At 40.4% G+C, this 144,179-nt stretch overlaps 1 protein-coding gene across 1 annotated transcript; it reads right to left on the reverse strand.

Moving 5' to 3' along the window:
* Window positions 1–8,722: 8,722 nt before the first annotated feature.
* Window positions 8,723–76,570, reverse strand: LOC126334973 (uncharacterized). Its single transcript, XM_049997762.1, has 3 exons — window positions 75,295–76,570; window positions 17,495–17,724; window positions 8,723–15,995 (listed from the first exon to the last, which is right to left on the reverse strand). Exons 1-3 carry the CDS (start codon window positions 75,619–75,621, stop codon window positions 15,917–15,919), a joined length of 636 nt encoding a protein of 211 aa, XP_049853719.1. The 5' UTR covers window positions 75,622–76,570; the 3' UTR covers window positions 8,723–15,916.
* Between the last annotated feature and the right edge of the window lie 67,609 nt (window positions 76,571–144,179).

Consider the following 144,179-nt stretch of genomic DNA (forward strand, 5'->3'; position numbering starts at 1 on the left):
CATGACCTGTCGACACATGGTCAGGTGCCTGTTGCATTTCTTCATTGCTCAGCAAAAACGGAACCATTAGGTGCAGTCTACATTTTGCTGACTAGCATAATGAGGCCTTGTGCATTATGAACTGTACATGCAACCTGAATTCCTTACAGTCTGAGTCACTTATCCGCACTCTCTGCCACTCACTCATGCGTTTCACAAACGCCTATAGCACTATGACCCTGGGGCTAAAAAAAAGTGTCCATGTTTGTATGTTTTTCCCAGTGTTATGAATGACTTCATAGACGAACTCACTCAACTTATGAGCACATCTTGTCAACCTGCTAGAGAGATCCTTCAAGCCCAGTAACCATTTCAGTGAAGCTGGTCTGTTACAACTTTGAATTTCTGCCTGTATATATAACATCGAAAGTAAGTGATCCCATAGATCACTGCCACCATTTCCTTCTCAATGGTAGATAAACTGTGTTCCACTCTGTTTAGATAATGAGATGTGTATGCTTATAACCTCCCTCTTTCTAATCAGCATACTGGATTGCATTATAAATGACCCTGATCGCATTTGCCTAATGAAATTTTGCAGTATGTGAGGTTATTGTTACTGAAGGAAAGTGTTGTACAAAAGAAAACACAGATTATCTAAAAGGGGATAATTGGATTGTCACCAGCACTCTAGGGCAATGAATCTACAGAATCTTAAGAAAGGTATTGGCAAAGAAATTTATGCAAATGACCACTAGTGTTGCAACAGAAGGTTGTCAGGCTTCTCCACAGCACAACAGTTCATGATAAAATAAATGAATCTGAAAGCACTAAGTTTGCAGTTACTTATTCTGAAATACTAAATTTTGAAAGTAAAGTTAAATTGAGTTACTGGTTAAATAAATGCAACTAAAGCTTAGCTATGGAAAAAATTACTTTCAGTAATCTCAGTGTAACATAATGCAAAATTTAGAGAAGAGCAAACAATTTACTTTTGATTACTGAAATACTGAATTCCCTTTAAGCAAATGAGCAGCTAATTTTACTTGTAATATAAGAATAACTGAAATTGTGTACTCTTAATTAGTGCTGTATCTTTAGTTATTAGTTTTGCCAGTGAAATTTTAGGTTACTTTAAGTAAATGAAGTTAATACTCAAAATTGCAAATTAGTTAAGCCTCTGTTATGCAATAAAAGAATGAACAGTTACTGAGGCAAAAACTTTAGACTGAAACTGGTCATTAGCAAACACACAGAATTGTCAATAAATAGTTGATCAATTTTCATAATTTTATGACACTTGGTGATTGCCTGGGAAGGAAAGGGACTCCGCTTGGCAATAATGTCAGGACAATGATAACACAGGTGCCCAACAAGTTTAAACTATTGAGGTTATTATTCAAGTAAATGATACTTTGTGAAAGAAATGCCTCTGGGTAATGCCTACATAAATTTATAATTTTCCACTTGACAGTCTTACAATGTTGTAGCTGTGTGGATGATGAAGAATGTAGCTGACAACAATGCTGAGCTGTCGCTGTTGCTGCTCGTTGAGAACCTCGATCCGTCTCCAGAGCCCCAGGTAATTATTGGACAGGCACCAGTCAGAACTGCAGCTTCTCCACCTGTCTGCTCCTCCTGTGCACTCAATATTTGCATGTTAACAACTTTGGTAAGCACACATTGGCACGGTCATAGCCGCAAACTGCCTCAGTGAGAGTGCCCAACAAACATTTCTGCACTTTCTCATGACGCAAGCTGTTCTGCTTCCTCTCTGCTTGCAACACACAGAGACTCTCCAGACCAAAAGATAAACAACGGCAAAGCTACAGCCATTTTGTCATTGCTATTGATAGGTTTAAATAAAGTTCCCTTGGCTATTGTCCAGCAATTCACAATATTTTCATTATAATTACAATAGATTATATACAGTCGGAAATAAATATACTATTACATCAGTTATGTATTAAATGTAGTTTCTGTAACAAAGCTTACAGATTCAGAATCAGAAGTACAGTACAAGTTATCAATGGATATTAAACAGAGAAAAGTTTTGGATGGTGCAGAAGATATTTTATCTACATTTTCAGTGTTACATGCTACAGGACACTCTTTACCATCTGTTTTCTGACTGAGACTGCAATCAAAACCACTATTGCTAGCATTACAGGAAAGGGCGAATTGTTTGTCAAAATTAGAAAACACCAGTACTGGGTCTTTGTTTCATGCTTTTTTCAAAGCCTGAAAGGCACACCCATGTTCCAGTGGCCTCTCAGAAATAGCAACTCTTTTCAGGAAATGATTTAATGGTTGAGCAATTTACATAAAGTTTTTGACAATTTTTCGACAATAGTTACAGAGCCACAGAAAAGACTACCTGTTTCGTTGTTTGAGTGGTTGGAAATTCATACTACTGACACTAAATGGGGATCAGTCCATATACCCTCTTCCATAGTAACATGGCCTCTCATTGAAATTTACCATGCATTTTCTAGATTTTAGACCACACAAAACCGCATCTATCAATCTCCGAATGTGGTTGGTGCATTGGCACTACCTCCATCAGGTGGTAATTACTCTGCATGCTTATTGTGGAGTAGTATTTGCATCTGTCTATGTCATTGAGCATTTCCTTGATATTTGGTATTGGATAGACGTCAGTGGTGGTTCGAATGTTCAAGTACATAAAACTAAACTCTGCTTGAACAGGTCATGAAGGCCCAATGGTGCTGGCCGGCTACTGTGTCGCCCTCAGCCCACAGACATCACTGGATGCGGATATGGAGGGGCATATGGTCAGTATTCAAGTATCTATAGTTGCAACAAAAACAATATTTCAGGACCAGGACCATGAGTGACTATCATTGTGTTCTACCAGCTGCCAGTCGATGAATTCTTCCATGAGTTGTTGCAGTTGCATAGGAATACACAATAAGGCTTCCTATAAACCACAGCACTATTTCATGTCAGTAAGCGATGTTGGGTAACCAGTGTCATGGCTAATAGGTACTGTAACAATAGTGGTTCCACAGCTCTCAGATCACTGCCCTCCAGATGACCCATTGTCACATAACGCAGAATCATTGACAGTTTGCTTGTTGGTGTGGTCAGTACATGACATATCTCAATCTTCTTCATGCAAAGTATCAAATGTGGTGAGCTTTAAGCCCTGTTGTAGAGTCGCATCATCCACACCAAAATGATCTACGTTAACCAGAACCATACATTCACCATTCATGTTACTTATTTGTGCTATGCTTCTGCATACAAAACAGTGTGTTGTATTCAAACTCTCATTATTTTCAAGTGACTCAAACACACATAACTCTCCCACAGTAAGCGTGTACTCACTGAGACCCAAACTACATTCCCTGTATCTGATGGTACATTAGCAAGGAAACCCACCTATAGCGCAAGTGTACGCAGTGCAGATGGCAACACTGCCTTCATTGCAATGATATCATCCAGCAGAAACAAAGTCCTTCCAAGCTCAACTGTATGCTGTGAAATAAGAATTTTAGCCTCCTGTCTAATAATGAAATCAAGCCCAGAATTGCAGAATACCCTTCACCAGCCAGTGGCAACACCACCATGTGCTCAAAAAAGTCTTAACGCCTATGCTAAACTTGAACAGTGTTGTTCCAAGTAACTGTAAAGCAGAGACTGTCATGTGTTTCTACCCAAGAGATCTAGTGCAACAACTGATACACACATCCTTGTATCTACTAGAAACCTATATTACTTGGCACCAAGTGCAGTACTACATTTTATTGGGAATGGTTTCTGATGGCTGATACATTCTCGTTTGTGTTTAATTAATGATTTTGCTAATAGCAATTCTCCTGTTTCTTAGGTACTCCTGTGCTCCAATGCTTTATGACCCATTCATTCGCCCTTGTAGTATTCCAACTGATGACAGTGTTGTTAGATGTGGTACTCATGACCACACCTATGTTATTTTATTACTCAGGCACACCCATGGAGGTCACCATGCCCCCTAACTGCTATATCTATCTCTTCCAGCTGTGTGGAAATTCTTATAGCTGGGACGAAATTAGATGAATGCTCTCTCTTAACCCCACATGACTTTTCAGTGGAAATATCAAGTACAAATACATCAAGAGCCTGGTTCTTGGCTTCTTAGTGTAGCACTGTATTGATTTCCTTGTCCACCATTAGCTCTTATGTCTGGATGTTGATCTTGTGGATCCTATCCAAAAATGATTCAACATACTTGTTATGCTTCTGCGTCAATATATTTAATTTCCCTCTGAAGAAGCAACTGCAGTTTTACTTATGATACCACTGTTGTAACCCTCAGCTAGCTGTTGAATGTCTGCGCATCCTGCAAGGTCTCATGGTAAGTAACATATGCCTTAGCTTCTCCAGTCACCCACAGTTTGGTCGTAAGAAGGCAAATTTCATCAGACCAACAGCTCAACTCAGCTGCAGCTCAGACATCATTGAGAAACATGGTTATGTCCTCTGTTGCCTTGCCAGAAAAAGGTTATCTCACGTCCTCAAGTTTTCCTAGTACTTTTTGCTTCTCAGCACGCATTACCTCTGCCTGTTCCTTGTAATATTCTAATTCCCCAGCGCTTCCTATTTAAGGACTGCTTGTAACCTAATGATCCTCTCCATCATGGCACCAACAGAGTCACCCAACTTAGCAGTGCACATGTTCAAAAGGAACTTCAGAAAGCAAGAAGTGCTTGGGAACAACTGGCAGAGGCACAAAAATTGGTTGCTAAAGAGTCTTGACGTGTGACTGTATGTTTTGACTTACAGAAAATGCTCTTAACATCAGTTCTGACATGTTCATGAGCTTATTACTCTCAACAACTGTGAACTTACAATTTGTGTGTACATGATTTGGGCATGGGAAAAGCCATCATGTTTGTGTGGCATTTGAATTGGAGGAATATGCAACCATGTATATACATTATTTTGTCTTCAATGAGTTTTCTAGATGATATTACTCTATTCCACAAATGGTTTCTTCATGTTTTTATTCTTCCCAAATGTTTTACTCTCTCAGAAACTTTGTGCTCTCCATTGCTTCACTCACTTTCATCCAACCCCTCATTTTTGCCTGAAAAGGAGAAGCACGGAGCAATACATTAGTCTGGCTAGTTTTAGTTTCTGAAGTAATTAAAGTTGTTTTGATGTTTCACTCTTTGTTAATTGTTGGTAAACGTAAAGCATGTAAAAATTTTCTGGGCAGTTTCATCAAAAGGAGTGCGTGAATAGAAGGAAAATGCACTACAATGCCTGCAGGGAAGGGAAGGTGAGGGGAGATATTTCTGTGCAGTGCTGCCAACTTCAGACATCATACTGATAATTCGTTATGGTAGAAATAATGCACAAAAGTAATGCGCAGCATGAAAGCATGTTATAGAGATGTTCACATTTAAAATAATGTACTTCTTAGTCGTAGCAATGAATTTGTAATTAATGATTAAGGCTTTTGTAGCACTTACGACTATTCAGTTCCTTACTATGGTTGGCAGTGGCTGCAAGCAGAACAGAAATGGCACAACGTCTTCTAACTTCTACCGACAAGTGTCGGTCGGAAGTAGGGAGCAACTCTGCCTTGAAAATTTTTACAAATTATAGCTTTGTTTATTTCCTATTTTGCATCAATTACTTAAAAACACCTTCATCGCTAGAGTTTCCCCTGGAGTTAGTGTTTACACTATCTATCTCCGATTCATATGAAGTATCATCATCTGTCTGGTCTGTAGCAAAAAACAATCGAAAACCATATCATTCTAGAAAATAATATCAACAGCCTTTAACTTAAAATGTATATGTATATGTATTTTTAAAGTGTATTAAAAACAAAGATTCCAAGACTTACCAAGCGGGAAAGTGCCAGTAGATAGGCACAATGAATAAAACACACAAACGCACACACAGAATTTCGAGCTTTCGCAACCGGCGGCTGCTTCGTCAGGAAAGAGGGAAGGAAAAGGAAAGATGAAAGGATGTGGGTTTTAAGGGAGAGGGTAAGGAGTCATTCCAATCCCGGGAGCGGAAAGACTTACCTTAGGGGGGAAAAAAGGATAGGTATATACTCGCGCGCACACACACACACACACACACACACACACACACACACACACACACACACACACACACACATCCATCCATACATCGTGTGTGTGTGTGTGTGTGTGTGTGTGTGTGTGTGTGTGTGTGTGTGTGTTTTCCGCCTAAGGTAAGTCTTTCCGCTCCCGGGATTGGAATGACTCCTTACCCTCTCCCTTAAAACCCACATCCTTTCATCTTTCCTTTCCCTTCCCTCTGTCCCGACGAAGCAGCCGCTGGTTGTGAAAGCTCGAAATTCTGTGTGTGTGTTTTATTCATTGTGCCTATCTACCGGAGCTTTCCCGCTTGGTAAGTCTTGGAATCTTTGGTTTTAATATATTTTTCCCATGTGGAAGTTTCTTTCTATTTAATTTTTAAAGTGTATAATTTAAACACAAGACAATAATATTAATGGAATACTTAATTACTCACCTTCGGATATGTGTTGCCAAAAACGTCCTCTTCTGGAGATATCATAGTTATTGTTCACTCACATATTTTATGAGCAATTTGGAATAAAAATAATATTAATATTTATTGAACAAAGTAAATTAAGTTGGTTTTATCATTATAAGCACTGAATGAGCGAACTTCACTTCACAACTCAGTAGCACTGCATTTATACTCTGCCGTCGTTGCCATTTCACATTTACCTCTTGGCCTTCAAACAATAAGGATACTTCTGTAAGCAAGATACACTTCTCTCTCTTGGCCATCATAATTTTACATATATTAGGTTGGTTGGTTGGTTGTTTGGGGAAGGAGACCAGACAGCGTGGTCATCGGTGTACGGAAGGAAGTCGGCCGTGCACTTTCAGAGGAACCATCCCGGCATTTGCCTGCAGTGATTTAGGGAAATCACGGAAAACCTAAATCAGGATGGTCGGCGTGAGATTGAACCGTCCTCCTCCTGAATGCGAGTCCAGTGCCTTACCACTGCGTCACCTCGCTCAGTCATATATTAGGTACCCATTTCTGCACTTACCTCTTTTTTTCCAAAAATGTCAATTGTACCCCTTTGCTTCCCACCTCGTCATCTGACACTATACATTTGACTACACATTGTGGTACAGACACAACGGTAACTAGCAATTTCGAAATATTTTTACCTCATAAGAGCCATAATGTCATTAAGTTAGAAGAAACTTTATGAATCTTGAGAGAAACAAATATTTTATTTTGATACTAGCAACCCACCTAAGCTTTGCACATATATCAATAAATGTCTGCTTGTAAATTATATACGCAAACCTTCCTCTTGAATCATTCTGCCTATTAATGAAATACATACCAAAATCCCTTCTGTAGTTCCTGACATCAGCTTTCACATACAGATAGAAAACCTTGGGGAGAAACTTGTTTCATCAGAGTTCAGCCAATTTGCGCAAAATATTTGTAAATTATGTACAAAACCTCCATTGTGAATCAGTCTACCTATAAGCGAAAACTGTATCAAAATCCAATAATTAGTCTTCATATAGACAGATAAATGCAGCAGGTGAGTTTATAGTATATAGTGAACCACTCTCATATACAATATTTCTTGCATTTCAGGGTCTATGAAGAGTAATTTCCCTATATTAGAAATTGCCTGGCCTTGCTCAAGGTTAAGGGGGCACAACCCAGGCAACGAAAAGGGTAATGAAATTCTCTATGACTTACCCACAGTGCTTTGTGGAAGTCACAAATGCTCCAATGCTATTCATTTCTCACATCATTCCTTATTTTGTTCTTGTATTACTGAAAGCACACTTTAAACAAATCACCATGCCTTTGATTTCTTTCTACCTTGCAGTCTTATTGCCAGAAGGAATTTACTTTGAAACTACAACAAACACATTTGTTGGTCCTGATATTCTTACATCTGAAAATAATGACTTTTACATACTTTCTGTTATATGTGTGGATTTGAACCATAATGGCTTATCACAATCATCAGAATTACAAGAAGGGTACTGTTCTATTGATACACACAAACCTTTCTCAGCATTATTTATTTATTTGTAGAACTTAACACGTTGTCAATTGTCTACCAATAAACTGTAATTTCTGTTGTCCAACCAACATATAATGCCACTAAGGAAACTACAGATAAGAATTTTTGCTAGGTGTGAAGTGGACAGAGAACAGTAATAAACTGAAACTTCAGCTACTATGCAGTGTATCATATAAAATGTCTGCCACAGTATTGTTCATATGTGTTTCTAATATGGCAATGGGAAATCCTAGGATACAAGTAATGAGAAGAATAAAGGCAACATAACACTTATTTTCTGTTTACACAACGGGAAGTCAAAGTTGGAATATCAACAACATTATGAAAAGGCCACAGTGGCCAGAGACAGCAATCTTGCCTGCTTATGTTAAATTGTGTGTGTGTGTGTTCTTTAGTGAAGAATGCTTTGACTGAAAGTTCAATGTGTAACAGTTGCTTCTCTGCAACTCTATATGTCATCTTTACAATGAGTAGCAGTCTGTCCTTTTCATAATAGTTTTGTTAGTTTCTCTTTAATTATTTTCAATTCTAAAACAGCTACACACTGTAGAGAGGTTGTGGTGATTAGACTGGGTAGACACAAAAACAAGAAGATGAAAATTGTAGCACATCCCTAATAAATAGTCTTCTTTCATCCACTAATGACACAGAAACAGCAACTTTAAGAACATTATTTATTATGAAAGATACAACACTTTCGAATGTTTTAGTAGTATTCAGTGACATTTATTTCCTTGAGCATTTTATCCCATAACATTCTCATGTTTCAGATCATCCTCCTTCACTGTTCATTCCAATAACATTTTATATCATGATAACATGTATGATAAAAAAGAAATCAATAGCAATTTTTACACTGCCTAATAGGCTTTGTATTTAATCAAAATACCACACGTTCAAACAGTCTAAGCCTTTAATATGCAATTAAATCTTACAAGAATGGTTTCCAGAAATATAAAGTACAATATTTCACCTAGGAATGCTGATAAATTTATATACATGAACATAATAATCAAAGCTATAAACCATGTACACAAAATGTAGCACATTTTTCAAAATATTTTTGGCAAATGATGGCTTCATAACAAACATACTAAATATTCTTAATTCCAAGATGTCATTAACACACAAGAGGGTACGTAAAGACTGCTACAATAGGAACAACAACATTGTAGAGAATAGTTTTAATGTCAAACAAATATTGCTCCACTTTTTTCCAAGTTTTACTGTGAGAAACAAGTTAGCATGACAATTACAATTGTTCATTCCTTTTCCTCCCCATGCTCTTAAATGAAGTAAGTTAAACTGCCTTCAGAGCAAGTCAGCAATGTTAACTCTTTCTTTGGCACATTGACTAGAAGTGTTTAGTAACAGTTCTATAGAAATGTGTGAAAATAAACAACTATAACAAAAAATAATGTACATACAAGGATGGTTTTTCAAACGATGAGTATCACTGTAAAATTATTTCTTTCTTGGATAATTAACATACAACATGTCATGAACTAGTATTGGACATTACACAACATATAATCTGCAAATGATACGTTTCTGAATACCCAACCTAGCTGTAAATTCCTTAAAAACAGAATTACCAGCACAGCTATGTACCAAACAACATATTTTTCATCAAATACAACAGAAAAATTTCATAAATTGTTCATTATTCCTCTTTGTAAATTAGTAAAGGAAGGGAAATCTTAATACGCATGGAACAAGATGAAGACTGTCTATGTTTATTTTAAAATTGTTTTTCAGATCATAAGTTAAAAGCAGATGTTAGCTGTATATGATGGAAAATATTACCTTAAAATTTACCTTCAGGAGGCAGATGGGCACATGTACAAATACATGGCACAACCCTAGCTTTTGGAATTAATGGTTATTTCCTTGGGCAGGAGAGAGGGATAAGTTGGGTAACATAACAAAGGGAGGGCAAATCACAGACCCCAAGATGAGACCTGACTGTTTTGAGGATGAGGGGAGACTCCTGACAGTAAGTAACTGGCCTTTAATCCTGTCTCATAATTTTATGGTTTCCTTGTACGAATGTTCCTTTTGATACCAAATATTATCTCACACAGTTCAAAACAAATAGAAGAACGGCCAAAACACAAAGGGCAAAAGCTTTACATCACCTGCCAGTACCAGTGAAATAGTAGTTGTAACAGAAACATTACTACCTGACACTCCTGAGTCAGGAGTGCAACATTTTATGCCAAATAGTTAACAGTCGATAACAATAACGATCACAATTTTTTAAAAGTTTTTACCAATGTCAAACTGAAACAGAGATATCAAATTCTGGAGTTGTTGCAGCAAAATGTTAAGAGCTTCTGTATTGACAATAATAAATATATTCATTGACTCTTGGAACAGTATATAAACCTGTAAGCATGGTTTTGAGAAATAAGTTGATGCAAACAACTGGCACCCAGACTTATCCTTGAAACCCTAGAAATTCAAACGCAAAAGTTTTGTCCCATCAAATGTTCCAAATAAGAGCACAAACAGAACTGTAACCCAAGCACTATCAGAACACTGCAATGCCTAACTGTACAGAGAAAACATAAAATTTTGAGAAAACTTCTTTTTTTTTTTTAAAAAAAAAAAAAGATTCTATACACAATTACCTTTTGGCTCTGAATGTTTGAAACAATGTGTTTCACTGGTCAACTACTCTGTCACATTTCACTATGTCAGACTTCCATCTCTGCTCCCACATCAATAATATCTTTGTGGAACCTTTTTTTCCAACAAACAATTATTTTGAAAAACCCTGCTGCAGGCATTCCTGAAGAGCAGTACAGAGTACAAATACTCTGCAACATGAAGTTATTACAAACTACATAAAAAGTAGAACAGCTGTGTAATTTAGTTTGAAATCTTACTAAAAAAAAGTGTTCTCAAAGGAACATTTACTACTGTCAAATATCCATTGCACACATTCACTTAAAAAGTATAAGTATTTGAAAGTCATCACAGAGAAATGGATAATATTCCTAGTAACTGAAATAGATGCACACGAATTGTAGAATTCTTATTTGATGACAGATGAATGCAAAACATAGAAACTAGTTACTTATTTCATAATATCACTGAATTCACATGAACCTAGTGGGTTCACCTCAGTAATACTTTTGAACCACCGGTTTTGAAACATCTGTGATACACCAAAGCAAGTTTGAAACACATAGATAAAAGCTGTGTGCCGACAGGAACTTCAATCCGAACCTTTGCCTTTCATAACCAATGACCTTTCTAGCAGAGCTTTCTGATAACTTGTGACCCACCTTACAACTTGAGTTGTCGTGGTACCTCCTTCCATGTTTTCCAAACATGACAGCAGTTCACCAGCATATCTGCTCTGGCTGTTCCAGCCCTGTGCATGGGTGTAATACAGAAGCAAGTTTAACAACATAGTACACTCTGCTACAGAGTGAAAAATTCATTTTGGAAAAGAAGTATTTTCCAGAATCAATGTCCTGTCTCTAAATAAATTTATATTGTGATCCACAGGTGGAAAAAAAAGGAGTACCACAATGCCGACCAGTGAAAAAGTATAAGTTTGTTATTTATTTACTTTTGCATGTAACATCCACTTCAGAGTATTTTTAATAAAACTATTTTAATCAGGAACTGATTTGAATTGGAGGAATATGCCACCATGTATATACATTATTTTGTTTCCAAGAAACTGATTTAATAAGACAGGAATCGAATAAGAAAGTGACAATTTACTTCAATGAGATCTTGGAATTTTCAGCACCAGAATATTAATCCTCCATCTATTCAGTCTTAAAGTGTTCACGAATTATGCAATACTGTGTTAAAATTCCAGTTGTTAAGTGCAAAGTATGCAGTTTGCTAATTGCAATTACTCTCACTCTATATAAAATTGCAATTACTCTCACTCTATATAAAACTGGGCATTACACATGATTATTTAATTATGAGGGTATTTTCCTTCTTCACAGTAATAATACTTTATTGAAACATAATCTTATTTTCAAATGAGGGATAGCAAACACATCGTGCTATGATGCTGGAATATTCCAAACATATATCATCTACTGTTCAATTCAATAGTATACTCCAAAATACATGATAAATAATGATTTATATTTATTTACTTATCATTTAAATCTTTATCTTTTCTCATTTAGCTACTGACTTTTTTTTATAGGTAAGCACTATGCTCTTCATACTGAGTAAAGGTGGTGATAATCCAAAGAAAGGCACTGAATCAGGCCTTTTGTACACTTAATAAACTATAATGTTGCATCTACATGTTTTAGTTAGCTTCCAACATCATAAATTAAATAAGTACTCCCCCTTTTATATCTGGGTCTAATAAGCAACAAAATTAAACAGGCATTATATGAGGTCATAAGAATGTAATAGCAATAATTCACTTATAAATATATAAAATATTCTACTAGTAGAATTATAAAATCGTAAAGATACCAAGCTACATCACACAAAGCAAATTTTTTACATGCAACAATTCCTTGCCTTCTTACATTCTTGTTTCAGAGACTTCTCTTTGGTAATTTCACTTAATTTCACATAACTTTTAATTAAAATTATTCTTTTCAGCTCCCACAATATGCCTTAACATCCATTGCAACAACAGGCCCCAGTTGCTTTGGCACAGAAATACTGTGTTGCCAAGAATGCATTTGATCAACAGATAACAATAAGGTAACAGTCATAATTGTAAATGACACTGTTTTAATGTAATATGACACAGCCAATTCTGTTATCAAAATAACTCCAAGGAATTTTAAAATAAACCACATTTCATGTTTTTAAAATTTCCAAATTAATGTTTCTAACTTTAAATAAAAAATTTAACAATTACAAAAACATTTTTGATTTCATGGAAAAGATCATGCAAAACAAAAGCCCAAAATAATATCATTAAGAAATCTTACCATTTTACTATGTAGAAAAAAAAATCTAGAAACTAAGAAAACATGGGTTGTGAAATGATTCCTCTCGTGAAGGTACACAGTTCATTTTTTAACAAAAACAAACACCAATACAAACATTACACCCTGTATCCATTATAGATACAACTGGGAATGGTGTAAGGAAACAGCTAAATTAAATTAAATTTAGCAGCATAACGGGCAATCAAATCAGTATTTACGTGAACTTCATCTAGTAAATGAAAATATAAAAATTAAGTGGAAATAGCTGTCACACTGAATGTTCAAATTATGACACAATCGATTATTGCCACATTAGCCAAAATTACAGGTCACATACAGGCTGATGCTGGAAAAAACTTTATTTTTACACTGAAAGAAATAATCTCAGAATTTGAGTGGGAGAACAATGACAAAACACAAGCCAGTGAAGTGTAAATCACTCCAAGCTCAAGATACAAACACAGAAGGTAACCAAAATACACTACACATATTTACTGCATTATCACTTATCTTACTTCAACCTTTAGTTTCAGGAAGTTGGTTCATGCCAACCATCCCAATGTATGTAAATAGGAAAAGAAACACAACATATCACTGTATGACACGTTAGACAGCATAATTAACAGCTCATAGCCAATACAAATGTGTTCAAAGACTGCACAAGATATTTTGAGTGGTATAATTGAGAACAAAATATACTGAAAAGTCATTATGCTACCACAAGACTTTTTTTGGAAAAAAAATCTCACAACAACAAAATAGGTATACCATCTGAACCAGCAAGATTATCATTACGTACCTCAAAATTCAAAAGTGTTACCCACCAATTCAAGTTGCTGCTGTTTTTAGAATCTTACTGATACTTACAGCCTATCAATTTTTCAGACACAGCACATGCCTGTCCATCACTTCAGTCCAAATAGCATTTTAAAGTTCCCTAATTTTTTGTAAATTTACCTTTACCTTTCTATAGTCACTTTGTTTGTAGCAAAATGAGGTCAGTAGAATTTTGACTATTAAGTTTTGTGCATATCTTGTCCAAGATTAGACAGCCAAGCATGAATCAAATTATATAGGCTGTATAGAATGACTTAAGTTACACAGTAATTCTCTTGTTAGGTGCACCAAACTATTGTCTATAAAACTGTCATAAATATATTGCCAATATATATAAAACCAGAATGGATAGCCCCAATACAACTGAATTTTCAAATAACCTTCACTGTACTTTATTTCATGTGCCCATTTCTAGGCACTTCATAGCTAAACTTTTGAATAACAATGGACACAGCTGTATAATAAGTGTACTATACCCATATAAGTCTGTTTTTATTTAAAGCAGACGAAATGACACTCAGATTAAATTTCAAGAAATTAGTGCAACGAGAATGTATTGCATCAATAGATCAGTCAAAAATAAAGAGAAGCTTCTCATGCCTGAAGTGAAGTATGTTGACTTTTCTCTGAGATAGTTGAGAGATAACACTAGGAAAAAGAGCACAAAATTGGCCACAAAATTTCTAGAGAAACAATGTACAATATAAGAGACTGATTCCTGACACTACCACCAAAATCATAACAACAATTTTCCAACACTATTATCTCCCATGTTATATATTTTAGAGAGGTGAAAAGAAAGGAAAACTGTGTTTGCCTGATGTTATTTTCAAGAAATATATTATTATTTAGAATTTAAGAAATTTACTTGCCATTTAATTTACAAAGAAAATATTGTTTAATTTGAATACACACAAAACAAAATCATGGATATTTGCAGCTGACTTTCGTAGTGCATCACAGACCTTAGTTTTCAAAGTGTATGTGAGAGAGGGAGAGAACAGTTTCCACAGACATAAAGAAATTAATATTTAACACGTCTGTCTATCAGCTAGTGAAGTTTAAAGTAACAAAAGGACACGCATCAAATTTTAGAACAGAGAACTATTTCAAAATATCTCTTGTTATGTACCTCTCCTGATTTAATGATTAACAGCACACCTGTAACATCTATCAAAAATAAGACATTATACACTAAATAACTAAATCTATTAACATTGATACCAAAGAAATATTCCAGAATTTAGATATATACATTCAAATGTAATGACATCTGAATCCATTTTCAACTCTGATCATTCTGAATTGCTGAAAATAAGAATACAAATGTTTACCATAAATTGCCCCAAAACTACTAATTTTAATAGGTTTGGCACCTCAAGTAAGAGAATCACTGTTTAAATTTTTATTATTTTTACTTACTCACTACAAAGCCTGCTCTTATTCTGATTAGCTCAGAAGCTTGTAGTCTCTGAACACAATTTGAACAGGGATATCATTTTCCTCTCACAGGTTACAGGTACTGCACTGTACCTAAATTCTCCCTCACTTCATTTTCAATATCTGAAATGCAATAGTAACTGCTATTACAGAAATAATGACACTATTTTTTTTTCAATCCCACTATAAAGGCATTCTCATAGATACCTACGTTATTTTACATTAGTGAAGACAACAGTATTAAGCACTCTAATGAAGAAAATGCGTCCCTCATAAAGGTTGTAGATATTTTAAAAACTAATTAACTGTAATACCACCTTCACAGTGTTATGGAAATGACTACTCCAATAGAGAGCTACAGATTTCCAGTTGCCAAATTTTGTGCAGTAAATAAATATTACCATTACTATTACTTCAAAATACTGTAGAAAAAATGTATTCCATCACAGGATATGTTTCCATTGCGTTTAAACACTTGTGGTGCAAAAATACTAGCAAAAATGTCATAAAATGTTTCCAAGTTGAACAGTCGTCTCATTCTTGACACCACCTACCCTTGTCTTAAAATCTTTTAAGACACTACAGCACTGATAACCACAACGGCTAACATGGTATGAATAAAAATCTATTCACAATCTTAGTCTGCACCTGCTGCATCACCAGGTTTTTGACTCCTTGAGGTAGACTGAGAGCCTTTCCTCTGGTGTGAGCTGGAACTGTAAGAGAAAAATTTCTTATTACATCACAGGAAGTGATCTCAAAACAAAAGACTGCAAGCAACTGTTTTTAAATGAAAAGCTCACAAAATATCCACATAACAGTTAGAAGTATCCCTCACTGGCCAACATAACTTCCATCTAGCCTGACACAATTTATTTTGACAAAGTCTCCTGGCTCTTTTTTATTTCAGTTCAAGTACTGAACCAATGACAGCTAAATATTTGAAAGCTCTGTGGAATTCATGGGTTGTGCAGTAATCACACCTCCCACTAAATTCTAGAAGTCTATGTCAGGACCAGCAGCAGTCATGGCTGTATTTCTTCACTGGTCACAGATTGGCAACATATCAGTTTTGGTAGCCGATTTTTTGTTTTTGTTTTTAAGTGAGTATGTCACAAACTATGAGGTTGCGGTTAGGTTGGGGCGTAACAGCATAGCTTGCATTTAATTTTATTAATTCAATTTATGATCTTCATTGTCATAAATATTTGACATTTTTTCCATGTACATCATGAATCATGACATGGTTAGGTTGGAATGTGACAGTTTGGTTATGAGTTGGCAAAGCCAAATAATGTGAAAGCTAAAATACCTGGTTGTGGTGACAGACCAACCTCCTGCTTACTCCATGGCCTAGTTTTGTTTCTAATATAACAGTTTTACTCACAAAGATTAAATTAATAATCTCCATTGTCAAACATTTTTCACATTAAATTAAATTAATAACCCCGACTGTCAAAATTTGTGATCATTTCATTAGAAGGTTTAAAGATTTCAGAGGTTGTGATGTACTGATGTGAGAATGTGACAACGTTCCTTCAAAACATGTCGACTGTCTGTTGCTCCCTCATTGATTGCATTAGAACCAGCAAATGATACACCTTCCCATCATATCTCACATTGAGTGCTGATGACACTGCACCATGAAACATGTTAGTGGGCCACTGGCTCTGATCTAGACTTTTACTCACAACTCGTCCTAATAGGGAAAATCTTTCAATAAGACGAAGCAGCCGCCGGTTGCGAAAGCTCGAAATTCTGTGTATGTGTTTGTGTGTTTTATTTATTGTGCCTATCTACCGGCGCTTTCCCGCTTGGTAAGTCTTGGAATCTTTGTTTTTAATATATTTTTCCCATGTGGAAGTTTCTTTCTATCCTGTCTCTCCTTTGCAAATGTCTTTTATAACACCTTTTTCTGCCATGCAAAATGAACATTATTAATAATCTCAATATAAGACATTTATCTCAATACGAAAAATAGACTACACACAATAAAACACATTTTCATCCTCATTGGTAGAAGTTATAAAGTAAATGATTACTTACACTAAATTACTGTTCTCGTAAAAAGTATTGTTGTTCCTTTCTGGCAACTATGTACCTTAACAATAATAACGTTTCCCACACCCTAAAGATTGCTGTGAATGTAGTCTAAAAACTAAAGACATAAAAATATTTCTTACTGGTACTGTTAAAAAATATAATCGGTACTTACGTAGTAGGATATTTGGGATCATCAAGCACAACACACAGCTTTTCATCACCCATGAGGAACATTGCTTCCTCATATGTAGGTGGAGGTGCTTCTGTTGAGGTGCTACCACCATGTGATTCAGTAGTACCCATGAGGGCTTCATATGTTGGTGGCAATGTGACAGTGCTTGGGTTGCGTATTACACAGCCTGATTGTTGACTTCTTGACTGCTGGGCTAACTCCTGTAGTCCCTAGACAGTTCAGTAGAGTTGAAACATCTTAAAATAGCACTATGAGTCAGTAACAACAATATTTTCCACACACCTTTTTTTTTTTAAAAAAAAAAAAGCATTTTGGTTGTACATTAAATGTCAAAATTGTTTAAAACTTTATCATATACTCACCTATAAACTCAAAATACCCAAGTAACAATGAAGAATAATATTTGGACAATACTGAAACTCCTTGTATTATATATAAAGTTTTGTGATAATCCAACAACTGTTCATTAAATTTTTCGTCACTAAGACAAGCATTTGGTCCTAACATATCTGCAATTACCTGTTAAGCATGGTTGTTAAGGAAACACAAATTAACTGTCAGTAAAATGAAAAAAAAAAAAAAAAAAAAAAAAAAAATCACCATAAACTCATTTTGAAAGTTGTGAAAGACCAAGGAATTTTGGTTAGCAGAAATGATATGACTGACATCTTGAGCTTCTCAGCCTAGCACAATAGCAGTGTCTTTAGTGATCAGCCTGGGAAGCCAAGCAACCGGCCACTGAAGAAATAGCATGTCTATGGAGTAATTTCTCTGCCTGCTGAAGCAGCTGTCTATTAAAAAAAGACATTAAAAACAAAGATTCCAAGACTTACCAAGCGGGAAAGCGCCGGCAGACAGGCACATGAACGAAACACACACACACACACACACACACACACACACACACACAGAATTACTAGCTTTCGCAACCGATGGTTGCTTCTTCAGGAATGAGAGGGAAAGACGAAAGGATGTGGGTTTTAAGGGAGAGGGTAAGGAGTCATTCCAATCCCGGGAGCGGAAAGACTTCCCTTAGGGGAAAAAAAGGACAGGTGGACACTCGCGCACGCACGCACGCACACACACACACACACACACACACACACACACACACACACACACACACATATCCATCCACACATACACAGACACAAAAGGCATTATATTTATGTAAGTTATATTATTGCACAAAGGGAAGTGACTTTGAATTTTTAATTGATATTGCTAGAGTTGGCTTTGTCTGATGTGCACACATTCTGGGTAACGTGATAACCGATTGGTAATGTATGAACACACAGAACTCCCTTCCTTTCAAAGAATATAGTGGGGAACTAGTGAGTTTATTTTATTCTGCTGATGTGTAAACTTTTAGATAGTGGAAGGGAAAAAGACATAATAGGTATTGGCCAAAGAGAAAGGAAAAATTTTTGCGTGTGTGATGGTACGAAATTGGGAATATTGTTGTTTTATTCTTCTGTTGATTTGAGTTAAGATTGTTAAAGTAAGGTTAGACAAAAGTATATGAAAACTGAGTGACTCACTGCACTTTTTCTTGCAACTTTTCAAAGAATTAATGGCATTCCCTAACCAGATTTTTTTTTTTAAATTGTGTGTTCCTTAGCAGAATGGAATTCACCTAAAAGGTCCCTCTCAGTATTCCTCTAGCAAGTTTAATCAAATTTTGAAAGAGTTCATCAGACATAGCAAGTGGGAAGTGGGAGTGTTCCAGTCACATGAGAACCAATGACCAGATGTTTTCAATGAGAGATCTGCAGAATGTGTCGGCCTAGACAGTAGTCCAACACCTTCTGTACTGAGATATCAGGATAGCAAAGACATGTGGTCTACGGTTACACTACATATACATCTACACTTTGCAAACCACTGTGAAGTGCATGGCAGAGGGTACTTCCCGCTGCACCTGTCCGAGTTTCTTCCCATTCCATTCACATGTGGAGTAGGGGAAGGACGATTGCTTGAATGCCTTTGTGCATGCTGTAATTTATCTAACCTTTTTCTCATGATCCTCATGCAAGCAATACACAGGGGGTTCTAGTATTTTCCTAGAGTCATTTAAAGCCGGTTCTTGAAACTTCATTAGTAGACTTTCTCAGGACAGTTTACATCTATTTTTAAGAGTCTTCCAGTGCAGTTTCTTCAGCATATCTGTGACACACTCCCAAGGGTTAAACAAACCTGTGACCATTTGTGCTGCTCTTCTGTGTACACTTTCAATACGCCCTGCTAGTCCTATTTGGTATGGGTCCCACACACTTGAGCGATATTCTGCAATGGGTCACACTACTGCTTTGTATGGCATCTACTTTGTAGACTGATTGCATTTCCCTAGTATTCTAGCAATAAACTGAACTCTGCCACCTGCTTTACCCATGACTGAGCCTATGTGATCATTCCATTTCATATTCTTACAGAGCATTACATCACAGTATTTTTAAGAGTTGGCTAAATCCAACTGTGACTCACTGACATAGCCATAAGATACCGCTATTTTTTTATTATTGTAAAGTGCACAATTTTACATTCCTGAACATTTAAAGCAAGATGCTAACCTCTGCACCACTTTGAAATCTTACAAAGATGTGACTGAATATTTATGCAGCTTCTTTCAGACTGTATTTCACTACAGATAACTGCATCATCTGAAAAAAGTCTGAGGTTACTATTAATATTGTCCGCAAGGACATTAATATGTAACAAACAGGGAGGGTCCGAACCCATTTTCCTAGGGACACCCTAAGTTGCTTCTACATCTGATGATGACTCTACCAGGAAAACTCAAGCCTATCACAAATTTGCTTGATTCCCAATATTATCACACTTTTGATAATTAGCATAGATGTGATACTAAGCCAAATGCTTTCTGGAAATCAAGAATTACTGCAGCTAGCTGACTGTCTTTATCCACAGCTTTCAGTACAGCATGCAAGAAAAGTGATAGTTGGATTTCACATGATCAATGTTTTCCGAATCCAAACTGGTTGGCATGGAGAAGGTCATTCTGTCTGAGATACCTCATTATTTTTAAGCTCAGAATATGTTCTAAAATTCTACAACAAATCAACGTCAAGTATACTGAACAGCAGCTTTATGTTTCACTTATACTACCCTTAATGTAAACTGGTGTGTCCTGTGCTTTCTTCCAACTAATGTTGTTGTTGTTGTTGTTGTTGTTGGTGGTGGTGGTTGTTCAAAGGAGGGGGCAAGGGACCAAACTGCAAGATCATTGGTCCCTTGTTCCCAGTAAAATAATTGCACAAGGGAAAGAAGAAAAGAAAGGAGATGTACAGCACAATAACAGGAGAATGGAAGAATCAGAAGAACGACAGAAGGACAAGCAATGCTACTATTCAGAAAAACAGGAAAAGAAAACCACAGAAAGTAGCAAGAAACAGGTAGAAGGAGTAAAAACAAGAGAGCAGATGACTGTGACTGGCCGACCACGAGAACAAAAAGGAAAGGCCAGCCACTCTGCAACACATTAAAACATCCAGCGTAAAGTATTAGAGTGGAGAACACAAGGGGACACAGGACAAGTGTGAAAACTTATATAGAATGATAAAACCCACCATCATGTATAAAGCATAAAACTAAATTAGCCGATGGGGCGTTGTCAGCTAAAATTAATGACAACGAGTCCGGTGACTGAAGACTCCTTCACAGGGCAGTCAAAGGAGGACAGCTCACCAAGATACGGGCCACCGTTGGCCGGGTGCTGCACCGACACTGATGTGGGTCATCACAGCGCAGGAGGTAGCCACATGTCATCCAAGCGCATCCAATGCAGAGCCGACAGAGAACCACAGAGTCCCTCCGAGAAGCCCTCATGGAGGTATTCCACACAGCCAATCTCCATAAGTTGTTTCTGTGTAGCCTGTTTGGACAGCCAAATGGTAATTTTGTTGTCTGAAATTCCAATGTGACCTGGGATCCAGACAAACACTACTGAACGACTGGGCCATTCCAGGGCATAGATGGACTCCTGGATGGTCACTACCAACGGTTGACGAGGGTAGCACTGGTTGATAGCTTGTAGGCTGTTCAAGGAGTCAGTATACAGAAGAAACGACTCCCCAGGGCACGCGAATGGCCATGCTCAAGAGCACAAGATATAGCAACCAGCAGGGCAGAGAAAACACTGCAGCCATTGGGCAAGGAATGCTAAACAATATGTTCTCCATGCACATACGCGAAGCCAACGTGATCATCAGCCATAGAGCCCTCGGTGTAAACCACTTCATGACCTAGATACATGTCAAGAATCAAGAAGAAATTGTAGCAGAGAGCTGCGGGGTTTACTGAGTCCTTAGGGCCATGTGAGAGGTCCAGGCAGAGCAACGGGCTAGGTGTACACCATGGAGGTGTACATGAATGGACCTCAAGTATAGGTGGTAAAGTCAAGGACTCCAGTTCAGAAATAAGGGACCAGACAAACTGCAATTGGAAGCCATGATCTGGGCCGCCGATGCGGGAGATGAACCGCTGTGGGTGGGAAAAGGAGACGGTAATTCGGATGCACAGGTGAACTGCAAACATGTGCAATTTAACTGGCCAGCAGTTGTGCATGCCTAACCTGCAACGGAGGGACTCAGGTCTCAACCAGGACACTCGTCACCAGACTCATCCTAAAAGCTACTGTTGCTAGACGAATGCCACAGAGCTGCCCTGGGTTGAGTAAACGCAATGCTGAGGGTGCCGCCGAACCATAAACCAAACTCTCACAGTCAAGGCAGGATTGAACAAGGGCTCTGTAGAGCTGCAGCAGCGTAGAGCGATCTGCACCTCATTTGGTGTTGCTCAGGCAGCAGAGGGCATTGAGATGCTGCCAGCACTTCTGCTTAAGCTGATGAAGGTGAGGAAGCCAAGTCAATCGGGTGTCGTAAACCAGTCCTAAGAATTGATATGTCTCCATTACAGTTAGTGGATCATCATTAAGGTAAAGTTTTGGTTCCGGATGAACAGTACAACACTGACAGAAGTGCATAGCACACGACTTTGCAGCTTAAAACTGGAAACCATGGGCTAGAGCCCATGACTGTGCCTTGTGTATGGCTGCCTGTAGGTGCTACTCAGCAACACCAGTACTGAGCCTTGAGGGACCACATTCTTCTGAATATGGGGAGAACTAGGGGAAGCACCAACTTGGACACGGGAAGTATGAAGCGACAGGAAATTTTGGATAAAAATGGGGAGCGGGACTCAGAGACCCAACTCATATAATGTGGCAAGGATATGATGTTGCCAGGTGGTGTCATATGCTTTTTGTAAATCAAAAAAGACAGCACACAGGTGTATGCATCTGGAAAAGGTTGTTCGGACAGCAGATTTGAGGAACACAAGATTATCAGTGGTAGAGAGACCCTGGTGGAAGCTGCCCTGACATCGATCCAGTATGGCCTGTGACTCCAGGACCCGACCCAACCCAACTGCCGACACCATACCTTCCAACAGCTTACACACAATGTTGGTGAGGCTAATGGGCCAACAGCTATCCACATCAAGCAGGTTTTTACTGGGTTTGAGCACCAGAATGATGGTGCTCTCCAGCCATTACACCAGATCTGGTTGAAGATGACGAGGAGATGTCGCTTGTGTCAGATGAGAGATGTTTAATCATCTGACTCATTTGATCTTTGCCCAGACTTGGGAAGGTGACGTATGGCACCCAATGGTCAAGACTTATCTCTCCCAACACTCCTGCTTCCATCATTTTATAAGTTGGCGAACACGGGCACAGAGCCGTTTAAAGGCTATGAGGTGCTCCAGGGAAGGGTGCCACTTATGCCACTTAGAGCTCACTGATGTTCCTTAACTGCCTCAGCGACTTCCAGCGACCACCAAGGGACTGCCTTTAACCGGGGCACTCTAAAAGAGAGAGGGATCGTGTTTTCTGCCAAAGAAAGGATTGTTGTAGTCACATGCTCAACCATCACATCGATGTTCCCGTGTGGGGGAGATTCAATGGTGACAGCAGAGGTGAAAGTTTCCCAGTCCGCCTTGTTTAAAGCCCATTTGGGCAGACATCCATGTGCCTGATGCTGGGGCAGTGACAATAAGATGGGGAAGTGATCACTACCACACAAGTCGTCATGTACTTTCCAGTGGATGAATGGGAGAAGTCCTGGGATGTAAATTGATAAATCAATGGCCAAATAACTACCATGAGCCACACTGAAATGTGTAGTGATCCCAGTATTTAATAGGCAGAGGTCAAACTGAGACAGGAAAGTTTCAACATCTCGGCCAGTAAGCATACTGCCTACCCACACGGGGTAACTGGCATTAAAATCTCCCAAAACTAGTAAAGGTTTAGGGAGTTGGTCAATCAGTGCAGCTAATACATTCAGGGGTACTGCACCATCTGGAAGAAGATATAAATTGCAGATAGCTATTTTCTGTGTCGCCCTTATTCTGAAAGCCACGGCTTCAAGAGGAGTTTGAAGGGGCACAGTTTCACTAAAGACTGAGTTTAGGACATAAACGCAGACTCCACCTGACATTCGATTATAGTCACTACAGTTCCTGTAATATGCCTTATAGCCACAGAGGACAGGGGTCCGCATTGCCGGGAACCAGGTTTCCTGGAGGGCAACGCAGGAAGCAGGTGTAAAGCTTAACTGTTGCCTTAGCTCAGCCAGGCGGTGGAAAGAATCGCCGCAATTACACTAGAGGATGATGTCATCGTGAGACTGGGAACGCATGGAGACTACAATGAGGCAGTTTACACCTCAGGGTCACCTGCTGCCACCGACTTATTGCCTGAGCAGTCTATATCCATTGTGTCTGATGGTCCGGTGAGCTCTAGGTCCTCAGTGGATGCCAGAATCTCCACCTCGTCTGCAGATGCAGAGCTTGTAGGAAGTGGTGGTATGGGGGCCAATGCAATTCCCTTGGTCTTGGGGATCTTCTTTTTGGATTTCTCTCGCTGCTCCTTAGGTTCCTCTGGCTGGGAGGACTTCACTGATTCAGTCTCTGGGACTGGGGACGAGTGTGAAGCCCTATGACCAGCTGCTTTTGGGCTCTTCAGCCACTGGTGGGTGTAATCTTTTCCACTAGCAGAAACCTGGGAATGGAATTACCCAAGGGACCCCTTTTTAGCGAGAGTACCTGAAGGAGACTTTTGCTTCTCCAGCACACAAGTGGGGACTGATATCCCTGATGGTTTGGGGGAGGGGGGTGTTGCTCCTGAAGTAGGTGGTGCAGGAACAACAGGGAGGGAAGTGCCTCCACCATCAAAAGGGGAGGTGTAGTCTTCGGGCTCTGAGAGGTGACGGGGGTTGGCAGAGCTGATGGGGTTAGAACTGTTGTAGTGGGCACATAACACAATGTCATATGCACAGGATGTAGGCAGTCAGATTTCCTATTAGCCTCAGTGTAGGTCAGTCGGTCCAGGGTCTTGTACTCCATGATTTTCCTTTCTTTCTGGAGAATCCTGCAGTCACGCAAACAAGGGGAATGATGCTCTCCGCAGCTGACACAGATGGGAGGCGAGGCACATAGAGTATTGAGATGTGATGGGTGTCTGCAATCTCGACATGTGACATTGGAAGTACAGTGGGAAGACATATGGCCGATCATCCAACATTTAAAGCACTGCATTTGGGGAGGGATATAGGGCTTTACATCACAGCGGTAGACCATCACCCTCGAAGGCCAAGATGAAGGCACTGGTAGCAACCTGATTATCCCTAGGACCCTGGTGGACACGCCAAATGAAACATACACCTCGCCGCTCTAAATTGGTGTGCAGATCATCATCAGACTGCAAAAGGAGGTCCCTGTGAAATATGATACCCTGGACCATATTCAACCTCTTATGGGCCGTGATGGTTATCGAAACATACCCCAGCTAGTCACAAGCCAGTAACGTCCATGACTGAGCAGAAGATGCTGTTTTGATCAAGACTGACCCAGATCTCATTTTGGACAAGCCCTCCACCTTCCCAAACCCGTCCTCTAAATGCTCAAAAAACTGAGGCTTCATTGTCATAAAAGATTCCCCATCAGTTCTTGAACATACAAGGTACCAGGGCAAATAAGAGCCGCTGCCATCCTTAGCCTGAAGTTCCTCCCATCGTGTGGCCAGGGAGGGGAACAATTTGGGGCTGTACTTCTGTGCATTGAATTTAGCCCATGACTGCTTAGGGACTGCTGGTGTTTGACCACCAGTAAGAGATGATGTGCTATGCTTCATAGTGTGTCACCCGCCCTGATGCCACCCACTCCGACCAGGGGTCCCTCCCATGGGCGCCACCCAGCCGCAGGTTGGCCATTGCCAGGAGTCCTGATGCCCCCAGGTGACGGGCATCTACTCCTCAGCATACGTGGGAAGTTAACGGCACAGGCATCAGCAGAGCGATCCCTGTGTGGTCAGGGGGCTACAGCCAACAGGGTACATGGCGGTCCCACCACAATGGACAGGCTACCGTGCTGGATATCAGGTGCACCCAGGAGGGTGACATTGCCCAACAGTTGGAGAATGAGCCGAGGTGCAGATCCACATTGATGAAGGATGCGATAGGTCTCAGCACATGATGGACACAATGCACCACGTAAGGCGCCCTTCCCCAATTAGCTTGCTCTTCGGAAAAATTTGGATGAACGGAAGTCAAACTCTACAGGGGACCATGACATAAAGGCCGAAACGTGTGAGACTCCTTTTAGTTACCTCTTACGACAGGCAGGAATGCCTCGGGCCTATTCTAACCCCCAGACCCAAAGGAGGATCCAACTAGTGGACATGATTTCTTGTTCCAGGAATATACATTAGATTATAGTGAAAAGAGGGGCTAACTCAGCTGTATTTCAGTATAGAATCTGATAGGGATTCACTGGAGCCTGGAGGTTCGTCTAATGTTAACAATTTCAGCTGTTTCTCAACACCAATGACACTAACACTTATTTCACTCTTCTTTTCAGCGGTACAAGGATTAAATTGGGGCAATTCTCCTGGGTTTTCTTCTGTAAAGGAACACTTGAAAACGTAGTTAAGCATTTCAGCTTTTGCTTTGCTACCCTCAATTTCAGTTCCTGTCTCATTCATAAGTGGCTAGGAACTAGCTTTGATGCCACTAACAGCCTTTACACACAGCCAGAATTTCTTTGGGATTCATGAAAGATCAATTGACATTATTCTGTTATGGTAATCATTGAAGGCTTCGTATATTGCCCTCTGCACAGCCAAAATATGTTTCATTCAGTATCTGTCTATAGCTCTATGCTTTAATTTACACTTATTACACTGTAGTCTCTGTTTCTTAAGTTTCAAGCAGCACAGAGGGTATCTCCAATTATGAACTGTTCAGCTGGGCACATATCTATCCAGTGCATGGCCAACTATTCTTTCAAACTTGTGCCATTGTTCCTCTACATGCCCCTCTCCTGTGCTGAAAGTTTCGTGTTCCTCATTTAGATGTGACTATTGCTTATTTTATCTAGTCTGTTTTAGTTGTCCTATGCATTTTGGTAATGAGTGTTGCCACAGCTGCATCATGATCACTGATATGATGTTCTATGTGCATATCCTAAAAGATGTCACATCTATTTCTTACCAGTAGATCTAATATATTTCCATCAGGAGTGGGGTTACAAAATACCTGTTCTAGGTAGTTTTCAGATAAGACATTTAGTAATGTTTCACAGTATATCTTCTCATGTCCACCACCAACAAAACTGTAATTTTGCCACTTGACTGTTAGATGATTAAAGTCTCCATTGATGATTACAGCATGACTGGGAAACTTACCTACAAGCAAACTGATGTTGTCTCTTAAGTTTTTTGTTACATCAGGAGGTAAGTCTTCTGGTGACATAAGAATCCAGTTACCATTATATGCCCACCCTTGATACTGAGTCTTGACCACACAATCTCCCATGCAGCTTCAGTTTTTATCTTGGTGGGTTTAAGTTTGTCTACTGCAAAAAATACACCACCTCCATTCCCTATTAGCCTTTTCTTTTGCTATACACTTAAATTTTCCTCAAAATTCTCACTGCTATAAATTTCAGGTTTCAACCAGTTTTCTGTACATAGTACTAAGTAAGCTTCACTGCTTTTCAGGAGCACCTCAAACTCTAGCAGTTTGTTGTGGATGCTTTGGTAGTTAACTAGTGCGATATTAATACTCTCGCCTGTTGGCACACAGGATGCTTGGGTCCATGTGACAATGATGAATGCAACCTGGCAACATTCATTTTCCGTGTTGTCCCCATGTACGGGTATGTCAGCTGTGTTGTTTATGCAAATCGGGACTTGTGTGAAAAAGTGAACATTATGACAATCCTGCATCAAGTTTCAATGGGCCCACAACTGCCAGCAGGCCTCTCTCTGCTGATGCACCATGGAAAGTTGCCACCATCTGTGGTGCTTGAGGTGCCATCACAGTGTTTGCGTGGATAGGCTTATTTCTACAAACGAGCCCATTTACTGACTCACAGTATGGAACAAAGCTGTACAACCTGCACACCTGAGTGAGCAATACATATGTCCCCTCAGGAATTACTCACACAGGGCCACTGAGGTCCTGCACAAGATTTAGTATGGGTCTCCTGAACTCATCAATTCTGTATTAACAAGACAGTCGTCAGAGTGCGACTGATGAGCTGCAATATTATGCACCCTAAAAACTGTAGTCTCAATGGTTCACAACCCTGCCACTGTCAAATTCCAATATGTGATGGTAGATATTTCTCCTTCTTACATAAGATATAAAATGATGGTCTCACAACCAACCAAAATTTAAATGCAATTTTTGATTGAGAAACCAACTGTACAATCCTTCCTTATTCACACAATACAGATGGAACTGCTCATACCTACTTTCTGCATATGAAATGAAATGCTAATTATTTGCATAACCAAGCATGTAGACACTTCATGCCAGTTTGACATTTGTTTCATGCTGTCTTCATGGTGGTGTAACTTTAATGGCTAACAACGTAATTTAACATTAAAAAATAAGTCTTGTGACATTCCAAACAAAAACTAACAGAGAAATAGTCTCACAGCATGCATTACTCAATAAATATTTTTAATTCAGTCGCTGAGAGAAGAACCCAGTTGACAACACACACAGATAGCTTTTATTGCGGTCTATAGTACGTTGCACTTTGTGTTTCTGATCATAAAAAATGATAATGCCATAGTAAAAGAAAATAAGGCTTTTAGGATGTGATTTCTATCACAAGTCGCTAAAAGCTTATCATCTTATAAAACTGAGCAGTGAAGAGATGATAATAAATAATGCTTGGGATAACCAATTAAGAATAAAGAGATATTAGCAAGTCCTCTCATTTTGGCACCCTCTTTTACCTCATTTATTTGGTGCCTCATATCTTTAAAACAGCAATATTTCTGTAACCAGCTACATAAAGTGCTCTTTGCCTTTTCTGGTGGTCATGATGTGATTCAGATTTAATGAAATTTATATAATAGCAATATGTAATACATCCGAAGTAATGCAATTGGTTGTGAGCGTAACAATGAACTGTGTACGTTTCTATCTACATCTAAGTACTATACAATGTGCTGCAGAGGGTACTTTTCAAACCATTACCTTTTTCCCCTTTGTCCGCTCCATGTGAGAAAGTCGTACGGTGAGAATGGTTGTGGGTTAAACCTCCACATGAGCTCTAGTTTCTGATTTTTTTTCACTGTGCTTATTTCATGAAAAGTGTTTAGGAATACAAAATGTAATAGTTAAATACCTTGTGCTGTTCAGCACCTCCCTTTAAGCATATGTCACTGGAATTTGTTGAGCAGCCCCGTAACATTCTCACTTACTAAATAAATCCTTGATGAAACTCACCACTCTTTGTTGGATATTTTGTATCTCTTCTATTAATCTAATCTCATAAAGGTACCAGACTGATAAGCCATATGGAAGCATTGTTTAAATGTATATTTTGGAAATCATTTCTTTAGTAGACGAGTCCATAGCCTTAAAAATTTTCTAGTGAATATTATCCAGGCAACTTTTTCCACAATTATTTTTCATGTGGTCGTTACATTTTAAGTTGCTCCACATAGTTACTCTTACCTATTTTATTGTTGGGACTGTTTGCAGTGATTAATCAGCAATATGAACTGCACAGCAAAATTATGCAAGTTTCTGTGGCATGTTGTTATCACTCACTATAACAATCACTCCACTGATGGAACATTGATATACAGAGGTCCAGAAAAAATGTAGACACTCTGACAGTCAATATCTTTGGAACAAAATGACATTGTTGCAATTTTGTGTGGTAGCGTATTCCATTAGTTTCTCAGCAGATCTTGGTGTGCATTTTCCAGAGGAGGACAGTTAAGCAATGAAAGAAGTGAGTGTGTTGTTTGAGCAACATAAGGCCATACTGACGTAGTACTGGAATTACGAAAACATGCTGGAGGTACAACGGCAATAGCTTAATGTGTTCAGAACTTTGCCACCAACATTTATAATAATTTATCATCGTTGTTGTCGTCGATGTTGTTGTTGTCTTCAGTCGGGAGACTGGTTTGATGCAGCTCTCCATGCTACTCTATCCTATGCAGACTTCTACCTCTCCAAGTAACTACTACAACCTACATCCTTCTGAATCTGCTTAGTGTATTAATCTCTTGGTCTTCCTCTACGATTTTTAACGTTGCCCTCCAATACTAAACTCACAATCCCTTGATGCCTCAGAGCATGTCCTACAACCTGATCTCTTCTTCTAGCCAAGTTGTGCAACAAAATTCCTCCTCTCCCCAATTCTATTCAGTACCTCCGCATTAGTTACGCGGTCTATCCATAGAATCTTCAGCATTCTTCTGAAGCATCATATTTCGAAAGCTTTTACTCTCTTCTCGTATAAATTATTTACCGTCCATGTTTCACTTCCACACACGGCTATACTCTATACAAATACTTTCAGAAAAGACTTCCTGACACGTAAATCTATTCAATGTTAACAAATTTCTCTTCTTCAGAAACATTTTCCTTGCCACTGCTAGTCTACATTTTATATCCTCCCTACTTCGACCATCATTAGTTATTTTGTTCACCAAATCGCAAAACTCATCTACTAGTTTAAAGTGTCTCATTTCCTAATCTATTTCCCTCAGCATCACCTGATTTAATTTGGCTACATTGTATTATCCTCATTTTGCTTTTGCTGATGTTCATCATATATCCTCCTTTCAAGACACTGTCCATTCCGTTCGACTGCTCTTCCAGGTCCTTCGCTGTCTCAGATAGAATTACAATGTCGTTGGCAAACGTCAAAGTTCTTATTTCTTCTCCATGGATTTCTCTTTTGTTTCCTTAACTGCTTGCTCAATATACAGATTGAATAACATCGGGGATAGGCTACAACCCTGTCTCACTCCCTTCCCAACCACTGCTTCCCTTTCATGTCCCTCGACTCTTATAACTGCCATCTGGTTTCTCTACAAATTTTAAATAGCCTTTTCCTTCCTGTATTTGACCCCTGCCATCTTCAGAATTTGAAAGAGAGCATTCCAGTCAACATTGTCAAAAGCTTTCTCTAAGTCTACAATTGCTAGAAATGTAGGTTTGCCTTTCCTTAATATATCCTCTAAGATAAGTCGTACAGTCAGTATTGCCTCACTGGTTCCAACATTTCTACGGAATCCAAATTGATCTTCCTCGAGGTCGGCTTCTACCAGTTTTTCCATTTGTCTGTAAAGAATTCGTGTAAGTATTTTGCCTCTGTGACTTATTAAACTGATAGTTCAGTGATTTTCACATCCGCCAACACCCACTTTCTTTGGGATTCGAATTATTATATTCTTCTTTAAGTCTGAGGGTATTTTGCCTGTGTCATACACCTCACTCACCAGATGGTAGGGTTTTGCCAGGGCTCGCTCTCCCAAGGCTATCAGTAGTTCTAATGGAATATTGTCTACTCCCGGGGCCTTGTTTCGACTTAGATTTTTCAGTGCTCTGTCAAATTCTTCATGCAGTATCATATCTCCCATTCCATCTTCATCTACATCCTCTTCCATTTCCATAATATTGTCCTCAAGAACATCGCCCCTGTATAGACTCTTTCCCTCCTTTGCTTAGAACTGGTTTTCCGTCAGCTCTTGATATTCATCCAAGTAGATCTCTTTTCTCCAAAGGCCTCTTTAATTTTCCTGTAGGCAGTATCTATCTTACCCCTAGTGAGATAAGCCTCTACATCCTTACATTTGTCCTCTAGCCATGCCTGCTTAGCCATTTTGCACTTCCTGCCAATCTCATTTTTAAGACTTTTGTATTCCTTTTTGCCTGCTTCATTTAATGCATATTTATAGTTTCTCCTTTCATCAATTACATTCAATAGCTCTTCTGTTACCCAAGGATTTCTAATAGCCCTTGTCTTTATTCCTACTCGATCCTCTACTGTCTTCACTATTTCATCTCTCAAAGCTACCCAATCTTCTTCTACTATATTTCTTTCCTCCATTCTTGTTAATCGTTCCCTAAAGCTCTCTCTGAAACTCTGTACAACCTCTGGTTCTTTCAGTTTATCCAGGTCCCATCCCTTTAAATTCCTAACTTTTTGCAGTTTCTCCAGTTTCAATCTGTAGTTCATAACCAATAGATTGTGGTCAGAGTCCACATCTCCCCCTGGAAATGTCTTACAATTTAAAACCTGGTTCCTAAATCTCTATCTTACCATTATATAATCTATCTGAAACCTTCCCGTGTCTGCAGGCCTCTTCCATGTATACAGCCTGCTTTTATTATTCTTGAACCAAGTGTTACCTATGATTATGCTATGCTCCATGTAAAATACTACCAGGCAGCTTCCTCTTTCATTCCTTAATCCCATTCCATATTCATCTACTGCTTTTCCTTCTCTTCCTTTTCTTACTATCGAATTTCAGTCCCCCATGACTATTAAATTTTCATCTCCCTTCACTATCTGAATAATTTCTCTTATCTCAACATACATTTCTTCAACCTCTTTGTCATCTGCAGAGCTAGTTGGCATATAAACTTGTACTACTGTGGTAGTATTTGGGATAAATTTGAAGCCGACATTACTATTCAGGAAGTGCATAGGGAAATGCCTGCCCATCCAAAAACATCAACAGGTCCAGCCAGCTTAGAGTGCTACTGTGTTGCAACATTTTAATAGGCCATCTCAAATATCTGTGAAGCAGGGTGCACATGAAAGCAGGGTAAACTGATCAAGTGTACGACAAATTTTACGTGGTTTGAAGCCATGCTTCACAAGGATGAATGGTTTGCAAGGATGGTTATCCGATATGACAAGGTGCAATTCAAATTGAATGGTACTGTAAACCACTACAACTGCATTATACTGGGCTACAGAAAATCCTCATGTTCCCGTGCACAAACATGTTGATCTACTGGGTGTTAATGCATGGTGTGGACATTATTCATGTGGTTTGATTGCTTCATTCTTCTCTGAAGGTACCGTAACTGTTGAAGTGTATCTTCATATGCTGCTAACATCGATTTTACCTGTCATCCGAGAGCAGTTTTGAAATGAAAGATTTTACCTACAACAAGATGGTGCTCTCCTCACTACCACAGAGATGTCAGAGCGTACTTGGATGAAAATCTACCTGGAAAATGGGTAGGCAAAGAGAAGCTGTCGAGTACCCACCAGTCTCCAGACCTAACACCTCTTGACTTCTACCTATGGGGGACCTTGAAAAAATGAAGTTTATCCACAGAAGCCAGCTACACTGAATGAGCTACAAGCAACCACTGAGGTGTCCTATGGGGCTATCACATCGTAGTTCAGTCAACAGTTCAGCGGCACTGACAATGTTTGGCTGCTAATGGGGGTCACTTTGAACACACAAAATAACCGCATCCCCCCCCCCCCCCCCCCCAAGAATTATAACAGTATGTCATTTTGTTTGATTAATACTGACTATCAAAGAGTGTCTACATTCTTATGGATGCCTCTGTACTGATAAACATTATGGTATGGCCATTTACAGAAAAACTACCACAATTTTGGTGTGGTAATACAATGATAGGGTTTGCTTAATTGGAATGCCAGTTTATTTTGGTACACATCAGTGCCAACAAGACCAAATATGGTTACAAGGCAAAAGCTGTCAACAACATAATGGCAGTATAAGTACAGGTTATAAAAAGCTATGTGCTTAGAGAAACTACAGTGTATTGAGGAACATGGTGACAGTACATCCAGCTAAAACGTATGACGACACTTCCTGGCAACGAAAATGAATTATAATACCATGGAAAACATCTAGATAGCAAGCCTGCCAGTGGAAACATATTCTCCAAAAATGGAGTATCCTCAGAAGCACTCAAGGCACCAGTTACTGAACGATCTAACCAAATGACAGACCCCCAATAATGTGCCCAAGGACAATGTTAACAAAGTACAAACCAGCTGTGGACAGTGGGAGCTATTTTTGTTCCTAGTGTTATATTTTTCAGTGCAACTATTATTTTCAAATTGTGCCTGAATCTTCACAACAAACTTGATAAGAGAATAATTTTACTGTGAGGCAGTTACAAGCACACCCAATTTTGAAAAGTCTGCCAACATGAAGGTCAAGGGTGGATATCAGATTTTTCCTTACAGCAAATTTCTGTGCAATGAATACTGCACATGTAATTCACAGAAAATTGTTCCATATGATATCAATGAATCTAAGTGCACAGAGAAAGCTAATTTTCTAATGCTTTCATCATCAAAATCAGCAATTACGCAATGAGGAAATGTTGCTGAACTCAAGTATTTTGGAAGATCTATAACACTTAACTTCGAATTCAAGTTCTGGTCAATGTGCACAAGGATATCTGAAAAAAAAGTTTTACATATTTTCTTTTACCAGTTCTGTACTGTTCAGGAGTAGCTAATGATATAAATAATTCAATGAACTGTATTTTTTCTTAAGTTAAGTGGTAGATCATTTACCAAGAGTAAAACAATAATACTTTTGAATATTCATTTATTGCTCCTGTTGCTGCAGCTCTATTGGGTTTCATTATGGTGTTCGCATCATCAGCAATAACACTATTTCCATCTTATAAGCGTAAGATGGGAGGTCATTTTATCTATAGCAAGGACAGTAGTGATCCCAGAACTGAACAATTAAATGCATACCAGTAGTAATTTGTCGCCACTCAAAGAGAGCTGCATGATCAATCTAACATGACCTTCCACTTTCTATCAGAAAAATATGAGTGAACCACTTACTCATTGTACCGCAAAATCAATTAACTTTAGATTTCTCCATAAGAATGATGGCATCTTCTAGTGCTTCGAAAATTTCCGGGTAAATTCTAGAATCATTCGGCCTTTCACCATCTCGAACACATGATATTTTAAATACAAGTGTGAGAGAGGCTATCTACTGCGAGTCGCCTGTCTGTGTATGCAGGTCTGAAGTGTGTAATAAGAAGATCGTAGGCATGGCGGTCAAACGGCACCGACAAGTGTTTGTCGGTCGCACCATGGAAGCCTTAGTGAAAGGACAAGGAGAGTGTGTGTATTCTGTGCTGTTTTATGACTTTGACTATTGTAGTGGGAAAAAACAGTTGAAATCTTGTTAATTATTGTTCATTTTGGACATGGAGAGGACAAGACGTGTGTTCAGATACACAATGAGAATGGACTTGGATTTTAAGCCAACCTTTTCTTACGTGTAAATAAACTCTGTTTTTAACCTTTGGACACATGAAGAGACTTGCTTGATAGTGTTTGTTTATGTGGCGAATGAGTCTTGTAAAAGTTTGATGTTCAAATATGTGTCGTGAAGTTAAGCAAAAGAAACTGTGTATGTCTGCTTGTTTTTATATGTAGAAAGAGTCTTGAGAAATTTCTGTTCCTAGAAGATATAATTCGGAGGAGGAGGATGCAGCAGCAAGCTAACCAGGAAGGAAAGTCAGCTCACCATCTCAAATCAGTCTGTCATTACAGAAGTGGGATTTTGCACACATACTACGCCACTTTAAGTCATCCAAAGCATTAGAATCTGTGTAGTGAAATGCCTTAGACTGCTCACAAAGAAACACTGGCTCGCAAAGAAGCACTAGTGAGTGTATCTTGTCACCATGTACATTCAGATATTTTAATATGAGGTTAGCAAAAACTCAAGATGGCATGTTCAGTGGAAAAGCTTTTTTGTGATTCAAATTCTGACTGACTCAGAATTTGCAGAGAGGTCCAACCATACCTCAATACTCTAGTCTTTTCAAAACATTTCAGAAGTTAAGACAGGTCCCAGGCCTCTGTGTGTAGTACAGTTTTGTATTTTTTATTGGAGATTTTTAAAACTGGACTTAATGAAAGGATAACCTTGAGTGTCTCAAACACTCATCTCTACTCTTCTTCAAAATGGTATTCCTGATTATTCCCCAGTAAATCACTTGGGGTTTTAGCAATCATACAGTAATTCAGCTGCAACAGATATATATGAAAGCAATATACAAGGCATCACAAGGGTGATGGTCATTATTCAGGGATACGACAGGCACGATAGTTTGAGCCAAAAAAGCCTAGTAAACATAGGATCTAAAATGCATCTTTTATAAGCTATGAGCACTTCATCTTGGACACTGTGAAACAAATCTCTTCTACTGCATCCTCTTTGCTTTCCATATTTTGGAAGAAGGTAGTATGGGCCAAAATAAGAAAAAATTGTCTCATAAATATTGCCTCTAAAATGCATATCTTAAGAGACATGAATATTTGTTCAATAGAAGAGACCTGTCTTGCATTAGCAAAGACAAATAAGTGCTTATAGCTCTTAAGTTATCCATTTTAGAACCCATTTTACTGGACCGTTTTTTTATATTGCTTTGATCCATACTACCAAAAATAGCTCCTCAAACTGGCAGCACTAACATGCACTTAGTGCAATCGTTTTAGCATCATGATCAGCCTCATCTTAATGTTGCTATTAGATGTGTTAACATGGAACAGGAGAAGGCACACACAGCGCAGGGTATGGTATGGCTCACACTGGTGTCAGTTGAGTCTATCAATAGATCAGGTTTCACTAGGCATAGTCTGCACCTCAATAGGTGTGGGAAGGGGAGGCTGGTAAAGATTACAGGTGACAGTGTAGTGGGTGGTGGTGGGATCACACATTGAAAAATTCCTGTAGTAATTGGTGTTAGCGCTGCATCTTTTTTAGACTGAAGTCAGCTGATAGGTACTCCTGCTTAAAGGAAGTCCCTCTAACAATGGAATATCACCTTCAGAGGAGGTCAGGTATCTAAGTAGTGGAGGGATTAGCATATTTCATCAAAATACAAGAGTTATTAGATGTTGACTCTGACATTATTGGTATATGGGTGCACCATTTCAATAATTTGACAATTTGGAGAGTTCTTTTACCAGGATGCAGATTAGCTGGTTGTTTTTCAAGTTCTTTGTGGAGTGGGGGGAGTGGCTATGTACATAAAAACAGTATTCCATTCGAGTCCATAGATGTATCACAGCATTGCACTGAACATATTTGAACATTGTACAGGGGGAGTCGAATTTAGTGAAACTAAACTTCTAATTGTTTTTGTTTATAGGTCCCCTAACCCTGACTTCCGAGCATTTCTGCTCAAGCTAGAGAGGGTTCTCGGTTCACTTTATAGGAAGTGCAAAAAATTAGTTATATGTGGTGACTTCAATATTAATTTTGTATGTAACTGTGCACAAAAAAGCATGTTGGAAGATCTAAATTCATACGATCTGACGCAGACTGTGTGTTTTACAACCAGGGTGCAGAGGAACAGTAGCACAGCCATAGACAATATTTTTACTCATTCTTCATTACTAGATAGGCATTCTGTTAGTAAAAGGGTGAATGGCCTTTCAGACCATGATGCACAAATTTTAACTCTAGAAGGTTTTTATACTCGAACAAATGTTTTACATAATTACAAACTATGTAGAAAAGCTAATACAATGGCAATGGCAGTAGAGAGCTTTTTAAACCTCATTAAGTGACAAAAGTGGCAGGATGTTTATAGTGCCGATAACGTACATGATAAATATAATGCTTTTAATTATCACATTCCTCATGCTCTTTAAATGTTGATTCCATAAGAATGTTCTAAATAGGTACTAGCAGTAAAATGTGCATATATGGCTGACTAGAGGGATAAATAAATCCTGTAGAACAAAGCAGGAATTATAACAAAATGTTAGAAGTAGTCACAATCAAGCTGCTATAGTCCACAACAAACAGTATTGTAAGGTGGTTGGTTGGTTAGTTGGTTTAAAGAGACCAAACTCCTAGGTCATAGGTCCACTGTTACGAATAAAATAATGCCACAAGGGTAAGAATAAAACAAGTGAGACTGACAACACAAAACGGAGAGAAAGGGAAAACAACAAGAACGATGGTAGGGCAACAAGCACTTAAATGGACAAAAGAGGAGAAGAAAACCACAGAAATGCAAGAAGCAGATAGAAGAGATTAAAATGACAAAACAGATTACCATGGCTGGCTGACTGTGAGAATAACAAGGAGAAGCCAGCCACTCTGCAACAGATTAAAACCTCCACCCTAAAAGTACTAGAGTGGAGGACACAGAGGGACAAAGGACATGCACTAAACTGTAGATCAAATGATAGAATCCATCTTCACGAATAAAATGTAAAACTAAATCAGCCAATGAGGGGCTGTCAGATAAAATTAGCAGCAACGAGTCTGGTAAGCGAAGATTTTGTTAAAGAACAGTCAAAGTGGGACAGTACTCCAGAATATGAGCCACTGTCAACCAGGTGCCACACCGACACTGAATCGGGTCTTCACGGCACAGGAGGTAGCCATGAGTCGCTCAAGCATGGGCATTGCAGAGCCAGCCGAGAACCACATAGTCCCTACGAGAGGCCTGCATGGAGTACTGTCATACGTGTAGTCTCCTTAATGGCATGCAGTTGTGCATACTGAGACTACACCATTCCGTCTCCCAGAGCCAAAAAACCTAAAGGCATGAAAACAAATGCAGGTCAGTTATTGGAAAGCCGATCTCCATTAGCAGTTTCCGTGTAGCCTGTTTGGCCAGCACGTCAGCAAGTTCGTTGCCTGGGTTTCTGACATGTCCTGCGGTCCACATAAACACCACTGAATGACTGGACCGTTCCAGAGCACAGATGGACTCCAGGCGCAACACTGACGGGGCCGTGAACCATAAACCAAACTCCCATAGTCAAGGCGGGATTCAACAAGGGCTCTGTAGAGCTGCAGCAGCGTAGAGCTGCAACAGCATAGTTCGATCTGCACCTCAGTTGGTGTTGCTCAGGCAGCAGAGGCCATTGTGGTGGTGCCAGCACTTCTGCTTAAGTTGACGAATGTCAGGAAGCCAAGTCAATCGGGCATTGAAAACCAGTCCTAAAAATCGATAGGTCTCCACTACAGTGAGGGGATCATCAGAAAGATAAAGTTCTGGTTCCGGATGAACGGTACAACACCGAAAGAAGTGCATAACACACGACTTTTCGGCCGAAAACTGGAAGCCGTGGGCTAGAGCCCATGACTGCACCTTGTGGATGGCTGCCTGTAGGTGCTACTCAACAACACCAGTACTGGTGGAGCAGCACGAAATGCAGAAGCTGTCTGCATAAAGAGACGGTGAGACAGACAGACCTACAGCTGCTGCTAGACCTTTAATGGCCACTAAAAATAGAGATACACTCAATACAGAGCCTTGCAGGGCATCACTCTCCTGGATATGGGGGGAACTATAGGAGACACCAACTTGGACATGGAAAGTACGAAGCGACAGGAAATCCTATAAAAAATCGGGAGCGGACCTCGGAGATCCCACTCGCATAATGTGGCAAGGATATGATGTCGCCAGGTGGTGTCATATGCTTTTCGTAATTAAACAAAGAGGGCAACAGGGTGTTGGCGTCTGGAAAAGGCTGTTCAGATGGCAGACTTGAGGGACACAAGATTATCTGTGGTAGAGCGACCCAGGTGGAAACCGCCCTGGCACAGAGCCAGTATGTCACGTGACTCCAGGAGCCAATGGCTATCCACATTAAGCAGGTTTTTGCTGGGTTTGAGCATTTGTATGATGGTGCTCTCCCACCAGTACGATGGAAAGATGCCATTGCACCAGATCCGATTGAAGATCACAAAGAGATGTCACTTTTAGTCAGACGTCAGACGAGAGATGTTTAATCATCAGACTGTGGATCTGATCTGGCCCAGGAGAGTGAACGAGAGGACTTTCCCTTCCAGCCACTGTTTGAGAGTGCGTAAGGCTGGGAGTAATTCACTGCTGCAGAGGCCCGAGCATAGTGCTCAGCAAAGCGCTCTCTAATCGTGTTTGCGTCGGTAGATAACACGCCATTTATGTTAACACCAGGAACATCTGTTGGGGTCTGGTACCCAAAAGCTCATTTGATCTTTGCCCAGACTTGGGAAGGTGACATATGGCGCCCAATGGTCGAGACTTATCTCTCCCAACACTCCTGTTTCTGTCTTTTAATAATCTGGCGAACACGGGCGAGGTGTTCCAGGGAAGGGTGCCACTTGTGCCACTGTAGAGCTCCCCGACACTCCTTAATTGCCTCAGTGACTTCCACTGAGGGCACCCTGAAACAATGAGGGACCGCACTTTCTACCACAGAAACGACCGTTATAGTTACCTGCTCAACCACCACATCAAGATGTTACCATGTGAGGGAGATTCCGGTGACAGCAGAGGTGAAAGTGTTCCAGTCTGCCTGGTTTAAAGCCCATCTGGGCAGGCATCCGTGAGCCTAATGCCGGAACAGTGACAGGAAGATGGGGAAGTGGTCACTCCCAAACAGGTCATCACGTGTTCATCAGTGGATAGATGGGAGAAGGCCAGGACTGCAAACGGAGAGATCAATGGCCGAATATGTGCCATGGTCCACATTGAAATGTGTGGAGGCACCTGTATTTAAGAGGCAGAGGTCGAGTTGTGACAGTAAATTTTCGACATCTCTGCCTCAGCAAGTTAGCACGGTGCTACTCGTCAAGGTGTTATGAGCGTTAAAATCTCCCAAAAGTGGGAAAGGTTTAGGGAGTTGATCAATCAGTGCAGCCAATGCATTCAGGGGTACTGCACCATCTGAAGGAAGATATACATTGCAGACAAGTATTTCCTGTGTCATCCTTATCCTGACAGCCACAGCTTGAAGAGGGGTTTGATGGGGCACAGGTTAACTGCATACTGAGTTCAGGACATAGACACAAACTCCACCTGACACACTATTGTAGTCACTACAGTTCTTGCAATATCTCCTATAGCCACAGAGGGAAGGGGTCCACATTGCCGGGAACCAGGTTTCCTGGAGAGCAATGCAGAAAGCAAGTGCAAAGCTTGAGTTGCTGTAGCTCTGCCAGGTGGTGGAAAAAACTGCTGCAATTCCACTGGAGGATGATGTTATCGTCAGGCTGGGAATGCATGAAACATGCAAGGAGGCAGATTATGCCTCAGGGTTACCTGATGCCACAGATTGAGTATTTGTAGCCATTTCCATGGTGGATGAGGCATCGGTGAGATCCAGGTCTGCAGAAGGCGCTAAGATCTCCACTGCATCTTCAGATGCAGAATTGATAGGGAGTGGGTGTGTTGGGGCCACCAGAGTGTCCTCTTACTTAGCAGACTACCTCTTAGTTTGCTTGCTGTCTTGCTTCTCTTTAGGTGCTTTTTTTTTTTTTTTTGGCGCACAACTACAATGGTCATTAGTGCCCTGACTAAGTTAGGAATGCACCGTGAGGCACAAGGTTAAAACAGCAACTAAAAGGGACAACACTATAAAAGACGTATTAACAGGCATAGGATTAAAAAACTACAGCATAATCAAACGTCCTTAGACAGGTGTGTCAAGTTGATAAAATGAAGAACGCGAGCAGCAGCTCCTGGGTCATCCGCTAAAATGGCTTCCAGAGTACATGGCAGGCCAAGATCAAGACGCAGCGTAGTAAAATCCGGACAGGACGTTAAAATGTGGCGGACCGTCAGCAATTGCCCACATGGACAGAAAGGCGCCGGCGCTGCCGTCAGCAGATGGCGATGGCTGAACTGGCAGTGTCCAATTCGTAGCCGGGCCAAAACGACCTCCTCCCGCCGAGAAGGACGTCCAAGCTGCGGGAAGAGGTTTCACGGCCCGAAGCTTGTTGTCCGTAAGTGCACCCCAATCAGCATGCCACAGCAATAAAATGCGCCAACAAATGACCGTGCTACAATCTGATGAAGGGACACAACAAGAAGCCGTCCGAGGCTGGAGGACTGTAGCCTTGGCCGCGGCATCTGCAGCTTCGTTCCCAGGGATACCGACATGGCCAGGAACCCACATAAAGCTAACTGGAGACCCGTCGTCCACCAGCTGCTGAAGAGAGCGTTGGATCTGGTGCACGAAAGGGTGAACCGGATACGGATCACTGAGGCTCTGGATGGCGCTCAGAGAATCGGAGCAGATGACATAAGCAGAATGTCGGTGGTGGCAGACGTAAAGAACAGCCTGGTAGAGGGCTAAGAGCTCAGCTGTGAAGACCGAACAATGGCCATGTAGCTGGTATTTGAAACTTTGTGCCCCGACAATAAAAGAACACCCGACCCCGTCATTGGTCTTAGAGCCATCTGTATAAATGAAGGTCATATTAATGAACTTCGAACGAAGTTCGACAAAACGGGAGTGGTATACCGAACCGGGGGTAACCTCCGTTGGGAGCGAGCTGAGGTCAAGGTGAACGCAAACCTGAGCCTGGAGCCAAGGTGGCGTGTGGCTCTCGCCCACTCTAAAGGTTGCAGGGAGTGAAAAATCAAGGTGTTGAAGGAGGCGACAAAAGCGAACTCCAGGGGGTAGCAGGGAAGACATATACAACCCGTATTGACGGTCGAGAGAGTCGTCAAAAAAGGAACGATACGATGGGTGGTCGGGCATTGACAGTAGCCGACAGGCATAACGACAAAGCAGTATATCGCGCCAGTAGGTGAGTGGCAATTCACCGGCTTCATCATGAAGACTCTCAACGGGACTAGTATAAAAGGCTCCGATCGCAAGCCGTAAACCCCGATGTTGTATGGAGTTGAGGCAGCGTAAGATGGACGACCGTGCAGAGGAGTATACAAAGCACCCATAATCCAGCTTGGAGCAGACGATCGACCGATATAGGCGAAGTACGACGATTCGATCCGCTCCCCACGACGTGCCACTGAGAACACGGAGGACATTTAGAGAACAGGTACAACGGGCAGCGAAATATGACACATGTGGAGACCAACTAAGTTTCCTGTCAAATGTAAGACCTAAAAATTTTGTTGTCTCCATGAATGGGAGAGCAATGGGACCGAGTCGTAAGGACAGTTGGAGAAACTCTTTGTAGCGCCATAAGTTAATACAGACCATTTTCTCGGCAGAAAAACGGAAGAAATTGGCGACACTCCAGGAGTAAAGACAGTCAAGAGAGTGCTGAATACCGCGCTCCAGGAAACGTACGCTGCGCGCTGCAATAGATGGTAAAATCGTCCACGAAAAGGGAGCCTGATACATCATCTGGGAGGCAATCCATTATTGGATTGATCGCTATGGCGAAGAGAGCGACACTCAAAACGGAGCCCTGTGGCACCCCATTCTCCTGGCGAAAGGTGTCTGATAGGACAGAACCCACACTTACCCTGAACTGTCGATCCATTAAAAAGGAACGAATAAAAAGAGGGAGGCGACCGCGAAAGCCCCATGTATGCATGGTGCGGAGAATGCCCGCCCTCCAACAGGTGTCGTAAGCCTTCTCCAAATGAAAGAACACAGCCGCGGTCGGGCACTTCCGCAAGAAGTTATTCATAATGAAGGTCGTCAAGGTAACCAGATGGTCAACAGCAGAGCGTAGTGTGAGGGATGGAATATTCAGCAGCAGTGAGAATGACTTCCGTGAGGTGTGCGGCCTGACTATCGCAGCTTGTGAAGGTTTGATCCTGAAAGGTTGCCCTGGAAGAGAAGAGCCCCCAGTCTGCTTTGGAGATGTTCCAACTAGTTGAGCACGGAGAGGGGGTATAATGCAGGAGATGGATAACACACGGGAAGTGGTCGCTCGAATATGTATCAGAAAGCGCATACCTCTCAAACCGGCATGCAAGTTGGGTAGTACATACAGAGAGGTCTAAATGGGAATAGGTGTGAGAGGTGTCTGAAAGGAAAGTAGGGGCGCCAGTATTGAGGCAGACAAGATTGAGCTGGTTGAAAATGTCTGCTAACAGGGAGCCCCTCGGACAGGATGCTGGAGAGCCCCAAAGAGGATGGTGAGCATTGAAGTCTCCAGTTAACAAAAATGGTGCAGGTAGCTGAGAAATAATTTGCAGCATGTCTGCCCTGGTAACGGCAGACGACGGAGTGTAAACGGTACAAATGGAAAATGTAAAAGTGGGGAGAGTAATGCGGACGCCAACTGCCTGCAGGCCGGTGTGCAATGTGATGGGATCATAGTAGATATCATCCCGGACCAGCGACATAACCCCTCCATGAGCCGGAATACCTGACACAGGAGGTAGATCAAAGAGGTATAGTGTGCCCAGGCAATTTGATCGCATGGGCATAGCTTCGTTTCCTGGAGGGCTACGACGAGCGGACGGTGCAAGCGGAGCAGCAATTTCAAGTGCTCTCAGTTGGAACGAATGCTGCGAATATTCCAGTGAATAAGTGCCATCGTGAGAAGAAGAAGATGCAAGAAGGGGTCATCTCGAAGGCGTCTGAGTGCCCGGCTTCAAGCGAGCACTGCTGCCGCTAGCAGGAGGCGGACAGTCATCGTCCATTTGTTCTATAGGTTCATTGGCCATCTTGTGAAGATAGCTGGGAGGGGGAGCTTCCTCCACTGGTGAACGGCCAGATGTTCGGCTACCAGCGGTACCGCCAGGCGAAACAGATGACGGCCTGGAGCGGCAACCGCTGGGTGGCGCAGGAGAAGAAATGCACCGTGGCGGGGAAGGAGAACTGTGCTTCCTATGAGCCTTCATGGAAGGTCGTTTTGTGGAAGGATTGGTCGATGGCTGAGAGTTCGAGGTACGTAGAAGGTCTGCACGAGACGGTTCCTTCTTGAAGGCTCGTGCATCTGACTTCTGGGTCTTCGTCCTGGCAGAAGCTGATAAAGGTGCTTGTGTCGGAGGGGTGACGGGAGGAAGAGGAGACGTCGACCGGGCGATCTTAGCACTGGCCGAATGGACGACCGTAGTGCTGAAGGTCAGATCGCATGTCTGCATCGCCACCTCCCTGGTAGTCTGAGGAGAGGCGAGGACAGTACTGTATTTCCCCGATCCCTGCTGGGAGCAACGTGGGCTTCCTACTAGCAAATAGCTTGCGAGCAGCTGAGCTGGACACTTTCTCTTTGACCCGAATTTCTTGGATACAGCGTTCTTCCTTGTAGATGGGGCAGTCGCAGGAGGACGCTGCATGGTCACCGTGACAGTTCACACAACGAGGAGACGAAGGTGGACAGTCACCCTCATGGACATCCCTGCCACAAGTCACACATGTAGCCGCATTGGAACAAGACTGGCGAGTGTGATTAAAATGCTGACACTGGTAGCAGCGCGTAGGTGTCGGGACATAGGGGTGAACAGAAATAACCTCGTAGCCCGCTTTGATGCGCGACGGCAGCTGAACACTATCAAAGGTCAAGAAAAGTGTCCGGGTCGGTACAAGGTCATTGTTGACCTTTTTCATGACCCTATGGACAGCCGTCACGCCCTGCTCAGCGAGGAAAGACTGAATCTCCTTGTCAGTCAGTCCGTCGAGTGATCTAGTATATACCACACCACGAGACGAATTCAAAGTGCGGTGAGCCTCCACCCGAACAGGGAATGTGTACAGGAGTGTGGCCCGAAGCAGTTTTTGTGCCTGAAAAGCGCTCTCAGTTTCTAGTAACAAGGTACCATTACGCAACCTGGTACAATACTTGACCGATCCGGCTATGGCATCTACGCCCTTCTGGATAACGAAAGGGTTAACAGAGGAAAAATCCTTTCTGTCCTCAGATCGAGAAACTACGAGGAACTGCGGGGCAGGCGGTAGTACTTTTGTCACTGGTGGGTGGTCAAGTTTCCGTTTGTGGGCAGAAGTCAAGAGAGAAGAAGAAGAAGAAGAAGAAGAAGAGAAATTCATTGCGGAGAAATCCCCCATGATTGCCAGCGCCTCCGATGGCGCGCTACTTCCTTGTGGGGACCCTCTCAGAGGGCACTCCTGCCTTAGGTGATTGTTCACACCTCAGGTCACACCCGAGAAACGGACGGAGGGACCAATCGGCTCAGGCAATCACCCCTCCCTGGACCTGGCCTTTACCAGAGGGTACGTGCGTGCCTTACTTGTCTACCCAGGGCGGGGAATTACGCGTTACCCCGTCACCGGCTACGCGTGCGAACACGTGGGTCGGCCTTCAGCCACGCACAGGGAGGAAGGAAGAAGAGGAAAGAGAAAGGAGAGAGGGAAAGAAAGGACAGACTGTCCCAAACGCCGAGGCGGAGACCAGAGAAGGCAAGGAGAAGAAGGCAAAGAGAAGACGGCAAGGAGAAGAAGGCAAGAAGAAGAAGGCAAGGGAAAGAGTAAGACAGTGAGATGGAGAAGAACAAAGAAAGGAATCAACCAAAGGAAGGAAGAAACCAGAAGAAGTGAAAAACCAAAATGAACGCAAATATAGGTCATGAAACCGTCCGTCTCCAGACGCAGGCGCTAACTACCCCCTTGAGGAGGGAGGGACTCCTTTTAGTCGCCTCTTACGACAGGCAGGAATACCTCGGGCCTATTCTAACCCCCGAACCCGCAGGGGGACTTTAGGGGCTTGCTGGGAAGAGTTCTCCAAAGCAGCTTCAGGCACAGAGGAAGATTGTGAAGCTCTTCGTCCAGCAGTTTTTGGCTCCTTGAGCCACTGGCAAGTGTCTGCCGTGGCATTAGTGAAAAACTTGGGAGAGAGGGCTGCAAGGGACCTCTTCCATACAAGAGGAGCCGAAGGAGGCTGTTGCTCCCCCCGCAGGGGGGGAAGGGACTGATGTCCACTGCATTTGGGGGGGGGGGGTGGCCTTGCTCATGACGTAGGTGCTTTGGGTGCAACGGAGGAAGATTTTACCCCTACCACCAAGGGGGCAGATGTATTCTGGTGGTCCCGGATGGTCCACTGTTCATGGCACAGAGTGAGGAACCACTGGCACTCGGGACATCAGTGGTGACCTAGCAGTAGTATATGTCGACGTTAACCAAGTGGGGTATAATCTTTCAAATGTATGTTTAGCCTCTCTGTATGTCAACTGGTCCAGCATCTTTTACTCCATGATTTTCCGCTCCTTTTGGAGTACTGAGCAGTCTGGCGAGCAGGGGTAGTGGTGTTCTCCACAGCTGATGCAAGTGCGAGGAGGCGCACGTGGAGTATCTGGGTGCAGTGGATGTCTGCAGTCCTGGCATGTAGCACTGGAAGTGCAGCGGGAAGACCTGTGCCAGAACTTCCAGCACCGCATAGGGAGAGGGACGTATGGTTTAACATCACAGCGGTAAATCATCACCTTCACCTTTTCAGGCAGTGAATCACTCTCAAGGGCTAAGATGAAGGCACCGGTAGCAACCCTGTTGTCTCTGAGTCACCTGTAAATGGGCCAGGTGAAATGAACACCCCGCCGTTCTAAATTTGTGCGGAGCTCGTCGTCAGACTGCAAGAGGAGATTTTGATGGAAAATTACCCCCTGGACCATGTTGAAGCTTTAATGGGGAGTGAGGGAAACAGGAATATCACCCTTCTTGTCACAGGCGAGTAAGCTCGGGATTGGGCCGTGGATGCTGTCTGAATCAAGACTGCGCCATTTCGCATCCTGGACAGCGCTGTCACTTCTCCAAATTTATCCTCAAGGTGCTCAATGAGGCTTCGTAGGTAGAAAGGGGTCCCCATTAATTCTGCTACAGACTAAAAACTGAGGTGAATATGGCTCTCTCCATACTAAAGCCCTACATTCCTCCCATGGTATAACAAGGAGGATCATAACTGTCGGCACTGTATTCGATCTCGCCCTACTTAGAGGCTGCTGGTACCGTATGGTCACCAGCAAGAGATGACTTAGTCCGCTTCATTGTGGGTCATCCTTCCTGATGGTACCCACTCCGATCAGGGGCTCTCCCCACAGGTGCCACCCAGCCACACCAATGGCCAACAGGCATGATGGCCATTGCTGGGAGTCCTAATGCCCCAGGAAGACAGGGCATACATGGGGAGTTTACAGCGTAGGCATCAGCAGTGCAATCCCTGTGTTGTCAGGGGGCTACCACCAAATGGGTAAATGACGGCCCCACCACAACAGACTGGCTGCTGTGCTGGATATTGGGCGCAGAGACATCCAATATTGTCATGGGGGCGAAAGACGACAGGAGACAACAGAAGAAGATGACATACCCCAGAAAGTGTCCTCGCTAAAATAGTTGAATTGCAGGTGGAGATGCAAAGCCACGACAAGAGATTCAGGAGATCAAATTTAAGGGCACTATGGATAACTCGTGCACCACGTAAGGCATCCTTCCCCATATGGCCCGCACTTCTGTAGAATTTTGAAAATGGCAGGTCAAACCATAGACTGGGATTTACTCATAGGACCGAAAAGTGTAAGGCTCCTTTTAGTCGCCTCTTACGACAGGCGGGAATACCTCAGATCTATACTAACCCGCAGGGGGGTATTGTAACGTGCTTAAAATGTTATCAGGAAGGCAAAGACTATGCGGTACACAGATAGGATAGCTAATTCACAGGCCAATATTAAAACCAATGATCAGTCGTGAAGGAAGTGTCTGGTCAGCAGCACGAGGTAGATGTCATAAAGTCAGTTCATAGTCAAAATATTTCTGTTACTGATAAGTCAAATATATGTACAGTATTTAAGAATCACTTCCTGAGCATTGCTTTGAATTAAATAAAAACTTTGTTTCTACAGGGAATCATATAACTCTATTGGAAAAATGCCTTTCCAAGATTGATATCTGAAATATTCCTCTGTGATACTGACACAGGGGAGATTGAGTCAATAATTAAATCAAAGAAAACTAAGGACTCTCGTGGATATAAAGGAGTGCCTAGCAGACTATTACAGTACAGCGCTGCACATGTTAGCCCTGTTCTTAGCCATATTTGTAATTTTTCCTTTAAGTGTGATTAGTTTACCAAACGATTGACGTACTCAGTAGTAAAGCCACTTTATAAAAATGGAGAAAGGGTTAATGTAGACAATTTTAGACCCATTTCTGTGCCATCAGTGTTTGCTAAAGTTATTGAAAAGGCTGTGTATGAAAGGATAATTTATCATTTTACTTCACATAATTTACTGTCAAATGTACAGTTCGGATGTAGAAGTGGTTTGACAACTGAAAATGCTATACTTGCTATACTCTCGTTTCTCTGAGAGGTATTGGAAGGTTTCGAACCCTAGGCATCTTTTTTGATTAAATTAAAGTGTTTGATTGTGTTGATCACAAAATATTGCTCCAGAACTTGGACCATTATGGAATGCAGGGAATAGCTCACAACTGGTTCAACCATTACTTTAACAACAGACAGCAACAGGTCATATCCAGTGTTGAGAATGGCTATGATGTGGGGCCTGAGTGGGGTACGATCAAATGGGGGATGCCACTCTTATTCCTTATTTATATAAATAATATACCCTCTAACATTACAGGTGATTCTAAAATATTTCTGTTTGCTGATGACACTAGCTTGGTAGTAAAGGCTGTGTGCAACATTGACACTGTTTCAAATAGTGCAGTTCATGGTTTGCAGAAAATAAACTAACACTAAATCTCAGTAAGATTCAGTTTTTACAGTTTCTAACACAATTCAACAAACCTGGATTTTTTAGTTTCACAGAATGGGCATGTGATTAGTGGAACTGAACAGTTACAATTTTTAGGTTTTCAGATAGGTAGTAAACTGTTGTGGAAAACACACGTTCAGGATCTTGTTCTAAGATTTAATGTGAGATTTAACAGTCCACTGAATCCCATTTAAAACACATATTTTTCGGTCCAATTTGAAATAAACAGGAATCAATTATGTAAAAAAAAAAAAAAAAAAAAAAAAAAAAGAGTAGTGGTATAAGAAAACCTATACTTATAAAATTGTTACAATGAAACTGGTTACTAAATTATAATTGTATTGAAGCATATAGGTACTGTAATCGGTAGGAATATTTAGGATTAATGTAATTAGGTGAAATCTGGAACAAATGATCGAGAACAATGGTCAAAGTCATTTCTTTGAAACTGAGATGGATGTGTGTTAAAACAGTACTTAAATTAAAATCTGTGGTATTTAAAGGAAAAACCAACTGAGAGAATCAAAACTGATTAGAAAATTAAAATTTAATTAGCAAAAATGTTATAAGTGACATGTAAACATAGGCAGTTCTTTAGAGGTTTTGTCAATAATAAATAAAAGACCTATTTTGCCACATTCAATGGGAGACTTGGAAACATACACAATGGTAGGAATATCCACACTCAATGGGAGACTTGGAAACATATACAATGGTAGGAACATTTTCCGAACCATATATCTTTTGTATTTAATAAAAATAGCAAAAATATTGTTAATACTTCATATTTTGAGCATTTGTACACTCTTAAAATGTTATATGCTTGAAAATTCATCTATGTATTTGCTCTATAAGAGCTAGTGCAACTGTTGAAATGAGACATTAATTTTGAGGTAATGCCGAGGATTGTTCGGAATTGTATATAAAAGGGGCAGCCATGTAGGCACAAGAAGGTCAGTACTTCATGATCATTCGATGAAGTAAGGTGTACGTCAGTGTCTTATGAGATTTTGTACATGAAGCATGTAATTGCTTACTGAGTACTTTATGTAAATTCATGCAGTAAGCATGTCAGACTTGGCAAATTGTATGGAATATGTAAGAAGACTGACCTATTATTACACTAGTGTATATAAAATGGTTAAAAACTAGGTGATATAATAAAAAGAAGTTCTGAAACATAATGTTCAATTTAGTCATTCTTGGCATAAAACACCAAGTTACAGTGGACATACAGTAACTCAGTGACTGTTGCAGCAGCGGATCTACAAAAAGGAATGGATGAGTACACCCCACAATATTATATGAATTTTAATATTTAATTTTGCAGTATTTGGTTTACAATTCTTTTTTAGATGTACTGAAGTTGCATTATTAGCAAATAGTAGTCTACTTCACTTATTTGCATTTGTTTATGACATACGGGATTATATTTTGGAGAAAATCTTCCCATTCTCAAAGGATATTTTTGACTCAGAAATGGGCGGTTCGGGCAATAAATGGTGTAAAGTTGCGAACCTCTTGTCGACCCCTGTTCACTAGTCTGCGTATTCTGACATTAGCCTCTCAATATCTGTCGTTTCTTGTTAACAATATCATTGTATTACCAAGAATTAGGCTTTCATTCAGTTAATACTGAGCAGAAATCCTTTGTGCATTTGGATTGCACTTCGTTGACTCTTGTGCAGAAAGGTGTGCAGTATACTGTTGCATCCATTTTGAAGAAGCTACCTCAAGAATTAAAAAAAAAACTTAGCAGTAATCCACATGCTTTTCAAATCAAGAGTTTCCTCATAAGTCGCTCCTACTATTCTGTCAAGGAGTTCCTTGAAAAATAAGAGTCCATTACCGCAGCAACGTATTTTTGGCATCTGTCCCTGTCTTGGGCTATTTCCTTCCATTCACCTTCAATACCTAGGCTCCTCAAATCAGCCTTCACATTGTCCTCCCATCTACACCTCGGTCTCCCCACAGGATGTTTTCCTTCTAGGTGCCCTACCAGTACTCTGCGCACTGCCCTGCCCTCATCCATTCAAGCTATGTGACCCGCCCATCGCAGCCTACGTGATTTAATAATACTGATTATGTCACGGCTTGAATAGAGTTAGTGAACCTCTTCGTTATGTAGTTTTCACCACTCTCCGCTAATGTCATCCGTTTTTGCTCCGAAAATTTTCCTCAAAATTTTGTTTTCAAATACTCGAAACGGCTTTTCATTTTGCACAGCGAGAGAACAAGTCTCACACCCATACAGCATAACTGGTAGAATAACAGTTCTGTATATTCTAATCTTTAAATTCCTAGACAATATCAGTGATGAAGGCAATCTATTCAGTGAGAAGTAGCACGCATTTCCCACCCGTAATCTCTTCTTCAGTTCGGATTCGATCTCATTTCTCAAAGTGATGTCCATGCCTAGATACTTAAATGTCTTCACTTTTTCAAACTGCATGTCTCCAACTCTTAACATTTCCTGATCTACTGCTGTTCGCATTCCAGTAGTAATCAGGTATTTAATTTTGTCTTCACTTATCCTTAGACCTACATCTTCACTAGCCTTGATTAACGCATTCGCATTTGCTGTTACAGATTCTTTCCTATCGCTAATGACGTTTGGATCATCTGCATACCCTAATATCTTAATATTTCCATTTAACTCTACACCCTCTGAATTATCTGTTGCCATCCGTACAATATATTCAAGGACTAAATTAAAAAGTAGTGGAGAAAGGGCATCTCCCTGCTTAAGTCCGTTCTTTATTACAAATTCTTCTGAGTCCAATTTCCCCATGCGTACTCTACTTTTTGTGTTTTTCAAACTCGCTTTTAAAAGTCTAACATACTCCTTTATTAAAAACAAAGATTCCAAGACTTACCAAGCGGGAAAGCGCCGGCAGACAGGCACATGAACAAAACACACAAACACACACACAGAATTACGAGCATTCGCAACTGGCAGTTGCTTCGTCAGGAAAGAGGGAAGGAGAGGGAAAAATTAAAGGATGTGGGGTTTTAAGGGAGAGGGTAAGGAGTCATTCCAATCCCGGGAGCGGAAAGACTTCCCTTAGGGGAAAAAAAGGACAGGTGTACGCATGCGCACACACACACACACACACACACACACACACACACACACACACACACACACACACACACACACAGACACAAGCAGACATATTTAAAGGCAAAGAGTAAGGGCAGAGATGTCAGTCGAGGCGGAAGTACAGAGGCAAAGAAGTTGTTGAAAGACAGGTGAGGTATGAGCGGCGGCAACTTGAAATTAGCGGAGGTTGAGGCCTGGCGGATATCGAGAAGAGAGGATATACTGAAGGGTGAGTTCCCATCTCCGGAGTTCGGATAGGTTGGTGTTGGTGGGAAGTATCCAGATAACTCTGACGGTGTAACACTGTGCCAAGATGTGCTGGCCGTGCGTCAAGGCATGTTTAGCCACAGGGTGATCCTCATTACCAACAAACACTGTCTGCCTGTGTCCATTCATGCGAATGGACAGTTTGTTGCTGGTCATTCCCACATAGAAAGCGTCACAGTGCAGGCAGGTCAGTTGGTAAATCACGTGGGTGCTTTCACATGTGGCTCTCCCTTTGATCGTGTACACCTTCCGGGTTACAGGACTGGAGTAGGTGGTGGTGGGAGGGTGCATAGGACAGGTTTTACACCGGGGGCGGTTGCAAGGGTAGGAGCCAGAGGGTAGGGAAGGTGGTTTGGGGATTTCATAGGGATGAACCAAGAGGTTACGAAGGTTAGGTGGACGGCGGAAAGACACTCTTGGTGGAGTGGGGAGGATTTCATGAAGGATGGATCTCATTTCGGGGCAGGATTTTAGGAAGTCGTATCCCTGCTGGAGAGCCACATTCAAGGTCTGATCCAGTCCCGGGAAGTATTCTGTCACAAGTGGGGCACTTTTGGGGTTCTTCTGTGAGAGGTTCTGGGTTTGAGGGGATGAGGAAGTGGCTCTGGTTATCTGCTTCTGTACCAGGTTGGGAGGGTAGTTGCGGGATGCGAAAGCTGTTTTCAGGTTGTTGGTGTAATGGTCGAGGGATTCAGGACTGGAGCAGATTCGTTTGCCACGAAGGCCTAGGCTGTAGGGAAGGGACCGTTTGATATGGAATGGGTGGCAGCTGTCATAATGGAGGTACTGTTGCTTGTTGGTGGGTTTGATGTGGACGGATGTGTGCAGCTGGCCATTGGACAGATGGAGGTCAACGTCTAGGAAAGTGGCATGGGATTTGGAGTGGGACCAGGTGAATCTGATGGAACCAAAGGAGTTGAGGTTGGAGAGGAAATTCTGGAGTTGTTCTTCACTGTGAGTCCAGATCATGAAGATGTCATCAGTAAATCTGTACCAAACTTTGGGTTGGCGGGCTTGGGTAACCAAGAAGGCTTCCTCTAAGCGATCCATAAATAGGTTGGCATACGAGGGGGCCATCCTGGTACCCATGGCTGTTCCCTTTAATTGTTGGTATGTCTGGCCCAAATCAAAGTCCTCAATCTTTCCTCTTCCACATCCACACCGGCTGTACATAGCATCCTCCTACAGGCCAACCGCAAATTAGAACAACATGCCACCCTCCACCTCAAAAAACTATCCAATCTCCTGGTTTCCCACCTCCGGAAAGGCAACTCACTCACCCTCCACAACCTTTCCAACAAACCTCAACCTCCTCTCATTGCACACAGACCCAGTCTCTCCCATCTACTCAATCTCCCACTTCCAGCTCCACTCCCCCCAACACCTCAAAATTCTAGTCAACACAATCTGGAACCACAACACCCCAATTCAGTAGTTAATCTTTCCTCCAAACCCCTCTCCCAATCCGAAACCTCTGTCCTATCCAAAGGCCTCACCTTCAGCCCCACTCCCAGGTTCAACCAAACTGCCCTTGTCAAGGATTTACTGTCCTACACTCGTAGTCTCTGCTGGAAATATCACTTTGCCACGAAGAAAAACAATCCTGATCCCACTCCTAATGATCCAACTCCCCAAGACACTATCTAAATTGAACCCTGCCTGCAACAGTTCCGTCCTCCATCACAGCGGGACCCACCTCCTCTTCCTCAAAATCACCCTCTCCAAACCTTCCAGGAATTTCTCACTTCCAGCCTTGCCTCTCAATCTTTCTTGAAAAACCTTAATCCTACTCCCAACATCACCACAGCCGAATCCCAGGCTATCCGTGATCTGAAAGCTGACCGATCCATCATCATTCTTCCGGCTGACAAGGGTTCCACGACCGTGATACTTGATCGTCGGGAGTATGTGGCTGAGGGACTGCGTCAGCTTTCAGACAACTCTACATACAAAGTTTGCCGAGGTAATCCCATTCCTGATGTCCAGGCGGAGCTTCAAGGAAACCTCAGAACCTTAGGCCCCCTACAAAACCTTTCACCTGACTCCATCAAACTCCTCACCCCACCGACACCTCGCACTCCTACCTTCTACCCACTTCCTAAAATTCACAAACCCAAACATCCTGGCCGCCCCATTGTAGCTGGTTACCAAGCCCCCACAGAACGTATCTCTGCCTACGTAGATCAACACCTTCAACCCATTACATGCAGTCTCCCATCCTTCATCAAAGACACCAACCACTTTCTCTAACGCCTGGAATCCGTACCCAGTCTGTTACCCCCGGAAACCATCCTTGTAACCATTGATGCCACTTCCCTATACACGAATATCCCGCACGTCCAGGGCCTCGCTGCAATGGAGCACTTCCTTTCATGCCGATCACCTGCCACCCTACCTAAAACCTCTTTCCTCGTCACCTTAGCCAGCTTCATCCTGACCCACAACTTCTTCACTTTTGAAGGCCAGACATACCAACAATTAAAGGGAACAGCCATGGGTACCAGGATGGCCCCCTCGTATGCCAACCTATTTATGGATCGCTTAGAGGAAGCCTTCTTGGTTACCCAAGCCCGCCAACCCAAAGTTTGGTACAGATTTATTGATGACATCTTCATGATCTGGACTCACAGTGAAGAACAACTCCAGAATTTCCTCTCCAACCTCAACTCCTTTGGTTCCATCAGATTCACCTGGTCCCACTCCAAATCCCAAGCCACTTTCCTACACGTTGACCTCCATCTGTCCAATGGCCAGCTGCACACATCCGTCCACATCAAACCCACCAACAAGCAACAGTACCTCCATTATGACAGCTGCCACCCATTCCATATCAAACGGTCCCTTCCCTACAGCCTAGGCCTTCGTGGCAAACGAATCTGCTCCAGTCCTGAATCCCTCGACCATTACACCAACAACCTGAAAACAGCTTTCGCATCCCGCAACTACCCTCCCAACCTGGTACAGAAGCAGATAACCAGAGCCACTTCCTCATCCCCTCAAACCCAGAACCTCTCACAGAAGAACCCCAAAAGTGCCCCACTTGTGACAGAATACTTCCCGGGACTGGATCAGACCTTGAATGTGGCTCTCCAGCAGGGATACGACTTCCTAAAATCCTGCCCCGAAATGAGATCCATCCTTCATGAAATCCTCCCCACTCCACCAAGAGTGTCTTTCCGCCGTCCACCTAACCTTCGTAACCTCTTGGTTCATCCCTATGAAATCCCCAAACCACCTTCCCTACCCTCTGGCTCCTACCCTTGCAACCGCCCCCGGTGTAAAACCTGTCCTATGCACCCTCCCACCACCACCTACTCCAGTCCTGTAACCCGGAAGGTGTACACGATCAAAGGGAGAGCCACATGTGAAAGCACCCACGTGATTTACCAACTGACCTGCCTGCACTGTGACGCTTTCTATGTGGGAATGACCAGCAACAAACTGTCCATTCGCATGAATGGACACAGGCAGACAGTGTTTGTTGGTAATGAGGATCACCCTGTGGCTAAACATGCCTTGATGCACGGCCAGCACATCTTGGCACAGTGTTACACCGTCAGAGTTATCTGGATACTTTCCACCAACACCAACCTATCCGAACTCCGGAGATGGGAACTCACCCTTCAGTATATCCTCTCTTCTCGATATCCGCCAGGCCTCAACCTCCGCTAATTTCAAGTTGCCGCCGCTCATACCTCACCTGTCTTTCAACAACTTCTTTGCCTCTGTACTTCCGCCTCGACTGACATCTCTGCCCTTACTCTTTGCCTTTAAATATGTCTGCTTGTGTCTGTGTATGTGCGGATGGATATGTGTGTGTGTGTGTGTGTGTGTGTGTGTGTGTGTGTGTGTGTGCGAGTGTACACGTGTCCTTTTTTTCCCCTAAGGGAAGTCTTTCCGCTCCCGGGATTGGAATGACTCCTTACCCTCTCCCTTAAAACCCACATCCTTTCATTTTTCCCTCTCCTTCCCTCTTTCCTGACGAAGCAACTGCCAGTTGCGAAAGCTCGTAATTCTGTGTGTGTGTTTGTGTGTTTTGTTCATGTGCCTGTCTGCCGGCGCTTTCCCGCTTGGTAAGTCTTGGAATCTTTGTTTTTAATATATTTTTCCCATGTGGAAGTTTCTTTCTATTTTATTAACATACTCCTTTGGTATTCCAAGTTCCAAAAGAATTATGTGCAATTTTGATTGCAATACTGAATCATATGCTTTTGTAAAATCTATGAAAAGATTATGAACTGGTTTATTATATTCCCATTTCTTTTCCAAAATTTGACGCGGGGTGAATATTTGGTGTATAGTTGATCTGTTCCTTCGAAAGCCGGCTTGGTAATTCCCCACAATTTCATCTGCGTATGGTGCAAGCCTGTTTAGCAGAATATTGGAGAAAATTTTGGAACATACTGGTAATAGCAATATCCCTCTATAATTACTACAATCCATTTTGTCATCTTTCTTAAAAATTGGGATCAGAATCGACTCCTGCCACTCTTCAGGTATCATCTCTGAGTTCCATACTTTAGTTATCACTTTGTGAACTACTTCCATCAATTTCTGCCCCCCATTTTTAACTAATTCTGCAATTATGCAATCCGATCCTGGTGCTCTATGGTTCTTCAATTTGTTGATTGCATCTCTTACATCCTTTAATGTTGGCTCAGGTATCGGGGGTTCTGCTGTATGTATTTCACACACCTGCCCATTTACTGCTTCCTGGTGTACATTTAATAGATGCTCAAAATACGCCCTCAATTTATTTAATACAGCACTGGGGTCTGTCAGTATTCCCCCAGTATCCCCTCGAAGTGCATTTGTCCTAGCCTTGAAGTCCTTCCTATACCCGTTTATGTCTAGGTAAAGTTCCTTAATGTTTTTTGTTTTACTGTTTGTTTCCATTTTTGTAATTTTATTGTTCAAATAATCCCTCTTCTTTGCCCGTAGCCTACGACCAACTTCCCTTCTCAAGTTCAAGAATGTCTCTCGTTTTCTGTCTCCCATTCTATCCCAATCTAATCGCACTTTTCTCCTTTCCTCTACCAATTTCTTGCATTCCTCATCAAACCATGGTTTCCTCCTGTTCTTCTTAATTGTACCTATTGTGACCTTCGCTGCCTCTTTGATATTATTCCTTACAGTGATCCACTGTTTATTTACATCTTTGTCTTGATCTTCATGTGTCCTGAGAGTATCAAACCTATTTGAAATTTCTATCATGTACCTTCATCTAAAGTTTTCATCATTTATCTTGTAAGTGTCGAACCTAAGAAGTTCTGCATTGTGGCACCTTGATGTTGCTGTAGATAGCCGTTGGTGAACTTTAGCAACTACAAGAAAATGATCAGAATCGCAGTCTGCTCCCCTGAAAGTCCCAACATTTTCTATACTAGTGTGCCATCTCCGATCTACAAGAACATGATCAATTTGGTTTCGGGTGTGTCCATCAGGAGAGACCCAAGTTGCTTTATAAATGTCCTTCCTTTTGAAATATGTGCTCTCAACAATCATGTCTTTTGAAACAGCAAAATTAACCACCCTTGTGCCATTATCATTCGAAATGTTATGCAAACTTTCTTTCCCAATTGTAGGCCGGAATGCTTCCTCCTTCCCTATCTTCGCATTAAAATCTCCTATGATTAATTTTGTATCATACTAGGAGAACTCATCTCATAGTTGATATAGTTCTTCATAAAAGCTGTCTTTAACAACCTCTTCAGTGTCCTCAGTTGGTATTCCACCTGCCGGACAACACTATAACTGATAGTCAGTCACTAATGAACCTTATATCTCTGGTTGCGTGAAGCACTTTTCTTTGTACTGCGAAACCTGTTCCGAAATTGTGAGCTTCCGCACCTCCTTAGAAAAATGTATAGTTACCCCTCTTTATGCTACCCTCCCCCTGCCACCGAGTTTCTTGAATAGCTATAATGTCTACATTGTATCTGTCTAATCCATCTAATAACGTCTGAAACTTTCCTGGCCTGTTCAAACTTTCAACATTCTATGTTCCCAACCTGAAAGTTCCTTTCGGCCTGAATCTCTTCAAAGTAGGTTCCGCCCGGAGATCCAAATGAGAACCTAATTTACCTTCGGAATATTTTACTTCAAAGGGACCCATGCCCATTAATGTTGTTGATTCTTGATGAATAGATTTGATAGCAAGAGAAGAAGCAACAGGGATGGTTGAAGCAACAGGGATGATTCATCACGCCATCGCCTGCTCCCCACCGGCTGTCCGCGACTGCTTATTTTTTGTATTCGCAGCTACCCTTCATATCTGAAGGCCGTATCCCCTACCCGCAACCTGGGGATGCGCTGTGCCGTGGTGGTAGGGGCCAGCGAGGCAGACAATCTTATGGCTAGTATTTTTTTGGTTTCATAAACATTTTATTTTATCCATTATTACTTTTATGTTGTAATTTCATGTAATGACGTGTTCCATGACCTTGGAGATTTGCTCATCAAATTGGCCCTACAGAACTAGACATGTGCAATAAAAAATGAATAAAAAACAAAGAGCTTGCAGAAGAACATACTTTTTTTCACAGTATCAAAGATGAAGACGTCCTCAAAGCTCTATAAGTGTGCAGTTTAAGGCTCCTGTTTACTACACTTTATTGCACCAAATGATCATTCCTCTCATGTCCCTGAATACTGACTATTCCTCCTAGGAAATTCTATATATACAAGCAAAGAATTAGTATGAGGCACTTCAACAACAATGAAAACCGCAGCACAGCACAGATTACGAATTAATTTTGCAAAGTGCCAGTTCTTGGTGAAAACCGTTGATTTTCTTGGACATGTTACACAGTGTGGACAAATGTGATCTTATTCTGAGAAGATAAAAATAAGTTCTAAACTCTTCTGAATCAAAAACTATTGCAGAAATATGGAGTTTCCTTGGACTCCTGGGATACTTTAGGATGTTTACCTCATACTGTTTTACATCTGACAAAGCTGGCTGTAGAAATTTAAAAACTGTTGAAGTTTAAAAATTTTCAACCAAAAGTACATAACTGCACTACACAGAGATGAAAGGAAAGAAGGCCTGGGAGCTGCGTTATTGCAAAAATCTCCTGATGATGACAAATTCCACCTAGTTCCTTACATAAGAAAAACACTGCATGTTCTTCGTGTCAGACAATATACAGGGTGTTACAAAATGGTATGGCCAAATTTTCAGGAAACATTCCTCACACACAAAGAAAGAAAATATGTTATGTGGACATGTGTCCGGAAATGCTTACTTTCCATGTTAGAGCTCATTTTATTACTTCTCTTCAAATCACTTTAATCATAGAATGGAAACACACAGCAACAGAACGTACCAGCGTGACTTCAAACACTTCGTTACAGGAAATGTTCAAAACGTCCTTCGTTAGCGAGGATACATGCATCCACCCTCCATTACATGGAATCCCTGATGCGCTGATGCAGCCCTGGTGCTGTCCACAATACGAGCACGAAGAGTCTCTACATTTGGTACCGGGGTTGCGTAGACCAGAGCTTTCAAATGCCCCCATAAATGAAAGTCAAGAGGGTTGAGGTCAGGAGAGCGTGGGGGCCATGGAATTGGTCCACCTCTACCAATCCATCGGTCACCGAATCTGTCGTTGAGAAGCGTACGAACACTTCGACTGAAATGTGCAGGAGCTCTATCCTGCATGAACCACATGTTGTGTCTTACTTGTAAAGGCACATTTTCTAGCAGCACAGGTAGAGTATCCCGTATGAAATCATGATAACGTGCTCCACTGAGCGTAGGTGGAAGAACATGGGGCCCAATCAAGACATCACCAACAATGCCTGCCCAAACATTCACAGAAAATTTGTGTTGATGATGTGATTGCACAATTGCGTGCGGATTCTCGTCAGCCCACACATGTTGATTGTGAAAATTTACAATTTGATCACATCGGAATGAAGCCTCATCCGTAAAGAGAACATTTGCACTGAAATGAGGATTGACACATTGTTGGATGAACCATTCGCAGAAGTGTACCCATGGAGGCCAATCAGCTGCTGATAGTGCCTGCACACGCTGTGCATGGTACAGAAACAACTGGTTCTCCCGTAGCACTCTCCATACAGTGACGTGGTCAACATTACCTTGTACAGCAGCAACTTCTCTGACTCTGACATTAGGGTCATCGTCAATTGCACAAAGAATTGCCTCATCCATTGCAGGTGTCCTCGTCGTTCTAGGTCTTCCCCAGTCGATAAGACGCCAATCAATTGCTTCGAATGTCTTCCTGTCGGGACACCTTCGTTCTGTAAATCTGTCTCGATACTGTGGGGGCGATATTGCCCCGTGCTAATCCATACATCAAATGGGCATCTGCCAACTCTGCATTTGCAAACATTGCACTGACTGCAAAACCACGTTCGTGATGAACACTAACCTGTTGATGCTACGTACTGATGTGCTTGATGCTAGTACTGTAGAGCAATGAGTCAACACAAGCACTGAAGTCAACATTACCTTCCTTCAATTGGGCCAACTGGCAGTGAATCGAGGCAGTACAGCACATACTGACGAAACTAAAATGAGCTCTAACATGGAAATTAAGCTTTTCCGGACACAAGTCCACAGAACATCTTTTCTTTATTTGTGTGTGAGGAATGTTTCCTGAAAGTTTGGCCGTACCTTCTTGTAACACCCTGTATGTCCATCTTGCTATACTTTCAGCAGACTAAGTGAAGTAGTGTAAGAGTGTCTGTTGACTTTAAGTGCAATACTGTAGAGCTCAGTGGGGTTTCATTCTTCATGGAGCTTACAATTACAGTCACAACCACCACTGATGATGTGAAATTAACACGAGATGATGAAAAAGCCCATAATGGAACTGATAAGACGTGATAATACTCCCTTAAGCTCAACTTCCGTGATAGATTTCCAAAATGAACAAAAAAGAAAATATCACTAGATGTCTGGGCCATGTTGACAATGGATGTATTGTCGACTAAGAACCGACTGGCAGATAGTGATGAAGTGAACATGGTGTACCTCTTGGTATGCAGTAGTCCATCGTATGTTCACAGGCATGATGGGCATTGCATAATTCTGTCAGGCTGGATAATCTCAGAAGTTGAGGCAAAATTAACTTGGAGAACACTGACTGCAATCTTGAAGAATTAGCTGAAGACGACTTGGAAAATGACAAAAGTTGACAAAATTGCACTATGAGGAAAAGTGGCATTTTGCCAAAAGATAGATGGAAAAAAATGGCTGTGCTCCTTGAAGCAGATGCCAAATTATTCAGTCCTGATGTAACATTTCCAGCAACATTTGTTACCCACCATTGGGTTCCCACCAGGAACTTGCAACTGATGTATAGAAAACCTTATCACATTCCATATTTCTTTAAACCCATAGTGAAGGTACTGGTAAACCAGTAGTTCTAAGACAGAATTATAGAGGAACGAGTGAGTCTGAGGGCGGCACCAACAGTGCTCGTACTTAAGAAATGAGTATATGGGGACAAGTGCATCATTTCTGGTTTGACTATGGGTAGCTGAATTAATGTATAGTATTTGATGTATCTCCCTTACCAAATATTACAGACAGCCTGAACAACATTGGATGATGCAAGTATTTTACTACCACGGATCGATGTTGCAACAAGGCCTTTGGATTAAAAAATTCCCCAGAGTGATTCCATTGTCTGCTAGATAGTGAGTCACGAGGACTCAAAGTTATTCAACATAGAATGGGTGATACAGATTAATTTCAAGTACAGGAAGATAGTATGAAGATTGGTCACATGTTGGTCATCCACTAGTCTTCACATTTTTGTAAGATACGGCGTCTGAGAAGCATCCACTCTTAAGCTTCCAAAAATAGTGGTGGTAGCAGGTCCCTGTTGAGGCTTCCTTATTTTCCATAACGCTTATGAAGCTCAATGTCCAGACAAAAACCATGGTGGCATGTCTATTGTGGAGGTCATATAAAAGTTCATGAATGGATAAGACTAATTGGATGAATTGGAGAGTCATTATCAATCATCTTACAACTACTGAGGGAATAATTACACAACAGCATATTGTTGGTCGGTTGAGGTTTTAAATGTGTGAGGGTTATCCATATTGCTACTAAATCTACAATGTAGATACTGCACATAAAGGGTTGCAAGAGATTAGATTAGATTAGTACTTGTTCCATAGATCATAAATACGAAACTTCATAATGATGTGGAACGTGTCAGGTTACTAAAAGGTGTCTATACAAGATATTACATTACACAAAATATTACATGACACTCAAATTTGTGAGGGTTGGGAAATTACCCACTTACTATATCCAAAAATTCATCTAATGAGTAGAATTAGTTGCCATTAAGAAATTCTTTTAATTTCCTTTTAAATGCTATATGGCTATCTGTCAGATTTTTGATGCTATTAGGTAAGTGACCAAAGACTTTTGTGGCAGCATAATTTACCCCCTTCTGAGCCAAAGTTAGATTTAACCTTGAGCACTGTTCATACAAATTTCATTCAATAAAAGGTACAGCCAATTGCTCATTGTACTTGTAGTCATCAGTATGCATTGGACTCAACACTGTATGTCCACAGAGCAGGGGGGGGGGGGGGGGGGGGGGCGTGCTTATGGGCACTCAACATCGAGCTCATCAGCGATGTCCACAGAGGAGCAAATATAAACTACAGTGAATAATAGCGTCTGTGTGATCCTTGGCGACATTTCTGAGGCACAATAGTACAGTGGGCTGGAGAACACAGAAAAGGAGTTGTGACTGTGAGGTAGGCAGGCGTGTAGTCATGCAGAAATAGAACTATTAATGCATTTTTTTATAGTCCAATCAGAACTGTTCTCAGTGTTTTCAAGTGATTCATAAGCTGGCAGATGCCAGGATTCTGGAAAAGTCTGTAAGATAACTAGTCTACAACCAGACTCAAGCACATATGGGGTGATCCCAAAAATAAGGTCTCTATTTTTTTTAAAAATATAGTGAAATGTTTATTTACAATAAACTGCATATAGTTTTGAAGATTGAACATTTTTCTATTTTTTCCATATAATCACCATTTCGATTGATGCACTTTTGTAAATGCTATAACAGTTTTTGTATGCCCTTATCATAGCAACCCGACACCATGCTATTGAAGAAGCACTGGACCTCATTTTTCAATTGTCGTCATCACTGAAGTGCCTTCCAGCCAAGAGTTCTTTCAACTTGGGAAACAAGGAAACAAGTGGTAGTCACTGAGTGCTAAGTCCAGACTATAATGTGGATCGTTGATGGTGCCCCATCCAAATTGTTGCAGAAGGTTCACAGTTTGATTGGTGATGTGGAGGCGAGCATTGTTGAAGAAAAGGCTTACGCCCTTGGTCAGTATTCCTCTTCTTCGGTTCTCAATTGTCCATATGACTTTTCTTTCTTAACACCTGACGATACCTGTTGGCATTTATTGTTGCCCCAGGAAACAAAGTCAACCAACAATATAACCTTTCGATCCATAAGTTCAGCTGCCATTACTTTACTGGCAGACTGTGTTCTTTTGGATTTTTGCGGCACGAATGAATCAGAATGGCACCACTCACATGACTGTTGTTTGGTCCCAAGTGCGAAGTGGAAATCTCAGGTTTCATCAACTGTGACTACTGGATCCAAAAGGTTATCTTTTCATCTGCTTAGTATTGAAGAAATTGGTGGAAGTTTCAAGGTGTTGCCATTTGTAATCTACTGTCAGTTTTCTTCGGACCCGTCTGAAATTTTGACACTTCAGTTAAAAGTCCAGTGAATGGTACTTTGAGAAACCTCAGGAACAATATTGCAGAGATTTCAGAGCTCATCAGGACTGATCCGCTTGATCTCAAAGCACAAGTAACAAGAGTTCCATTACATTTGGCTGCCAAGCCAAGACTGAAAGCTCCAGTGAATGTGCAGTGGTTTCTACAGAGAGTGGAGGAACAAGAAAAAAACAGTGTGGCCAACCGCCACACAAATAGTTTTCCTGTGGCCCCAGTGCTTTGCACACCTTACTTTTGAGATTAATCTCATAATTAGTCCAGTGTTCTTGATGGCATACCTTCATTGGTGAAATACCTGCTTCTGAAAGAAGACTATCAACATGGCTTGTGCAGAAAGCTCCAGTTGCAAGGTGGACTCCATTGTGCTGCATGGAGCCCAGCAGGCCTAAAATGGAAGCTGCTACTGATCCATATGGGACACATCCATTGGCTGATTGAGTTAAAATAAGCGACTTGTAAACTTTTACTTGAAACTGTTGATCTGCTCTCCAAGATATCTTTCCAAGAAAGCTCATGGAATCTGATATTTATATACAAGTTGTCTTGAGCTGCTTTATGTGTAGTATCCATGTCAGTCTGTTTTCAAACTACAGTCTTACAAAGCAAAAGTTGTACAGCATTTCCAGCAGTAGGTTATCCAGATATAATTCTGGATGTGTGCGGGTGGGACACATTCTGCAGGACATAACATAGGATTTTGTAGGGCAAAAACAGTAACCATGATTTTACACACATACCATGTCTTACACATGGGCAGTTGCAGATGACAATCTGCTGATTGTTGTGTCATAGAACTACAGAATAAACAGAAGTTATGAACGTACAAGGCCATTGATACATTTGGTCCCACAATAATGGTAATTGGCAGCTTTTGACTCTAAGAGGTGATCTTCCAATAACCATGATTGTTGTAGTACAACACACAAGGTGAAGAAGAGGAACATCAGTGAGTTCAGCTATATAGCAGGAATATTTATTACAATTACATTGTATTAGTGCTAAAAGAGGGGAGGGCAGTTGGGGCAATAAAAGTGAGAGCCGGTTCGGTTGGATCACTGTTTCTTCCGTAGTTTCCCCACAGGACTGGTGTGATATCCACACTATTCTAATATAGGGAACAAGGTCAAATGACACTACAAAATAGGTCTTTCATTTATATAATTTCTTTTCTTTCTCTCTGATGGATTTTAATTTTTGTTACAATTTGATGGGCCACATAGATGGGTATCAGAATGCCTCGATCTTTCTATGCTGCAGTGCTTCTACCCCTTTCCCCCATTAACTGTTATTTGTGTGAGAGTCACTTAAAATACAGGAGGAAGATGTCCCCGGAGGGGGGGATTCTCATCTTCAGCTAGACCAGTGATGGATGGGGGCGGTTCTCCAGTTGCATCAGCAGGCTGGTATGGGTGGTGTTCATACGAGGACATAATTTCTGGCTACAATGGTTTCTAAAACAGTATTGGCTAATATACCAAGTATAACTTTTGGGTCATTCCATATCAATTCAACCAATTTGAGAAAATGTTCCAGCTGATAGTCTCAGATTTGGCTGAAATTTAGCACACCAATGCTACCAAGTGTGGAACACTCATGTACAAAATTTTAAGTTCTCCTGCCAATTAGTTCCAGAATTATGACTTGTGAAAGAATGTGGCATCTGGCAATCTATCTTCAGACCCAACTTCAGGTCTTAATAACTTTGGAACTATACATCACAGTCCAGTGAAATTTTTATAACCCAGTAACATCCACTTAGAGAAGACACTATGAATCCAAACACCAACAACATACTTCTGAGGGAAAATAAAAAATTCCAAAATATGATTAAGAAAATGTAATACGTTAAAAGGTACATACTGTAGGTGCCCTCTATGCCAAATATAATCCACTCAAAAAGGGTATAAAGATTGTTGTGGTAAGCTTAATGTGGCCTAAACACACACAGAACTCATCTTGCCCATATCAGTCACACAAACAGTTACATACACACGAGAATACAAAAATTTGAAAAATTACCTGAAAAACATGGGTTTTCTAAGTGTGGTAGCACAAAAGTGACAATATCCAAGCCAAATTTCAAACACCGCATAAGCAGACCATAATATAATATGTGGCAAAATTTCAACTTGTTATTGCAAAGGCATTTGTGTACAATAAAAGTTGACACAGATGTATTTGGTCACGTTTCTTTTAACACGATTTAGCAAGTAATAGTGATGATGCAGAGAGCTTGTTTCAGATAAAGCTGCAGCAATTGTTGGGAACCATTAGGCAACAGAAAGTTAAACAATGGTAGTTTTCAGGGACAGAATAAGTCATTGTTAGGCAGGAACAATAAAGGAAACAAGCAACAATTACAGGTTACTCATGTTTTAAGATTCTAGTTCAGACTGGTCAGTACTGTTGTGGAAGGTCAGTAGGGCAGCAGAAGAGTGTACTAGTGGTGCTTTTGTTCAAACAAGTTGCAGTATTGGTAGAGCACAAGAATCTGAATGTCATAAAACAACATATGGAACAAAATGTGGCATTCGCTTTGCACTCTATGATCTGGATGAATCAGACCACGATTTGTTGCTATGGAGATCCTGGATACACCCTGTGGGCACAAGAAGTACAGTTCAAGGAAACTTTAGATTTGTTATCATCATATGAAAGTGTTTCTGGATAATTATTCTTTCCTACAAAGAACTTGTTTCGCATTCATAAGAAGACAGTGAAGTGTAGTCTCAGAGAAATTGATATAAAATCAGTATTGGAAGTGAATCAGTGCATGGGACTTAATATGAAACCAGGACAAAAGTTACGTTCCAGGTGTGTTGCACTGCTAAAAAATGAAGAATATTTTGATAATTTAGATGATATTGATGAAGAGTATCAGCCACCTACCACCACAGCAGATGAGCAATTAAATACTTCAGTGACTGCTCTTGGTTTGTCTCCCATGAAGAGACACAAAGTTGGGAAAAAGAGATAGGCCCAGCTATGGTAGAAGAAAACTACAAGAAGCTCAAATGGAATTAAAACACAAAATAGCTGACACACTAATGGTGGCAGAGGAAGAACTATCTGCTCCAAAGGAACTGAAATAATGCCAGAAATGCTCTGATTTGGACAAAATTGTGCATGATTTGAAAGAAAAATGTGCCATATCCACACAGCAGAAAAAAGTAGCTATTCTTACCCTTGCACCTTCCAGCTGCTCTATTGACTACACTGCAAAGGAATTCAATGTTTCTACATATATGGTAAAGCAAGCTCGGAAAATAAAAGCAACCCAAGGAGTGCTTCCGCAACTGGCTCAGGGTAAGCAATTGAGTTCAGAAATAAAGGTGCTGGTCTCAGAGTGTTATGAAAATAATGACTACAGCCGAATAATGCCTGGAAAAAAAGACTATGTAACGATGAAAATGGGCAATGTACGTGTACAGATGCAAAAAAAGACTGTTGCTATCCAACATATCAGAAGTATATGTAGAATTCAAGGAAAAGTATCCCAATACCAAAGTATGTTTATCATCTTTTTTCAGTCTTCGGCCAAAATGGGTTGTGCCTGTAAATGCAAGGGGCACACCCAATGTTTTTGTATGTGAGACCCATCAAAATGCTAAGCTGATGTTTGCTGCTATAAAGGATTCTGGTCTGGATTACAAAGCTGCTAGCGTGTGACATCAGTTCCTACCAGTGCACGATACACAGCTGTGAAAAGTGTCCTGGTAAGGCAAATCTTGCAGAACACATGAATAACAAACTGTATGGTGAACTCCTTATGGATGACGATGAACTTGTTTCTTATAAACAATGGACACACATGGATCACCCAAGTCTTGAAACAAAGCAAAGTACAGTGGAAGATTTTGTTGAAATGTGTTGTCAAAAAACGGACAAACTGACCACACACAGCTTCACAGCAACAGCACAATCAGCTTATCTCCAGTTTTGTAAGGATAATTTGAAACAAGATGAATAGTAATACTAGACTTTTCTGAAAATTATGCATTTATAGTTCAAGATGCCATCCAAGGATATCATTGGGACAACAGTCAAGCAAATCTCCAGCCATTTGCGATTTACTGTAGAGGTGAATCAGGTGACGTGTCTGTGATGAACCTGTGCATTTTGACTGTTTAATTCATGATGCCATTGCAGTTCATGCCCACATTTGCACTGTCATGGCATATGTGAAAAACAAGCTGCCTCACATACATTTTGCGAAATACTTCAGTGATGGGATAGCTAGTCAGTACAAAAACTAAAAATCTCAAAAATGTATGCATGCATTACCATGATTTTCAGATTCACGCAGAATGGAATTTTTTCGCAACAAGTCATGGTAAAAATGTATGTGCTACAATTAAGCGCATGGCATCATGAGCTAGTCTGCAGCACCCTACAGAAGGTCACATTCTAACGCATCTTCAATTATTTACCTGGGTACAGAAAAATATCTCTGGCATTCAATCATTCTATGTTTCGAAATGTTTAAATCAGTCGAAGAGTTGCTAAAAAGCAGACTACAACACGTTAAAATTGTTGCACGCACAAGGAGCCATCATCAGTTCTCTCCAGCGCACTCTGACAATGTGCAGATGAGCAGACTGTCCAATTATAACTATAGGTTCACGCACAACGTGTGTCTTCACAGTGTGTGTGACTCAGGATTCAGAAGTAAAAGCAGCAACATACAACCAGGTTGCTATGTTATTGCTGTTTATGGATGACAAATGGTACTTAGGATGTGTTGCAGGGTGCTGTGAAGCAGAAGGTGATGTATTTGTGAACTTCATGGCACCAACAGGACCAGTGAGATCATTTCATTGGCCACATTTGGCAGACAGGTGTTGGATTCCTTTTGAACATATTCTTATGACAGTTCCTGTTCCTACCACTGCGTCAGGAAGACAGTATAATTTGCCACTGAATGTACAGAGTACAGTAGCTAAAGTGTGGGAGAACTTCTGCTCGAAGCACAATCGACTGGTTTTCAGCAGTTAAGGTGCAGTAAACATTAATGACAGGTTGTGTTAATCTGCCTATATGTTGTTGCTTAGTGATTAAACAGTTTTGGGAAAGGATAAGAAGAGCCAGAACAGTTTGCAATATTTTTTTTACAAAATTGTGTTGTGGAACAATGGCCACATCACCAAATATATCTATCAACTTTCATTGTACACAAATGTCTTGCAATAACATGCTGAAATTTTGAGATACATATCATTATGATCTACTTATGCAGTGTGTGAAATTTGGCTTGGATACCACTTGTCCCTTTTGTGCTACCACACTTTGAAAGTCCATGTTTTCCAGGTAATTTTTCAAATTTTTGTATTTTCGTGTGCATGTAACTCAGTTTTTGTGACTGATATGGACAAGATGTATGTTTGGGCCACATTGAGCTTACCTAAAAAAAATTTATACCCTTTTTGAGTGAATTATATTTGGCATAGAGGGTACCTACAATATGTACCTTTTAACGTATTACATTTTTTTCAACACATTTTGGAATTTTTTTATTTTCCCCCAGAAATACGTTGTTGGTGTTTTGATTCATGGAGGGTGTTCTATAAATCGATGTTACTGGGTTGTAAAAAATTCACTCGACTGTGTGGAATAGTTCCAAAGTTATTAAGACCTGAAGTTGGATCTGAAGATAGATTGCCAGATGCAGGTTGTAATTTCCGGGTCACACCACCTTCTTTCACAAGTCATAATTCTGGGACTAACTGGCAGGGGAAACTAATACTTTGTACATGAGTGTTCCACACATGGTAGAATTAGTGTACTGAATTTCAGTCAAATCTGAGACTACGAGCTGGAGCCCCTGGTTGAACTGACATGGAATGACCCTTTTTACACTCTTCTGGCTGAGTATGACATTATCCACTGGCTAGCTATAACATCAATGCCATACAACGTCAGTTTATCTACGAGCATATTGTGAATCATGCAGTCCAATACCTTAGATAGGTAGAACAAAATACCAACTGGAACTATTTTGTTACTTAATGCTCGTAAATTTGGTGAGTGAACATGCAAATGGCATCCTCAATAGAGCAACTCTTCTGAAAGCCAAACTGTGAGTTGCTGAGGATATTACTGTTGCTCTGGTGGGATACTGTTCCACAAGACATTACCTTCTCAGAAATTTTGGAAAATGTCACCGTTCTTAAAGAGTGGTTTGATAATGGCATATTTCAGTCTCTCTGGAAGAATGCCTTCAGTTAGTGATGCATTACATATTTTAGATAAGACAGCAGTTCTTACAGTGAACAAGTCTTTAGTAGTCTATTGGAAAAATAACCAAAATCAGATGAGCTTTTATTTTTGAGAAAATACATAATTTTCTTAATTTTGGAAGGATAAGTAGGTGATACATTTATATGACTGTATTTTAGTGATTTTTCTCTGTAACTGTTTGTCCTTAAACTTTCTACTATGTTTAAGAAATGATTTTCAATATATTTGCTACCTGTGACTCATTTACAGCCCTTCCATTTAGTTCAATAATGATGTTATCCTGTTCTGTAGTTACTGATTTCTGACATTACGTGATTACGTGTACATATTCCCTGGTTTTTCCCATCACCCCCCCCCCCCCCCCCCCCCCCGGTTTAGATAGTCCATCAAAAACTGAACACAGATCAAGTGTGAACAGAGGACGAAGGTGTACTGAACTGCAGAAAAAAAAAAAACAGATAGAAACAGTGAATGATGCAAGAAGAAGCAGAGGAATAAACGGCAGCGTAGCACAGCAATGGCTTTGTGGTTAAGTGGTCCTGGTGTTGGACTGCTGAGCAGGTGAGCCGAATTCAAAACTCACTCGTGCCATTTACTTCTTTTTCTTTCCCAACATTATGAACTCTCTGATCGATCATTGAAATGTTTGTTCTCTTTCTGTAGTCTTGGCAGTTGTCATGCTATACATTGGTTATTGAATACGAGTCATGTGGTAGGAAGTAAATGTAATGAATAGTGAGAGCAGGCGAAATATCACACAGACATCTCACAGAAATGAAACAACAAATAAACAGGTGTAAACTATGTTACAACAAAGGAATTCATGAGTCAAAACTTCCAAAATGGAACAAAACTTCAAAAACTTAAGAAACGTTTGTTTTGACAGAGTACACAGTAACTGTGCGATTGTGAAACCGTCACATTCATTTGTCGCAGCTTATGTGACAAACTATTATGTTTTCTCCATTTCCTTGGGAGTGATCACTTTCACATTCATGCAAACACCTATATTGGATAAAAATCTCTCGGTGTACATGCCACGTCAATTCAGGATAAAACTCCAGTGCACTCTACCAGGTGTTGCTAAGTGCACAGACGTTGTCCCTGTTAAAGTTATTATCGCTAAGTCTAATTTTGACAGCTTCCCGGATCCGACAAGGACCACCTCGGTCCCGAGATTAACCATTTGACGACTGTTTTCAAGAGGAATGGTTACTCTGCCAGTGAAATTAAATTTGTATTGTCCAAGAAAGTGAGACACGATGCCGTCCATAAACAAGAAGAGGACTGACACATAGCGCGGCTTCCATTTTGCAGTGCTACAATGAGCAAGATAGGCAGAGTCCTAAAGAGGCAAGGAATTAAACCAGTTTTCCGACCACCTAGGAAAATTAAGGAAATGTTGAGACCAGTGAAAGATAGTCCTGGCTTAAGGGTGCTGCGAATTTATAGTATTCCTTGCGAATGCGGCAAGAATATCATGGGCTAGTCGGTAAGAACTGTGGTCGACCGTTGCACCGAGCACCAGTGCCACCTGAAATACAGGTATTTGGTAAAATCAGCGGTGGCTGAGCATAGCCTGCTTAACAAGCATAAGATTTTATTTGAAGAAACCACAGTAATAGCCCACACATCGAATTACTGGGAGTTGTGTGATCCGGGAAGTTGTTGAAATTAGACTTAGTGATAATAACTTTAACAGAGACAACGTCTATGCACTTAGCAACACCTGGAAGAGTGCACTGGATAAAGAAAAATTGCAGAGGATAACTTCTCACACTTTACCTCCTGATTCAAGGGATGGCACTGCAAGCAATGCTGGATAGAAATTACATCTATGGAAGCAGAGGGCACCACTTCACTACGTGCCATATCGCCGTTGCTATGGCGAACTCCAACCAATCAGAAGCTGTCCTTTGCATATAAAAAGTGGGAGCCTCGCTAGTTTACGACAGTCAGTTTTAGCCCTGACGACGACCCTGGAGATAGTGGTCAAAAGCTTGGAGTTTTATCCTGAATTGACGTGGCATGTACACTGAGAGATTTTTATTCAAGAAATATGTCACGAAAGACTCCATAGCCACCTACATTGGGCAAGGAGGCATATCTCACTCGCTTATGAGTCATACAAATAAGTTCCATCAATAAGAGATTCCTATCATATGAGACACTGTCGCTAATGTCATATGAAACATCAAATGCGTTTACCTATGGAAGATTTGTTGCCTTGTCATCAAATGCTTGTGGTTCCTATTCAAAAGTCACTTTCTTTTGGCTGCTAATAGAGTAGTCATGCAGAATCAACTGTCGTCGTAGGTCCCTCCAATATACCTCACTGTTGCAAGCACATGTTACACCACAACACAGAGACAAATTGAATAATGAGCATAGCTTTGAACACAGTTCACTCGCTTGACTGTCCAACACTAACTATTTCACCATGGCCACATTTCTCTTCCTGGTTTCTCTATATTGCACTTCTTGTTTCTGGACCATTCATCTTGACCTGAACCATTTTGTTTGTATTTTGCTTTTTTCCCCACAGTTCAGTACACCTTCTTACTGTTTTCATGTTTGTTCCCTCTACTTGTTCTTGCCAACAAATACATTTCTCTTTACCTTTCACAAGATACTTCAATCCCCCTAGTGATCCATGGTTGTTTACATAGTTGTACAATTCCTTTTCTGATTAGCTTATGCAGACAGTTGTTCAAATCATAATATGAATTTATCGTGGAACAGATGAAAGTTTATGTTAGCATTTGGTTCATTATAAATTTCATCACAGGTCATCCTTGTGAAGTGTGCTCAGACACATTTATCCTGGAGTCTTTAATTATTCCAATTGATTTTCACTGAGGAGTACCCATAGTGTAAGGCCCTATCTTAATTTATGCTAACTAACTGTGCATCACGATCAGCGAAAACATTTGTTACTGTGTAAACAGCTATTTTCTTACCCTGAGTTTCAACAATGAAAACACTGTCAATTAGGGTTCTATTACCTTTAACCACCAATGTTGGGAAGTTAATTTCAGAGATGAAATTTTAGGGTGAAAATAAGGTTGCTAGGTCATTTTTCTGGTCAGAATACTTTAGAAAATCTATACTGAAGTCCTCAAAGATTATTAACTGTTTGCTGCTGTTGACAGACAGCGTAGTAAGGAATCAAACAGTTCCAGATTTCCCATTGAGGATGTACATACAGTTACAATTAAACGTGAACCATTTTTCAGTATTAATTCTTAAGGACATGTTCTATGTGCTGATCACTATAAAATCTGCTTGTGTGTATGAGAGCACAGACCAAAGTGCTATATATGGCAGGAAAATGACCTCACCTCCTGAATTACCAAAACCACTGACAGCAGGAAACCTATCTCTTATAGACACTTTTAACAGGAGACTGAGGGCCATCTGGAGGCAGATAAAGGGTAGCAACATGAAGTCTCTTCAATGCCTAAAATCAAGCCTTTGAAATACCACACTGGACAAAGGATGGTACTAAACCATTATATCACTAAGGGTAAAATGAAGTATTCAACATAATTTCAGATGCCCCGTCTAAGACAATGAGTTATCACAAGTCAACGTTTAACTAATAGTACTACTACCCAACACAACTACCTTTCTTCCTGTGGATGAAGCCCAATCCTCACAGAGAGGCCCCAGAAAGGCTGTGTTTGTGACCCACAATGCCAGGACCCATAATGGTAACAAACACAGATATGAAGAGTCCCCAAATAAAAGGAGAAGTATCAGGGAAATAGGGTTCCTTCAATACCCATACATAGACGGACATACATACATACTGTGATCTCTGACTATACATGGGAAGCTGCATGGTAGCCATGACACCAATAGCTCATGTTGTAAGCCACTGGCATATTATTTTAAGAGTGATTGCATATGTTATACACGTGGCATCTGTAATGTTTTTGTTTCTACACACTAGATTTAATAGCAACTGTGTTCTCTAAGAACATCTCATTTAAGTATTATGGATGGTACTGTAGATATTGTGTGCTAGACCTACGTTGGTCTAGTGGAGATGATTTGTGTATTGAAGATGCCATTCTATTTTAGACTTTTTTCAAATGACACTTGTGGTGATGAGATTGATGTCTAACATAGCCTGAGGTCCACTTTATGTTGCAAGGCGATAGTTCATGTGAGAGCTAACGAAGCTAATGAATATGTTATGACAAAAAGATTTTTTTATGAAAACAGTGATCTGTGCCGTAATATAAAAATTTCAGTATGTAGATACTGCTATGGAATTATAGTGACGATCAATATGAATTCTTTCACGAAAAGCTGAAAATAGCATTTAATACTGTTGTCACCTATCTTGAACACTTGCACATATCAGCTCCCTTGTACTTCACCTCCTCCCTCCTACGTAAGAACCAAGAAACTAACTGTGAGATTGCCAAAGCATTCATTAATCACAATTCAAAAAATCAACCCCTCAAAGTCAATAACACTATTTCTAAAATTTTTCTCTCAAAGAACCAGGATTGCAGAATTTGTTCATATTAACACATCAGACTTCAAGAAGATAAATCGTCGACAGGCTGAAAACTTTATTTTATTACTGGTGCGAATCTGCAAAACCTCAACACACAGAAATAGAACATACCCTTAATAGCGCTCGCTGCCGCAGTAACATCTGGATGACACTTTTTCTTCTGAGATATAAAATACTTTTCACTGCAATCATGAGTCCAGAGCAAATAAAAATTGGCCCGACGAGCCACATGTGACCTAAGTTAGAAAATAGGTACCCGTCGGCGTCTCCGAGAGCAAGCACGGTTATTACGGCCCCCATCACAAACAGGACTAAAGAGAGAGCAAAGTAAGAATATGAGGTGCAGTCACAGTGCCCAAATGTTGAAGGTTCCGGATACAGCTGATCCATTTGTCTCAGCCTATGCCGCAAATAGGCATTTTCGAGTACTGATGACATGTCCAACGAACGATATAATACACCTCAAACAAATACACTCTGGCAGCTGTGAGTGGCAAACGCATAAAATAACGTCAAACTTGACAAACGTTTCAAGGCCATTAATGTTTTGACGACTGTGTTGACATCTTGCGACACTGCAAATTTAAGCAGAGATAACTGCGCGTACACCAGACTTCTTCAGCAGATTACACTCTGATTAAAGGAGAACTACCACTTTAGAACTACCGAGAACGAAATCCTGTAATAGTGCTTGCTTAAAATTCTATGATTTTCATGAGCGTGTCAGTAGTCCTAGAAATGTAACAACCCACAGAAAAATGGATTGATATTTTTGACTGTTTATTGAAATAGAAAACACACCTCGTTAGCCAAGAAAATTTCAACATGCGGTTAGAACACAAGAACAAAAAAAAAAGTTTACATTGTAGCGGAAATTTCTGATACCTTACACAAATGTTCTTCAAATATCAGTGGACTGTTAATTAATGGACCCAAATAACACATTAATATTACGCATGTATTACAAAGATCTTCGACTTCTCTTTTTTTCTTATCCGAGGTAATTTAATGTCCAATAATTTTTTGGGCATATAGGCATGCTAGATTATATTGTGCCCATGAAGAACTCGAGTGACGGTATTACGAAATCGCTGATCCCTCTGTGCAACAGTTAACTGTGAACTGAAACTTTCCTCAGTTGTTTAAAATTAAAATCGCTTTTAAAGGCCCGTCAACACGAAACGATCTGTCTGCGCACATCACATCTGCGCAAACAGATCGTTGCTTGTGGACAGAAGATTTGCACCAAACTGAGGTGTGTGCAAACCTGGAAGTTGAGTCCGGTCCACATGCAACGATCTGTCTGCGCAGACATCAGCGCAGATGTCTGTACATGCAAAAGATCGCTGCAAATCAAGGTAACTGCAAATGTGGTGTGTTCAAACGACACAAACCCCAATCTACTACTCCCCCGCCATCTGTCGGTATAGAAAAGAAATATCAGTGGCAAGCGACTACGCTCCCTGCAATTGTCAAAAATTTAATTAAGTTATTTTGAAATATAGAAATGGAGGAAGTTCTGTTGTGGTCTGTGTTCGCAACTTGTGTTGCAAAAAACATTCAGACCAACCGCAGGAAACAGAGAAAGTGGTCAAAATGGCGTAGACAGTGGCTGCTAAAGCGAAAGCAGTTTTCTCACGTAAATTTACTACGAGAATTGCAGGGCGAACCTAACAACTGGCGAAATTATTTGCGGATAGATGTCGAAACTTATAATTATCTCTTAAAGCTTGTAACCCCTCATATTATGAGAAAAATACTTGTGTGAGTGCTACAGAAGAATGCTGAAGATCAGATGGGTAGATCACATAACTAATGAGGAAGTATTGAATAGGACTGGGGAGAAGAGAAGTTTGTGGCACAACTTGACCAGAAGAAGGGATCAGTTGGTAGGACATGTTCTGAGGCATCAAGGGATCACCAATTTAGTATTAGAGGGCAGTGTGGAGGGTAAAAATCGTAGAGGGAGACCAAGAGATGAATACACTAAGCAGATTCAGAAGGATGTAGGTTGCAGTAGGTACTGGGAGATGAAGAAGCTTGTACAGGATAGAGTAGCATGGACAGCTGCATCAAACCAATCTCAGGACTGAAGATCACAACAACAACAACAACAACTTGTATGAGAAAGGCAATTTCTCCTGATGAACGGCTGGCGGTAACATTAAGATTCCTAGCAACAGGAAAGAGCTACAAGAATTTCGAATTTTCAACTGCAATATCGAAACAAGCGTTGAGTGAAATAATACTCAATACATATGATGCTATTTACGCTGACCTGAAGGATGAGTTCTTTTTATAACAGCAGTTAATTTTCTATTATGTTTGCACACAAATATATTCTTTTGAATAAACTTTTGATAAACGTATGTGAAATACATTGTTTTACATTACCTCGTGTCCCATTTCCTCGCACATTGACACTCCAATTTCATCTTCAATTGTACTCCTGCTTGGTCTTGGTGTTTTTGATTACTAAGAAAGCCAACCAGATCAAAATACCATAATGTTGGCTGGTATACTTCATCTACTCCTACACCAGATCTTCTAGATTTCTGAACTTTGGATAACTCTTTTCGGTAAACAGTTAGCAACGAATTTATTTTTTATTACTGTTTCTCTGTTTGCCGAGTCGTCAACTGCCCGCAATTTTTTAATTAGAGCATTGTATGCTGCTGTCTTTGTGTCTTGGTCACTATATTCTTTACTTTTAATCTTCCACAAACATGGGTGGTTTCTATATGTTTCAATGAATTCACTTACAAACTCTCGAGAACACTGACGAGTATCAGCCATTTTAATGCCCTGTGCGCACAAATACAAACACTAGACTGAGCAAACGGCTGTTTCGCGCCAGATTTGCGGCGATCTCCTGTCCACACGCTCCAACTTGTCTGCGCAGATGTGGTTTGAACCCACAGATTTGAGAGGTTTCGCTCAAACCTCCAACTCCAACTTCCAGATTTGCACACACCTCAGGTAAGTGCAAATCTTCTGTCCACACGCAACGATCTGTCTGCGCAGATGTGATGTGCGCAGACATTTGGGCAGACAGATCGTTGCGTGTCGACGGGCCTTAATACTTACTACCCTGATCATTTGTCCGAAAATTGTCGAAATAGGTGAATACAGTGTCGTAAACTGGAACAGCAAATATTTACAGAATTAACATGTTGTCAGAATGAAACACTGTTACACACTATTAACACATTTATCATACACAAAATACCTAATCCTGACTGTTGTGACAAAGTGCTATGACAACTGAAATCTAACAAATATTTTTACTTAAGCTGGCTTAACACTCTCTGTTAGATATTCAACTATGGAGAAGAAGGAGTTGCCTATCAAAAAATCTTTCAAACTCTGCTTAAACTGCGCATTATCTAAAACCATGTTTTTAATGGTTGCTGGCAATTTGTTGATAATTTGTGTTCCTGAATATTGGACCCCTTTATGGACCAAGGTAAGTGATTTTAGGTCGTAGTACTGGTACTATGTATTGAGCTATTGGTTGGGAACAGAAATGTATTATTTGCAACAAATTTCACTGAGAAGCAGTGGTTAGAATACAAAGTTCGTTCTACAGGATTTTCTACAGGATTTTCTTAAATTTACACCACAAATGATTCTTATCACACACTTTTGCACCCTAAAAATTTTCGCTCAGTTTGATGCGTTGCCCCAGAATATGATCTCATATGACATAATAGAATGAAAGTATGCAAGTTTTTTATATTTGTATCTCCTACATCTGACATAATTCTAATGGCAAATACAGACTTGTTTAGGCCCTTAACCAACTGTGTGGTCTGCCCTTTCCAACGGAATTTATTATCGATTTACAATCTCAGAAATTTAACACCATCAACCTCTTCGATCTTAATGTCTTCATATGTTATGCACATGATGGAAGGAAATCTCTTTTAGGTTCTGAACTATATATAGTGGGTATTATCAAACTTTAATGACAGTGAATTAGCTTCAAGCTACTTATTAATGTCAGTGAAAATTTGATTAGCAGCTATTTCTAAATCTGTACTTGACTTGCTACATATTACAATGTTTGTTCATCTGCAAACAAAACAAACTTAGCATCTGGCAATGTAACAGATGAGAGGTCATTAATGTATACAAGCAAAAGCAATGGGCCCAAGTTGGAACCTTGAGGAACACCACATGTAATTAATTCCCAGTCAGTTGAAAACTGACTGCTTAGTGCACAGATATTTCTCAATGACACCCTTTGTCCACTGTTCAGTATGTAACATGCCCTATCAAACAACATACATTTTGTGTAATTTATTAAGTAGGTGTAATGTCAAGTAGTGATGAAGCGATGTACAGCGTTTCTATGGCAAAGAAAAAGAAGGCGCGAAGAGGTCAGTTGCCAAAAAGCGAGAAACGTCATCACAGGCTTCAGCAGTATCCCTCTGCATGGTAGGAGGATACACTATTTCGTTCATAGATAACAAAGGATTCTAATAATTGCTACAAGGCAAGATGTAAACACTATAATTATTCTATAGTAGCCGCTCTAACTGCATTAAAGAGCAATGAGCATTCAAAAAAGCACATTGATATAGTGAGTAGTATCACCAGTGGCGGATTGTAACTATACATTCTGGCTGTCCACAAATTTTTAGATTCAGATAAATTTGAGAGTGTGAAATTAATAGCACCTGCTGTATAACAGTTATGCATATCAATGTATTTACACAACTACAGCCACCACCAATAATAATATTATGCATAAGTTGCAAAAAACAGGAAGAATTGTTTTGTTGGATTTTCTTGTTTTGCACATAATAAGTACAGTTTAGGCAAGACGAAATGATGCTTAAGCTTTCACTAATCTACATCCCATATTTCTTTGTAAGTGGGAGTTTCGTGGATTTTTATTTCTCCAGACAAATGTACAAGATCCCTAACATATGTATTAGTTAATGTATTAACTTCTCATCTGAAAATCCGACGTTACTACGTTTCACCCAGACAACAACTTATGCTTATTATACCTTTCTTTGTCAAATGGTCGCTTGAGACTTGCTTATTTGATTTCGTCACTTTCTCCAATCAACGGATCTGGTCTGGGAGGCTCTAGTCCCATTGCAACTAAATCTTCCTCGTAATTTTCTTTTCTGTTAGCACTTAAAATAGATTCAACAGAGTTCATGTTAATACTGAATACGACAGTCGATTCCTGCACAGTAAACAAGAAACTCCAAACTGCCATTTGTGCAAATGATTAAATTCAAGTAGTACTGCGTAAAAAGAAGATCACTTCACTAGAATACAAATGAGGCGCCGAGATCCATAATGCCCAACAGCATACTGTCATTGCTCTCACGCTTAAGTGAATACTAGAGAAGCCAGTGAGACAGTCTTTCATGAATGTTCATATACACTTCTGGAAACGGAAAAAAGAACACATTGACACCGGTGTGTCAGACCCACCATACTTGCTCCGGACACTGCGAGAGGGCTGTACAAGCAATGATCACACGCACGGCACAGCGGACACACCAGGAACCGTGGTGTTGGCCGTCGAATGGCGCTAGCTGCGCAGCATTTGTGCACCGCCGCCGTAAGTGTCAGCCAGTTTGCCGTGGCATTCGGAGCTCCATCGCAGTCTTTAACACTGGTAGCATGCCGCGACAGCGTGGACGTGAACCGTATGTGCAGTTGACGGACTTTGAGCGAGGGCGTATAGTGGGCATACGGGAGGCCGGGTGGACATACCGCCGAATTGCTCAACACGTGGGGCGTGAGGTCTCCACAGTACATCGATGTTGTCGCCAGTGGTCGGCGGAAGGTGCACGTGCCCGTCGACCTGGGACCGGACCGCAGCGACGTACGGATGCACGCCAAGACCGTAGGATCCTACGCAGTGCCGTAGGGGACCGCACCGCCACTTCCCAGCAAATTAGGGACACTGTTGCTCCTGGGGTATCGGCGAGGACCATTCGCAACCGTCTCCATGAAGCTGGGCTACGGTCCCGCACACCGTTAGGCCGTCTTCCGCTCACGCCCCAACATCGTGCAGCCCGCCTGCAGTGGTGTCGCGACAGGCGTGAATGGAGGGACGAATGGAAACGTGTCGTCTTCAGCGATGAGAGTCGCTTCTGCCTCGGTGACAATGATGGTCGAATGCGTGTTTGGCGCCGTGCAGGTGAGCGCCACAATCAGGACTGCATACGACTGAGGCACACAGGGCCAACACCCGGCATCATGGTGTGGGGAGCGATCTCCTACACTGACCGTACACCTCTGGTGATCGTCGAGGGGACACTGAATAGTGCACGGTACATCCAAACCGTCATCGAACCCATCGTTCTACCATTCCTAGACCGGCAAGGGAACTTGCTGTTCCAACAGGACAATGCACGTCCGCATGTATCCCGTGCCACACAACGTGCTCTAGAAGGTGTAAGTCAACTACCCTGGCCAGCAAGATCTCCGGATCTGTCCCACCTTGAGCATGCTTGGGACTGGATGAAGCGTCGTCTCACGCGGTCTGCACGTCCAGCACGAAAGCTGGTCCAACTGAGGCGCCAGGTGGAAATGGCATGGCAAGCCATTCCACAGGATTACATCCAGCATCTCTACGATCGTCTCCATGGGAGAATAGCAGCCTGCATTGCTGCGAAAGGTGGATATACACTGTACTAGTGCCGACATTGTGCATGCTCTGTTGCCTGTGTCTATGTGCCTGTGGTTCTGTCAGTGTGATCATGTGATGTATCTAACCCCAGGAATGTGTCAATAAAGTTTCCCCTTCCTGGGACAATGAATTCACGGTGTTCTTATTTCAATTTCCAGGAGTGTATGCATTGTGGACCTACAGCATGTAGTAGTAGCTTTAATCATTCGTAGATCTCTTTTTACAAGGATATAGGACATGTCGAAGTATTTACAAATTTAGATCAATTTAAAATAAGGTAACTTGTATACACAAAAATTTACAGACTTGTAATTAGAGACAACCATTAGATTTATTCCTGGTATACAATATTTTTTTTACAAATAAATGTAATGCCACATTGTTCACTCATATCTATCAGTCACTGCACACACTATACACACATTGTTTCATAACACTTCACTCACTACGTGCACGCACGCACGCACACACACACACACACACACACACACACACACACACACACACACACACACTCACACACACACTGGTGATCGCTGGGCCATTTTCTGTATCGCAACTTTCCATTTGCTATCCTCTTAAACTGAGTCAGCATTCCTCCATAATGAGTGAGATGTTGAGCTCAGAAAGAGGAAGGGGTGTTAGTATTGTGCCATGCATAGCTCGGGGGTAAATATTTCTAGAAAGGAAAAAAAGAAGGGAAAAAACATAAAGTGAAGATTTTATGATGGGTGTTTTATAATAATAATAATAATAATAATAATAATAATAATAATAATTATTATTATTATTATTATTATTATTATTATTATTATTATTATTATGTATATAACATTTTTTATCAAACACCCACTCTGTTTTAGCTAAGTAAACCTTCAATGTATAAAATGTAGTGCATAGAAACCCTGGCCCAACATCAAATCAACACATGTCAGAAATATGAAAAAATGCTACAGTATCAGGGTCGAAGATGATGTGCTTTATGGTTCTCAACGACTCAGATGGATTACTGCATGATAAAATCTAAAACTTAATATAGTATATCTCATTCAGAATCCAACAAACTAGGTCATTTATGAGTATAACTATAACACATACTGATGTCTAATCTAATTTTACTATATAATGAGTGAACTGGCATATCTGAGGAGTGTGTTACAGTCTAGAGTGATTTATGTCTGGCAAACAGGGATAACAGTTTGCTGAATTGTGCTACCAACTGATGGCACTGACATAAACTTATAGTTGAGTGGTAAAAGCCATCTGTGCATGCCATGAACAATGTGTATTGTATATCAATTCCATATGTATTAGGCTTGAAAAGCAATTACATCAAGACATCTGTGCATGCGTAAAAGTTCCTTACAACGTGCACAACTAAAGTAGGTCTAACGATTTTGATGCCAAGTTTCACGGATTCTAGAGAAGTAGCAGTGTGGTATAATGTGTTAGATTTATCGCTGTGTACTTCAGATTAGTGCATCTACATTACGTTGAAGGACATTCAAAGAAAAATAACAAGTAAATCTGCAAGATGTCAAAAGCTAGGCTGTTCACCCATTTTTGTGTTCTTTCAAAACAGCCGCCACTGGGTATCATAGAAAATTAATGCATAACTTCTGCAAAGTTTCTGTCTAAAGGCAGAACAATGCTCGACAAACAAACAACGGAATCCAAGCTTAATATTGCAGCAGGTCAGGCAGCTAATGGCATCCCTGATCAAATGATCATTTGACACCTACGTTAAAAAGTTTGTTTCCTCTTTCTAAGATACTGGAAGCAAAAAATGTCGTTATGAAAAGGAACAAAAGCATGGCTATTATAATAAATGCTATTGCACCTTCTCATAAAAATGATTTTATTTCCAAGTTTCAAGAAATAAAATTCTCCATTTTAACACATGAAAGTGCCAATATTTCTACAGTCAATTCTGCTTAGATTGTTGCATGCTGTTATTGCAGGATGGAAGGGTAAATATTTAGCAAACTCTTCCATTTGACTGGCATCATGACAAGCCACTTACGCCTTAGTATAACATAATATTCCGTTAGAAAACATCATTGATTTTGCCTCAGATAGCGCAAAAGCTATGGTAGGGGAACACAATTCAGTATGCAGTCGCCCAAAAGAGTTTCTTTGTGGAATCATGTTAACAAAATGCATTTGTCATTCAGTTCACTTGTGTGATACTAATGGTTGCAAGGGACTTCCTAATTGTTATGAGGAACTTTCAAGAGATGTACATAATTAATTAAAACTAAATTCCAAATGGCAATTTCAGCTAGCTCAATTTCAACAATATTTGCAGCTTAAAGTACATAAAATACTACATCCAGCACAGACTAGTTGGCTTTCATTTCTTTCCATTGTGGAACAACTTTTGGAATAGTGGGATGCACTAAAAGTATCTTTTATTGATCAGTAAGCAACACTAAAGGTTAGTAAGTCCAAAGGGATCATAACTTGTTCCGTGATACATTTATTACAGTGTATTTCCAATTTCTAAAGCGTATGTTGCCCAAATTTAATACTATGAATGCTTACTTCCAATTTTCAAAAGTTCTAGTACCAAACTTAAAGAAACAAATGGAAAAAAACCTTTAATGACATTTTTCTAACCTAAATGAAACAGGACTTGGTTCACAAAGAGTCTCTGTATACAACCATTGTGGATCCTGTAGAGACTGCAATGAGACCAAGTTTTTGGACATTAACAGCAGGTATTAGTTGTAGAACTTATGGAAGCAATGATGTTGAAGGCTGTTTTGGCTCTGTCTCATAAGGGAATTTATCGAGAAACGCTGCAACTTCTTAATTTGTGGATGTAAAGGAATTCAGATGTGACTTAATATTAATGACCCTCTGCTAGAACATTTATATGTATTATGTCCAAAAGGAGTCTTGTCTCATACAGAGAGAGAAGTTCACCTACTTTACAACACTAGTAGGTCTTTTACTGCGTGCTAAGCTATCTGAAATAAAGAAAGTGGAGATGAATGGCGCTCTTTACCCTTGGATGAGATTCCAGTGGATGTTTCTTCAGAATCTGAAACTGATTTTGGCACAAGCTTTTCATAATAATAATACTATATACAAACTTTTATAAAATAATTTATGTGAAAGGGGAGCTGGAACGCCCTACCCTGCCAGTGTTAAATATAGTGACTGGCTTCCCCCTATGTCAGGAACCACTGTAGCCACTGACATGAAACTTTTACAGGACATTAAACTGTATGTTCTGAGTTAACTGAACTACAATAATTGCATTTCAGCCACTGCTTTCGAAAATACATTTTTTAATTACACAGTTAAAATTTTGTGTACTAATAATTTTATTATACGTACACATTATGTACTTCTTTTAGTTCAGTAGTCTCAGGATATGTATGTTATTACTCCCTGATTATTTTAATACTCTACTCGAAGTGGTTTCTGAGATATAGGGAAAAATGCAACAGAGAATGTGAATTTTCAAACGGCTTCTAGAGCTTCAAAACACTGTAACTCAGTTAATATATGCTTAATTTTTTTAATCACTCAGAAGCACCTGCACTCTACTGTATATCACCCTCTTGATTTTTTACAAGTTTTTCTTCCTTTCTTCTTTCTGGACTCCTTAGTGGCCAACTGTGCTGCATTCTCTGCTTTATCAATGCAAACTTTGTCCATCCGTTCAAGTTCCCCGATGAAGTTTTCCCCAAGATTAATTCTCATATGCTGTAGCACTTTCACCCTACCAATGTTGGCATCATTAAAAGCAATAACAGCATCACTGAACCCTCCCCCCCCACTTCAGAGTCTGCATTCCAACAAAAACATTTTTTGGTAAGCCAGTCCATATAAGATTATTGAACGACTCATTGGGATTTTGAGTCTGACCATTCAGATACTTATTCAGTAATTCAGGACTTGCCAGGTTTCAGTAAATATGTTTTATGTTATTCATGACTGCTGCTGGGATGTAATGCTTATGGCTGTATAAACTTTTTGAATACTGGGCATTGCGATAATTGCACCATGAATCAGGTCGAGGAGGGCAAAGGTTGTGTACTGGTTTTTCATCACTTGACAGTCTGTGGACGAAGGTAGCCCATACTGCCTGCTTCATTTTCAACAAATCCTCACTATTATTTCCGATAGCCATTCCATAATACTGCTGTAGTTCGTCAATAATTTTGTCTGTCAGCTTTCTCAACCTGGTGTCCATCGTCTTCTGGACGTGACAAACACATTCTAGTCTTGTGATAATCTTCTCATCATAAGGCTGAGCAGCAACTACAATGTTATTTGCTTTTGAGTCTCCATCACCTAAGAACCTGATGTAACACACTCCCCTTTCGTTCACAGCTCAACTAAAAATTTCAATAGCTGCAGATGCCTCCATACCACCACTTGTCTCTTTATAATTTCTGTCACAGATATGTCCTGCTTCATTCCATGATTTACACTTATAACAATGTTTGGTTAAAATCTGGAAATTATTACCCTTCCAGTATCCACACTGGTCACTGTAGCAACAGAATTCTTAGAACTGTAGCTACGCTTCTGCCAAGTGCCATCAAAAGCTACTGATATGTCAGTCATACCATCTTTTATTTCAACAGCTTCGTTTGCAGCACCCCTCATTGACTCACATTCAACAGATTCCACAGCAGCTCCAATAAATCCTGCATACTTGTCCATGTTACAACGTGGGTGTGGAATATTCATCACAGCACACATTGTGTCTCCTGTAGTGTGTCCTTTGCCAATAGCTCTCAGTCCACAAAACCACCTAACATTTACTTCAAAATAGTTATCTTTACACTTATTAGAATACCAAAATGAATAAGTATATTTACAACTGCCACAATTAAAGGTAAGTTTCCTGGCTGCTACATTTGATACCTCACTGTCTTCGTGTAAACTAACTGGCCCTCCACATATTTTACAACATACACATTCATCTAACATCCTTGTTAGTGTGGTTAAAACTATCAGAATATAACCTACCCCGCCATTCACACCACTTTCGTTTTGAGAAAACTGTGTATCACAAGGGTTTATTTTCATCTTCGAAGCACCAATGGGTGTTTCTGTAGATACTGATGAGTTTGCCTGTATTTCATTGTCTGTAACTTCGCACGCCACATGTTGAACACAATGTTTCACTTTTTTCGAAACCCTATTACCAAGAAACCCACGTTTCTTAAAAACACTTCGTTTTGGCGTCATACTTTACTTTTTGAGAGATTTTACAATCTATCTGTCAGTTTTCCTTGGGAAAATGTTAGCACTTCGACATATAACGTGTGTTTATGCTATGAAACTATATGGTACTGTTTTTGACAGTGCTACCAATACAAGCACGTAATTTAACCTTTATAACACAGCAGTCCACAGCCTTCTATATGTACGATTTGTGGATGGGTGACACCTTCTGGGGGTTACTAGCACCAAAACAGTGATCGCGTACATCATTGCAATACAAGGAATCAGCCGAAAGGGAACGCAGAGCCATCATCTATTCTGTCACTGTGACAGATGAGTTTAAATTTAGAGGTCGTTAATCACTTTCGGACATAAGTCTGTAAACTCTCCACAATGCAGCCAAACTCCTCTAGTTTCCTTTTGTTGTAACTGTCTTTTATTTAAAATCATCCACCGTGTGTTGCGTGTTATGATAGCTGCAGTAACAAAATGATTTACACCGTGCAATGTCTAGTTTTCTGTGAGAGGCCGTAGATCAGAGTGTCTTAATGTCAGTTTAGGACTTGACACAGACATTCGAAGTAGGGTCATAAAAAGAAAATGTATGGCAGTGTACAAAGTGTGTTAGAAAACAATGTTTCAACCAACGACACAGGGTCACAGGGAGCGTCTCTTGGGACTTACAGTATAGTCTGTGGGATATGGTCATCATCCTACATTATGGGTGATGAAACCTGACACTGGTCTGTGCAGTTGGTCAATACCACTATATTTAATAGAATCGTCACATGTGCTCGATGCCTGCACGCATGCGGTATTTGGTTTCGATATATGGGAAGAGAGAGATGTGTTAGGAATCTAATCTTGTTCTCTATCGGATGAAGTTAGTTCAACGTTTATAGTTCATAATTTTCTCTGGCTGATGGAATAGAATAACGATGACAGAATGTTGAAGTGATATATGTGAATAAACCTTGAGGGATGCGGATCTGTAGTACCTGCTTGTAGTTTGGAGAAGCACCACAATGCAGTAGCAAAATCCACATCCTTCCTCCAGCTCCTCTACTGTCTTTTATACTACCTGGTGTTGCAGGATCAGGCTTCATTTCGATCAAACGATCCAAACACAGTTCTGTCACAGTAGCTCAGCTTCGCCTGTTTCTACACAGGCTGCCGACTGTGATAGATGTAGCTTTCTCCGACTTCTACTCAGTTTTGACATACATTGGAACAATCACATGCGCAAAGCTGCAGGGACGGTAGCGCTGAGTCTGAGGGATAGTTGGAAGATACAAAGGGGTTACCTAAAACGACGTTGGAATTTTACTCTAGCAGATAGGTTCGAGAAATGTGGCTCGTTTTCGAGATATGTGAGTGCCAGAAATGTGACATGGCATCGAAACAGAATGCGTTACAAATACTGGAGAAATATTTAGCTGGGGCGGCGTGAGGGAGTTGCAAATAGCGCTTGCATACCACGTTCCTTAGCCGAATCACTTGCAAAATTCAGCGATTTTATTACGAGGTTGCACGGTCGGCGACGTGTAACTGGTGTGCTGGTCTGATAATACACATTCCTACAATCACCGTCTCGGTATTTGTCCAGAAGAACCACTTTATTCGGAGGTAATGTTGTACCTCAATTTATAAAGCCTGTATAGCTTTTAACATGAATAATTGTGTGCACCTGTAGAACCAAGACCGCTTATGACAGTAGTTGTCGCGATCGGGCTTTTTAACATATGAGACGATTACAGCTCTCTTTCTAAGACACAGTGGTATCACTCACAAGAAAAACTTATGAGACATGTCCACCCATCGCGATTTCCTCTCAGTATTATTTTGTATCACAGGTAATCAGCTATTGACAAAGTATTATACTTAATAGTAGGGGTGCGTGATAGGTACGCCTTGAGCATCAGGCTTATAAAGTATGTGTTTGTGTTCCGACATATACAAAGGAAATGACTACGTCCATTCATAAGTAATGCATGGATTTGATGTCTAGGACTGTGATAGCAAAGGAAGAGTATGTCAAGTCATAAGAATGGTACTGATATTTGTATTTCCAGAGTCACACCTTCGCTCATTGTCGAATGACGTTCAACTAAGACTGCGATCGTAACATTTAGTTGTAAGTACAGGGATAATATATATATATATATATATATATATATATATATATATATATATATATGAGCGATTTCTTAGAATGCTCGGCCTGCAGCGCCGGTGATCTGTGCAGCAGTGATTCACGTTTCCTGTTATCAATAGGAGCTGTCAGAGCAGAGGGGCCTGTTGGAGTCCTCGAGACTACCGAATAGCGAACTATTACTTAGTATGTGTTGGATAGATTTCGTGATCGAGTGGAAAGTTGAGATTGAATATGAAGGTGCGTTTGTGCTGGACCGTTCTTCCCTTCCATGTAAATTGTTCGGTTGACTCCTTCTGCACATTTCGCGATTTTATTTAGCTGAGAGGAGATGGATTGTGGTGTGTGCATCTAGCACGTGGGAGACATATTTGCCAGTTCTCTAGACATGAGAAGCACCTTAGTTAACCTTGTAAATTATAAGGATGATTTGGAATCTGTTACAACACCGACATCGGTATTAGCGAGTGGAAATATCAGTTTTCTCTATGTTTTTTTTTTTTCAAGTCTCCGAGTAAATGTCTTAGCAGACGTGACAGGTTTCTAGTTAGTCAGTGGTTTACAGAATGCCCCACCTAGCTAAACTTTGGGGTTTGTAGACAAATAATTTCCAGTCTATATTTTGGGAATTATGTTGCGCAAGCGATCGGTAGGATGCTGCCGTGTGCTTCATATCGAGAAGTACTGCGAAAATAGTATGACATTCTAGCAAACCATGCGAAATTAGATATGTTCTCGTAATCCTAGAGTCTGGAGGTGGGTGTAGAAAAGCGAGCAAGCAAACACGAAAGTCTGGACCAGAAACAGTAATGCACTTGTGCTGAGGGGGGAAACGAGGCCGAATTTGCAGAACAGTTTTGAGAGTGACTTCGATCCACTGAGGGTGCTCTGGTCACACATTGGGGGTATTGGGGGTGGATGCCCACCCAATCTTGTGATAAATATCTACTGGTGTGACTATATGTACTATGCTGTCTGTCATCGCAGTATATGTACAAATGACGTAAAAGGGCTGATTTTGTATGGCGTAGGATATGAATTGTAAATTTACTAGATCGAGACGGTAGGCGGTGATATATTGCTGGGTTGGATATTGGTTTCACGCTCTAATATTCAGGCTCTGGTCCTCGGTGGGAGAGCAGTGTAATAGAGTAGGTGTCTTTCCATATTTGATGATATGTAGGGTACGCGGTGATATATTAATGGGTTGCAGGTTGGTTTCACATTATAATATTCAACCTCCTGTCGTCAGTGGGAGAGCAGTGTAATTGAGTAGGAGTTCTTCTGTTTTTGACAATATTTAGGAGCACTTTACAGGGGTTAATTGTCACTGCAATATGGCAATCTGTGTAAAATAGTTTTTACCTCTGAAAGTCTCGTTTTGCAGAAAGCATCAGTAATTTGGTAGGTAAATTCGATAAGAGCCAATCATAATGCTCGATTCATTCACAAGACATCCTTTGTGCTGGGATATAGTAGTCTCTACATAGTGGTGGGAACGTTTGTGTGTGTTGAAAGCAGGAAAGGTAACGCGTGATGGACTGGGTATCACGTTAGGACCGTTAATAAGAGTGCATACGATGTTATTATGCGCTATTTTCTTAAATAGGTTCTGTTAGGGTAATAATTTCCTTGCATACGAGGTAAGACATCATGAAAACTCCTACAAAAGCGTACATTATGTATTTCTGTGACACTATGCAATTTGCTAGAGTTCGACTTGATTATTATTTAGGTAGCCACGTGGCTTCAGTATAACATTGAGAACATTGCTGGATGCGCTTGTGATGGTACGTAGCTACATGCGGCAACGCGCCAACCACAAGCCATGCATGGTCCATTAGAATCGCTAGGGTCAAAGCAGCTTGTGCTATTCTGGAATGAATTTCAGCTTTGTCGCACGACAACAAGCTCTTCGCCAGAGTGCTTTTAATAACGGATAAGAAAATAGGAATATAGGTAAGCTAGTGAATACATTATTGTAGCCAAGATAGACACAAAGCCCACATCTGCCACAATAGTACAAGTTCACAAGCCAACCAGGTCTGCAAATGATGAGGAGATTGAAGAAATGTATGATGAGATAAAAGAAATCATTCACATAGTTAAAGGAGACGAAAATTTTGTTGTGATGAGGGACTGGAATTCGATAGTAGGAGAAGGAAGAGAAGTCAAAATAGTAAGTGAATATGGCCTTCGGGAAAGGAATGAAAGAGGAATCGTCTGATAGAATTTTGCATAGAGCATAATTTAATCATCGCTGACACTTGGCTTAAGAATCATGAAAGAAGGTTGAATACATGTAAGAGACCTGGAGACACTGGAAAGTTTCAGATTGATCATATAATGGTTAGGCAGTGATTTAGGGACCCGATTTTAAATTGTAGGATGTTCCCAGGCACAGATGTGGCCTCTGACCACAATTCATTGGTTATGAACTGTAGATTAAAATTGAAGAAATTGGAAAAAGGTAGGTAATTAAGGAGATGGGACCTGGATAAGTTGAAAGAACTAGAGGTTGATGAGAGTTTCAGAAGGGGCATTAGTCAACAGTTGCCTAGAACAGGGAAGGAATACATTAGAAGACGAATGGGTAGCTTTAACAGATGAAATAGTGAGGGCAGCAGAGGATCAAGTAGGTAAAAAGAGAAGGCCTAGTAGAAATCCTAGGATAGCACAAGATGTATTAATTTTAAATTATGAAAGGAGGAAATTTAAATATGTAGCAAATGAAGCAGGAGAAAGGGAATACAAACATTTAAAAAATGAGGTTGACAGGAAGCGTAAAACTGCTAAGCAGGAATGGCTGGAGGACAAATATAAGGACTTAGAAGCATATTTTACTGGTAAAAAATAGATACTGCCTACAGGAAAATTAAAGAAGCCTTTGGGCAAAGAGAAGCAGCTGTACGAATATGAAGGGCTCAGATGGTAATCCAGTCCTAGTCAAAGAAGGAAAAGCTGAAAGCTGGAAGGAGTATATAGAGTGTCTACACAAGGGAGATGTAATTTTATTATCTATTATAGAAAGGGATGTGAGTGTAGATGAAGATAAAATGGGAGATATAGTACTGCAAGAAGGATTTGACAAAGCTCTGAAAGTTTTAACTGAAAACAAGGTCCTGGGGGTAGCAATATTCCGTCAGAACTACTGATAGTCTTGGAAGAGTCTGCCATGATAAAACTCTTCCACCTGCTGTGCAAGATGTATGAGACAGACGAAACCCCTTACACTTCAAGAAGATTGGAGTGATTCCAGTTCCAGAGAAATCAGTTGTTTACTGGTGTAAAAATTACCAAGCTATCAGTTTAATTAGTCATGTTTGCGAAATATAAAACACGATTTCTTTACAATAGAATGGAAAAGCTGGTAGAAGATGACTTTGTGGAAGATCAGTTTGGATTCCAGAGGAATGTAGGAACACAAGAGTCAGTACTGGCCCTATGACTTACCCTAGAAGATAGGCTAAGGAAACACAAACCTACATTTATACCATTCGTGGACATAGAGAAAGCATTTGACAATGTTGACTCTCTTCGAAATTCTGAAGGTAACAGGGCTAAAATGCAGGAAGCTAAAGGCTATCTACAACTTACACAGAATCCATACAGCAGTTATAAGTGTCGAGGAGCATGAAGGGGAGACAGTGGTTGAAAAGGGAGTGAGATAGAGTTGTAGCTCATCCCTGATGTTACTCAATATGTAGAGTGAACAAGCAGTAAAGGAAACCAAAGAAACATTTGTAGTTGAAATTAAAGTTCAGGGAGAAGAATTAAAATCTTTGAGGTTTGCCAGTGACATTGTAATTCTGTCAGAGACAACAAAGGACTCGGAAGAGCAGTCGAACGGAATGGACAGTGTCTTGAAAGGAGAATGTGAGATTAACATCAACAAAAACAAAACAAGGATAATGGAATGTAATAGAATAACATCAGGTGATGCTAAGGAAATCAGATTAGGAAATTAGACACTTAAAGTAGTAGATGAGTTTTGCTATTTGGGCAGAAAAATAACTGATGATGGCTGAGGTGGAGAGGATGTAAAATATGAACAGACAATGAAAAGAAAAGCATTTTTGAAGAACAAAATTTGTTAACATCGAATATAGATTTAAGTGTTAGAAAGTATTTTCTGAAGGTATTTTTCTGGAGCGTAGCCATGTGTGGAAGTGAAACATGGACGATAAATTTAAATGAAATAGAACAGAAGCTTTGGAAATGTGGTGTTACAGAAGACTGTTAAAGATTACATGGGTCGATCATGTAACTAATGAGGACGTGCTGAAAGAAATTGGGAAGACAAGAAATTTATAACACAATTTGATCAAAAACAGAATCTGTTGATAGGAAACATTCTGAGACATCAAGGGATCACCAATTAACTATTTGAAAGAAGTGTTGGAGGTAAAAATCGTAGAGAGAGACCAAGAGGTGATACAAAAAGCAGATTCAGAAAGATGTAGGTTCAGTAATTATTTGTAGATGAAGAGGCTTGCATAGGATAGAGTAGCATGGAGAGCTGCATGAAACTAGTCTTCAGACTGAAGACCACAACAACAGCAACAACAACAACAACAACAACAATGGAGAATTCCGTGTTAGCAGGTTTTGTCATAATTGATATTCAGTTTTATTACACTGTGTCATGGAATGAGTATACAATTTTGCTTCCAATGGTGTTGCTCCTCACAACTAAGTGTGCTTTGTAGGTAAATGTCAGATTACATAGTTACTGTGCTACTGCATTTAGCAGATTCCAGTTATACAAAGTTCGCTAGTAACTCCAATGACATGCGTGTACTATTTGCTTTTAAATTTTCATTGCTGTGGCAGGATGATTGGAGTACATCCATTTACTGCTTAAGTATATTATTAGTTGTACCTATTAATAACATGGATAGGTTGTTTTCTTTGTATAGTGGCACGGAATGTAACAGTAGTGGAAAGGAATGTAATGGTAATACACAAAAAATACACTCCAATATAAAACTTTCATTAGAAACTGCATTATACAAAAGCATCCATCACATAGCATCACTCAGCACATACTGCACATACTGCAAAGACACACCACAGCTTCAATTGGGTGCATTGGTCAGTGATGTTATTTGACTCAGTAACCCTACAGTGCCTCCCATGAAAGGACCTCTGTCCTTGCACCCCCATGGCACATGAGTCCTGTCTTCATTGTGCAATGCCATCCTTTCACCAGGCCATAGCTTTGAGGAGCTGCATTGGCAGTAGATACCACAGAAATTTCAGAGAGCTGCAAACAGTGCAGATTCAAATTGGCACCCCCGATCCATGGTGATGGTATTCAGGTAATAAAAACGTGATATCCAAGTCTTTATGAAGGCTCTGGCCAGAGATTCTGCCATGATGTCTGCGACTGGAACAGCTTCCACTCAGTGTGGAACATAGTTGATCATAGAGGGAAGGTATTTTTACATTCTGGCTCCTGTAGAGGTCCCACAAGGCCGAAGTGTGCATGACAGAAGTATCTGCATGGTATGTCTAAAATGCCAAAACATGCCCAACTCGCTCAATTTGATTCTTAGCAATCGAGGTACATCTGCATCCATTAATGGCAGTCGCACCTTACTCCTAGCCAAACGAATTGCTCAATGACAAGTAACATCATCGCTCGAACTCCTGGATGCATGAGGTTGTGTAGACAGTTCAAGATTGTCTGTCACATTAGTGTGGGTAAGACCAGTCAAATCACATGCTATGATTCATCACGAAGGACGCTAGACTCCCAATCTGGACTTGAGCACCGTTCGATTTTTGAGGTTGGAGACTATGTCGTCAAACAAGCCCAAAACTGTTGGGTCCCGCTCTTGTTTGTCTGCTGTAGTCGAGAGTGAGGGAGATTGTCTGCAGTCATGAAAATGTATCACTAACGATGTTATCTGCTCCTTGTTGGTGGCAGACATCACAAGAGCACTGGATAGTAGGCTTGACAGCTGTTGATGCGTGTCATATGGTGTCTGCCAGCATTTTGTGGTAAGTTGATCATGACATGGCATCCCTCTATATCTTCCAAAAAGCAAAGTATAGTCTTGTATATGACAAGCAGCTCATGGTCTAATGCTGACCATTTTCTTTGGAATGCTATTAGTTTCCTGTTGAAAAACTGAGGGGCTGCATTCCACATGACATCTCTTGCCATATTACTGCCCTGATAGCTGAGTCACAGGTGTATATGATGATAGTAATCTGATCATCTCGTGTAGGGAATGCCAGAAACTGCCATTGCTAGACATTCTTTGAGGAGTCAAATACCGTTTGCATATCTGTATCTACATCGGTCTTGGTAGAAATTTAGGACATGGGGAACCAGCAAATGTCGTGATAGATTCGAGGCAGTGGCAACTGGCGAACGCGTTCGGCACAGTTTTGTATTGGTGTGATATCCACATCGTTAAGGGTATCCAAGGAATGTAACCTCCTGCTTCCACGATTTCGATTTGTCGTCATTAATGGTCATTCCTCTATCATAGTGGGCAGTGAGAAAAGGTTCGAAGTGTCAGTCGTGACTTTTGGGATCAAGGGAGAAAATAAAAATGTCACCAATATAATGGTAAAAGTAACAGAGCTTCCAAAGTGCCCTGTCAATAAATCGCTGTCATGTCTGCGCTGCATTTTTCAGTCCATAGGGCGTTACTAGCCAAAGGGCGTAATTATTGCCATCTTGGCAACAATGTCTGGACGCACGAGAAATTGATAATAGACCTTGCGGCAATCATTACACTAAAATTCGCAGCTCCTGTAAGCAAATGTGTGAAATCTTGTATATTTGGCATGGGGTAGCTGACATAAATGGTGAGCGATTTAAGAGTTGTGTAGTTCCCACAGAGTTACACAGAACCGTCTTTTTTAGACACTAATTTTATCGGTGGTGTCCAAGCACTGTCTGAAGGTCAACCGATACCTGCTTTCAACATTTCGTCCACTGCTGCCTTAACAGCAATGAGAAAAACAGGCAAAGCACTGTACTTTGCGCTGAATGGATGAGCTCTTAGTTATCTTGTTGCTGTGCATCATAGCATTCCTGATGCACACTGATAGAGTCTAACTTGTGATGTGTCATGCGAACAACAAGAATGAATTTGCTGAAATGGGAGGGATGAGGTGGAAAGTGCTGTGCTCACCTGAGTTGTTTGTTGGTACAGAAGGTTGTGTGTTGCGATTTCATCAGGTCATGATGAAGGGACATGGCCACCTGATGAGTGCATGGTCGCTCCATCCAAAGCCACTGAGGCATGTGATAGGTCCAGAGTTGCTCATGTGCTTTGCGAGTACTGTCTGTGCAATGAGTCATTGCCAGAGAGTGGCAGCTGTGTGTCATCATGACGAGATGTTCATGCACTATGGTGATAGCTTGTATTGTTATGACACACTCACCAAGACCTGAACCACAGTCAGCAGCGACAGCGACATAGGTTGTGGGTGGACAGAAGCATTGGTTCACAGATCATGGCAGAGTTGGGGTGAAAAGCCGTGGAAACTGCTGTGTCACATGGTGAAATGGGCAGCACCGCCGTTGTCGGGGGAGAGATGGAATTAGTGGAGGAAGTCGATTCCTGGTACAGGCTTACTTAAGTCGGTTATGTAGAAGGTCCAAAGGCAGCATAACGCATCTATAAGTTGTACAACATCATTCATAGTGCCATGCATGCGGATACTGGCGTCATTAGCTGCGTGGAACTACAAAGTGAACACTTCGGAGTGGAGTTCAGACATCTCTTGAGGCACTAATATACGTTTGAGCCCATGTCGATAAGGAAGTATGTGTTCATCGAGTAATTGCAAATATACAGACATCCTTGGCGGGATGTTGATGCTGTGAAAGAGAGGTGACTCAATGTTATGGCACAAGCCGGTGCAGCTACTATGGTCCATGTTTCTCATTAGGGTAAGAACTAGGCTGCTAGCATACCACCATTTTGCACATGGTACCAACAATGGTGTAGGTGTGACATGGCATAATCAGCTGGTGCAGCATTGTCTGCTGTTGATGTGTTCCATCCGGTCTGCTGATTGGCACAGTATTATAACAGGGCAAGTTCTTGGGCAATGTGTCGTCGACGACATCATCTTTGATGTCATCAATGAGTCATGAGATTACCCCACTCATGACTGAGACAGGCCAACTGCCCTATTCAAAGAACAGCCCAACTGTGGCAGTGTGGAAGTTGAACTGTGGTCCTAAGTGCTAATTGGTGAGAAATTTAAAATGGTACATTGTGATGCTGGCTGACTTCGATTACTGGGACAGGATCTATGATGTCACAACCCAAGACTTGGAATACTGGGACAGGCTCTGTGATTTCAGAACACCTGGAATACTTGGGCAGGAAATCGAAGATTATGAATAATGAGAAAGGTTGTATGACATAAGAATCCAAGTTTCGAAAACACTGACACCATGACATCTGAGACAAGGGATGTTTGCACAGGTCCAGCCATGACTGCTATCTTACCTGACGTGTTTACCGCAGCTACCATTCACGTAGAGATGTGTGGCCATTGCTTCTCCTAACTCTAAGTTTAGTTCTTTCCACTTCATATCTCTAATTCCACAACAGGATCGAAAGGCTCACACTCAGAGGTGTATAGTTACAGAATTTTTGCATACTGCTTCTCTTAATTCCAGTTCCTCTAACTCGACCAGGAATCGCACCAGTGACAGTTCTGTTCACAAAACACGTATAGCGTTGATTCAACTACCTCACGAAAAATGGAGGCTATTGCTGCAGCCACACCCCTTGTCCTAAGTTTAGCTCCGCATGTCCTATGTTTAAAACAACTGCAGATAGTAGGATAGTAACAATTCATCTTTGTTTAAACAAACAAATACCAGACTGGGGAGAAGCACCCTTTCTGCAATCACGAAGTTTGTGATCGAGAAATTCACCCAGGGCCACTAAGAGCTGTGCCACCACGCATCACTGTCAAAAGCTAGGGCTGCAGGGCTCGCCGTGTTGCATAAGCCATGAGGGGTCCCAAGTTAAAATGACGGAAAACATGAAAACAGTTGTACTTCATCACAAGTGACATGTAAGGGGTAAAAGGGGTAACAGCAGTAAGAATGTGAGTTATCTGCATAGAAACTAAAAATCAAGAGACACTCATTGATCCCCATGAGAATGGACACTTGTGCGCAGGCTCTGAAGCTGAAAAAAAAAGTTCGGTTACTATGGTTGTAAAATTCGCCACAAAAATAAATTGTTTATGCAATGGACTGTGGCTATTTACTGACAGTAACATAACCAATATTACAGAGTCATCTTTTTTTCTCATTCATTGATTTTAGATTCCCCCCTCCACCTGGGCAGGGGTGGGCTGACAGCAGCTTAATACAGTGCTCTACAGCCGAGAGAAAAGTTAAAACAAACAATGGTGAAAGACCAAATAATATAAAAAGGCGATAAAATGGTGACTTTGTTAATAACAGTAAAATGACGGAAAGTTGCTGTATTTAAAATACAAAAACACAGTATTGACGATGCGGATGAAGAAACACATGAAGGAGACATACACAATTAAAAAACACAGCGACAGTCTGGTTTCTGTTTGCACAAGATAAAAATACAACTATGGACATTATGGTGGCTGTTCGCAACACTGACAGGGAACACACAACACTGAAAACTTTCTTAAAACAGCACTGCAGAGGCGACACAGTGGCAGATAAAGGGGGGGGGGGGAGGGCCGGACCGATGAAGGGAAAGGAAAGAACAGGGGAAGTCGATGGAGGGAGAGGACATAGAAAGTAAGGGGGCTGGGCAGACACGAGAGGGAGTGGGAAAGGCAGTGGAGGGGAGAGCAAAAGAGGAGGCAGAGAGAGGGTAGATGAGGAAAAATCAGGATGGAAGGGGCGAGGGAGCCTGGGAAAAGGACAGAGGAAGGGAGGGGCAGGTGAGGATCAGAGTTGATAGGAGGGATAAATGGAGGGAGAGAGGGCATCATTGGGAGGGGGAGTCGACGAAAGCCACCTTCAGAAAGGAGATGAAGGGTGTAGAGATGGAGGGTAGAGGGGACACAACAGTGAAGGCGCAGCAGATGTCAGGGGTTGGAGAGGAGAGGAGCAACCAGGGGATGAGGGGGATCAAGGTGGCGGGAGGTGTAGAGGACGCGGATATGTTTGAGGAATAGGAGCAGATGGTGGAAAGGAATCAGGTCGTAGAGGATCTACGTGGGCGACAGTAGGCGTTTATGGAAGGTGAGGCGGAGTCCATGGCACTCGAGGATCTGGAGGGACTTATAGAACTTCGGGGGGTGAGGGGTGCGGCGGGTGAGGATATCCAAGTGGGACTGGCATAACAGAGGATGTGACGGATTAAGGATTTGTAGGTATGAAGGATGGTAGAGGGGTTCAACCCCATGTCCGGCCAGAGGGGAGTTTGAGGAGTCGGAGGCGGCTGTGGACAGAGCCATCAAACATGCAAACATAAATGCTGAAGCCAACTAGTATCAAAAATTGAGAATGAAACATGCCTATACTTACAACTCGAATCGAACCCATGAAAAACACAGTAAATATAAACGATAAGAAAAGACATCTTACGAGAGTAACAGTCAAGACCATACTCATACATCACATTTCAAGATGAAAAACTGAACTGCTGCCAAGGAAAGAGTGCAGTGTTCTGCGACGCAGTAGAGGTTGATAGCTCCAGCTGAAGGGGGGAATATGAACACAATAACACGTTATTTCTCCACTGTTCCATATGCAAGTGGAACAGAAAAAGTTGCCGACTGGCAGTCATACAAATTATTCGCTGCAATGCGTTGTATGCATGGTTACTAGCCATCAAGAATGTGTGGAAACAAGACAGCGTCAGAGTCTTTAACTCTACACACAACACACAGCAGGAACCAAACATCGTACCTCCTATTTCTAATGAATTGTAAGATGTATCCAGCCACTTTTCCAGTGTCGCTGGTTGACGAGAGAAACACGTGGAATGTCAGATGAGAATAATATGTTATATATTTATAGCAGAGACTTCATACTTGCGTCGCTTTTCTAAGAATTGTAACTTAGCAGAAGCAGTGTGAATGTCTATAGTTTTGAATAACACGATAATTTCACATGCTCCTTATATATAATTTTTTTGCTCTAGATCAGATCATGTGGGGTACTGGAACATGTGATGTATGACAAAGTAATCGAAGAGCAGTTATGGTTTGTCTACCACTGAGTGTTTCTCCATAGTGATCCGTATGGCAAAGTAAAAGTCCCACAGGTTCACCATAATTTAACACTTATATTTACCTGTCAGAGGCACATATTGCTTCTCCCATTGCTCCATACGCAAATGGAATATAAAAAAGGACTGACCAGCAGTGGTATAACGTATTTTCCACATTGTGTTGTATGCAGACTTACTACCCATCAAGAATGTATTGGAGGAAGACAGCATAAAAGTCTTTAACACCACATACAACACACACTAGAAACCGCACATCACACCTCTAATTTCTGATGAATCATAAGATTACTCATACAGGAAAATATACTACAGTAGTTCATAGAGACGTGTGGGCTGCTTTAGCTCAGTTGGTATACTACCATACTGGCATTTCTAGTAGTACATTCAACAGATTGGTACGCTAGACTTCACAGTGGATACAGATTACAATAAGTTCCCAACTAACTGTAGAATTCTCAGCCAGCTGTACCATAGCGACCCACACACTCTCTTGATGGGTGACAGTATAACTTCTTAACTGAAATCGATTTTCTCTGTGGACACGCCTTGGTGTGGTCGAAATTCGATACCAATGTCGATCATACATAACATTCCAACAATCCTTTCTATAAGCATAATGTTAATTAATGTTCATACTACATTTTTAAGTGAACCCTGACATATATTTCACTTTGTACCTACGACATCTAAGATCTCCAGTAGATTTCTATCCACTATTCACCTGTTACATCCAGGAATACTACCCATTAAAAAGAGGTCACTGCATGAATGTCTAGCATGTTATTCAAATCTGACATTCCAGCATAGTAAACCGCAAAGGAGGGTAACACTACTTCTATGACATCACCCTGTAGGTTCTAACCCATTTGGTTATAAGTTTAGAAACCATGATGTCTTCAGTGACACTAGAACCAAAGATGGCTGACCTGGGGTATGAAGAAAGTTCAAAATAGTGTTTCCAGTTCCCATGACACTCCGGTCACTTACCCCCACCTCTCAGAATCAGCACAGACCTACTAGCCATTAAGTGTACTCACTACTTGTTCTCTGTAGTCTATAGTGAAAGGCTGATCATCGTCATTATCATCATGAAGCATCATCAGAGATTACCATCTACAGATGGAAGAAACTGATTTGCACACTGGATTTTAAATATTAAAGCATTTCTCTCCCAATGGTTATTATTCGTTATGTGTATGTGTTTCTGTGCATGTGTACGTATGTATTCGTGTTTTTTTTTTTATAGTCCTGTTTTGTTTCCTTCTCAGTTCAACAGCTCCCTGATGCACATGATGCAGTGTCTGATACATTTGAGGAGGAGCAGTAAGAGTAGATGTCAAGCCAGCATGCCACTCCCAAGACATTGGAGTGGAAATCAAGTGCATCTGAGCAGCAGCAGAAGCAGAAATCAAGTCAGCATGCAGACAAGCCCCCTGATGTAGCACCCAATATGCTGGAGTGGAATTCAAGTCAGCATGCAGAGATACAAATCCATCGCTTGCACCACTGAGTCAGCATGCAGCCTGACTCCATGATGCAGCGCCTGATATATCAGAGTATGACACAGAATTGTTTCCAGACTTCAAGTTAGCAACATATCCAACAGATACACCGATCCTCGAGCTGGCCCTGTTATACTATTTAGTGCTGGGTGACAGGCCAATTGACATCAGCTTCACGTGAGGTCGGGTGGTGCTGAATTTGTTTGAGACGTGCTGGTCGACCAGGTTGTGTGGGAATGTGATATGAAACTGATATAATGCGCAATCACTGTGAACTGTAACTGAGGTGGGAGTTGGAAAATGCACAGAGTCCGGAGTGTCTGGATTGTCTTCAGAGTGGAGTCAACCACAGAACATAATCCGCGATACAACTGAAAAGGAGACCTCCCAGTGAGCTGCTCATTGTAGATCACGTGTCGCATCTGTTGCTTCGGAGTGCAAGCAGTCTGTTGTAGTAACAAAGCTTTTGCAGCACTGTACTCATTGTATCTCGGTGGGGCGAGAATAATGTGACTGATTATGGCTTTTTCTTCAAGGTGGAAGACTGATATTACGAACTTTGAATTGTCATTCAATACGCCCATCACGGAAAAACTAGGCTGTCTTGAAACATAATTTGCTTGATTGGGACGAAAAAGCAAAAATTTCGGTTGATGCGTAGGCCGGCACTGTTCTGTAAAGTCTGAGAGTGGCTGTAACATAGGAGCTGAATAGTAAGTTATTACCGCGCCAGCACTGTCATCCACAGAGCAGTCGTAGCATTAAACATGGCATCGACGTTGCATAACAGTTGTGCGTATAAAGTGATTGCATCGAATGATGGCGATTGTGGTACATGAGATGTGGATGATACCGTATCCCTTCACACGAACTCAGAACACGGATTATAACTGAAACCTGCTGAAGTAGGTTCCGTCTGCAAGTTTACTAATGACGTTTCCATTGCCGACCATTGTCACAGTCACTGTGTCTTGTGAATCAATATTTTCATGACAGTTCTGTTTAGTTTTCCACACTGTTTGTTGATGAAGGTAATGAGAACAATGAACGGTGGCTTATATTGATTAATTCATAGCAGTGTCTAATGGCTGCATTGTCACTGTCAATAAGGTGACTCAAGAAGAAATTTCGTGACTCATGTGGCGTTCACTGCAGTGAGGATCGCCAATGTAAATGGTAGTTTCCTTCATATAGTCGAAAGGAGTGTACCACTAATAATTGAACATAGGTGTTCCAGTATAAACGTTAATTGAGACAGTGCAATACAAAAGCGTCCATCACATAGCATCAATCAGTATGAACAGCCAGTCCAAAGCACAAATGTTCCACATCTTTACTTGGCTATGTTGGTCAGTGATGTTGTTTGACTCAATGTCACCACACATGTGACTACGTTTGCAAAACTACTGTTGCATTTTTAGCAATTGCAAATGAGAATAATTTAGTATCTAAGACTATAAAGCATACTCAGGTGCAAAAACCAGCATCTTTAAAGCAGAAAACATACTTGTTCCATAAAATATGTAGTAAAGTCGAATTATAATTCTTTCAAAAGCTCCTAACTTGAAGTACTCCATTAAGTGGTGAAAGTACAAAAAATGGATGCAAACTAAAGGAAAGTATAATATCAACAATGTACTTGCGGTGCATAATAAAGTGTGATATGAATAATATACTTACAGCATATTTAAATCAGTCACTTCACTTGTGGATTCCTAGGCAGACACTGTGCAAAGAAAGCAATCTCTGTAATATACGAAAGAAAAACAAATATGGATTCATTTACTCCACTCAATGTTACCATTGTGTGCCAAAATCAAGCAGAATACGAGCAACATATTCACAAAGCAATTCAAAAAGTGCTTTCCACACGCAAATTTGTAATCTAGAACATAAACCTATAAAATCAGCTTTTGTTTTCAACAAAACCAAAACAAATATGGAAGAATTTAAACTACCCAGTAAGAAAATAGGATGGTACAGATTAGAGCACTCCTAGTGAAATGGTAGTAAACAAAGGTTGTGTTACCGAAAATCCCTATACAAGATTCACTCCCGTGGTATGAGCTATGTGGCAGGTCAAAGGTCTCATCATAGTAGGTTATTTCCATCTTCACTTATTGTTTCAGTGGCTGGATTTACTATGACATGGGTAAATGTTAGTCGTTTATTATTATGACTGCTACTCATACACACTTGTTTAAAAAAATGCTGTAGAAGCAATGACGAGTTGACATATTACAACTGTCAGAAATCTTACCTACATTAATGGTGGACAGCCTCAGCAGTTCAAGCAGCAAAGATACCACAGTAGTAGCAGTGACAAGAAGAAAAATCGACGGTCACTTAAAGTAATTACTTATTTGTTACGGGTAATATACTGGTGTATGTTTATTTGTGTAAATGGTTCCAAAATGGTTTAACATATATCTTATGGTTACTTCAACGATGGAGTTATGATGGAGAAGTTGTGCTGGACTGTTGAGTTCGCACTGGGACATTCTCAGTGTAAGTGATCTGCTGACACTTACAGGAAGTTGCAGTACAAACAGTCACAACAGAATACTAACAGCAGAGTTTGTTTACTTAAAAATCAGAGAAATTAATGGCTCAAGATACTTGATTTGTGTAGCTTTGCGACTTCTACCTGTGAAATACTATCAAGTGCTTTTGACTGTGAATCAGTGTGTTGCTAGTGAGGGAGATCTGGCTTTGTGATGGTAATGAGTTGGCTTAAATAATCGCTGGAACCTTGTAACATTTCATAGGGAGGATTGTACTGAGACTAGGAACTTATTGTTGATTCAAGATGGTATTTAAAGCCAAATAATAATTTGTATTGTACCATATTTTCTAACTAGTGTTCCTGTGCAGCAAACACAGGAGAAATTGAGTATATCCCTGTTCTTATGTATGTAGTTAGCACACTCTGAGAGAATAAACTGTTTTTCATGTTGATTTGGAGGTTGTGCACATACTAAGAGGTGAGTCTGGTACCTAATTGGTATACGGGAGTGGATTGTTACTTAGCACTGAGCGTGAGTGACTCAAGTTGCCCTGTCTTGGTTTGAACAATCACTAGATAATTTCGGAACGAAACTATTTATTGATCATACAGTGGTGATTGGCAGTAAATTGTCAACATCTTTACTGTATGTCTAGATAGTGACCCATTAGAACCATTTATACAGGCATAGCACTTCATTACCATTGCTTTGTCCTCCCCCGGTAGCCGAGTGGTCAGCTCGACAGACTGTCAATCCAAAGGGCTCGGGTTCGATCCCTGGCTGGGTTGGAGATTTTCTCCGCTCAGGGACTGGGTGTTGCGTTGCCATAATCATCATATCATCATCATTTCATCCCCATCGACGCGCAAGTCGCCGAAGTGGCGTCAAATCGGAAGACTTGCACCAGGCGAACAGTCTACCTGACGGGAGGCCCTCGCCACACGACATTTCATTTCATACCATTGCTTTCTTTTCCTTAAGTGATGAGTGATCATTCAGTTAGGTACTGATAGTGGGTCATGATTTGCCAACAATCGAAGAAGCTCAAATGTAGTTTTTTATTGTGTAACTTCAGTGCCTCAAGTGGTGTTGGCACATAGGTTTATTGTTTCTGTTTTCTGTGAATTTTATAATGTTATATTGGGACAATTGCTGGCACTCTCCCTCTGCTGTGGAATTCTGATGTATGAGGAAAAATCTAAATAAGGCTTTGGTGTATTAAAAAAATAAACTTCAATGTTATTTGAAGTTCATTGAATTTTCCATAAAATAAAGTTAAGTTCCAAAAGAAAAGTAGTATTGAGACTCATGTTAAAAGCCAAACTTTCATAATTTCGTGAAAGTAATACGAATACAAAGATACTGTTGGTTTTTAGATTATTTAAGGAAAGAATAACCAAAGTTCAGAGATGCAATAAGTTAGCATTACATCTGTCTTGATGATATTATCTGAGTAAAATTTTATACAAAAAAAATAATTAAGGAAAAAATATTACCCCATATACTGAAAGAGACACGCAGTACAACGAACTGAAGCCCAATGCTAACACTATACGAAAAAAGAATCTCTTTTTTGTCACATTATGAGGAAATCAGAAACAAGATTATGAAGTAAAATTGTAGAGAAACTTTGGAACATAAGCAACAAGTAGGACAGATAAAGGAAATCTGGGAGCACACGAAAGAGCTAGAACTAACGTTGGGCAATTTTCGAAACAAAAGAAAAAATTTAAAGATGCTGAAAGACTTAAAAATACTATTTAAACCAAAAACAGGAAACATCAAATAATAAAAAGCAATTTCAGCATATGCCTTAATGTAGGTTAATTCTTACAAAGAAGAAAACAGCGACCAGCCACTATTCACACTGTTATTTATTTAGGTAAATAGCGCCGTTACCGGTTTCGAACTGGCAAGTTCATCATTGGACGGCTGTTCACATGATTTTCAAGATACACTATACATTATTGTCCGTTTCTGATGTGGTGAAGTATTTTTGGTGTGTTGTTGCCGTCGAAAATTCCGCGCGATTTTGTTGTGAAGTTGCAGGATTGTATTTTTCGCATATTCCCAAATATATCCAGCACTTACATAACTTGTATATCACCATATTGTGCAAAGCAGGACACACATACACAAGCACACACCAAAAAGAATTTGCCACATGTGAAGTTATCACAGAAATTGCAGATTTACAAACACAAAAAACCTTAAATTCATTTCCTGCACATTACTGCTTCAGTTCACTTCATTTGTTTATTTCCGTTACAACACTGGCATCCACAGATTAAATAGCATAGAACATTACTGCAAAACATCACAGCTAGCTTCTTGAGGTGTATCATATTGTTCACTTAGCACATATTTCATATAAGGACAAGTATTACAGGTTCAAGTTATTTCCTCCCTTCCTCCCTCCATCTCTCTCTCTCTCTCTCTCTCTCTCTCTCTCTCTCTCTCTCTCTCTCTCTCTCTCTCTCTCTCTCACACACACACACACACACACACACACACACACACACACACACACACACACACACTCTGTGTGTGTGTGTGTGTGTGTGTGTGTGTGTGTGTGTGTGTGTGTGTGTGTGTGTGTGTGTGTGTGTATGTGTGCATGTGTGAGTGCTTGCATACGCATTCATCCCTACCCTGCTAAAAGAAATGTCGCATATACTTGTGATATTCGTACTACATTTATTCATCTGCTTGATTTTTCTCACTTGTTACTTATTCTCTCAAGTTATGGGAACCTGTAAATAGAATGCACTAAACATATAGATCAGACTGTTAGCGGTAAGAATTAATGAACAGCCGGCCGCGGTGGTCTCGCGGTTCTAGGCGCGCAGTCGGGAACCGTGCGACTGCTACGGTCGCAGGTTCGAATCCTGCCTCGGGCATGGATGTGTGTGATGTCCTTAGGTTAATTAGGTTTAAGTAGTTCTAAGTTCTAGGGGACTAATGACCACAGCAGTTGAGTCCCATAGTGCTCAGAGCCATTTGAACCAATTAATGAACAAGCAGGATATATCATCGTCAATCTATGACAAATTTGGTTTTTTCCGAGACACTTTTATATGCACTCGCTTACTATTAAGTTATTTTGCAAAGTCATCGCAGAAAAACATGTTCAAACAAACTCAGTGAAAGTATGAAATTCCAACAAAATCCAAAGCTAGTTGGAATTAATCCGTGATACGTTGCAAAAAACGAAATGGCCATTCATTTTGCTCTTCAAAGCTAAAAATGCAGTTTATTCTAGGTATGAGTCGCAAATTGTGATGGTGTTTACAAAACGGCTGTACCAAATCCACAGCACCTACGAAGGAAATCTGTCTGTATTAGCGATATAATGACGTTCAAAATTTATAGGACGCTTAAATCGGCTTTTGTAAATTCGTTTCTGGGTGCGCACTTCTTGATTGTAAGCCAGTAAGAGCACTGTTTGCTGTCAGGGATCTATGGCCCTGCATAGGAAAGGGAGGTGAATTCCGATAGTAAATCCCTTTATATGTACTAGTCGTCCTCAGGTACTCAACCCAATCAACAAATCAAGTATTGGGATGACTTGGGATTGAAGTTCTCGAATTCTCTGTGCTTGTGAGTTCAATATTTGTCGTTTTATTATTTCCAGCACCAATATCCACGTACTGTTATTGTCATAGTACCGTAACTAATTTCTGGATATGTGATACCGTAAAATGTGTTTAAAAATAGTGAATAATGTCTTTCAAAACTGATCATGGCTTCAAGAAGGTAGACTTCTGACGTGTGGGAAGTGTTTGTGCAGAAGAAGGACCAGGATGGACTCATTTCAGTGCCTTGCAACTAATGCCACATAGAATTAAAATCTTTTTGATACCCCACATACAAATTCAGTGGAGAAACTGTTCAATTTACGAGGACACAAGTATTCTCGGGAAAGGCAAGATACCTTGGAATTTTTGAAGGAAACAATGCTGGCAATTCGGGGTGAAACAACAACAACAACAGATGGTCAAGAACTTTTAATAAGCGAGAAGTCTCCGCAGCTGAAACTTAGAACAAGCAGTGCTGTTTGAAGCCTTCAAGAAAAGAATGACATTGATTGTGCACTGATAAAAATAACTGCAACAGATTAATGCATGCAGTTGTGGTAAGTTCATACTGTATTTGGAGACAGGTCACTTTTGTGACCAGAGCACTGTAATGGATTTCCAGTAGTGAGCCAATTGTAGAATATAGGCGCTTTACTTTTTATGACCTTTACAAATGTGACAGCTGCGGAAGCAACAGCAGTCTCTGTGGTAAATTGCCATCTGTGCCCTACCTATAATAGGTTCTGCACAGACAAGCCTTCAAGGTTAATAATGAATTCTTTTAACTTATATTTTATGGTTTATTCTAGAAACAAGTTCTTTATCATTCATATTATGCCAACCTATAATCAGTTTGTTCACCACCCTACAACAAATAATTATTGCGATATGTCTTCCTCCTGCAGCTGGTAATTGGGTTTCTCCCAGACGAATTTTTATAAATACTGGTATCCTATAATGTGCCACATAGCCAGTCACATATCTACAATTAGCTACTGGCTACTGGTGTTTCGACAGAAACTTCTCCTTCTTTGAGGTTTGTATTCTACACTGCTTCATTCTTTTGATCTGTGGTCCTTTCCACATAAAATGAGGATTTAGTAGTGTGTTCTCATCTAACTGTCTTCTGCTATCATTCGATGTAAAAAAAATTTACATCAGTATTACATTCAATGAATCAATCACCTTTATACAAGAAAATTTAGTGGAATACAGCCGACTTGCATTAGACAAAACCAATGAAATTTGTTCTATAACTTATTATTACTTTTCATTTAATGACAAATGCTATAAGCAACTTGATGGCTTGGCTACAAGTAGCTTCTTAGCAGATTTCATTGCTGATGCTTTTGTTAATAATCTTGAATGTATGTAGATTAATAGTAACAATCAGAATCCCAAAGAACGCTTTTTCTTGTCGATATGCCAATGATATTTTTGTTATCTTCAATGGACCAAGGGAGGATTTTTAAGAGTTAGTAGAAGACTTCAATACACTGCATCTCAAAATGGAATTTACCTTCAAACTGATGAGTAAATACTACATACTTAAGTTTTGAGATTTGCAGATGCAACTCAATGGAAGTAGAACACAGCTTGATATTTAATGAAAACCTGCTATGCTTGACATGCTGGTATATGCTTCCTCTTGTCACCCAGTCTGTTACAAACTTGCTTCCTTTAAGACTTGATCCACTGTATTTATGAACTTCCATTATCTCCAGCCTCCATAGAGAAAGAGGTTTCTAGTCTTGGGTACACATACATTCATAATTGCTGTAACCTGCGGATAGTTGACAATTTGCACAGAAACAAGACTACATCAAAACAGATCATTCTCCTTACCTCCCCAACCACCACCTCCAAAGTCGTCAGAATCTCCTTCATAGAGCATTATTCATATGACTTACCTAAATCCTTTCAAAAATACGAAATTAATATTGTATATTCATCGGCAAACAAATTGCAAAATTGTTATATTCATAATGAAAATCTGTTCAGATTCAAATTTAATGGTTCTGGAGTATACATGATTAACTGCAGTGACTGTGATGCATCATAGTGTCCACGAACATTTATTGAGCAAAAAAGATGAAGTCATACACGACTCAATATCTCATGAACATTTGAGAGCTAGACGTCACTATACTATGACTCTAAATAATTTTAGATTATTTCAGTTTGAAAAAATGGGGAAAAATTGAGCATACATGAAGAGACAAAAAATTTCTGCATTCAACTGGTAATAATGGTGTACTTCTGAATGATCAGTTGATCAAGAAGAACCAGGATTTCTGCGACATTATAACTGTTATAAAATCTGTCTATTTTCGCCCAATTTTTTCCCATATTTTGAGCAATATACTATTATTATCCCAACCCTCTGATTACTTTCATTTACATAGTTATTTTGGTTATATTTTATTTAAATCCATTTGTAACCTCTTAGGATCCATTATTGTTTTATGGGAACATTTGTTTTATTACATTTCTTAATTTTAAAGTTTCTTCTAATTTTCAAGAATTTGGGTTTTTTCCTGTTTGCTATCATACATTTCCAGTTAAGGTACTATTCAGTAACTTTTACTTATTGTCTGTAACCACTTTCTTCTTTAGCCTTACATCTAGTTTAGTTAACTGTTACTGACACTGGAGCTGTCTGTTGTTGCACTGCTATACTATTGGAGAAGAGTTTTCCTCTGCACTCTAGCTTCAATGTGGTCTTCTAATAGAGTGTCTAGCCACCTAACATGTAGCTTTATGCGATGAGTTTGTGTGTGTGTGTGTGTGTGTGTGTGTGTGTGTGTGTGTGTGTGTGTGTGTGTGTGTGTGTGTGTCTATGCTGCACTTTGAATGACAGCTCTGATTACTTTAAGGGAACCAGAAAGTGAAAATCTGTTGAAATAACATTTTTTAAATGGTGTTAAATTACACCCCAGTCCTTCCAGAATCAGAATATGTACGATTTTTGTATGTTTGATGCGAATTAATAGGAAGTAAAGAGCATTTTCTAAACAATGACACGCCCCCTTCTGTCTGCTAACAACTGAGATGTGTTTATCCCAGCTGCAGCAGATTTTCTCTGTCTATCTTTATCTATTTGTTCTTTGATCACTGCTTTGCAATTTAGTCAATCTGGTGCTTAGCGAGTAGCGTTTCATTTTTGTTATCACAGTGAGTTGAATTGGTACTTGATCTTAGAAAGTAATCTTATTGTGGTTATAGTTTCATTTTATCAATGTGTAACATGATATGGGCTGAATAAAGAAATTTAACAGTAGGATAAAGTTTAAAGGTAACTGAGGATCTATCATTCCCTCAGTTAAAAGGGCCCCTAAGTCAAAGTGTAAGTATCAGAGAGCTAGTGTAACTGGTGATGAATATGGACACAACCATTCCTTACCACTGTCAATAGCGCATGTTATGAAACAAATCTATAGCTTAGCTAACAAAAATTTGTTTGCTAAATGCATCCATGCGAGAACTTAAAATTCCAACGAAAGTTTCAATAACTATGTGTGGAAACACTTCTCTAAGGAAGTATTTATTACCCAAAAAGCCATAAAAACTGGTGTAATAGATGCAGTGCTGCGTTTCAGTGATGGGTCAGCCAGCAGGCTGAAAGTTTTCAGTGATATAGGCACAGATCATGTGAAGATAACGGATCAGTGATATCACCGATTGTAGTTATATCATCCAAAACTGTATGCCTTTGAATGACGATTGAACTGGAACCGTGTTCAACTATTCTGACAATATGCTGATCGCAGTATTTGTCCAGAAAGAGGATGAGAGTTGGTGGCATAGAGTTCCCGATCACCAGAATTTGCGCCCATGTCCTGGTTTAAATACCAAACCCCTCTGCAGTGTCCAATGAAGTGAGGACATGTGACACTGTTGATGGTGATCTGTCTGTGAGATGGGGACATTAAGGTTGGCATCCCCCTTGGTGCTATTCTCAAGGAGTAGGTGGTTTCATCCTCTCCCTTCTATCATTATCATGCAACACAAACATAACACTACACACACACACACACACACACACACACACACACACACACACACACACACACACACACAAACACAAACACACACGCACACACACGCGCACACACACACACACACACACACATGCACATGGAATACATACATTACAAATACTGTAAGGGAGCATGTTGTAAAAAATTAGCAAAAAAAACAAATTTGTCTTCTCTAAATTCACTGGACTGAGAAATTTCAAGATAACAGAAATCAGGAATACTCTACATTCACATATAGAAGCAATTACCCAAAAACTATAGCATTACAAATGATAAACGATTAGCCCAAATCAGACAGATTATCATCGTAAAAATATTCTTCTAAACAAACTGTACAACTTGTAGCATGCTTGTGCTTGCTAATGTAAAGAAGGACAATACACAATGTACAGACTTCACTAGCACAGCACAATAAATTGAAAGCATATGAAAAGAAACAAAACTGTTTCATTTTTATCCCATTCGTATTGATAGCAACTGTTTGCAGTAATAAGGACTGTGTCATAGGTTAATCAGTTTACCAAATTATTATGATTATAAAAAGAAATAATTCAGTGAACAGAACAAAATTTGGTTTGAGCAAATTATAATCACAGTTAATGTGATTAATTACTTAGCCACAAATTATTTCGAAAAGAACTGAAGTTAACAAAAAGAAACACGAATAGATAAATAGAAGTATATACATATGTCGAGAAATAAATTAATATTGTGATTTATGCGAGCAGAAAAGCGCACAGAACCTTTAAATTCATTACAGTGTAGTATGCGATGAAATCATAATATTGTGAAATAGCATTAATATTTAAGAAAAATTATGAAATCTAATGGGACAAGCACAGACGCTACGAAAATTCACAAAAAGTGGGGTCTAACAAATATTGGATTTTCCAGCAGGTATGCGCACTGAAATGTAATATGAGAGCGGAACATGGTGGCCACTGAGTGACGCGCGTTTCTTCGGCTCGCGAGTTTTTCCGCTCATTGAAGGTGTTACAGAGAAGTGCGGCAGTCCACAACGTGTGCATCCGACTAAACAAGTGTTACTTGCCGTGGTGTATTGTTCTTCGTCGATTACCACAAGCGATAAGTGATAAGTGAGTGCAAAATGGGAAGAGCACGAGTAAGCGGCAGCAGGCGAGGCTACAGGGGCGCAGGCAGCGCGGGCGCCCGGTCTCCGGCGGCAGGTGAGGCCCCGCTTCCCGACATCGGGGAGCTCGTCCGGTCCCAGGTGAGTGCGGCGCTGCACAGCAAAGACACGCTAGACGTAATCGTGCAATCAATCACGGACTCTGTGACGGCCGCGGTCATGGACAAACTGCAAGAGTCTGTCGGGCGCAACAGCACCGAAATCCAGTCTCTTAGAAAGTCCTTGGCCGCACAAGAGAAAAAAGCCGCCGAGCTAGAAGCTAAACTGTCTGCTGCCACCGATGAAATTGAGCAGTATCAGCGAAGGAACAGCTTGCGCTTGTTCGGGGTAGCTGAAAACGATCGCGAAAACACCGACGACCTGGCCATTAGCCTCGTGCGTGAGAAACTTGGCGTGCAGATCGACGTGGCCGATATTGACAGAAGCCATCGTGTTGGGCGCAGGATACCAGGCGCCACGAAACCCAGGCCTATAATAATTAAATTTGTGTCTTACCGGAAAAGAGCTGAAGTGTTTGCTCAGAAAAGAAAACTCGCCAAGAGTGGGGTTACCCTGAGGGAAGGTCTGACGCGTGAAAGACTAAAAGTTTTGAACGCTGCGATCACACAGTTCGGCCTTCAAAATGTATGGACCCAGGACGGCAGGATCGTAGTCAAGACGGAAGGAGGGAGGAAAACGGTGACGAACATGTTCGAACTGAAAGACTGAGCGAAATCTCGCGAGACACAAAGTCTCATATTGTAATCTGTCTAATATAAGTTAATTTTTATTCTTTCTTTTCATTTTTTTAGCTTAAATACTGCTCCGTTATTTCTATAAGTACCATAAGTACTCTATTTAAAATCAGTCAATTGTTTGACAAAAATATTGTTTCTTTATTTGTCTATCATAAGTGCTCATGTATATTCATATTGTCAGTCAAATGGGAATTAACATTCTCCATTAACAGGAATCTCCTTACAACCGCCTTTCCATATCTGTTATTTTCATCTTCGCCACTACCACTACTACTACTATTATCTTTTTCGTAACCACTACTGCCACTTTCCACCTTTCTTTTCCCTCCCTTCTCCGATACTTCCAGCGTGTTTTTCACCTTTAGTTGACAGACGCTTGAGTCAGTCACGACCTTGGACACCTGTAAACATGTCTTCCCCCGCTAAATCCAGCTTTTGTCCCTCTTCCGGCCAGCAGGTAAACGGAGCGCGCTCGGTCCTACAGGCGGCCACAATGGGGACCGGTTCAGGCGGCGGGCTCTTTGTGGCCCACGCGAACGCGCAGTCGCTAACGGCTCACTTCGACGAGTTCTGTGACCTGTTCTGCCAATCGCTGTTCCACATTATCCTCGTCTCTGAAACTTGGTTGAAACCAAACATTTCTTCCGACGCTATACGAATTGCTGGTTACTCTCTCCTAAGGGCAGATCGTGAAACACGACGCGGGGGTGGTGTGGGTGCCTATGTTCGCTCTGATCTGACACCTACTGTACTATGCACATCGGATGCAAAGGGCGAAGGAGAAGCAGAGTTCTTGTTTTTCGAAATAAATACATCAAATCAGAAACTGCTAATTGGAGTAATCTATAAACCTCCAAACGTCGGTGCCATGTCCTCCTTTCAGTCTGCCCTGTCCTCACTCGTGACACAGTATGAACACATAATCATTATGGGCGACACAAACATGGACTTACAGTTAAAATCTCCCTCTGCCGAAAAACTAAGACGACTGTTCCACTCCAATGATATGAGTTTAACACCGCTGGACCCAACTCATCACACGCCACACAGCCACACACTCATACATATAATAGCAACAAAGCGACCAGATAAAATAATCCGCGCCAATCAGACATCCGCTCTGGGACTCTCTGCTCATGACGTGATATTCTTAAATTACTCAGTGCATACTACCAAAGAAAAATCTCACCTAGTAACCTACACAAACTTAAAAAATGTTAACCATGACGCTCTTCAAAAGGATTGCTCAGACATCCCTTAGCATGATATAAGCAATGAACCGACTTTAGACGGAAAAATTCGGCAATTATGTAGCAAAATTATTGCACTGTATGATAAACATGCTCCTCAACGCACTGTCAAGGTAAAGAGAGCTCCTGCTCCGTGGCTCACCACTGCATTACGCCAGTTAATGAATAAACGTGATGCTGCACACAGGGCCTTCAAGCGTAACCCAACTCCCGAGGCGTACAAAGCTTATAGGAAACTCCGAAACAGAACGAAGCAAAGCGTGAGGAATGCCAAAATCAGACATGCCCGCTCTATCGTATGCGGCATATCAAAACCTGCTGCACTGTGGAAAAAGCTGCGCAGTTTCGGTATAGGGAAGCGAAGATATGACGCTGTTTATCAAGCGTCTGCAGAAGAATTAAACGATTTCTTCTCAACAGCTGTAATCTGCCACGCAGCGACAAATTACCAGCCCCAAGATATCAATCTCTCGAGAGACAAGTTTTTCCTAAAACATGTCACTACCGGCACAGTACACAAGGCAATTATGAGAATCTCTTCCGAAGCAGTAGGAAATGATGGAGTGAGCATTGGCATGATTAAAAACGTCGTAGACACTATTATTCCAGTTATCACAGACATCTTCAACCTGTCTCTTGTCAGTAGTATATATCCTAGTGAGTGGAAGCAGAGTTTAATCCAGCCTATACCCAAGACTGACAACCCTAAGTCGCCAGGTGACTACAGGCCGATCAGCATACTACCTGCAATATCTAAAGCCCTAGAATACATCGTCCATGAACAGCTGACGGATTACCTCAAAACTCATAACATCCATGACGAATATCAGTCAGGCTTTCGAAAGCACCATAGTACAGCAACTGCATTAATCAAAGTAACTGATGACATTAAACATGCTATGGACAGACGTGAAGCTACTATCCTAACACTGCTTGACTTTAGCAAGGCTTTTGACACAGTTGACATCGATATATTACTAATTAAAATGAAACAGCTGAATTTCTCAATCAGCGCAATACACTGGTTCGACAGCTACCTCAAAAACAGAAGTCAACAAGTCATTTGTGGGTCGGAAAAGTCATCATGGAAAAGCGTGCACTCTGCAGTTCCCCAAGGCTCCGTCCTTGGTCCACTACTCTTCTCACTGTACATTAATGATATTTCTTCAGTGATTCACTAAGGCAGCTACCATCTATATGCTGACGACATCCAACTGTACATAAGTGCAAGCCCCAAAAACATTGCTGGCGCAGTAGCGAGTATGAACGCAGATCTTTGTTCTGTTTCTCGATGGGCACAGAACCTAGGTCTGAAACTAAACCCCAAGAAATCCCAGGTCACACTTATATCTCATCCAAAGTTAATCAGCCGGTACTTTCGCGAAACGGTCCCTAAAATACTCCTCAATGGCACCCAACTACCATACCAAAAACAGTAAAAGACCTTGGAATAATCTTGGATGAACACCTAAACTGGGAAGAACAAACAGTCACAGCTTGCCGGAAATCGCTCTCCTCCCTACATGCAATTCAAAAATTTAGAAAAATATTTCCAACCCATGTTAAACAAAAAATAGTCCAAACACTAGTCTTGCCTAATCTTTACTACTGCGATGTAGTTCAACACGGCACAAATAGTGAAAATTCCAGATGCCTCGAGCTAGTGATGAATGCTTGCGTTAGATACGTGTGCAATATTCGGTTGTATGATCATATCAGTCCTTCATACTCCCAGCTAGGTTGGATACGACCACATTAGGCACGCGATCTCCACACGATGTGCTTACTTCATCGATTTCTTAGCCACTGGTGCCCCCAATACTTATCTTCTCACATTAAACACCTATCATCATTCCACAATCGCAATACCAGATCGGATACGTCTGTCATCTTGGCTGTACCTTTACATAACACAAAATCTTTCTCCGTGTCATTCTCCATCTCAGCCATACGACTATGGAACGCACTCCCCTGTGATCTGCGTCTTATCCAGAACTACTCAACATTCAAGAGAGAACTCAAAACTTACATATTAGGGACGGTATAGCCACCATTGTTGTGCCCCTCCCATCTCTTTCTTTCTCCTCTCCATCACAGCTTCGAATTTTACCATTCTTTTTCTCTTCCTCTAACCTATCTACCTCTTATATATCTCTTTCACCCCATTCTATCGTCTTATGTCTCTGCTCGATGAGAATAACTCACAAGCTGCAAGAATATAACGAGAAAATTCCCAACTAACAATGGGACTGACATTCACAAAAGATAGTATGTTTACTTTCATATACATAGTCACTATCATTATTATTATTATTATTATTATTATTATCATTATTATTATCATTATTATTCTTGATTGTTATAATTATTTTTATTGTTATAATTATCATTGTACTACCATTATAATCTCAATTTTTTGTTTAACATCATTACTGCATAATACGTTAAATGTTCTTAATGTTATTTAGAAACTGTAACTCGTTCAATCTGAGTATGCCTGGTTAGGTGTAAGAGAGGGCCTGAAGGCCCTAATCTTGCCAGGTAAAATAAATGCATAAACAAATAAAATAAATAAATAATTGCCTCTCTGAACTAGTACAAATATTGTAATGGTAACTAGCATTGACCTAATAGGTTAATTCTAGTTAACGATTCCAATTACTCTATGGTTTGTTATATAGACTGTTTTAAGCACGTATATTATGCACTAAAGTGTTACAGAACTTCTACATTTGGTATTAATCTCTTCACTACTATGAAAAATAGAAAAATTTTAAAGCTGTATGTACAATATATATTACTTTTTCGAGGTAGCTCGGAAATAAATAAGAAATATAGAAATCCTATAAAAACGTAGTCCACAAATCTACTGCAAAAAGTTTAGAATTATGAACCAGAAAATAGTTGGAATCAGTACCTGGAACTGACCTTCTATATAGGTCAGTTCCAGTTACTGATTCCAATCATTTGACGGTTCATTAATTATATCGTTTTTTCAGCAGGTGTGCGCACTAAAATGTAGGGTAAAAGGATTTCTGAACTTGTAATTGCTCTCTGAACTACTGCAAAAAGTTATTAATATTGGAATTGGCATATATAGAAAGGAAATTCTAGTTACCGATTCCAATTTTTGCTATTTCACCACAGTAATTTTAGAAAGCAATTGTAGATGTAGATATGCTATTATGTTTCAGTGCATACAAATGTTGCAAAAATAGTTTATTTACAGATCACAGAACGGTTGGAATTCGTGATGGGAAGTTACCTATATAGGTTAATTTTGGCTATTGACTCCAATATTCGTTATTTTTTTGTGGATTTTCGATAGTTTTGTACTGGCTTTTCTTTTAGAATTTAGTGTGTCTGTTACTCCATATATCATGTTACTGTTTCGTGTTTGTTGTCACTTATTTCATTTTTCCATTTTTCTGTTATTTTTTAGCTTTTCCCAACCCTAAACCCCAATTTTCCTGTGTTTCTACCGTTAGATTCAATAATAGTCAGATCAATGTTATTTTATAATAGTACAACTTCACCTTGCACTTCATTGTAATCCTACTGTGCCTTCCTAGTCGCATAAATTGTAAGAACAATTCTTATCAGACACCATTTTTTTAAAAATTCTTCTTCTTAATTATTTTCGTTATCTTCAACTCCTTTGATATAATTCATGACTAAGTAAATAACTAAATGAAATGTGTTTGTAATTTTATTTCATAGACCATAGATAACATAGATTGCATGTAACATCTTTTTACTGAGAACCATCATCTAAGTCATGTGCCTCAGGGCATGAAGCCGAGCATCTCGTTCCACATTTACAGTGCACAATTTATGACATTTTTGTTACAGATCAAATATTGTGCTTTCTGCTGCATGTAAAAGTAAAGACCTTCACACAGTTCAGATTAGACAGTTGTTTCGTAGCCTACTGATTAGTAAAGTGACTAATATTTCAGTTGCTTAAGTGAATTACTTTAAAATACTTGCAGAGGTATTTCCAAAAAGTTGAAAGTTAGAATGGATGTTGGTCCTTGGATGTAAAACGTCGTGAATGACTCAGATTTTGAGAAGATACATCGTTAATATCTAGCTCAAGACACCGGTACAGTCAACGTTTAGTAATACATTACGCTTCCTTTTTTCATATCGTTTTGGTATCTGTAGTGTATAAAGCAAAAGTGAGAAACAAACGTGCTTATTTTGTGAAAATACCTAACATTATGCACATAATAACGCAAATCTTTGTAACTGTGTAGCTTCTCAATGTTAGAGCTTTGCATATGGTTGAAGTCTGCTCTAGACATTTTACAATTAAGCAAATGATCATGCCTTATATTTGAAACAATTGCCAAGGGAGGCAATTGAATACAGGAGAGTTATATTAAAACTAAGAGGTAAGAAATGATGTGCTTATGATGTAGCTGAATTTGTGTGATGAAATAAGGTGTTCATAGTATGCAATAACATAAATGGTACTTATGCTGAGCAAAAATGAAGGAATAATATTTATTTGAAATGTGGTGTGTGTATTTAGATGGATAGAAGTTTTTAAGACTAAGTATTTCAGGAAGCCAATGAAAAGTAGAAGATGATGTTTTGTCAGTAGTGATGATGCATGTGGATGTTATTATGGATTATTATTTCAGGGGTAAAAAAAATTGGTCTCAGTAATGATGTTTTATGTGGTTTAATATTAACTTAAACAGGTACACCGTGTTGTAGCAGTAGAGAGAAGAACAAAAATACATTTGACATGAACATTTTCTTCCAGAACTAATCTCTATATGTATGTCTTTAAAAGGAATTGAGTCAACAGATAATAGAGCTACTTTGTGGTTGACATCGAATCTTTATTTTCAGGGACTTACAGCTTGTTAATGAAAATATAATGAAAAAATAATAATGATACAGGTGAATTTGTCAACCAGTGAATTTGTCAAATTCTATGGTGATGTTAGAGCCAAGAGTTTTGCTCCAGTAGTATAAGATGTTGGCTGTCTCATGACTGAGATTAATTATATTGTAATATGGTTTTCTAAATTAAGAATGTGTATACAATAATGAGATATTTTGGTGATTACTATACTTATACCTGATGTTACTGCACATGAGATATGTGGTAGTTACCATTCTGGCGAGACAGATAAATGCTTCTAACTTAAGAAACTGGATCCAAGTCTTTTCATTTATTTGAGATGCTTTAAAAATACCATATTGGCGATTGACTGTTTACTTATTTAAACAATTGGTTGAAATGACACCAGAACTTTACTGAGAAGGCTAATAGGCAATTTATATGATGCCTATGATATAAGACAACCATTTCTACTGTATGTATATCAGATAAGGATTTTTGAGTAAGACACATGTACAAGAAATTACTATGTTTTTCAGGACAATTCATTTTGGCACTAAAAGGAATGTAATTAATTATCTAATTCCTTTGTAAATTTCTTCCACATATTCTGAGCACACATGGGAAATGATCTTGGTTAAGATGCACATACAGACCTTAATGGAAGGAATTATGATGGATGGCTTCATGCAATTTGTTGTGACACTAAGTTGAGTATCAAAGCATGTCTCAGATTATGAAAAATGGACCAATGAAAACACTGCTCATTACGGCAGTTCTATAGCAATGATTGTAGCTATTCAAACTCTGGGTTGTCAGTGGAGGCCATGACAAGACACTTTATCCTTCCTGTTTGTACCTGGACAACATATTTATTTTAAGCTCTGTGGCTTGTCAAAGGAGGAAATGAAGGCAAAGTGCTATGCTCCCTGAGTCTGCCCCAGGAATATGTGTATGCTATCATGTTGGTGCTACTGTGAAAAGTCTATATGTGACAAAACAGTGATGAGTTTGACATTTTCCTGTCATATTTTTTTCCTTCTATTGCATGATGCTGTCCTCATCTGTTTTCTCACTAATTCTGAACAAACTATTGTAAGCAATTTCGTGCCATACTATAAATATGTGTATCTTCATTGCTTTGGTTGAACTCCCATGGATAATATATTGTCTTCATAAGATTATGTTAAACATTTGAACAGATAATTGTCACTAATTTGTACTTGTTTTAAAAGGGTGGAAGCTAACCTACTGTGTAGTGAGGCAGCATTATTAAAAAAAGGATTTTGTAATGATATGTTTTGAGGAAAGATATAGAGCAAACGAGCTTATATTAATGGAAGTATGATGAAATCTAAATTTTAAGGTAGTCCAGTTTTTTATTTTTGTAGCTGTGTAGTTTCTCATTGTTAGAACATTGGGTATGGTTGAAGTTTGCTGTAAAAAATTTGTAATAAAGCATATGGTGTTGTCCTACAACTGGAACAAGTGTCAAGGGAGGTAGCAGTACACAGCAGAGTGGTTAAGAAATATTTTGCTAACTTGCCTACGACTGAGAACTCTATAGCAAATTAAATTTGTTTTTGCACGCCACATCATTGTTCTTAAAAGCAACAAGTTGCAGAGCATTGCTTGTGAGCAGGTAGGAAAATTAATGTAATTACTGTGAAAAGTTCATGCTCACTCTAAGGCACAGCGATTGACAGAGAGTATTTGTATAAATAATATCAGTATCAGTTCAGAGGCTGAAACACTAAAAGATTTCTGTAAATTAGTATCTTGTAAATTTTGAATGTGTCCTATCAAGAAGTCAAATGTGTTAATTGTTGTGTTCATTGACTGTGTAATTATAATAACAGTTCCGATGCAGTCATTGTTTGTAGGACTAAAGAAAAAGATTAGCAATATTCAGGGTCAACATTATAAACTGAGTAATTTTGTTTCACAGTCAGATGGCTTATGTAAATGTCATTGAAAACGGATTGCTTTCATGTGGAGGAAGCCTGGATTTCGCATCATGTAGCAGAGACTCCACATATTTCTGTTCAAAAAACATTTCACGTAGTTCAGTTGCCCTGCAGTGAGATTTACATATTTCGATATCAAAACTAAGTTTTATTGTGTCTCAGATACCAACTTGACCCTTACGAACATGAGTTTAAATATATAAACTACTTTCAAGTTTAGTAACAGTTTTCAGATTTATGCTTTACGATCGCTGTGTGGTACTTTACATGGTAAAGTTTTATTCATGGCAGCGGTAGTGTAGTCGGCTGATGTTGGCAATGACCAGCTTGGAGCAAATGATTGTACTGTTCCTGCTCAAGAGCTGACAGGTTTTTGTATGTACCCTTGTTGGCTCAGTAAATTAACTATACTTGTAAAACGAACATTTCATTAGAAAAAACATTGAAGTTAATATGACCGTCACATGAATTTCAACGACAGTGATCATTCCCAGCATCAGCACACTATGTCACCACTGCAGTAAGTCAAATTTCACCCTTTTCACAGTATTTTCTTCAACACTACAAAAGTAAATCAAGTCAGTTGTACTGTAAATCATTAATCTACAGGTGAAACTCAACAATAAGTATCATGCAGAATTGCCTATGCAATCGCTTCACTCTCATGGGGATCAGCCTCCCAAACACTCATGGTTAAAATTCTTTGTACTAGTCCACGACACGAAAATGCGTTACCATACTTTCTGTATCACTCCACAGTCTGTGATTTGCTCTGAATAGTTTGTGCTGTCTATAATCGAAACAATATCTTCACTGCGTGCACACAGCTTACTCATCTGTGTATCAAAGTTTTATGCTTCATGAGTCAAAAACCAATTCTGGCAAATAAGCATACGACACATAAGTCACTAGTCCTGTAATCGTGGTACACATCAAGGTTATAAAATGTAGCACTGTCCAAACACTTATATCTTTCATGGCCATGATCACAACGTCTAGCAGTACATGTGTAGCTCGACATTCATCTCCACTCTGCTCTTCTCACATCCCACTCTTTGTTGACGCATTCCCTATCGACCTATCGATATGGTTCTACACTGCTCATACATCTTGCTTCATATAACACTTTCAAATACTCTGGTTACATCGACTTACAGTTTTGTACAAAACAACAATTTCACATTACTCTGTCCATAGAAAATTAATTTAAATAACACATTAATAAATAGGAAAGGATACAACAACAGAATAACTGAAAATGGCAATCACATTCCTAACAACTACAATATATAAACAGAAGCATAAAGTCTAATCCACAACAACCATAATGCCATCACCACATCACAACACCATTACGTCAAGGTGTACTGACACTGTCCATCGCTTCATGACATGTCAAGTCAGTGCAAGTCAAGTGATCCCAACCTGCATAGCTGTTCTCAACTGCTTTTTCGCGGGAACTGAGATCTTTGTAAGATAATTTTCAGCTGTTTTTATGTGCAAAGTGCAATTGCACAATGTGATGGGTTATATATGTAGGTGCTGGAGAACGTATTTGTACGAAAATGATATTCATCGGATTCAAATGGTTTGCAAAAAAAGTGTGTGAAATCTTAGGGGACTTAACTGCTAAGGTCATCAGTCCCTAAGATTTCGCACTACATAGCCAAAATTATCCTAAGGACAAACACACGCACCCATGGCCGAGGGCGGACTCTAATCTCCGCCGGGACCAGCCTCACAGTCCATGACTGCAGTGCCCTAGTCCGCTCAGCTAATCCTGTGCGACCAAACGGTTTGCAGCTTGGAGGAATAGCTTGTATACTGGAGAAGGAAAACAGAAGTGCGAAACAATGTAAAAAAGAAGGTGGGTCCGTAAAACGTCAATCTTTTATATAGAAAAGGAATTTCACACACTATGCAAGGAGCTTGAGGAAGAGGAATCTGCATCTTACATTTTAGAAAGTCAAAGCACAAGTTTTTTCATTTGTTACATCAAATTCCAGTGAGAATTACTGAAAGGAACACAGTGTTACAAGCTGCCATCGTATCTAATTAAAAATGGCTATGTTTAAGATTCAGTTTCACTGACAATCCAGTGCAGATTATTGTTCAGTAGTCATATCACTGTAAATAACTCTCACCTCAAGATTTATAGTCTTCCATTATATCTTGTATATGGTTTATATTAGTTCAAGAGCCTTATTTTCATTGGGGCTACCTAGTGAAAGCTCATAAGTATTGACCATATATGCTTGCAAAACTCTTTTACACAATCCAGAGAGCTATGTAACAATAATTAAGGCCACCACAAACACATACTTAAACAAGCAACTCGAATACATTTCTTGACGTATATTCACAAAAAAGCATTTTGCCACTGATTCAGTGTCTGAAGGTTTCAGTCCATTTCTTTGTGCAACACTACAGATGCCTGGAAATGTCAAATAAATTTCACCTACTAATCAGTCTTATTCTACTGACAGCACTTTTTTCACTTCAAGTTGCAGCCATACTGCAATGAATACGAGACCACTATGTATAAAAATCCTCTTTATAAATTTAGTAGAGGACAAGTAATTTAATATGCTCATGTTGTACAATTCGAAGACCTACCTTAATGCTCCAATTAATCTTTCATCATTTATTATAAGTTTTAATAAAAGAAGTAATGAAACAAAATAATTTACAACAAATAATGAACAACAAACAAGTGATGTCAACCACAACAAAACGAAATATGACGATCTGCACATGGCCATGTACTGTGATTAAATGAGCTTGGTGGTCATGTCATCAACAATAGATGGATGACATCAGCCATTAAAACTTTCTTCCCAAGAAGTCTAGAGTGTACCCTGATGTGATGTGACAGTCAGTATGGCAATGTGGGTGTTGCCATTTGAAATGCATTGTTTCGATGGGACATGCCATGACATGATGTGACAAGCTAGTGTTAATTGGCCTTCATTGTACCAAGGAATTAAAAATTTATCCTGAAATAACCTATTCAATGTATGATGAAAATAAAGCTGGAAATGAGTAAAGGAAAATATAGGGAAAAAAGTCTATATTGCTCTGTAACATTGAGGGTTTGAAAGGTGTGATATCAGGAAGCACGGAATAATGAAGTGTGCAGAAGACTAGACACTGTCTGTCACTGCAAACAGCGACACTGACAGTTCCACTGACCTTGGCTCCTAATTAAGCAGTGTTTTCCGGTTGTCTGATTAGTTTGTGGTGTATAGTGTACTTTAGTGAACGCCTTAACTTACATTAAACTTTGTGTTTCTGAATTTATTTCGATTAATGTCTATTTCCTGTTGTGAGCCAGCTCTCATCATCTCCTTGTGGAAAGTCAGACAGCATTTTAAATATATTTCATTTTGTGTAGACATCGAGACATAATTTCATGTTTGCAATACTTTTCGAGACATGCATTGATAAGACAGAAACTTTTCTGCATGTGAAAATTACTCCTGTTTCAAAAGCCAATGTAACACCAGCCCTGATTAGAATTAGGAAAATATTTTTAACGTGCTTAGAGATATCACTGTGAGGGATTGTATATGTTAATTTCAAAAATTTTACATTTATATGGGTGTTCAATAAGTAATGCAACATATTTTTTTTCTGTCAGCAGGTTGGTTTTATTCAGGATTCCAGGACACAAAATATTATTCCACCTCTTTTGGTTAGAAAACCCTATTTTTCACCATAATCTCTGTTCAATGTGATGGCATTACGACACCTTACTGCGACGGCCTGTATGGGCACATGTTATCACTCTACTAGTCGATGTCAGAGCCAACGTCTGGCTGTATCAATGACCTCCACATCTTCTATGTGCTGTTTCCTACGGACTGCATCCTTCATTAAGGCAAACAGATAGAAGTCGGAATGTGCGAGATCCGGGCTGTAGTGTGGATGAGGAACAACGGTTCAATGAAGTTTTGTGAGCTCCTACCGGGTGTGCAGGATTACGTGAGGCCTTGCACTGTCTGGAAAAGGAGAAGTTCATTTGCATTTTTCTGGCGACGATCACCTTCAATGAGAGTGTCTGCGCGCTTCAACATTGCGAGAGTCACTGCCGTTTGGGGAACAGGTTTTGCGCGATGACGACAGACGCCTCGCCCAATGATTCACTGTGCTTTTGGTCACTGCCATGCATCCATAGACATTCTGGAAGCACCTGTGAATATCTGCAATGCTCTGGCTTTCCGCCAAAAGAAACTCAGTGCCAGCTCTCTGCTTAGAACATACTCTGTTACAAACACCATTCTGAAGGCTGCATATAGTGCCACCACCTATTGGAACTTTATGAAACTGTAGGGGCTGAAGCGGGAATATTTCCTGTTGTCCCACAACAAATTCTGCATTTTTCAATCTAAATTGGCTGAGAAAAACAGTGTCATATTACTAATTGAACGCCCGTCGCATTTTTATAGTAGATAGAGACCAGACGTGTTAAATACTGACACATAAAAAACTTTGTTTTCAGAAACATATACTATATATGAAGGGCTTATTTCAATAGTGGTACAAGTTCATTTTTGTTCATTCTGAGATACAGAATACTAAAGTTAAAAGAGTGCTGAAAAATTAACTTTAGGACTCTCAGAATGTACAAAAATGGACTTGTACCACTGTTGAAATAAGCCTTTCATATAGGAAATGCAATGCAGTACGAAAATTTTAAAAGATTCGTTGCATACATTGCACAGCGAGAAATTTTTGTAACCAACAAAAAAAGGTTTTGCTGTGAGAACAATATTATTTCAGATATGATGTGATAAGCTTAAGGGTATATATGTGGTGTCGTTTATTTTGGATATGATCCAGCAACCACTATTAATTAAGACACAAAGGAATTACATACATTGGCTGCAAATTGGCTTGATTTAAATCAGTGGGGAAAGTTCCATATCTTGCCCGACTGGACTTCAAACCCAGGTATCCTGCTTACTGGGCAGATGCTCCAATCATTGAGTCATCTGTAAAGTGGGCTGGTCACAGCTGCGTGGACTACCCTAGCACACCTCCTGTCAGACTCCAGTTATCCACATGCAACTAATTGAGTGCCCCTTGTCTATTATCCTCGCTTCTCGCGGCATTTCGCCAATTTCCGCAAGTGTTTGACCCTGACTGCATCCACACTGAAGATATCATAGTCATCCTCACCTTAATTATACTTATATATGGTGATTGTTGTTTTGGACATTCTGAAAGAACATACAGCATTTCAGGCCAGCATCCACCATGAATTAAGACACAAAGGGATTACAGAGGTTGCCTACGAGAGGTACTGATTAAATCAATGGGAAAGTTGAAAATTTGTGCAGTACCTTGGTTCGAACATGGCTCTCCTGCTCACTAGGCAGATGTCTAAAAGAAGACACATCACATATATATATAATTAAGTCAAGGATAGCCGATGATCTATTCAGTACTAATGCACACCAGGCTCGAGCTATCACAGGAATCGGCGAAATGCCGCGGGCAACAAGGATAAAGGACAAGGGGCACTACATTAGTAGTGTGTGAATAAGCAGAGAATTGGAGTCTGATGAGAGACGTGCTAGGGTAGTCCATGCAGTTACAATGAGCACTGTGTCCAAATGGCTTAGTGGTCGGCATAGGAGCTCAGTGTGTTCAGACAGAGGGTTAGCCGCTCGCTGTATTAACATAAACTGAGTGACTGGATCAACAAAGAACTTCAATGGGTGTCATGGGACGTCCACCCCGAACAAATGCAACGAACTATAACGAACAAAGCAGAAGTGGTAAGAATATCAACCTAGTAAGCAGGAGACCTGGGTTCGAATCCTGGTCCAGCACAAATTTTCAAGTTTCCCCACTCGCACCCAATGTCTGTAATTTCTTTGTGTCTTAATTTTGAACATATTTACAAATGGGAAAATTTAATGTTTAAAAAACAAATTAGCGTAAATATTTTCCTAACTAAAATTCAGAACAGATTTTTGACATGCTGAGAAGCACTGAAGAGATCTAAATCTATGTGAATTTAAGATTTTTTTACTTGATTTTTCTGGAAGACAGGAGTTTTAAAGCGATTTCCTGTCGCCGCATAGAGCGATGCACATGGCGGCTGCCTGATGACAGTACTACACTCGTGCTCATAAATTAAGGATAATGCTGACACAAGGTGAAACAACGCTCTGGTCGGCGGTTTGCGGGTTTAAATCACCTCAGGGTATGACCATGTGGTGCATTTGACCTGCTGTCGTCGCATGGTGGCGCTGGCAGCAGTCCACATATGTAGAGGTGTGTTGGTGCATGTCACAGTATGGTGCAGCAAGTAAGTGTGCAGACGTTTTCAGACTTGCTAATGGTGACTGTGTGCTCAAAATGGCTCAAAGAACACGTCATGATGACGTTATGAGGGGTAGAATACTAGGGCGACTGGAGGCTGGTGAAACACAGCAGATCGTAGCACGGGCCATCTGTGTGCTGCAAAGTGTGATCTCAGGATTATGGCAACGATTCCAGCAGACAGGAAGCGTGTCCAGGCGCTACAGTGTACAACACCACAATAAGACCGACATCTCACCATCAGTGACCGCAGATGGCCACGGATTATTGCAGGTAGCCTTGCTCGGGAACTTACCGCAGCCACTGCAACAGTTGTCTTGAGACACACAGTCTACAGACGACTGAACAGACATGGTTTATTCGTCTGGAGACCTGCAAGGTGCATTCCACTGACCGTGGTCACAGGAGAGACCTTAAAGCCTGGTTTCAAGAACACAGTACATGGTCATTGGAACAGTGGTCCAGGTTATGTTCACAGACGAGTCCGGGTATAGTCTGAATAGTGATTCCTGCCGGGTTTTCATCTGGCATGAACCAGGAACCAGATACCAACCCCTTAACGTCCTTGAAAGGAACCTGTATGGAGGTAGTGGTTTGATGGTGTAGGGTGGGATTATGAGTGGTGCACATACACCCCGCATGCCAGGCAAATGGAGTGGCCTTCCTGTTCTCCAGACCAAAACTCCATCGAGCACGTCTGGGATGCTCTCAGTCGATGTATCGCTGCACGTCTTCAAACCCCTATGACACTTCAGGAGCTCTGACAGCCACTGGTGCAAGAATGGAAGGCTATACCCCAGCAGCTACTCGACCTGATCCAGAGTATGCCAACCCGTTGTGTGGCCTGTGGACGTGTGCATGGTGGTCATACCCCATATTGATGTCGGGGTACATGTGCAGGGCGCAGGAAACAGTGGTGTTTTGTAGCACATGTGTTTTGGGACGGTTTTCTCAACTTATCACCAATACTGTGGACTTACAGATCTGTGTTCCCTATGTGCCTATTTTATTAGCGCCCGTTTTGTGTAGTGCCACATTGTGTGACACCACATTCTGCAGTTATCCTTAATTTATGAACATGAGTGTAGACGCGACAACGACTCAACCTTGCAGGTTAAATGTCAAATGACAACTGGTTTAAATCAGACTGTGGTCTTGCTTGCCAGAAATATTTTGCTGTTCATAACGAATATGTCGCAGTTTCCGATGGTATGGTTACGCTGAGACCTAGGACCATAGCTTAATTTGCTGCAAGAGGAACGAGCAGCAGTGACATTTGTATTCTTGCTTGTCAAAAATATTTAGCTACGATCTAATTATTAACAACATTTTTCGCAAATTCGACGGTGAAGACTAACATAGCACCACACAGCCAGTGATAATTGTTCAAATTAGAGAACGCACATTGGGGTTACAGTGTCAGACTGTGATTTGTACCATAATTTCTATGTTTCGGGTTTTACGTCTCGCTAAACGATTATTTAAGGAGAGAAATGCTATTGGTTATTGTTGTTTCAGGCCGAGCTGTCCGGGCTAGTACGTAATTCTACAAAGAAACACTATTCCGCAAGACAACTGTTCAATACCGTGACTGCTACAAATTACAAAATAGTTTTCTGGGAATCTCTAAAATACATGTATGCTCCACAAGCAGAAACCAGCAACACGAGCACTCACTTATTGAAAATATGGACCAAGTCTTATTTCCCTCTCCTTTTTCACAAAAGCCACTATTACATTAATTAGTTGCTGACAAACGGTTCCCACAAAATTTTACAAGTAAATAATTTGCTTTCGTAATGTCTGATGCAGCATCCCCAGAACACCAAAGATAAAAGTTTATATGACAGACTGCACACAGGCTCATCTGAACTGAAACAATCCTACTGGCTCTCGCTAGGCTGAAATGTTAAATGTTATTGATGTTTCGAGGATGGCTGTCTGGGATAGTACTTGCTGGTGATTTTAGTCACTGAGATAAAAATGTTTCCAGCACTGCCACATCATGTCATCAAGTTGGAGTGTACTCGCAAAGGAAAGCAGTTACTAAACTTCTATTGAAATCCAAATGTCATTTGTCGATATGGGTTCTGAAGAAACGGTTATTATTTGCAAAGTCATGACACGTAAACTAAAATATCATGAAGAAGAATAGCGGGTACACCCCCTTTGTGTGACACGTTAAAAAGCGGAAAGTTTTACACATTGTTTAAAAACTTCGACAACATACAAAGAAATTTTTTCAATATTTTCGAACGAGTGTTGAAAGTTTTGATGAATTACTTCTAATTTTATCTACATTAACATACAAAAATACGTATGTAACCCTTTTGCAGCAGAACACAAGTAATTTCAAGCACTTGAAAATATAATTCGATTAATTTCTTCCCATACTTTAATTTTGGTATTCATGTCCGAATAATCCTTCAAATTTTTGTTGAAAAGTTCTTGTGTTTTCTCCACTTTATCTGTAACATTATCATTATGGCTATAGCCCTCGTGCACAGTCTCACTGTGTGAAGACGTTGATGCCGTGTTTACATATCACTGTGTCAATAGTCGGAAAGCAAATGGAGAGCGGAAAATCACAGAGAATGACAGCTTCGTCAACCATGCGCTTCTCTCTCTCTCTTCTCAGCGATCACAGGCCCTGTAGACCACGCGCTGCATCTACGATCTGCTTAGACCCCCCTCTATCTCTTGCAGCCTCTCTCCACCCTGCGGAAATTCCTAATGTTGTGATGTCCTTCTCTATGTCATCTTTCCACCTTGTACAAGGTCGGCCCAATGGTCTTGCTGCCTGGAGAGTTGCTTCAAATACTTTCTCGGTGATTCTGTTGTTTTCCACTCTGGCCACATGTCCAGCCCATTGCAGTCTCCTACTTTTTAATTTCTGTATGATAGTGGGTTGCTTCATTAACTGAAAAATTTCATTCTTGTTTCGAATTCTCCATACGCCATTCTCCAACACACGTCCACAGATTTTTCTCATTACTTTCCTTTCGAAAGCATTCGGTTTTTCTCTTTCATTCTTTGTAAACACCCAGCTTTCTGAACCATACAGTACTATGGGGGAGATAATAGTGTTGTATTTCTTCATCTTTGTGGTGATTGACGAAGCTTTACTTTTGAGTGGGTTACTTAGTGAGCACAGACATCTTGACCTCGAGGATACTCTTTCATTTATTTCCATTGTTATAATATTTTTATTGCTGAAACGTGATCCAATATTTTTAAACTGGAGAACTTTCCTGAATTTATCCTGAATTTAGAATGTTGGTCAGTTTCAAAGTAAGGATTTGGGTTTATAAGTCAACCTATTTCCATATATTCGGTTTTGTATGTGTTAATCAAAAGCCCGATTTTGCTGGCACTGCGCCTGAGAGACCGGTTTTTCTTCAGTTTCACTCAGCAACACTATATCATCTGCATAAGCCAGGAGTTTTACTTCACTGTGTTCGAATCGGAGACAATTATATAGATGTAAATTACTTTCCCAAACCATTTTCTCTAATGCAAGGTTGAAAAGGACACATGAAAGAGTGCCTCCCTGTCGTAAGCATGTTTTATTGGAAAGGTGGGGGATATGGATCCTTTGAACTTCACTGCTGCTTGGGAGCCATCCATGCACAGTTGTATCTTCCTAATTATTTTACTGGGTATACTAAATTCTCGTAATGTGTTGTAGAAGCTACTTCTGTGGATGCTGTCACAGGCTCGCTAGAAATCAATAAAGAGACTGTAGATGCTTTTGTTAAATTCCCAGTATTTCTCAAAGATCTGTCATATAGTAAACAAATTATCAATTGTGGAACGGTTTGGTCGAAATCCATGTCCTTGCAGGTATCAAAACCTAGTGGCTCAGTAAGAGTTTTGTCACAAGCTTGTTCGTGAGTCGCCAGATTAAAGCGTCACCTCGCTGACACTTTGTAAGTGTCACTTTTGTCAGCGTCACTGTTTCGCTACTCTTCTCCACTCTGTGGATATACATGAAGATGAGCGTGTAATATGACGTTAAAGCCAGGCGACACTTTAGTCTGCCAAACCACAAACGAGCCCGTAGTAAGACTGTCATTGTGCCACTCGGCTTTGATAGTCGCATGAATACTGGTGATAAAATTGTTCCTCTCTGTGCATTCTGTGCTCCCCTTTGTTTAGAGATAATCGACAAGGTGACACACAAACATGGCATCAATATCTGTCCACAGTGTTTGTGTGCATGAATATGATATCAGTAATGATATTCTTACAGAAGAACAGCAAAAAAAGACAAGCATTTTTCAATAAAAATTTGAAGGATTATTCATATATAAATATGAACACTCAGTCCCTCAACATATTGAAAAAACATCTTCGCGTGTAGTCAAAGTTTATGAAAGATTGATAAAACTTTCCACGCTGTCACTCCTAATCGTGTGTACACTCTAGTCTTCTTTACAATATTTTCTTTTACGTCTTGAGAGTTCACAAATAATGACGATCTCTACAAAATTCATACTGTGAATGACACAAAAGTCAAAGAAAGTTTAGTGGTTATCATCCTTCGTAAATGCAGTTCACTTTCATGACATGTTCATTTGTTCAAAGTTGCGTACCTCTGAAAGTTCTTGACCAATTGTTTTGAAATTTTGACACAAAGTTGTTTTTCTATTACAGGCGTGTTTTTACTACCTATTATTTAACATATAGTACATAATATACAAATACAGTAAGAACTTTCTTGATTTTTTTTTCGTAGCAGCACTTCCCTATTATTAAATTTATAAAAAATATTTATTATATACATGAAAAAATAAGTTTATAAAGACACACATTTATACCAATGCAACATTGTGTCAAAATTTCAAAGCATTCGTTCAAAAGTTTTCGGAGATTTGGGCTTAGGAACATTTACAGTTTCTATACAGGGTGGTCAGAAAATGTCTGAAATGCTTGTTGTGATATTGCAGGGCTGGTCATACAGAGATATAAATGTTAAGAAGGTCGGTACACAGCACCGTTTCCGAGTTATTTAGCACTGAAGTTAACCAGACAGGTCGTTTTGCGCTCAAAGAGCCTGCAATGAGTGATTTAGCCAAAGGTATGCTGCATACTGTCAGCAGGGGGCTATAAAGCTACTGTAGTATCGGACAGCATTGTCTCAGGATAGAGAACTGAACCTGTGAAACAATAGGTCCTGTGTGCGATGCACAACAGGATCATTTTTATTTAACCAAATGGGAAAAATATCTGAATTTTGTCGTTACCTAAATGTTTAAGAATGAAATTCACGTAAGTAACGGAATTTTACAACTTTGGTTTGACTTACATATAACCCATTGGCATTGACCACAAATGCATACAGTTATTCCAGCAGCTACAGTATTTGTAACATTCAGTAAAAGCTTCTGGTTGCACTTGACAAAGATGTGTGCCATTCTATACATAATTATGGAAAAGCAATAAACCTCACATGTAGTCTATAACTGTGCATGTAACAAAAACAGGGAAAAATGATTAATATAAAACAACACAGATTATGTTTTGTCGGGTCATTATGTAGCAACATAATTTTCAGGAGTGAAACAGAACACTAAATCTTCACAGCAGTTGCTCAAAGTGTATCCCTCCACCCTGACTGCAGGCATTGTAACGCAGTGTCATGGAGTCCACATGCTTTCCTAATTCAAAAGACTTCCCTGATTTCATCAAAGGCCTTCAACTGTGTTTATTAGGGATGCATCGACGAGTTTCTTCCCGTGCTCGCACAGATAAAAATTTAACGATGTCAGACCTGGCAAATGGCTGATCAGGGGACTAGTCAAGGATGGCTGATATTTTTAAAAATATCGGGAATCCAATATATTGATATTTAAAAAACATCATAATCGACCAGCGATATATCAAAAACAGTTATAGATATATAGATAAACTGCTGGGAAAAATATTGGACTTACCAGCCAAAAAAAAAAAATATTGTGCAAATGTTGGCTCTCACCTAAGTCTCAGGGGATGATTTCCACACTAGGTGCATTAGTACACTGTTCCACACCCACGCATTAGTTATAGTTTTTGAATTAATATTCACTCAGACATGATTACAGGGAACAAAAACTAGGCGATTATTATAGCAAAATCATTTTTCAAGACACAGTTCAATTAAGTTTTATCATCATTATTTATTGGCCTTGTCCTTTTCTTTCACACAATGAAATTAGCACTGGTGAGATGGTTTACAGTTTTACTTTAATAATAATTTGGCTCTGAGCCCCCAATAGCAGTAATGTAGGCTGCTATAATCGAGAGTTACTCAATCAATTCGAACAGAACCACAAGTCCCACTGTCCTCTTTGTTCTAATAGTTTTGGCGCGAAATCACACATCGCCACATGTTCACTTACGGCGAAGTATACCTCGTAATTCGTACTCACACAAATAATCGTATCACTTTCAGTTCACGGAATATATGCTTGCACACTTGCACTATTAAACAACTCTCTTTGTCGAAATCAATCGGCGCGCAAAAATTCTTACTCAAACGACCATATGGGCCTGGGGCTCGCTCGCCACCCACTAGCCAATCGACTGCCGAATGACTGACCCCCTGGCCAAGATGGCTGCACACTTATATAGGCTCGAATGTCAAGCCCCCCCCCCCCCCCCCCCGGTTACGAAAGTACCAACCTCACCAGTTAAGGTTACAAATTTTGACACATACATCCCTCAACAGAAATAAGTACACCATCGGAACCACGCTAAAAAGTACATTTTATTTACTATGTTACATTTATTTCTAGGATTATTCTATCGCCAAAAATGTAAGTTTAAATTTCTTGGCGGAAATTTATTTGTTTATGTCTGTGCTGCAAAGTTTTAAAACAGAACTGCATATAGCACTGTTTTAGACGTAATCTATAGCGATGTAGACATTGCACTGTTCAAAATCTTCATTTATATAATAGTTAGTTAATTATGGGCGATAAATTTTAATAATAATTTGCAAACAATGAAAACTATTGTAAGTTAAGTGTATAGTATAACTTAACTAGTTTAAAATACGTGTCACGCCAGCCTAAAATATCATATAGTGCCGTTCTTTACGTCATGAATTTTCTATTGAAATTTATAAATTATTTCCCATCAAACTTTGTTTATTGCTTTTTACGAGCTTAGTTATTATGAATCTTAATATATGACTACAGCACTCGATCTGCTATGACGAGACGTTTTTAATGAGCGCTCGCTTATCTCTGTAAGTTACATAGATTTCGCGTAATACGCGAAAAACCAAACAATGCCCCAAGCTGCGGGCCACGTGGCCGCCCAGCGGCGGAGGCATCCCATTGACCGCTGCGTATCACACGCGGGCGAGCCATGCCGTTCTGTGAATGGCGCACCATGTCGCGCGCACGCTCTCCATAAAGCAATCCTTGCATACTAGACCTATTCATCTAGTAAAGGGGGTTGTACCGTCACAATACCCCAACTTGCTAGCGCACGCATGCAGTAAATGCGGTAGCAAGTAGCACAAATAAAAAAAAAAAAAAATGCTAAAAGAGTGACTGACCAGTCATGTTAAATTAGTCCTAGAATGTTAACAGTTTATATGGCAATCTAGTCGGCGGTGGCATCACCATAACCTAAGTAAAATTCCCTATGCACTTTTTGCCCAACAAAAGGAAATTTGCAACCTATCTCTAAATAACCCCAATCCAAAAAATATCTATTTCCTTAACTATGATTCTGAATTCTTGTCTTCTATGTGTGTGTGTGTGTGTATAGTACAACAGGCCTGGCAAAGCAAAACAAACACAAACGAATTTAACAAAACCACAGTAATTTTTATCAATTTTTTTAAAAAAAATCGTATTCTTGTGCAGCGTATTATGCACACCACATTGTTTCCAATTAATCAATTCACTTTGGAACATGTATCATTTATCAATTTGTTTCACAAACACTATCACTTCTCACTACCTAAAATGTCTTTCAGGGATGCCCCCAGACTAAATGTAGTGTCACAGCTCCCTACTCTGGCGCTGTTTCCTGTCCTCCCACTAGCCAGTTTATAGAGCACTACCAGGGAACACACAAAACCCCTAATGAAAATCTCATATACACGAAAGTTTTCCCCGTTTGCCATAGAATTGTCTAGCCTAGACCTATCCTCATGCAATCCAGAGCTGACACAGCTAAGACAGAATTTCAGGGCAAACCATCACTAAGAAACAGGCTAGAGCAACAGCTGGGTAGTTGTGCCCAACATTCTGTTTAATACTAGATTAGAAATGCCCACGTCATTGAGGCAGTACTGCTTGGCGACAAAGCCTCCTTAATCAAAATGATACTGATAATGTGGCAGGAATCAAACAGACTAAATAATATCTGAATGTTGTGATGGCCTGACAGCAGAAACTTAAAAAAAAACTTTACTTGATTATTACAGACCATGAATTAAATTCCAGGGTTTGGCGATGTTTCCTAAAAAAATGACTTAATCTGCTTTTAAAAATCTCTGTTAAAATTCATCTATACACTTTGTTAAAATTATCCTCCATTCATATCATCTAGCCCAGACTGAGATTACAACCAGCAAAAATGAACTAACTTTAATTTTACAATCCCCATGTCGTGTTGCTTACCCTAATATTCAGTCCACCAACTTGACCCCACGCACCAAAGGAAGTCTACATACAGAACCCAGTGCAAAATATGTTCAAGTTAACAATTGCACCCCCAATTTTCTCAAACACCATAAAACCTTGTGCTGGACCTCCCATGAACCAAAAATTAAGCAGATTACATATATGAGCCCAACAGTTATTCAGATACCACAGCAAATAATGATAATTCTCCAAAAAATCGTGTTGCTAACGTACCTAAGATCTCTTCAACGATACGTACATTTAACTCTATCTTAGGCTGCCAATCTCCATATGTTTCTCATACCGGTTGTTTATACAACTGCGGCTCACTTACATTTCTAAGCTCTAGTGGCTGTCCTGATTTTGGGTACACCAACCGATATGCATTTGGGTGTGGGCAGCTTGCTACCACAAATGGCGCATGGTACAATTCAAATAGTTTGTTTATTTCCCTGTCAATGTCACTTGACCGTTCCTTCGTCTTCACCAATACAAGGTCATTTACCTTGTACCTAACTGGCTTGTATGGACTATCTTGTCTGCGTTCCCTTTGTGTAGCTACCCTGGCCATTCTTTCTATAACCAACCTTTGCCATTACTGCGCAGTGATGGGAGATTCCAGAGTAAAATCTACTATTTCACCTATCAAGTTTGCTGCCCTATTGTTCAACATCACCACACATGGTAGAAACCCAGTAGCACTGCGTTTGACATTGTCCATGACATCTTCAAATGGTGCTGTATTTTCAGCCCATGAAGTGTGCTTATGGCTACATAGGTCCAGCACAAGCAAGCAAGTTCCCGAATATAGCATTCAGCCGGGTTACCTGCTGGATGGTAGATGGAGGTCTTTATATGTTTCTCACCTACTTGTTTCATGTAGTCCTCCCATAACTTTGAAGTAAATTGTGATCCATTATCAGTCAACACTGCCTTTGGCATCCCCAAGTTCTTAAAGTAATTTACTTCCAGTTTCCAAATCATTAGTTTGCTGCTGCCCTTCTTCATACCATATAGCTTTACATATTTGGAGAACACATCCACAGCCAGCATCACATACTTTAGCCCTCCTCTACTGCCTGGTAATGGGCCGAAAATATCAATTGCCAGTAGTTCTCGCACTCCCCGGAGAAGGATGTTTTGCATTTCTCCTTGACCGGCAATGACACTATGTTTGACATGTCACCTGTCACAAGCATTTAACTGTTTACTGACTATTCGTTCCATATTAGTAAAGATTCCATAGTCCTGCAGTATCTCCACACACTTTTGCGCCCCATAATGGCCATAGCTTAGACCTGTATAGTATATTAAAAGATTGAAAATGTTCATCAGGCCAACCCAAACGCCACTCCTCTTTCTCCACATCTTTCCTTCTAAACAGTACCCCCTTTATAAATTTTGTAATATTTCTTCAGTTTTTCATGACCCTTTGTACCAAAGTCTGTTTTCACCTGTTTCAAAATTGGGTCAGTATTCTGCAAACGCCACATGTCTTTACATATTCCCCAAATCTGCTTTTCTCCATCCACTCCCTTCATATACATCATCACAAATTTGGCCGGCCTCCCCTCTTCCTCAACTTCTTCCTCACCTTGACTTGGCAAACTCGAGAGCATGTCAGCAACTACATTGTCAGTTCCTTTAATGTACTCAATCTTATAATGGAATTACTGTAGAATGAGCGCCCACTGTGCCAACCTATGGTTCAACAGCTTGCAATCCTGCAGATAACGTAGAGCCTTGTAATCAGTCATGACAATGGTCTCATTTCCTTGTAAGTACACCCTAAATTTAAAAAAAAACCATACCACTGCTAACAGTTCCTTCTCAGAGATCCCATATCCTCGCTCATGCTTAATAGCATTCTGCTAGCAAAACCTATGCTGCAATGCTCAGGCCTCCCATGTACTAGTTGTTGTTGGGACGCCTACACTGTAGTCTGAGCTACCTGTTGCTAGATAGAATGGAAGTGACAGGTTAGGATGATACAATATCGTGCTGTTATGCAAACTGCTTTTTATCTTTTCGAAATCCCTATTACATTCCTCATTCCATACCCATGCCACATTCTTTTTCAGTAACCATGAGAGATTTGGTGAATTCAAACTCAAGTCATTTACAAACTTCCTGTAGAAGCTAGCCATTCCAAGGAATGACTTTAATTGTTTCCCATTCCTGGGTCTAGCACACTCAGCTATTGCTCTGATCTTATCTCCATTGGATATTATTCCCTCTGAAGACAGTACATGACCCAAAAAATTTATTTTTCCCTTTACAAAGTCACACTTCTTTAGTTTCAGTTTCATCTATCCCTTTTTGCAAAGTTGTTAACACCTCTCTCAATAGCAAATAATGTTCCCTCAAAGTAGCAGTAGCCACAAGAATGTCATTGACGTAGATGCTTAGCCTCCTCATCAACTCATCCCCAAGTACATAATTCAGTGCTCTAACAAAGACAGCAACTGATATGCAGAGGCCAAATGGGACTACCCTATATTGGTAAGCTCTACCTTCAAACGGGAAAGCAGTCTGTTTCCTGCTATGTTCTGCCAAAGGAACTTACCAGAACCCAGTTGTCAGGTCCATACTGGTCATTATCTTTACGTTTTTGTAGCGTTGGACTAGTTCGTCCATTTTTCAGGGTAGTCAGTTTGTGGTATTATAATTTTATTTACTTTTCTAGATTCTAGAACTAGTCGTACTGACTTGTCCCTCATTTTGACCACCACTATTGGGTTACAGTACTCACTCCTGCATTTTTCAATCACCCCCCAAGCTTCCATGCGTTTTATTTCTGACCTAACAGTATCTTTGTCTGTTATGGCAATAGGATACAGCCTAACTTTAATAGGCTCATGAGGCTTCACCCTGAGTATATATTCAAAATTTACCGCTCTCCCAGGTCTCCCTGAGAACACATTTTTATTCTCTACCAGTAAATTATACAGTTATTCCCTCTCACTGTCACCAATACCCTCTGTCTCATAGACCTTCCTGTTTATCTCCTCCTCTATCCTTACTTCATCCAACATGCACTGGGCCATGTGCAAGCTTGCCACTAAATCATCACCTGTTGCATTTACAAATTTTGTCTCCTCTATACATCCCCCAACATTCAATTTCAGTACTTGTCCCCCACAGTTAATATTTGCCACATATTTATTTAAAAAATCTGTACCTAGAACCATATTTATACTTAAATTTTGTATCACCAATGTTTACATCTCACACAGCCTCCTTCCCCACTGGCTTGCTGTAATTACCAGTATCATTTTTTATTTTAACCCCTGTGACTGGAAATTCTACCATTTTGTCATTCCTGATATAACTGTAGAAACCCTCTGCTATCCCACTGACTGTACTACCTTTGTCCACCAAGGCTTTTTCACTGACTTTACCTATATGAACTTAAACTATTGGTTGCACCTTCCTAAAATTTTCCTTCTTGAGCTCTGCTTCTGCCATAAGATCCTCCTCTATTCATTAGCACAGTACTTTTCCATAGTGCATACCGCCCCCCAATTGAATGTTTCTATTTCATTATCTCCTTCAAATATTACTTCAAAAGCAGCTTTGTGTTCTTTATTTTCTAAGCCCAACCATACTAATTTTCTGGCAAAACTAAGCTTCTCCTTCTCTCATACCCTTGGTCCCAACTTCTGTATATACTTAGAAAAATCCACCCAATCACTTGCATCAAAATCACTTTCACTCTTCCCCATCCAACCAGTATTCCATTCAGCCTCTTCCATACCCCCATACTGCTCATTCTCATACACTACATAATTATTCACCTTTGCAAACTTCATCTCCCTCGCCACATACATATATTTCCCTACTGCCCAATTTTCTGCAGTATATTTTTGTAACCATTTTGCCCTTGCTACCCAATCATTTAAATTCAATTCAGATTCCCCATTAGCTCTCCACTGTTCATCATTCTTAGTTTGCTGTTTAACCTCATGCATGTAAACGCTAGCAGAATTTGTTTCATCATGTTTCATGGATTCAGATACAGCTTTCCCCGCCAAAACATCACTTGCATAACCATCCTGAGCGTTACAAACACTTTCACCAGACATCTCAGAACCAGCCCCTTCTGCATGTTCACAGCTAACCTCATAAATTTCACCAGATACACTCTCTGGTACATATTCCTTTATCACTACATCAACAATAGCCACTCTGGCTCAAAAATCATTAACATCATATACAAAATCATTAGTTTCATCCACCTTCGCCCTTTCAGAGTTAACATTATCATCCACTGTATCTGTTTCCATTACACACAAAAACTCAACAAATTTCTTACTATTACTTTTACACACACTTTGGTCATCACAACATCCACCTATATCTTCAGCAGTGCCTTAGTCCCTGACCTGTTAATAATGATTACCAAACCAATACACTCTTTCTCAGAATTCACATCCCCAAACTCTTTACAAAAAACATTCTCAGCATTGATTTCTTCCATTTGGGCCTTTAAACCCCTAACATTCTTCCTCTTAATAGCTCTCCTTTTCCCATGCTCCATGCACCAGCTTCCCAATACATTTTCATGATTTAAAATAGCCTCGATACCACAAATTCTTTCTTCTCTTCTACTTCTATCATTATTGTCTTACCCCCTTTTAGAATAACCACCCCTAGTCTGATTATAATTATTATTGTTCCATCGCTTGGCCCTATTGTTTGCAACTTGTCTTGTCATAAAGTGGACCTCATTTGATACTGCTCCTAGTTTAAAGGATGCTGACCCTGTTGTGTACTGTTGTTCTGTCCCTCTGTTCCAGGTCCATTTCCCAGCATTGGCCCTGGTTCATTTCTTACATCACTGCCCCTAAAATCCCTTTGACTGCTGCTCTCTTCATTATATCTTCCTCCATTTCCTCTCCAATTTTCATTTATATCTCTGTGTCCATGATGGTTTTGATTATTATTTCCCCAATTCCTATTTCTGTGACCATTTTGATGATTGTTAACCCAATTAATATTTCTTCCCTCCCCCAGATCCCTATGGCTATTCCCTGGATTGTTTTCCTTAGAGCCAGGCGTGCTCCATCCTCTCAACAAAGTCTAAAAACTTCTCCACAGAATCAGTAGGGGCAATGTATGAGTTCCCATTGTAACTCCTCAGGTAGTATCCTCCTTAAAGCAGATATTTCTGTTAACACACCTAAAGGCTGATCCAGACTGATGTACTAATTCATTCAACTCTTCCTGGCAAAATTCCATCTTAGTTTGTCTGCCTTCCCTGTACACAGGTCCATTCAAAAACTCATTTTGCAACCTACACTGCTTATTTTTACTCCATTATCTGTTTAAAACACTCGTTCGAATATTTAAAATGAAATGAACTGATCCTTAAATTTGTTAACCTACGCCTGAGCTGATCCTCTCAGCATTCTCTTTAGAAATTTTACTTTTGCCTCAGCTGACATCCCAGACGGAAAACAGTCCTTGCAACTGGCCAAAAAATCCACGGCATGATATCCGTTTTCGCCTGAAAATGGCTTTCCACTAAATGCCTGCATTATTGGACACCCAACATGACCTGAGAAATTATACAGTTCTATCTGTGTAATTTTGTGATTTACTTTTGAGGCGACAGTTGACATGTCCTTTCTGAGATTATCAGCTGTGCTGTCTAATTTATTTATCAGCACAGCTTTTGTCTCATCATTGCTAGCCACTATTTTCACATTAACTTGAGCCAAAAATTGCCTTGTCACCTCTTCCCTATCACCACACATCTGCCTTCCCGAAACAATTTCACCCCTCAGCTCAGCCTCAACCGCTTCAACCTTGGAATGCCAGCTCTCTTCTATTTTTTTCTATTATGTTATCTAATTCTGTCAATATTTCTTCTTTCATTGGACCCAATTGACTATTTATTTTGGACACATTAGTTTTTAATACAGTAAATTTATTACCCACATCAGTCTTCACAGAACTTGATTCAGAATTTACTGAACTTAATTTAGTTCCAAAATTACTGTCTAAAGCACTTAATTTATTATCCATATCAGTTTTAAATGAACTTATTTGGCTACTCATATTTTGGAGAAGAGCAATTAATTCTTTAAGCATTATAGGGATACCGATTTCCTCCTGCCTCTGAGGACTTTGTGGTTCACTACGACTCCCTGACGACCCGCAATCACTATGCGATTTTTTAATTTTGTGCTCCATTGCCCTGGCTAGCACAAGAACTGAAAACAAGACAAACAAAAATTGCGCCTGCTGTGATCACTTATCTTAGTGGAGGAGCTGCGTCATTCTCGGCACTGCTGAAGAGGCTGCGTTGCAGAGCATAGTCACGGCCGCTTGTTGCAGGTCCGCTTGTCGCTCAACACCCGGTACTGGCAACCCATCGCCCGGTTGAGAATCGGCCGCGCCCGGACTCTGCTGGCGCTGGTTGTGGGTCGGCTGGTCAGACACTCCGCTCGTTGCATCGTCGAACGGCGATAATAAACGAGCACGCGATTAACCAAAACACACGTTTCAGCGAATATTCATGCTTCGCCTAGTTCCACTAGCCTTCACGCGTAGTTGCCTAGCACACTAGTATTCCAGACGACCCACCAATTGCGACGGGGCGGAAAATAAGTGCGGTTGAAGAGGTCACACGAATGCGCATATACAAATGTGCGGTAAAAAATGTTAGTGCAAATGTTGGTTCTCATGTAAGTCTCAGGGGACGTTTCCCACACTTGGTGCATCAGTACACAGTTCCACACCCGCACATTAGTTATAGTTTTTGAATTAATATTCACTCAAACATGAGTACTGTGATAAAAAATTAGACGATTATTATAGCAAAATCATTTTTCAAGACACAGTTCAATTAAGTTTTATCATTACTATTTATTGGCCTCATCCTTTTCTTTCACACAATGAAATTAGCCCTGGTGAGATGGCTTACAGTTTCACTTTAATAATAATTTGACTCCGAGTCCCCAATAGCAATAATGTAGGCTGCTATAATCGAGAGTTAATCAATTAACTCGAAGAGAACCACAAGTCCCACTGTCCTCTTTGTTCTAGCAGTTTTAGCGCGAAATCACAGATAGCCACATGTTCACTTACGCCGATGTATACCTCATAATTCGTCCTCATACAAATAATCGTAGCACTTCCAGTTCACCGAATACATGCTTGCACACTTGCACTATTAAACAACACTCTTTGTCGAAATAAATCGGATATCTTGTTA

Source organism: Schistocerca gregaria, chromosome 2, assembly GCF_023897955.1.
Source record: "Schistocerca gregaria isolate iqSchGreg1 chromosome 2, iqSchGreg1.2, whole genome shotgun sequence".
NCBI classification, from domain to species: Eukaryota; Metazoa; Arthropoda; class Insecta; order Orthoptera; family Acrididae; genus Schistocerca; species Schistocerca gregaria.

Excerpts from the sequence above, each read along its gene's own strand:
- LOC126334973 (XM_049997762.1), bottom strand. The coding sequence starts at position 75,621 with ATGTCATCAGTACTCGAAAATGCCTATTTGCGGCATAGGCTGAGACAA. Across the intron at positions 17,725-75,294 it reads GGCAGCGAGCGCTATTAAGG|GGACTACAGGAGTTAGCCCA; the intron begins GTATGTTCTATT and ends TGAACTGTCTAG. Across the intron at positions 15,996-17,494 it reads GATCCCAAATATCCTACTAC|TTCCAGCTCACACCAGAGGA; the intron begins GTAAGTACCGAT and ends TTTCTCTTACAG.